This window comes from Hemiscyllium ocellatum, chromosome 25 (assembly GCF_020745735.1).
Source record: "Hemiscyllium ocellatum isolate sHemOce1 chromosome 25, sHemOce1.pat.X.cur, whole genome shotgun sequence".
NCBI lineage: Eukaryota > Metazoa > Chordata > Chondrichthyes > Orectolobiformes > Hemiscylliidae > Hemiscyllium > Hemiscyllium ocellatum.
The window spans coordinates 29,838,468-29,959,370 of record NC_083425.1 but is presented as its reverse complement, the minus strand read 5'-3'; the positions used below and the strand labels follow the sequence as shown (position 1 = coordinate 29,959,370).

General features: G+C 40.2%; 1 protein-coding gene across 3 annotated transcripts; it reads left to right on the top strand.

Annotated features, from left to right (window-relative positions):
• Positions 1–7,061: 7,061 nt before the first annotated feature.
• LOC132827802 (matrix-remodeling-associated protein 7-like) lies at positions 7,062–117,527 on the top strand. 3 transcript variants are annotated; one of them, XM_060844521.1, is made up of 5 exons: positions 7,062–7,596; positions 67,937–67,988; positions 87,185–87,275; positions 100,879–100,952; positions 114,119–114,566. In XM_060844521.1, the coding sequence occupies exons 1-4, from the start codon at positions 7,189–7,191 to the stop codon at positions 100,910–100,912; spliced, it is 585 nt and encodes a 194-aa protein (XP_060700504.1). In that variant the 5' UTR covers positions 7,062–7,188; the 3' UTR covers positions 100,913–100,952; positions 114,119–114,566. The 3 variants fall into 3 exon arrangements, with proteins under 3 accessions (XP_060700504.1, XP_060700503.1, XP_060700506.1); XM_060844520.1 differs by lacking the exons at positions 100,879–100,952; positions 114,119–114,566 and adding an exon at positions 117,398–117,527; XM_060844523.1 differs by lacking the exon at positions 100,879–100,952 and having other exon boundaries at positions 7,063–7,596; positions 114,119–114,564.
• Positions 117,528–120,903: the final 3,376 nt, after the last annotated feature.

The following is a 120,903-nucleotide window of genomic DNA, read 5'->3' as shown; positions in this document are numbered from 1 at the left end:
ACACTGGATTGTGCTTAAAAATCTACCCAGTTCATTGAAAATGCGATGGAAATGTCATCATCTAAAGTTTAATTTGTAATATTATTCACTGGGTATAGAGCACTTTTGAAAGCAAACAGCACTGGCCCAAAGCAGCTAAAATACTGTTGGTTGGGGATGCAAGCTGTTTTCTTTTTGTGCTGGAAAATACCCCAGATCTGACTGGGTGGGATGGAGGGAGTCTAAGAATGAGGGCAAGATGATATAAAGTGAGGGTTTGCAGTGTTTTGGGAGAAGGGAAAGGGAATGAGATGGGTGTTGAAGAAGGTGGGATGGTGTTGGAGTTGTATGGTAGGGAATCAAAAATTATAACACAATCAAGCCTTCTATTAAGTTTCTTAAGACAAGATGGAGGACTCCAGGTTTGGTCAGTTAGGCTATGCTCACTATTAATAAAGTTGCAGAGATGTTGACACTCTTGACACCAAAGGAGTTACCAGCCAAGAGAAGTCACATGTTCAGCTTCTGGCCATGAGAAAGATTATGCTTTTTCTTTGAACAAATAATTGGAGCAGTTGTCATAGGAGAGAAAGGGTAAAGGCTTTACAGCTTGTCTTTTAAACCTGTCTTCAAATCTGAGTTGTTTGGAATATGAAGGCCCATCACAAAACCTCATTTCTGCAACCCAAGGGTTCTTCAGGAAGAATTTTGAAGCAAAACCACAATCCGTTACATTAGGCACAACTGTGGTGACTATTCCAATGAGGAACCTCTGTACCAGCAACTACTGTGGCATGTGATTCTTTAATGTGCCAGCAGGTCTGAACAGTCTACTTCCTTTTTCTTTTCTGACTTGAAATTTGTCCAAGATTTTGGATCCAGTTGTCTACAGAATCATCTTTGTCCTTTTTTCCTTCATTTGGCGTTGTGGATAATGGAATTGGGTAGGTTTTAAACCGACATCTTTGTGTCTCAGCAATAAAACCTGCTCTTTACTTGTAAATTTCAGGAACCTGGCTAGATTGTTTCTTACAACAAGCTGGATACTGCAAAGTGTTTATTTATTAAATGGCCAATTAAACCTTTCTTCTACATTCATACACTGTTGTAACCAGCTCAGGAGTAGGATAAAGAGGGATGTAATTTCACCCCAAGTCAGTGGTGGTGGTGGTGATGAGCCACACTGAAGCAGGAGCTCTTGAGACTGAAGACTTCTATGAAAATGCATCCTCATTGGTCCCCTGAACTGCCCTCAGTGTCCAAAAGTCACAGTACCCCAAATTCCTAGTAGATACCAATCATCGATATTCAAGTGTTAACGTGGCTTCATTGGAGACATCAACCAGTTCAGATGTGTTATAACACAACTCAGGTGGAACTTGAAGCTCAAAGGTAGGGAGATTATCACCGTGCAACGAGCCCATAATTAATTTTAATCAACCTGTCATGACAACACCAGGGCAGATGGGATGCAAGCCCAGGTCTTCGCTTCAGCGATAGAGACATCACGACTGAACAAGACCATGTCATCTCACGTGTAAAGTTATTTGTTTTTAAAGAATCTGATTGTATGAGGAGATTATTTTGATTAAATTTGAGTTTGTGTTTTCCATAAATTGTGAAATATTGTATCTTTTGTGTTGAGGGAAAAGTTGAGATGCAAAGCACATGTATTGTTTATGATTGGTGTCTGAATCATCATCTAATTTGTCATCTTTCAACCTTCTGATACAAAATGAGACTGTTGGCAACCTTGATGTCATATTTGACCGTGAGATGAGCACTCTCTCATCATCACCAAGTAGACTGACCTCTAATCTTGCCGAACTGCCCATTAGTTTCAGTGATTGATAAATTGACTATCATCTGTGTTTTTCTTATTTGACTATTCTAACATACATCTGACCTCATTCCTATTTTCCCTCTGGTCCTTGCTCTCAATAAATATAATTTACTCATTATTGTGCTTGTTGAACTTGATGGCAACAGGATTGTCATTGAGATTTATTTTTTTAAATTATTAATTTATGGTTGTGTTGTTGGATAAACAAGCAGCTATTGTCCACTCCTTATCCTTGAAGGTTCAGTGAGATCACACGTGAAATGAAACTTTGCCTTTTTTTTGTATCTCAATAGTTTAGTTGTCAAAGATTAATAGAATTTTGTTGAGTTGACTTCACATCAATTGTCTCCTGTAAAAGAGATCTAAATTTCAAGCATCCTTTGTGTGTCAAACTATTTCCTAATTTCACTCCTGAATTATTACTATAGTTTTGAGGTTATATCCGTAGTCTCATTTTCCCCAAACAGCAGAAATATTTGTCTTCATCTCACTCACTCCTTCCTTTTTTAAATTTTGATCAAAATCATCCTTTAATCTTTAAACTTGAGAGGAAAAAACTATCCTATATTGTGTAATCTTCCCTCTTAATTTAACATGTGAAACGCAGATATCATCGGGTAAAGTTATGGCACACTCATGTAATGGCAAATATATACATCCTAAGATGTGTCTCGAACTGCGTGCTCGATTCTAGGCAAGAATCACTTCACAGAAATTAATAAGAGGCTTAAAATCAGATATTAGTTCTTATTAAAGTAACACCATTAATAAAGTGTATCAACAAGCAAACTTTAGGAAAACTGATGAATCAATATTATGTTCTTTGGGTAATAATCTTTTGTCTTTAAGTGTGGTTCAGGCAGGGCTTTGTATAACTGGGGTACAACATCCATGACTGATAAAATCAAACTGCTGGAAAATCTCAGCAAGTCTGGTAGTATCTGTGGATTGAAAACAGTTAAAGTTTGGAGACCAGTGATTGGATCTAAGAACAGTCAGTTCAGAGGATGATAGTTTAGATGGCTCAGGAGACAAATTAAGGTGTCAAAATGTCACATCTACAAGCTGAGTGCAGGTAAGAGGTCCAGGTGGAGGGATAATGTTGGAGTTGGTTTAAAGGGTCTATGAGATAGGCAGCGGACTCTTGTCTATAGAAATAATGTAAAGATGACAGAAGTAGTGTTCAGGGTCATAGCTGAAACTCATTGAGGTCAGGGTTGAAAGGGATAAAAAGTCCCTTATCAAGTACAGAATGTTCAGTGAAGCAGGAGTTAGTAAAACCTTGACAAGAGGCAAGGTTAGGAGAAGGGAGGGAAGAGGAGAGTTCCAGAGGCGTATGGATATCTGAGTTGTAATTTGCAATGCCTGAAAGGAAGAGAATAAGCTGTTTGTTCAAACTAATTGAAGAATGAAGTGGAACTGGGATGGGCAGGAGAGAGCTTGAGTATGTGCATATGCTGACAGAAAGCACAGAGTGTAGATGAGGCAAAAAATGCTTTCTGAAGAATTTTGTACTACATTGAAATACTGGAGATTCTGGGTAGACTCAAAATATGAAGGATGAAACTTCATTTGAAATCCATGTGGAGTGAGTGAGTTGAGGCAGTCACAGGAACAAGTAGTAGCTATGGAAGTGAGTTTTAACAAATACCTTGTCAAAGAATGAAAATAGTGCACAAAAATTAAGAATGAAACAAATCCTGTCAGAGGAGCAGAACATCTTCAAGGTGGACATGCATGGAAGAGATGTGGCAGTGAATTAAACACAAAATGATAAGCAAAGACACCATCTTCTGGACTAACTGAGTAAGTCTGGTAGTGTCTGTGGAGAGAAAACTGAGTTATTGTTCTGAAAAAAGTCAGTGGCCTCAACATTAATTCTTTCTTTCCAGACCTGCTTAGTTTCTCCAACAAGTTCTGATTTTGTTTGTTTCAATTCTCCAGTATCCACAGTTCTCTTTTAATTTGATTTCTATGCCCTTTCATTCCAAATTTCAGGTTGATTCCTGTGTTATAGTTAGCTTGGAACAGTTATAGAGCGAAGCACAAGTCTGACCAGTTGGTTCGTGAAATTGCTTAGATGTCTTTTTTTTTCCATTCCTTAACATGCATGTAGTCCTATGTTGTAGCTTCAGTACCTTGGAACCTCACTTTTAAGGAAACTTTGTGCTATTCCTGTCAATTACACTAATTATTCAACCAAATTTGGCCTCCTGGCTTGACGTAAATGATTGAGGGAAGAATATGGCAGGCCATGAGATCATTGACTGTTTTAGAATATAGTGATGCTGCCCACAGCATATCATGGATGCCCTTTGAGGTAGGCCATCTATTCTGTAATTATCCCACTTAGCTCAGTGTACTACCAGCTAGTATTACAAGTATAATGGAGACCCAATCTGAGCACAAGGATGGGTTGTCTTCACTGCAGGACTGCGTAGAGTTCATTTTCCGAACTGATCCTATCATGTATCAGTGCATCAGCACCATGTGGATTGCGAAAGCCAAGGTCAATTATATTTCCTTCGTTTTGGTGCAGCAGACTGTAGATCTGGATAAGTAGATAAGTCCTTCAGGATTCATTCTGTTTCAATGAAAAGTACAGGAGAGGATACCAGCTATGATACCACACCTACCCTAATAATGAGGTGTCAACTAAACGAAGGTATAATGCAGGACTACTTGCATGATTATAGCATAAAAACAAATGTAAATAGCAGTAGACAATTAAACAAATCATTGATATGATCCACAAATATCCTGATCCTCCGTAAAGATGGAGAGTGTAGATAACAAGACAGAAGTATTTGCAGTAATCTTGAGTTGGAAGTGCCCAGTGAATGGTCCATCTGTTCTGGAGAGGTCATACTGGACTAAACATTAACTCTGTTTCTCCCTCCACAGATGCTACCAGATCTGCTGAATTTCTGTTGCAGTGCCTGTTTGTATTTCAGATTCCTAGCATCCACATTATTTTGCTTTTATTTGGATGATCTGTCTGCACCATCTTTGGAGGTCCCTAGTACCACCCGTCAGTTTCTGGAAGTTGTCAATAAACAGCTGGAGGCATTAAATACTACAAAGTTTATGGGCTACGACAATATTCTGCCAATAATGCTGAAAGACTTGTGCTGCAGAACTTGCCACACCATTATCCAAGCTGTTGCTGTACAGTGACAACATTGGGTGTCTCATTGACAATATGGAAAATTGCCCAGGTTTGGCTTGTACAGAAATGCAGAGTAAATCCAACAAAGCCAATTACCACCCCATTGGTCTCTTTCCAGTTATCAGTAAAGTGATGGGGTTAGCGACAAGCACCACTGGTGTAACAATGACCTGTTTCTATTCCACCAGGCTACTCAGTTCCTGATGTTGCTTCATCAGTGACCTTCTTTGTATTATAAGGTCAGAAGTGAGGATGTTTGCTGATGATTATACATTATTTGGCATGTGTAATGTCACATTATGTCTGACGACTCAAATTCTGAATTATTCTGTGCCTGTCAGCCTCTACACCTCAATAATGTCTAGGTTTGGGATGATAAGTATCAAGTATTGCGCATATTATAAAAATGTCAGGCAACAGCCATCTCAAACAAAAGAGAATCTAATCAAGATAATTCATGACATTAAATCGCCCTGTATCCATTTTCTGGGGTTTCCATTCACCAGAAACTGAATTTGACTATATATAAAAACTGGGGCTGCAAAAGCTGTTTGGAGGCTTGCAATTCTGCAGCAAGTAACTCACCTATTTTTTCAATTCAGATCCACCATTTACAAGAGTTGAATCAGGGTGTGATGGACTATTATTCATGTGCATGAATGTGTGCAGTCCAACAAGCACAGCAGCATCTTGATAAAGCTTGGTTGGTACACCATCCAACATTTTTAAAATAGTCACTTCACAATCAAATCACAGTGGCAGCAGTGTGTATCATCTACAAGATGCACTGTTGCAACTCACCAACCCTCCTTTGACAGCACCTTCCAAAGTTGTGACCGCTACTTACATAATGGGACAAGAGCAACAGATACATGGGAATACCACCACCTCCAAGTGCTTCAAATTACACATTACTGTGACTCGGAATTTTATCACAAATCCTTAATTGTTGTAGGGTCAAAATCCTGGAACTCCCTTTCTACCAGTATTGTGGATGCACTTACTGGAATAGTTCAAGAAGGCTTACCACCAGCTTCTCAAAGACAATTAAGGATGAGTGATGAATGCTGTACTAACCAATGATGCCCACATCCCATGAACGAATAATAAAGATATTGTGCTGTATTGGATTAGCAATCTGGTGATGTTTACAAGCAAGTTACCATCTGACTCAGACTCAGCAGGTCATTTTCCATTGCGGAAAATATACAAAAGCCTATAACGTATGGAAAAATATAGAGAAATCTTTGAACCACTGAATTGTTGCAAGATTGTTGTGCTTGAGATTGTGGGTATGATTACTAGGCGGGGTATGGGTAGGTGCAGACATACAACTTTTGTGCCAACTGTTCTTTTTAACATTCATTCTTCAACTTCTCGGTTGTTCCATCATCACAAGGTTTAATTGAAAGCGGTGCTATAGCTTTTCGAGGATTTCATTGTTAAGAGAAATATGAAAAAAACAGCAAAAGTTGGAATCATGCAACATCTTTCGAACCAATCAATATTTTTTCAATCCTTAACAGTAATAAATTAAAGTCACCATAATTCTACTGGAGCATAGGGCTGCTCTTTCATTAGAGAGCGATGAGATGACTGCTGATGGTTTAACCTGAGGATCACCATCCCTCGGAGAAAGTTTGAAGAGACCTAACGGTCTTTGAGAAGGGAGTGGTGAACATGTATGATGCAGATGGGGCTTTACAACAATCACTTAATCAGATTGTTTCCTGTCTCTGAGACTCGCTTTTAATTCCAGTACGAGGAATTAATTGAAATTGAATTTCACCACAGTGGGATTTGAACTTGTGCCCTCAGAACATGAGTCTGGGCCTCAGGATTATTTCATATTACCATATGGCTTCAGACCAAAGAGGTCATTCTCCATAATGGAAATGGGTTTCGCAATATAAAAACATGGAAATTTAATTTAAACGAGCGCCAGTCAATTACAGACTTTAAGCGTTTGAACAATCAATTCAGTTCAATCCAATGACGATGCCTGTTTATGGCGGAGCCTTTAAATACCAGAGTGGAGGGCGGGATGAAGGAAATGACGATGTTTTAAAATCCGATTCATCTTTACATGCCATCTGTGATTTAGAACAGCAGCGTTATCCGTCGACAGAGCTACTTAAACGCAGTGACTAGACGAAATTAAGTCAGTTCAGGGCTCTGGTATTTGAAGAGAGAGAAAATGGATCTAGCGGTGGATGTTTATGTGGCTGTCCCGCTGCTCTTCACTGTGCTGGCTGTTATTATTGCTTCTTTATATCTGAGATTCAGACCTTCCGATCCTAGAGAACAGGATGCGAGTTCTAAAGTTGACGGGAGTAAAGCCGATGAGGAGCCAAAGAGGAAAGATTCCGAGGAAGTGAAGAAGCCCGAAGATGTGCAAGAAGAGCAAGCGGAGAAGAGAGATGAGGAGCCAGAGAAAGCTAAAGGCAAGCTGCCAGTGGAGGACATCGGAGCCGGAGAGGGAAATCTCCAGAATCAAGAGACAACTAAAAACTCTGAGAAGGAACCCGCAGTTGCCGAGGAGAAAACCCCCCCGACTAACGAAGCGAAGCAAGAGCCCAGTAACCCCGAGGAGAAGCTTAAAAAGGTAAAATGAAGTGGGGGGGGGGGACGGGGACGGAATCTGGCGAAGCATTGACTTTTTTTTCTTTTGTTGTTCAGTGGTCTTTTGGCTCTTTTCCCTCTCTGTTACGCACGGAATATTGACTTTCCTGATGTATGTAACTCTGCAAGGTGACGTGGACGAGACATGCAGATGTGGCCAGGCTTTGGAGCCGAGTGGGTTTTAACCTCCAGCTGTTTTAAGGGAGTCAGTATTAGTGGGGTTTTAAGGGGAGGTAGAGAAGGCGGGTCCTTCCCCGGGGTAACGCTACTGCTGCATTAGAGAAACGTCTGGTTTCAGAGCCAATACTCGATCAATAGCGCTACAGTGCCGCACTAACACATCTCCAAATCAGAACAATGAAAACTCTGAAGATGGCCAACACTCAGTCGGCGAGTACTGTGTCTCGATCATTCTCTTGGAAAAGAGTCAATCTGGACCCGAAACGTTAACTATTCCCCTTTCCACCGATGCTGCCAGATCTACTGAGTTTCTCTAGCATTTTGTTTCCGATTTCCAGCATCTGCAGTATTTTGCTTTTATTCGTCTCGATCACTGATCGATAGCGCTTTATTTCTTTATCTGTGGAATAACTGATACGGAATGGGTTTTTTTAAAACTACAACACGATTAGTTTTGTTTGCGCTGAGACGTGAATTTTAGGTGCCGGTGCCCACATTCTCCATCAGACGGAGACAATAGTGTGAGCTCGCAGTCTGCCGCTCCCTGTGCCAGTCCTGGGTATGGCAAATGGCTGGAAATGGACCAAGTGTCCATATGTGACACTAAGCATAATCTCTGGGCACTGAGCTAGTCTACTTCGTGTTCCCTTCCCTGTAGCTTTGGGCATTTGGTCCAAATCGCTTGTTTTTGTTTTCTCTCTGATCATCACACCACATAACCCGCAGAACTGCCCACTTGTTTGTATAACGGCGTTGTGTAATTGCTTTACAACTAAGTTCTATCTGATCTGACGAGCAAACTAGAACCTTCTGTCTCCTTTTTTAAAATTCTAATTGTTCAGTTAGAAAGTTAGCATTTTACCACTACGTCTGAAGCGATTGATCTTTCCTGGGCAAGAGGATTCCAGACATGGCAGCTGCTGCTCAGCTTGTGTATAGCTGCACTTCCAGTTTGGAGACCGTTTATAACAGGGTGCATCTTATCAAAGTTTTCCTTTCGTGCAGTTTAAACCGTTTTAAGCACTTTGCATCTTTTTAAAACCAGTATTGAATGAAAAAGTGGCATCCCACTTTTTGTCCTCCTGTATAGTTTTATTTTGAATTAACTGAGTTGGGAATGATTGATTGATCGGTGTGATTATGTTTGAATATGTCAGTTTTTTAAAAATTTGACCTGTATTTGAGGGGGAGGAGTGAAATTGGGATGCAGGTTCCTTTTAGAATGATAGCAAATGCAAATTACTGCAGGTTACTGTTTGGAAATTAAAATGCACTGATCTTGAAAAAAATTGCATGAATGATAAGGTTTGAGTTTGATCCTTATGTGTGATACCAAAGTTTTTGAAATGAAACTTTGCCTTGCTTTGGTGCAGAGAATCAAACATCTCCTTGATGTTCTATGGTATTACTATTGTTGAATCTGACTATCAATACAGGGAGGTAAACCATTGAACTGGACTAGCCATGTGAATACTGTGGTTATAATTGTAGGTCAGAGCTTCATGAATTCTGTGGCAAGTAACTTGCCTCTAATACAAAGCTTAAAAATCACGCAACACCAGGTTATAGTCCAACAGGTTTAATTGGAAGCACACTAGCTTTTGGAGCGATGCTCCTTCATCAGGTGATTTCAGAGCATCGCTCTGAAAGCTAGTGTGCTTCCAATTAAACCGTTGGACTATAACCTGGTGTTACGTGATTTTTAATTTTGCACACCCCAGTCCAACACCAGCATCTCCAAATCATGCCTCTAATACAGCTGTATACAAGGCACAAGTCAGTGAGAGATGTATTTATCGCTTGGCTACATGAGTGGAACTCCAAAAATGAACTTGCTAACTTCAGGATTAGCACCCCCATCTACCACCTTCAATATGCATTACTGCTGCATATCTGCAGGAAAGGATCCTGGGCAAGATGTACTGGAGATCTAAATCCTTCAACAGTATCTTCCAACACACACCTCTTCCAACTGGAAGGACAAGGGTTTTGATGCATAGTAACAATATTTGTATATTCCCCTCAATGTCTATCCCTCCTGACTTGGCGTTATATTGCTATTCCTTCTCACTGGCTTAAAATCTTAACTCCCATGGACCACTGCATGTCCCTAAACCTAGAATTGAAGATGACAGCTCCCCAACACTTTTTTTTTAGAATGATTTTTAAGGATGAGTTACAAATAGCTTAATGAGTGATTAATGATTTGTGAACATAAATAAGGGAAAGGCCAAGCATTTGGTGCCCAGGTCTATCATGAGTTATTTCACTTATAGCTATCTAATAATACACCATCAAACTTGCAGAACAAAAATGTTTGGTGTTTGCATAACTGAATCATATACATTTTTGACTATTTGCTCAGGCTTGGATGTTGAGCATATCTCTAATCTTTAGGGCAGTTGTTTCAATTGATGAAATCATGAGTAGTTTGCTGAACTGGGGTGTACTTAGCCAGCTATTTTTGAGTATGGTATTGTTGATCATTGAGTCATAATGACCGGAAATTAGAAACCAGCCCCAAAATATTCTATTCCAGACTTGAGGTATTCTCTTTTGATCTGTTACCCTTTTCTACTACTTGCGAACAAATTATACTTTTAAAAATAACTGACCTTAGCAAACTAAATTCTCTGCTTTCAAAAATTTGGACTGTTTGCCTTTGTTTACCAAGGCCTGAAATACTCCAGATTCCTCTGCATTGACGACAACCTAACTTCAATTGAACTAAAAGATCAAGCTAGCAGTGGTACCATTTTTAAAAAGTACAAATACTTGAATGTGAGATTATTGGTCAGAATCTCACACTCCACTTTTTTTTTGGGAGTGGAGGCACTGTTATGCCTGAAATATGATCAGATTGTGTAAGTAAGCTCCACATGATATTGTTAGGTTCTTTCCTGAGGTTTCACACATGAGATGCAATTCACATACCAACTTCTGCCAACAGTAAGTTTATTAAAACTTGCACACACGCTAGGTGACCCCCTTTGACCCTACTTGCAGGCATGCAAATTTGAGTCGAGATCCCAAACAAAGAAAACACATGTCTTTATACAGGTCAATTGGTGATGCGTACAGATACTCTGGCCACTCCCCACAGTGACCGCCACTGAAAACAACCCCCCAGCCACACTCAGTCACATGTTACTCCAGGTACAATGGTAGGATGAGGTCATCCCCAGATAATATAAATACTGTAATCCTGGGGAATTGTTCCAGATTTCCTGACTGTTTTGGTTGAAATCAATGTAGATATGATATCCTAGCTTTGGGGAATGATTGAAAGCTTTTCTGATAGTTTAATTTGATAGCAGGGGAGTAGTAGCAAATGACGGTCTAAATTGAGTGGGAGTCATCCACATTCCTGCATAAATTTTGTCCCCACCCACTTCCAGAATGTTCGGTCAGTACAGTTTAACCCTTCAATATTACTAATGTCCAGAGCTATTCTTTAATGAAACCAGATACTCTAATCATATTGGAGGAGAAAGTGAGGTCTGCGGATGCTGGAGATCAGAGCTGAAAATGTGTTGCTGAAAAAGCGCAGCATCCAGGGAACAGGAGATTCGATGTTTCAGGCATAAGTCCTTCTCCTGTTCCCTGGATGCTGCCTGACTTGCTGTGCTTTTCAGCAACACATTTTCAACTCTAATCATATTGTGCTGTTCAAAATTTAACTTAATCTGAACACCAGCCTAACCTCAAATTCAGAACAATCTAGTTATTTTAGATTTCATCTGCAAACAGAAGACCTCATTTAATGTGGTCTCCATCTATGTCACTCCTCCTCCTGAAATGACACTCCAGTGGAAGAGGAGCTGGAACATCTGGAAGCAAAAGAGGCTTAGCAACCACCTTAATGACCTCCAGGCAAACCCCATTCCCAATCTGAAACACCCCAAATGAACAGTTGGTCCTTCAGTATGTTTTTTTAAAAAAAAAATTAGTGGCATTCCACTGTCTCCTTTTTTTTGAAGGTGGGGGTGTTGGTGTGGGCAAGGCAGAAGATGTTGTTCTGTGCTGAAGTAAGTATCAAGATAAAATAACTAAGATTTCCCTAAACTAAACTCTTTTTCTCAAAATTAAGATGTGACCCAATCACTTTGTAGTATAAGCCAAGAATATTACATTTTTTAAAAAGTCATGTTACTTCTGTAACTACTGGGTTCTACCTCTTAAGGAAATCAGGCTGTAACTTGAAATAGCTACACTTAAAAAGGGATGCAATTTTGTGTTGAGATGGTCGGTTGGTCATACGTTGTTAAAACTTCAGGCCAAAGATGACCCAGCTGCCTCCTGCACTTCCTTCTATTGGTGATTTTAGCTATTTGGTATGTTGTGCATGAAGAAAAGCCAGTTGTTTGTCAGAATGTTGCCTATTGCTTTGTTGCAAGTTACGAGTGATTTACTTACATTCCTGGCTGTTGGACACACTCAATTACAGTCTTAACAAACTTAACAAAGCTGCCTTCAGTATTTTCTGTGGAAAGAGCTTTATGGTAGAGTCTGTGTATAGAATGAGCTGCCAGAGTAAATGGTGGAGACTGGTACAATTGCAGCATTTAAAAAGCACCTGGTTTGGTATATGAATAGAAAGGGTTTGGAAGGATATGGACCAAATGCTGGCAAATGGATCTAGATTGGGTTCAGATATCTGGTTAGCACGGAAGAGTTGGACCTAAAGGGTCCTTGCTGTACATCTGACTGTCTATTCTTGCACTGTTTTGCAAAACTAAAGTAAATTGGGCACCTGGAAGTTCAAATTATAAGTGTCTAAGCATCTAAATTGCTGGTGTTGTATAAGCATTTCTGCACTCTGGTCACTAGTATTAAAAGCTAATGTGAATGGTGGGGAGAGGGATTGTTCAATAAATCTGGCAATCTATGAAATTGCAGCTGACTTTGTATGTAATGAAGATCAAACACTTGCAAATTGACTAATCCTCAAGAAGTGAGAACCCACCTCCTGACTTCCACCTGGCATCTGCCATGCCCACACCAACCCACCCCTTATTTAAAATGGGACCAGTGGAATGCCATGCTAACTGATGTTGTCTTTATACTAAACAATCAACAGCTGATTTTGGGTGCTTAAGGTTAGGGGAGGCAGTGGGGTTGGTTCAGTGGCCACGTAAGGTGACTGCTAGCCTGTTCTGCTTCCAGATGTTCCTGCTTCAAATAGAATATGATGCCATTTGAGTTATTGGTTTGGTATTTTTCCTCCTTCATGTTGTACCTGCTGTCTTGGACATTAAAGTTTTTTGGTTCTGCCAAATGCAATAACCTTGGCAAACTTTTCCCTGGACTGAAACAACATCAAAACTAAGTGGTGCCTTCAGAATTTTTCTTATGACCTTTTTTGACTACCATTAACACAGTCAGGTTCATCAGAATTCTGGCAAAACTAGCAGTCCAGCTGTTAGAACTGTCTCTATGGTGTGGCTGTTTGCTTTGGTTGGTTCTATACCTGACATATGCTTCCTTTTTTTTTCTTAACCAAATCCTCAATTTCTTTAGCCATCCAGCATTCCCTATACCAACCAGCCTTCCCTTTCACCCTGACAGGAATATATTTTCTCAGGAAGGGTGAAAGGGAAGACTGGTAGGTAGAGGGAATGCTGGATGACCAAAGAAATTGAGGGTTTTTAAGAAAAAGGAGGAAGCATATGTTAGGTACAGACAGGATAGATTGTGAATCCTTAGAATATAAAGAAAGTAGGAGTATACTTAAGAGGGAAATCAGGAGGGCAAATGGGGACATGAGATAGCTTTGGCAAATAGAATTAAGGAGAATCCAAAGGGTTTTTACAAATATATCAAGGACTAAAGGGTAACTAGGGAGAGAATATGGCCCCTTAAAGATCAGCAAGGCGGCCTTTGTGTGGAGCCACAGAAAATGGGAGAGATACTAAATGAATATTTTGCATCAGTATTTACTGTGGAGAAGGAAATGGAAGATATAATCTGTAGGGAAATAAATGGTGACTTCTTGCAAAATCTCCAAATTAGAGGAGGAAGTGCTGGATGTCTGGAGACATGTTAAATGGATAAATCCCCAGGACCTGATCAGGTGTACCCAAGAACTCTGTGGGAAGCTAGAGAAGTGATTGCTGGGCCTCTTGCTGAGATTTTTATCTTCAATGGTCACAGGTGAGGTGCGGGAAGACTGGAGGTTAGCAAAGGTGGTGGGGCGGTAAAGACAAGCCAGGGAACTATAGACCAGTGAGCCTGACCTCAGCGGTGGGCAAGTTGTTGGAGGGAATCCTGAGGGACAGGATGTACATGTATTTGGAAAGGCAAGGACTGGTTTGGGATAGTCAAATGGCCTTGTGTGTGGGAAATCATGACTGCTTTGTTACTTCAAAAAAAACGCAGATTTAGGGCAGAGTAGTAGATGTCAGCTGAAAATGTGTTGCTGGTTAAAGCACAGCAGGTTAGGCAGCATCCAAGGAATAGGAAATTTGACGTTTCGGGCATAAGCCCTTCATCAGGAATGAGGAGAGTGTGCCAAGCAGGCTAAGATAAAAGATAGGGAGGAGGGACTTGGGGAGGGGCGATGGAGATGTGATAGGTGGAAGGAGGTCAAGGTGAGGGTGATAGGCTGGAGTGGGGTGGGGGCGGAGAGGTCAGGAAGAAGATTGCAGGTTAGGAGGGCGGTGCTGAGTTGAGGGAACCGACTGAGACAAGGTGGGGGGAGGGGAAATGAGGAAACTGGGGAAATCTGAGTTCATTCCTTGTGGCTGGAGAGTTCCCAGGCGCAAGATGAGGCGCTCGTCCTCCAGCCGTCGTGTTATGTTCTGGCGATGGAGGAGTCCAAGGACCTGCATGTCCTCAGTGTTGAGCCACGGGTTGGTTGGTCCGGGCGTCCCAGCGGTGTTCGCTGAAGCGTTCTGCAAGTAAGCGGCCCGTCTCTCCAATATAGAGGAGGCCACATCGGGTGCAGCGGATGCAATAGATGTGGTGTGTGGAGGTACAGGTGAACTTGTGGCGGATATGGAAGGATCCCTTGGGGCCTTGGAGGCAAGTGAGGAAGGAGGTGTGGGCGCAAGTTTTTCATTTCCTGCGGTTGCAGGGGAAGGTGCCGGGAGTGGAGGTTGGGTTGGTGGGGGGTGTGGACCTGACGAGGGAGTCACGAAGGGAGTGGTCTTTGCGGAACGCTGATAGGGGAGGGAAATATATCCCTGGTGGTGGGGTCCGTTTGGAGGTGGCGGAAATGTCGGCGGATGATACGTTGTATACAGAGGTTGGTGGGGTGGTAGGTGAGAACCAGTGGGGTTCTGTCTTGGTGGCGGTTGGAGGAGCGGGGCTCAAGGGCGGAGGAGCGGGAAGTGGAGGAGATGCGGTGGAGGGCATCGTCGATCACGTCTGGGGGGAATCTGCGGTCCTTGAAGGAGGCCATCTGGGCTGTGCGGTGTTGGAACTGGTCCTCCTGGGAGCAGATGCGGCAGAGACGAAGGAATTGGGAATATGGGATGGAGTTCTTACAGGGGGCAGGGTGGGAGGTGGTGTAGTCCAGGTAGCTGTTGGAGTCAGTCGGTTTATAGTAGATGTCTGTGTTGAGTCGGTCGCCCGAGATAGAAATGGAAAGGTCTAGGAAGGGGAGGGAGGAGTCTGAGACAGTCCAGGTGAATTTGAGGTCGGGATGGAAGGTGTTAGTAGAGTGGATGAACTGTTCAAGCTCCTCGTGGGAGCACGAGGCAGCGCCGATACAGTCATCGATGTAGCGGAGGAAAAGGTGGGGGGTGGTGCCAGTGTAGTTGCGGAAGATGGACTGTTCCACATATCCTACGGAGAGACAGGCATAGCTGGGGCCCATGCGGGTGCCCATGGCAGCTCCTTAGTTTGGAGGAAGTGGGAGGATTGAAAAGAGAAGTTATTCAGGGTGAGGACCAGTTCAGTCAGTTGAAGGAGGGTGTCAGTGGAAGGGTACTGAATGGTACAGTGGGAAGGGAAGAAGCGGAGGGCTTTGAGTCCTTCGTGATGGGGGATGGAGGTGTACAGGGACTGGATGTCCATCGTGAAAATAAGGTGTTGGGGACCGGGGAAGCGCAAATCCTGGAGGAGGTGGAGGGCGTCGGTGGTGTCCCGAACATAGGTGGGGAGTTCTTGGACTAAAGGGGACAGAACCATGTCGAGGTATGCGGAGATGAGTTCGGTGGGGCAGGAGCAGGCTGAGACAATGGGTCGGCCGGGGCAGTCAGGTTTGTGGATTTTGGGCAGGAGGTAGAAACGGGTGGTGTGGGGTTGTGGGACTGAGGTTGGAGGCGGTGGATGGGAGATCCCCTGAGGTGATGAGGTTATGGATGGTCTGGGAGATGATGGTTTGGTGGTGGGAGGTGGGGTCGTGGTCAAGGGGACGATAAGAGGAGGCGTCCGCGAGCTGGCGTTTGGCCTCAGCGGTATAAAGGTCGGTGCGCCAAACTACGACCGCGCCTCCCTTGTCTGCTGGTTTGATGGTGAGGTTGGGATTGGAGTGGAGGGCTGCACATTCTGAGGGTGAGAGGTTGGAGTGGGTGAGAGGGGTGGACAGGTTGAGTCGGTTAATGTGTGATCTGTATGCACTTCAGTAAGGCATTCGACAAGGTTTCCCATGGGAGACTGATTAGCAAGGTTAGATCTCATGGAATAAAGGGAGAACTAGCCATTTGGATACAGAACTGTCTCAAAGGTGGAAGGTTGTTTTTTTTAGACTGGATGCCTGTGACCAATGGAATGCCACAAGGATCAGTCCACTACTTTTTTTTTCTCATCTCCCTTTCCCTGACCTCATCTGAAGTCCAACTGTCCAACTCTGCACTGTCCTCTTGATCTGACCTCCTTGTTAGTCTTCCTTCCCACTTACCCACTCAGCCCTATCACGATCACCCCCCCCCCCCCCCCCCCCCAACCTTCATCTACCTATTGCATTCCCAGCCAACTTCACCAACCCCATTCCCCTAACTTACCTCAGCCCCTTGAGCACCACTGCATCTCCCCCCCTCACCTCTTAAACATTCCTGGGGAAGAGCTTATGCTGGAAGTGTGGATTCTCTTGCTCCTCGTATGCTGCCTGACCGGCTGTGATTTTCTAGCACCACACATTTTTACCCTTCAGGGCCCAGTCTACATAGTACTGATCACAGCATGGAAAAAAAATAGAAAACTCAAAGGTAAGAAAAATAGATGGAACCACAAGACCTTCATAAGCAAAATGTTTACTTTTTCAAAAAGTTAGAAATAACAAGTACAATCAAACTCTTGTCTAATGCCTGCAGTAGAAACCTGCAACTTGAACCAGGATTTGCAGTCAGTCAATCTCTGGAGGTTTTAGAAGTGAGCCAAAATGATAGATTATCAGGAATTTTGTTGACCAAGCTTATCTGACAGACTGATGGGGCAAAGATAGCAGCTGTTGAAAATTTAAGAAATGCAGCTGCCTTTAAATCCACCAGAAAGGTTCGACAGTTGCATAAAAGAATGTTCACATGTCCAAAAAGAATCTGGCTTAGTCAGGAAAGAGAACCTGCATACTGACAACACTGTTTATTCATCACCATGCTCTGAAGCATCAAGAATAAGTGACATTGTATGAACAGGAAACCCCTCAAATCAGAGGCAACTGCTAAGATTAAAGTCTTCAAGAAGATGCCATATGATTTCCTGTTAGTGGATTATTGCCAGGTCTGAACTGTTTGAATCCAGAACCAGTCATCATGTTGTATTGTACTAAAAAACCCACCAAGTTTAAGTGAAGCACCAGCTTTTGAGGTGTGGCCTCTTCATCAGGTGGTTGCAGAATTTGTAGCGAAGGTGTTAGTGTCATGGCATTGTAGCTATATGTTCAACAACTAAAACTAAAGTTTAATATCTTATTACAACTCCATGGAGTGGAAAAGGACATATGGAAGATGTAGACTGTAGGGAAATAGATGGTGACATCTTGCAAAATCTCCAGATGAGAGGAGGAAGTGCTGGATGTCTTGAAATGGTAAAAGGTGGATAAATCCCCAGGATCTGATCAGGTGTACCTGAGAATGCTGCTGTGGGAAGCTAGAGAAGTGATTGCTGGGCCTCTTGATAATACAAATATCTCTGCGATAGTCATAAGTGATGTACCAGCAGACTGGAGGTTGGGAAATGTGCCACTGTTTAAGAAAGGTGGTAAAGACAAGCCAGGGAACTATAAACCAGTGACCCTGACCCCAGTGGTGGGCAAGTTGTTGGAGGGAATCCTGAGGGATAGGATTTGCATGTATTGGGAAAGGCAAGGACTGATTTGGGATAGTCAACATGGATTTGTGCGTGGGGAAATCCTGTCTCTCAACTTGATTGAGTTTTTTTTTGAAGTAACAGAGGATTGAGAGCAGAGCAGTAGATGTGATCTATGTGGACTTCAATAAGGCATTTGACAAGGTTCCCCATGGGAGACTGATTAACAAGGTTAGATCTCATGGAATACAGGGAGAACTAGCTGTTTGGATACAGAACTAGCTCAAAAGTAGAAGACAGGGTGGTGGTGAAGGTTTTTTTTTTCCAGTCTGGAGGCCTGTGACCAGTGGAGTGCCACAAGGATCGGTGCTGGGCCCTCTACTTTTTGTCATTTACGTAAATGATTTGGATGCGAGCATAAGAGGTACAGTTAGTAAGTTTGCAGATGACACAAATTGGAGGTGGAGTGGACAGCAAAGAAGTTTACCTCAGATTACAACAGGATCTTGATCAGATGGGGCCAATGGGCTGGGAAGTGGCAGATGGAGTTTAAATCGGGGAAATGTGAGGTGCTGCATTTTGGGAAAGCAAATCTTAGCAGGATTTATACACTTAATGGGAAGGTCCTAGGAAGTGTTTCTGAACAAAGAGACCTTGGAGTGCAGGTTCATAGCTCCTTGAAAGTGGCGTTCGAGATAGATAGGATAGTGAAGAAGGCATCTGGTATGCTTTCCTTCATTGATCAGAGTATTGAGTACAGGAGTTGGGAGGTCCTGTTGCGGCTGTACAGGACATTGGTTAGGCCACTGTTGGAATATTGTGTGCAATTCTGGTCTCCTCCCTATCGGGAAGATGTTGTGAAACTTGAAAGGGTTAAGAAAAGATTTACAAGGATGTTGCCAGGGTTGGAGAATTTGAGCTATAGGGAGAGGCTGAACAGGCTGGGGCTGTTTTCCCTGGAGCGTCGGAGACTGAGGGGTGACCTTATAGAGGTGTACAAAATTGAAGGGCATGGATAGGGTAAATAGACAAAGTCTTTTCTCTGGGGTGGGGGAGTCCAGAACTTTAGGGTGAGAGGGGAAAGATACAAAAGAGACCTAAGGAGCAACTTTTTCATGCAGAGGATGATAGGTGTATGGAATGAGCTGCCAGAGGAAATGGTGGAGGCTGGTACAATTGCAACATTTAAAAGGCATCTGGATGGGTATATGAATAGGAAGGGTTTGGAGGGATATGGGCTGGGTGCTGGCAGGTGGGACTAGATTGGGTTGGAATATCTAGACGCGTTGGACCAAAGAGTCTGTTTCCGTGCTGTACATCTGACTGTGACTGAGTGCCTGTCTGTTGTACTGTCCTATTACTTGATGTTCAGCAGCTGCCAAAGGCAATGGAAGTAGTTGTCCAAACACTTGGATTGTGTTTAGATCTTGCAAGTCTTTAATGCATAGAAATGTGTAGGTCATTTGGTATGCCGATGTTTATTATGTAGACTTGCTGGTGTTCATTCCAGACAGCTGTCAATCTGTTGAAGGTTGTATTTGGCAAGACTTGCATATTTGATCAATAAACCAGTGTCCTGCAGAAATATTTTTCTGCAATGCTGTGAGGGTCTTTTAATTGAAATAGAGTTCAAAATGGAGCTTCCTCTGAAGCAGGCTAGCTCTTTACTTCAGTGTCGATCCAAAACCATGATTTGGAGGTGCTGGTGTTGGGCTGGACAACATTTTAAAATAACACAACACCACCAGGTTATAGTCCAACAGGTTTATTTGGAAGCATGAGCTTTTGAGGTGTGGCGACCATACGATGCAGAATTTATAGCAAAAGGGTTCGTGTCAACTGGGACAGTCAGGCTTTTTTTGTGAATTTTGGGTAAGAGGTGAACTGGGAGCTATTGAACTGAGGTTGGAGGCTCTGGATTGGGTCTCCCCTGAGGTGGTTGTGGATGGTCTGGGAGATGTTTTGTTTGCTGATGGGAGGGGAGGTTGTAATTGAGGGTCAAGTAGGAGGAGATGTCCATGAGTTGGCCACGCCTACCATGCTTTTCCTATCTTCTCCACCCAGCCCTGTGAGGATGAGCAACCAGTCATCAGCAAAGGCCTCCCCTTCATCCCACTAGGCTCCCAGATCAACAAATGCAGTGTTGTGACATCAAATTTTTTTGCTTCTGTCACCTCTGCCTCCATGCTTGCTTTTTTCTAACAGGGCTCCCACCCATCCTCTGAGGACCCCTTTGTATCCCTTCAACACACTCCATCCGCTTGGACATGCCGGTCTGTTAGCTGCCCTTTATCTCCATCTCCAATTGCTGCTGTGACATTAACTGCCTCAACTTGTCCACCCCTCTCTCCCACTCCAACCTCTCACCCTTGCAATGTGCAGCCCTCCATTCCATGTTCCAACCCCAACCTCTCCATCAAACCAGCAGATAAGGAGGGGTGGTGCTTTGGGGCACCAGCCAGATGCCAACTCAGAATCACCACCTATGCCCCCTCGACCACCAAGTCCCCTCTCATCACCAAACTATCATCTCCCAGATTACCCGCAATCTCATGAGCTCAGGGAATCTCCTAGTCGATGATCAATCAAACATAATTGGGGATGGTAAGGAGGACAAGACAAATTGATTCATGATAGCTGTCCTAGCTTCACCCTATCTATCACAACTACTGGTATTTGGTGTAACTGGCATCAGTTCTTGAGCTGACCGCCTTATTAAGGGCTGAGGATGTTAAGACTAGAGAACTGGCTTGTACTCGCACCCTTGTGAGCAGTGCTGAATCTGGCAGACCACTGATATATGGGTCTCCCTTTAGACGACTGGAATTTATCAGCTGCCTCTTGTTGGCAAGGCAAATGAAGCAGATTTCCATATCATTCCTAGTGCCTGCATGAGAGAAATTTGACTAACCTTTATCAGGGCCAATGGTTTATAGAGCCATTAAGAGATTGTTCTGGGACCTGTTGAATTGCATCTTTGCTTCCTGCCAGTGGAAGCAAATAATCAATGTTTGAGTGGCCTGCATGCTTCTCCATCGCTGGCATCCCAGTGAAACCATGTGAGCCTTTGACCAATTGCCATAGGATTTGATTGACAGCTCTCCATAAAATGAAGGTCCCTTCCACTGGAAATGGATTTGTAGCCTCAAAAATGTCATCAACTTTAGACTCTTTGATCTTTACAATAATGATACTCTGGCCTGCTTTCAAATCAGTTGGACCACTTTTTTCTTAGGATCAGTTTGATCTGCTGGATTCGGCCTTTATTTCCTCAAGGTGGATAAGATGCCTTTTTTAGTGGTCCTACTATTGTCCACCAGTTCTATTCCTTCCAGTTTTACACTAACATGGATCAAGATGCCTTTTTAAAAGTGAAACTATAGCTTCATATCCAAAACTAATAAGGTAACACATTTATTTCCTGAAATGTACTGTTGGCTACTTTTGTAAGATGGTGAAAGCATTCTGAATGGGAGCTAGTTTTGGTTAACAAAACTAATCATTTAAAACAATTTTTTTTAAAGTGGGGAAATACTTGTAAATCACTTCTACCACAACTTCTAATTGTTTTGAGCTTGATCCGGCATGAGAATTGGTGGCTACTGGATAGCTAAGTTTGTTCAGCCACCTGGAGTTTGAAGAAGAAAACAGCTAGTCTCCCGAAAATGCTTTACAATCTAATCTTTGTTTAGAGATGACGTGTACAGAACTAACTGATTAAAAATGACTCTGACTCTGGCCCTGCTGCCTGACGCAGAAGGCTGAGTCACATGCTAATGATTTCAGTGCTTTTAAATATTACTGGTTGTGACTGATCCAAAGTATGAGACATTTATTTCTAGCTCTCGACACTTCCCCTTTTGGAGATTTTCAATAATCTTGTGTTATTTTGGAATGTATTCTGAAAGAGGTTCATGTTTCATTACATTGTAATTCTTTTTACCTTTGGGCTGTTGAATTGCTTCTAGAAAGTTGGTTTAGCTGATTCTAAACACTTCAAAATTTGAACCAATTTGTGTCAAGCTTGGTTTTTGTGAGAAATTGAAGTCTTGACAATAGATTTCAAGTTTTAATAAAGCAACCCTTTTTTTTTCTTTGCCAACTTAAGATTCCAGATGCTGAATTCTGGATCAGTTGAAACTGGTGATCATGACTAATGGGTTAAGTATAAGCTAACTTCTTTTTAGTTAGCTGCTGAAAATAAGGCTACTGGCTGTCTCAAATGGAAATGTCATCCTTGTGATCGCCCACTATCAACATGCAGCCTCCAGTATCTGGTTAGCTACTCTACTGAATCTAGGTACTGTTAAATTCTGTGGTTTTGAAGGGGTGTTGGGAAGAGGGCATGTCTTAGTCTACAGTCATGAATTTGAGTTAACCAAGAGCTTTTTATTTTAATAAAAAAACTAGCTCTGAAGATTATAGGTGTGGAATTGGTTTCTTGTTCAAGTTTAACTTGGTTTTGAATGAAATAGTATTTGACTAACTTTTTGGAAGTGACAAACATGATGCTCCTTTCGAGCAGAGGGAAATGGAAAAGCTCGGAATGATGTAGGCCAGCTAACTTAGCATTGCATTGGGGCAAAATGTTGGTCTCAGGAAGAAATAGCAGGTCATTCACAAATGCCTTCATATAAAATGGTTTTAACAACACCTTTTTTGTGAAAGGGAAATAATGGTTGACTTTTTTTTACAATTCAATGTATTGAGCAAAATTGTAAATGAAAACCAGTAGATGTTGCATGCTCTCTGAAAATTCTAGTAAAAGCTGTCACAATCTTGAATGCACAGAATGAAAGTACTGTATTGAGGTAATGTATTAACATCAAGGACTAGATAAATCAGTCATTTTAATCTTCCAAGTTGGAAAGACAAGATACAGGTTGTGGACTAAATTGCTAAAAGGAAAGGTCATGCAGTTGAGTAGGGAGAGTGAAAAAGGCAGATGAAGTGAAACACTCCTGCAATGGGGACAAGTCTGGGTGTACATGAAGAACAAGGCAGGAGCAGCAAGTAATTGAGGAAAACATAATGTTGGCCATCATTGTTATGGGGTCAGTTTAGAAAAACTGACACTTCGTTACAACAATGTAGGTGTTGATGGCTACACTCGGAGGTAGTGTGTACAGTTTTAGTACCCTTGGTAGAAAACAAATGTACCTGCATTGGAGGCTGAATCCTGGAATGGAAGGGGATGACTATTCAAGAACCACGAATCCAGTTACGCCTTTTAAAACGTGAGATTTTATTGAAACAGGAGTTTGAGTGCTTGAGAGGAGAGAGAAACTACTTTCACTAGTGGGAGAGTCTTGAATTGGAGATGTCCTTGTGGAATAAGAGAACTCCTTTTAAGAGATGTGAAGGAATTTATTTTCCCAGAAGTGTGAATGTGCTGAATTCTGTTGTGGAGGCTGTATCATTGGAAGTATTAGTAACAGTATATTTTAAAGTTGAGGGATGTGCTGAGCTGTATCAGGGGAGTTGAAACCTGGGATAGAGCAGCATATTTGGCTAAATGATACGGCAGCCTTGAGGGACCAAATGTTGCTCCCTGGGTCTAGTGTCTACGCTTTTGCTATAGTAACCAAACAACACAGTATAAGGCTAAATAATTGCATAACATTTTTGTTCTAACCAGTAACTGTCACAGGCAGAACATTTATGTCTGAACAAAATATAAATCCCAACCAAGTTGTCCCATCTTGTGAGATGATCTAGTGCATTTCCTGAACAATCTCTGGCTAATGCAAGGCAGATTGTGATGCAACTAATTTGGCAAAGCTCCTGACTTTTTTTTTTATTTTTAACAAACCATGTGCTCTGGAAGAATAAAAGGTGCTTGAATTGGTCATGTTCCAGGCAGAGCCTGATTCTGTCTGAAAACTTTATTTTGTAGCATGTTTTGTCACTTAGGAATTTTACTTGCACAGTCACACGCCTTTTTAGCACCTTTTTTTTGAGGGAGAGAATGTCAATGTGACTGTCCTTTGATCTTAAGAACTACGCCTGTTGGAGTGGGAGTAAAGCTATGACAGCTACATTGATCACTGTTCTATTCCCCTCAATGCTGCCTTGTTCAAAATATTCAGCTCCTTGAACCCACTTTGGATCCTTACCCCCAACTTTGGGAAGGTGTGCCCCAAAGAAAAATGTTGTCCCTCAAACATTAGAGAAGCACACAATGCAAATTTGCAACATTTCAAGGAAATTCAGTCTCTCCCCAAACTTAGTTTGGGAGGTGATTTCTTAGTTGGAATTGCAAAAACCATGTTCTATTGGTTTACCTGTTTAACTCAGCATTTTTTACAATTGAAAATAGAATTTCTCTGGCAGTTATTATCTGACTTCTCTACTGAACCCAACCTACCCACCAGTCTAATGTTAAAATGTCTGATTTAATTAGGATAATGCGTTTACCACAGGCTGCATTCTGAACTCCTGTAAAAGAACTTATTTCTGACCTTCAGCTGTGAATCAACATTCCAATTAGATGAGGCAGAGCATTTTTTTCACTGACAAACTAAAAATTCTTGAAGTTGGTGGACTGCAATATAAATCTATTCTTTCACAGGCCTAAAAGGTAAATTGTTGCATTGCAACAGGGTGAAACTTTTCCCACTTAGAGCCAGCCTGTCTCCTGGCCACCTATTGATTAGTGCATTTTTAAAGAAAATATAACTTAGACCACAAAATTTCTTACCTGCACTTGCAAGGGCATTTTTAATGTCTTCCACAGCTTGTTGAATGTCTATTGTAAACAAAACCATGAAGACTCCATTTGTTTAGCTATCGAATGGAAAAATGGAGACTGTGCTCTGTTTGATAAACTAAGTCTGAAGAACAAAATGTCTATGAAAGGGAATGGAGCCTTTTTTTTCAAGTTTGCTTTTGAGCTTTGCTTTCAAAGATCATTACTTGGGCAGTGTATGTTCAAAGGAGGATGGAATGTGCAAACGATTGGCTTTTGGCACAAGCAGTGATTTTTATCTTCATTCACATCTGGGATGTGGATGTCACTGGTCAGTATCTATTGCCTGTCCCTTGTTGCCCTTGAGGGTAGTGAATTGCCAGCTTGAACTTCCTGAAGGTGATTGTTTCTACATGATCACTGGGGCACAATGATATTTTCAAGACAGTGGTGAGTGGCTTCAAGGGGATCTTGCAGGAGGTGTTATTCCCATGTCTGCTGCTCTCTTCCTTCTAGATGGAAGTGGAAGGTGCTATTGAGGATCTTTTTGAATTTTGTGCAATGCATCTCTTTTGTAGGTAGTATACACTGCTACTGAATGGTGGTGGAGGGAGTGGACAGTTGTGGATCTAGTGTCAATCAAGCAGGCTGCTTTGTCCTAGATGATGTCAAGCTAGTGTTTTTTTTTGGAGCTGCTAATATCCAGGCATGTGTGGATGTTCACTATTGTCTCCCCTTTTTTTTGTTTTGGTTTAAAAAAAATGCTTTATTGACCAAATAAGATGGGCTATGCACTAAGTTTAAGCTGTAGCTTTAATTTTGAGCAAAAGTTTGAGTTGCCTTTCTCAGGCCCATCAGTATCCTGATACTCTACAGTGACCAAATATTGGTAAGCATTCCTCTGGCTTTACAACTTACTGTTGGACGATGCAGGGATTTACTTTGCTTGATGAAGTAGAAATAAGAATAAGTTCCAAATCTTGTTGCTATTCACTTGTTTTGTCTAGTGATAGCATATATCACTAACCTGTGAAGGAAGGTTCACTTTTCTAAGGTTACTTATTCAATGCTGTAAAGGGGAGTGAAGAAACTAAGGTTTTCAATCACCTACCATGTCATGCTGCTCACCATGCATTCTGAGTAAAATGACATCTGACTTTGAATCCTTCATCAAAATGATTTTGGTTTCATTTGTTAACTGGGTACAGTTTAATCTAAGTTATCAAGCAAAGGCTTCTTAAAGCCAACTTAAGTATCCAGTATGCCAGTACACCAGTTCAGCTTTAATATTATTTTTAACTAGATCTTGGTACACCACACCACACGTAGAATTTTTTAAGTTGGTAACTGCAATGATGCATTGAAGCCTGCATGCAAATTGAGATTTTGAGCCGCAAATAAGTTGGACAAAAAACTGAATATTTGTGTAGCCTGGCGAGTACAATAGGTTAAAGTCCTGAGTTGCAATCAGAACTACTTGTCTTGATGAGCCAGTCAGTGTGATTGTTAAATAACAGAACTGCAATGCTAGAAATCTCCAAGAATTGCTGGAGCAAGTCAGCAGGCCTGACTGTATCTGGAGAAAGGGTCACCAAACTCCAGATGTTGGTTCTGTTTCTCTGCACAGATGCTGCCAGTCCTGCTGACTTTGTCCAGCAATTCTTTATAGTTGCATAGTTCTCTTTGCATTTGTGGCATGACTAGGACCCCAGACCAGTCCTGCGTTCCAGGGAAACCACAATGACACACTTGAAAGTTACATGATCATTACCAAAGAAAGCATTAAAACAAAAACTAATCTTGGTTGTGAAATCAAATTCACAACATCACTTGTTTTAAACTTGCTCTCCCTGACGAATCTATTTTGGGTTATGTTTCTTGCTCTTTTTCTCTAACCTGCCATCATGTGTAACCCTCAAGACCAGCTTGGGCTGAATTAGGTTTGTGCTTGAACTTCACATAACATCTATTAAGGAATGTTAGTTAAGTGATGACTCTAGTTTTTTTTCTCTTACTGACTTCAGTAAAACTTAAATAGACACTGGTCTGTTTGACAATTATTTCTGCCTTTAGGAGAAACTTTAAGAATAGTACATGATCTGCTTACCAATGAAGTGTTAATTGTCAGGCTTCATGGTAATACATGAGGCATCTATGTAAGGCTCACTTAACATATGGAAATCACACTTTGTTTTGGCTTGAACCTGAGATTATTCCAAGGGAACTTTTTCAAAGATTTGGTTGTAAATTTCTTGAAGTTGTTGTATTCATTTAACAAGCTGAATAGTACACGTGAAAACATGAATTAGCTTGTTGGCAACCTGAATCAAATGTGCCTGAAATGTTGTGCGTAATGTCCCAAGTCAATTCCGAAATATTACCCAAAACAATTAGTCATACAATATGGGAATAGACCCCTTGGTCCAACTCTTCTGTGCAGACCTAGTCCCATTTAGCCCCATTAGTTTCTATTTGGGTACCCATCCAGATGCCCTTATTTAAAAAATATTGTAATTGTACCCGCCTATGGCAGCTTGTTTCGTACACACGCACACTATCCTTTGCCTGGAACAAGTTACTTTTTTTTTCCTCCCCTTAAACCTAGGCCTACTAGTTTTGGACTCGCCTATCCTAGGGAAAAGACCTTGGCTATTTACCCGATCAATGCCCTTTGATGTTCTTTGCCTCTAAGGTGATTCGGCCCCTGATGCTCCAGAAGGGGGGAAAGCCTCTGAATATTCAGCTCTTTGATAGCTGATGCCCTCCAATCCCAGTCCTGCCAACATCCTTGTAAATATTTTCTGTATTCTCCAGTGTAAGAACTTTCTTTGCTTTGAAACCCGTTGAGTGTACTTCAGTTAGGAGGATGACCTGTACACTTTTCTAGTTTGGCTGAAAGCATGGCTGTCATTGGAAAAAAAACAGTGCCCAACTTCAGATGCAGTTGGCAATCTGGCTGCAATTTGTCCTGCTTTTCCAATTCAGCTGGTCACCTATTTGCATTGTACAATAAAATCTCTCCCCTGTAAGCCAATATATTTAAAACACATTTGAATGCAAATTTTCCTGTATGTTCTTTGCAACTTACTAATGCAGACACTGAATGCACTCTGGGAACCACTTCAAGCCTGTGACTTCTTAGATAACCCAGCAAACTTTTTAAATATAAAGGAGCATGAAAAAATTTAACTTGTAGTGAGTGTAGAGGGCACACTGGGATCAGGCTTCATCTGAAGGGGGCTGGTAAAGTAATTGGCTTTGAGCAACTGGTCGTGTCAGGGGGTTTAACTCGAAGCTAATTATGGTAAAGTTTGCAGGTGTGGTTCTGTTTTTGGGAAGCAGTGAGCTTAAGTTTGAAATTGAATGCAGTACATTTATTTCAGGATTAAAAGTTATCCTAATGACTTAAGGGAGTTGAACTTATCAGCCAACAGGAGATTTTTTATGCAAGTTTCCCAAGCCATAGAATAGTAGAACCTGGAAGTTCTAACCTGGGGTAGCTTTCACTAAAGATGCTAGTGATCTCCTGAAGAGAATAAATAGTTTACGACCATGGTGTTATTGGAGACTCCACGATTTTGTCTTTTGTGAAGCCCTGAAACTTTGGTCCTCCATCTTCAGACCATGTAGTTAACCTATCCATTTCCAGGAAGTATGTTTCTTGTATTCATGCCGTGTTGCATCAAGCTGATTATAGAAAAGTCTGATTTTATATTTGACTTTGTAAGTTCATGTATGGAACAAGGAGAAGGGGAGGACTGCAAATGCTGCAAATCAGCGATTCCAGAAGGGCTTATGCCTGAAACATCGATTCTCCTCCTGCTCTTTGGATGCTGCCTGACCTGTTGTGCTTTTCCAGCAACACATTTTTCAGCCATGTATGTAACAAGTTGAGTGTAGTTATTCATGTTGGCAGCTTTTGGTAACATTGTTAATTTTGGCCAGTGAACATTTTGTGAATTGTTCTTTAAACACACGGTCTCCAACAGGCAAATAAAATGCATGTTATAGGAGGGTCCACCTTCACTTTGGAGGTTGAAATAGCTTTCTCTACCAGCAAGTTCTTGAATCTGTACTGTAATTAGGCATGAGCCAACACTTGCAATTTTTATACACCTAGTTTACATTTGTGTTTCAGGCTATTGGTTGACTCTATATATTGAGGCAGCTGATAGAATTTCTTAAAGCAATGAGAAGGCCACACCTTGAGCATTTAAATTCGAGCCTCTGACTGAGTATTCAGGCCATGGAGTTGGTGTAGAGAGATCAAATCTAAATACCAGTAACAGTCTCGCTTTTGAATGAAGTGTGTGGGAGGCTAAGAGGCAATAGAACTATTTTTTTTCTTTTGGCTTAACTTTAGGAAAGAGCATGAGGAAACATTTTTGATGTGTGAGCATAACACTTAAATGGTGTCTTGAATCCTTTTAGGATTGTTTGTTTTTGGGAATGTTTCAGTAATTTCTAATACTTTGCCCTCTGTTAATCCCAGTAGTGGGCATCATTTGCAATCACTTACCCCATAGATTGCAAAAGTGAAATGAAGTAGCAAGTAGCCCTCTGATATATTTAAAGATTTGCTCAAAATCTGGAGTTATTGACGAGTTGGTAATTTCATGAGAGATTCTTAAATCAAGAACCCCACAGTTGCACCACTGGTACAAGAGATTACTTGATTATTATCTCACATTTGAAACTTTGTGGGTAGTAGGTGTTTGTTAGGTTTTCTTACCAACTGCAAAATTGAAATTAATCACAACACCAGGTTATAGTCCAATAGGTGGTAGCAGGAGCGACACTCCGAAAGCTAGTGTGCTTCCAATTAAACCTGTTGGACTATAACCTGGTGTTGTGATTTTTAACTTCAAATCGTGCAAAATTTAAATTGCATTGTCTGAGGCCATTTGAATGTGGTGGAGCTGGATGAGGTTCCTGTTCACTTCTTTTATTTTAAAAAAAAGTGAAACTACTATTTCAAGAGTAGCCTGCTGTATTTTCCAAGTGAATTTGTCATTTATATTTGTGTGTTTAGACAGACAGTCACAGATTGAACACTCAGACATTGCTGTTGAATTTTTTGCTTTGTTGATATTAATTCTGAAAGATAACAGGCCTCCAGTTGTTAACTCTGCTTGTCCCCTTAAAAGGTACTGCCTGACCCTGAGGACTTCCAGCATTTTTGGCAGTAACTTTTTTTTTTGTTTTTGCATGACTATGGATGCTATTTTATTGGTTTTGCAACTTTCAAATTTGGGCAAATTCAAATATTACACTTTGACTTCAAAAGCTTGTCCGTTTTAACTGATTTTAGTGCATGGCTTCAAATAGATTAAAATCAACGAGGTCCCCTTCCTGAACCCCTCCATCTCCATTAATGACCTTTTTCACAAACCTACCAACTCCCACAGCTACCTGGATTACAACTCTTCCCACCCTACCTCTTGCAAAAATACCATCCTGTATTCCCAATTCCTTCACCTCTGCCATATCTGCTCCCAAGAGGACCAGTTCCACCACAGAAAACACCAGATGGCCTCCTTCTTTAGAGACCACAATTTCCCTTCCCACGTGGTTAAAGATGCCCTCCAATGCATCTCGTCCACATCCCGCACCTCCGCCCTCAGACCCCACCTCTCCAACCGTAACAAGGACAGAACGCCTGGTGCTCACCTTCCACCCTACCAACCTTCACATAAGCCAAATCATCCGCCGACATTTCCGCTACCTCCAAAAAGACCCCACCACCAGGGATATATTTCCCTCCCCATCCCTTTCTGCCTTCCACCAAGACCGTTCCCTCCGTGACTACCTGGTCAGGTCCACCCCCCCCTACAACCTACCCTCCCATCCTGGCACCTTCCCCTGCCACCGCAGGAACTGTAAAACCTGCGCCCACACGTCCTCCCTCACCTGTATCCAAGGCCCTAAAGGAGCCTTCCATATCCATCAAAGCTTTTTACCTGCACATCCACTAATATCCTTTATTGTATCCGTTGCTCCGATGCAGTCTCCTCTATATTGGGAAGACTGGGCACCTCCTAGCAGAGTGCTTTAGGGAACATCTCCGGGACACCCGCACCAATCAACCACACTGCCCTGTGGCCCAACATTTCAACTCTTTTTTTTTCTTTCCCCCCACCCCCCCACCCTGCCGAGGACATGGAGGTCCTGCGCCTCCTTCACCACCGCTCCCTCACCACCAGACGTCTGGAGGAAGAACGCCTCATCTTCCACCTTGGAACACCTCAACTCCAGGTCATCAATGTGTACTTCAACAGTTTCCTTATTTTCCCCTTTTTCCCCCATCTTACTCTAGTTCCAAACTTCCAGCTCAGCACTGTTCCCATGACTTGTCCGGACTTGTCCTACCTGCCTATCTCCTTTTTCCACCTATCCACTCCACCCTCTCCTCCCTGACCTATCACGTTCATCCCCTCCCCCACTCACCCATTGTACTCAATGCTACTTTCTCCCCACCACCATCCTCGAGCTTATCTCTCCACGCTTCAGGCTCTCTGCCTTTATTCCTGATGAAGGGCTTTTGCCCGAAATGTAGATTTCACTGCTCCTTTGCTGCCTGAACTGCTGTGCTCTTCCAGCACTACTAATCTAGAATTCAAATACATTCAAGTCTGTTTCACTCTAGTGACCAAAATTGGGCAAAGGATCTAAATAATACATTTTGTATTAGCTTGAGTCTGTTTTGGGGAGGCCAGAAATAGTATTTTTGTTTGTGGTTCTATATCACTTGGTTATCCAAGTGTATTTATGACCTTACAAACTTTTTTTTATTGGTGTTTAGAAAATGGTGCCTCATCAGTGCAACGTTAATTAAACAAGATTGCAAGATATCTGTTTGAAAAAACGTGTATTCCTGTTTAAGTAAACTGGAAAAGATTATAAAGAACCTGCACTTTTAAAATTGCTGTTACCTGACTGGAATCGAGGAATGTGCACTTGAACAGTGCAGGTGTTTGTAACAGAGCTGAAAATGTGTTACTGGAAAAGCACAGCAGGTCGGGCAGCATCCAAGGAGCAGGAGAATCGATGTTTCGGGCATGAGCCCTTCAGGAATGATTGCTGAAGGGCTCATGCCCGAAACATCGATTCTCCTACTCCTTGGATGCTGCCTGACCTGCTGTGCTTTTCCAGTAACACATTTTCAGCTCTGATCTCGCGCATTTGCAGTCCTCACTTTTTCTTCTAGGTGTTTAACAGCATAGAATGCTCATACTTGCTGATTTGAGGAAAACCTGACTTTACGGAGCCTGTTTAATACCTTGAATACCAACCCATCAAATTTCAAAAATTCTCGTTGCTTAGTACTGTTCCTATTTCCACTTATTGTGGAACTAGTTACAGATAGGACTTCAAAGAAAACAAAAGGATATTGGTTTTTTTGGAACATTTGAGCCGTCCCTCCGTAAACTGTCCAGGTCTGACAGTGCAAGACTCCTTTCATGCTTCCTATGTTCCCAAGGCTGGTGTGTTTCATTGCAAAACTTCAGTTGCATGAGTTTTTTGTGTGGCTCAATATATATATCAAATCTGAAACATGGCTCAAACTACTATACTGCAATTTGAATTCTCTAGTTGAAAACGAAGTTTCAGGTAGCTATTAATAAGATTGATAATGATAGAGGTATATAGCATGGAAACAGCTTTTTGGCTCCACATGTCCATGGAATAGCCATCTCTACTATTGAACATGTAATTAAATGAGATATTGAGGGCTTTAACCAGCCAGCAATGTTTTTTGGATTAAGTGTTTTAATACCAAAACTTAGAACTAGTTTTGTGCAACTTCCAAGACCAACAGTGATTTTTAACTAATATTGGGAATTTTTGAATATAGATTGTAGTTTGTTTACCCTGCCAGAGAGCTAACTATTCCCTGGCATCTTCTTGCCACCACCTGTTTATAAATAGCTAATGCTGAGCCTCCTGGCAAATGCTGCTTTTATCCATGGTAAAATAGTCTGTTTTATAATAATCATGACTTTTTGCTTTTTTGCCATGGACTTGCAAAAGAAAATTGTGTAGTCTCCCTGTTTTGGATGTATGCAGAGCTGACTCTGCTGTTGTCAGTACGCTACGTAATGGTTTACTTTGTGCTCCAGTCACACTCAAACTACTAATCCACCACCCAATTCTTTGACCTGGCAATGATATTTGCCTTAAACAAATTTAAAATGTTTTCCAAGTGTTGAATTGAAGATCTAATTGAAACAATAAACTTATCCTACAAAATCAGATGCTTTTTTACAGAGCATGGTTTGTCATTTAAATATTTGCTTTTAAATCTTTTAATTTGGCTTTTTGGCTGCCATCAGCGAATATCAAAGTGACTGGAGTAGGATCATTACCATGGCAAGGCAACCAGAGCATTTTATGCAAATGTATGCGCTTCTGCTTTGAGTAAAAGTTCATTGACATTGCCTATGGTCAAAGGACTCCGTTCTAGTTAATCCCATTTTTTCTCCACTTGGAACATGCATTGTTGGTATTTCAAAATTGAATTTTTTCTACTGTACTTGAATCTGATTTATTCCTTTTGCTGGAGAAAGTTGCTCTTGTGGAATGTGCTGTTGAAATGGAATGTCTTTGCAATCCATTAAGTTGGGCACTTGTCATTCTATAATCTGCAGATAGTACGGTCACCTCTTGATTATCTCATTTAATTACATGTTCAATAGTAGGCATGGCTATTCCATGGACATGTGGGGCCAAAAAGCTGTTTCCATGCTATATACCTCTATCATTCTCAATCTTATTATTAATAGCTACCTGAAACTTTAGTTTTCAACTAGTTTCTTCTGAAGATTGTGTAAAATCCCAGATGACTGCTCTAAGCAGGTCCAAGTTGCCACATGGGCTGCCTTTTCTGAAATTTGAAATGTTGCACTCTGGCAATAGTCACCTCATCAGTGAAATTTGGCTTCTGGTTCTATCTTTTGATTACTTTACTTTGTTTCTGCTTTAATATTTTGGACACTAGAAAAGTAGTTTTGGTTGTAGTATGACATTAGTCATTTGGACTTGACTAATTTGCAGACCTTCAGGTGTATTTTTCCATTTTAAGGATTACTTTGCACAAGTCTACTTTTAATTTTTGATCCTTTTTGTAACTCTTGCTGCTTACAAAATCCTCAATTCCTTTGTGTATGTGTGGTGTTTGAGCTGATTCATCAATTGGGAAACTCCAATGTTGTAATGACTGAAATGTGCAATCTAGAATCTTGGATGTGGTTATTTTTACATCCAATTCTTGTCTATGACAGGCTAACCTCTGCCTGCAAGACTGAAAAATTTGATTCCAAGCTGCTTGCCTGGGGTGTCACAAATGATCTAGCTTGTTTCTACTAATCTTGTTAGAACCACACCAGTTGATTTCTTGTACTGCTTATTTGGACAGAGTACTACTTTCTCAGACTTGAACACCAATTTGTTTTAATGACATGCATGTTTGCTCTAGGCTAGTTTTAATCAGTGCTTCCTGCCACATCTGGAGTAGTTTCTTTGCATTATTGACTTGAGCAAGGTGTTTGAATGAGGTGGGGGTTTAAAAGAAAATCTCAGCTGGTTTGATAACTTCCACCACTTGCTGTCTTTGCTCACTCCTTTTGAGTCTAGGAGTTGGGATATTGTGTTGAGGTTGTAGAGGACATTGGTGAGGCCTTTGGAATACTCCAGTTTTGGTCATCCAGTTAAAGGGTTTTGTCAAGCTAAACAGGATTCAAAAGATTTATCAGGATGTTGCTGGGAATGAATACTGGGAGCTGGAGGGATAGGCCTTTCGTGTAGGAGGCTGATGGGTTGCCTTTTTTAGAGTGACCAAATCTTGAGGGATGTGGGCAAGGTATATTTCTAAGATGTGGGATTTGCAGACTGGGGCATCTTTTAAAAGAGATGTACAAAAGACTAGGCAATTTTTTTTCTTGAGCAGGTGGTTCACATGTGGAATGAACTTCCAGAGGAAGTGGTGGATATGGGTACAATTTTACAATCATCATAAGATGTGGATAGATAAGAGGTTTGGAAGGATTTGGACTGGGGCAGTCAGATGGGACTAGTCTAGTTTTGGATTGTTTGGCATGGACTAATTTTGCTGTGGCAAAAATAGAGAATCACCAGGAGATGCAGGGAGTTCAAGAAGTAGGTCTTTTATTTGCAAACAAAAAACTTACACTGAGAAAGCAGATTCTTGTATGCCCACAAACCTCCGGATATATGGATTTTTATTTTTTAATCTTGTTTCTGTTAGCTTATCAGCATGTCCACTATATTTAATCAAAGTACCTCACTCTCTAGCTACATAATGGGAACTAACATCACTGGTTTATTATCTCTCTTTAGTTGTACATTCTACTTAATGTTGTTTCAGTGTCATGGTTAAATATTTAATGTTAACTCTGCTACAGTGATCTTCTATTCCAGACTAACCTGTCATGATAGATTAGCTAAATATCTATTTCAATAGTCTCCAGTCTCTAGCTGACTCTACTTACTATTGATTTAGATGTTTTTAATGTCATGTCCCAAATATTTATGGTCCCAATCCTGTCCTAATAAGACTTAACTCAATAAAGCAAGTTTCTTTTATCTCCTCTCGTCAGTGACCTTTCAGCCTTAACCTTGCTCTGCTAATTGGTGTAAGAGCATTCCACTATTCTTATCCCATCCTGCCTTCCACAGACTGGCAGTGGTGGTCTTGCTTTAACCCCTCCCATGAATCATGTTCTTTATTTTCCATACTACGTGGTCTGAAAGATCTGTTATGTTCTTTGACCTGATAGGTAATTGTTTCCTACTTGAACCTTTGAAACCACAGTCTGTATTAGCATCCTCAACTTTTTGTTTGTGGGAATTCCTGAATTTCTGTTCTCCAAAAGGATGCTTATAATGGACACATTCGTAGGTTAAGATCTGGGAAATTAAAAAAAAAAATTTGTTTGCAGGAGCAGACAGTGTTGGTTTCAGGAAGACATTTTTGAAGTGGTTTGCGGCCAGATTGGGGTATTGACACTAGCCCCTCTTTTTTTCAAAAGAAGGGAGAGTGAGCAAAGGCTAAATACTGTCTTTCTCTCTGCACTCTTTCCTCCACTAACCCCCCCCCCCCCACTGCTGAACATGCTTCAGCAATGAATTTGGTACATGGTCTCTGCTTGACTTGTCAAGGCAAAAATTGATTTGCATTACTTATCTGCAAGAGCATTCACCTTGTCAAGATCCCAGCAAACTCCTTTTTGTATACCAATGCATAAGTCACTGTATTTAAGTTACATCTTTTGTATGAGCTTTGTTCTATCTAGTGTGCTTTTTAACACCATCCAGATTCTGTGATTTGAGCTTTCGTCCCCTTTTGTCTCCTCCACACATGTAAAGAAGCAGAAATTAGAATAGCTTCCATTTAAGGAAGATTACTGACTATCTTGTGCTATCTGTGTTTGAGATTCCTTTTTGTGTTGGAAATGCCATGTAACATTTGGATCCACTTCTGATTTGTAGCCTGAATGTTAATGCTTTATCTAGCTTCATCTATGCAGCAAGGTTGTAAAGAGCTTTACCTTGGCAAGCTTCTGGCAGAATTTCAATGGTTGGTATTGGTAGTGAAGTCTCCTGTAAAGCTGGACCCTTTTTTTGTTTCATCTCTATGTAGTGAGGAAATAGATGGAAAACCTGAGGCTGTTTTTGTCCTTTCTGTAATTGCTGTCATTTGGATCCTTCCTTCTCCTTTCAACTTTTGAGTGATCAACTCTAGCCACACCCTTTACTTTTTACCACCAGGCAGACCAATCTATTAAAACATAATGGATCTCCAGGATTAATCAATCAATTGCTTTGTGACCTATAAAACATTGTAGATCTCTTGTACATGGAGGGTTACCTGTCCAAGGATTAGATTTGACATTAGTTGATAAGTGCAATTTTGCTCCGCTCTAATTCCAGATCTTGTTTTCCCTGTCAAATTAAGTTCAAGTTAATTCAGTGGGGCAAGTGCCATTCCATTGTGTAATTTGAGGACTAGCACACGTCATGTGTCTTGCAGATCTGTTGGACACCAATGCTTTTTACTTATTGTCTGAAGCCTCCGGCATTCACCACCAACCAGCCCCAAGCCTGTTACCTCGAGACCTGGCAATGTTAACCTGCTATGTGATGTGAAGTGATTTTAATCCAAACGTGTCTGACATCTCTCTCGAAGCTGGTTATATTACTTTCCTGCAGTTAGAATGCTGCTTTCTCCTTGAACATGCTTTTGGGTGGTGTTCTAAATAAATATTTGCATCCTGTTCTTTTTCAGGTGTCGTGTCATGTCATGCCTTGTTCAGTTTTTTGTTTTTTTTTCTGCAACTATTTATTGGCATGAATGTCTACACCTCAAGCTGAGACTTTTCTCCTCTCTCCTCCTTCCCCTTCCCCACTGCTTCTCCCCAGTCATCTTCGTCATGCATTAGCCTCCAGATGTAGGGTGCAATATAGTTTGTGGAGAAAGTGAGGTCTGCAGATGCTGGAGATCAGAGTTGAAAATGTGTTGCTGGAAAAGCACAGCAGGTCAGGCAGCATCTAAAGAATAGGAAACTCGATGTTTCGGGCATAAGCCCTTCATCAGGAATGCAATATAGTTTGTGGTGCTCTGTTTCTCGCACTATGGATGCACCTTAGTTCTTTTATTAAATTACTTTCCTATTTTTCATTTAACTAGCAGATTTGGATTTTTTTTTTAACTTGCGATTTGCACAGCAGCAGGATATGAACAGATCAGCCACTTAGTTTCTGAGCTTGCAGACTGCAGTTTCACTTCACTTTTGCTTGTCTGAGGGCAATTGGCCATCTAACAGATGGAAATAAAGAACACCCCCCCCCCCCCCCCCCCCCCCCCCCCCCCTCTCCAAAGTAGCTTTGCACTCCAATCATCACTGTTTAATAGCATCCAGAGACAAGTGGAAACATGGAGTGCAGGCAGACAATCCATGACTACAGGAAGTCAGTCAGTAAACTTTGTACACCCCAGTCCAACACAGCATCTGTAAACCATGAAAAAAGCAGCTTAAAAATCACAACATCAGGTTATAGTCTAACAGGTTTAATTGAAGGACTAGCTTTTTGAGTGCCGCTCCTTCAGGTCGTTATGCCTGATGAAGGAGCAGCGTTCCGAAAGCTAGTGCTTCAATTAAACCTGTAGGACTAAACCTGATGTGATTTTTAAGCTGCTTTTTCATTGTCAAGGAGAATTTGTTTATACTCAAATGGTGAGTTAGAGGTGATTGAAAAGGGGTATTATGAAAGAATTTAACTCTAAAGTCCCATGAAATAAATGAGCCTAACTCTGCCTTCAAGCTGATTGCAGCTTCTCCCCATAGTGTTTTTCTATGAATTGACTGTTTAAAGCCACTCCTTTATCCATGCAACGCCTCTGGTACATATTGCATAATTTGGTGAAAACTATTTTCTTTTGGCAATGGGGAAAGTTAAGTTTGGAATATTATACTGTCGATGTTACAACAAATTTAGTTGGTCCAACTATATCTGAAAGTTGTTGCTGAAGGTCTGTTTGGAAAAAGATTTGGATATTAAGAATCCTCCATCTTCACACTGCAGGCAAAATGGGTGTTGCAGAATCTTTTTATGTTCTGGACATTTTTCCAAAAATAGCTTTTTTTTAAAAAAAAAAGTTTGAATCCCTTTTGAACTTTTGAAATTCTGATGAGTTAATAATATATTCCCAGCTGTCTGACTCAGTTGACTGGTCAGTATCTATTGTGTGTGCAAGAAACAACTAAAATCCATGAAAAGTTTTTTAACTTGTTTTAGTTGCTTAATTCTGAGAGTTCCAACTAATGGAAGTGTTCTTCAGCATGGCAAGAAGGCAGCTACTTGTGACTTAATGCATTAGTGTCACAGACAGAAGTTTTTGGTGCAGGAGTGTTTTCTTACCTACAGAGGTTACCTCCATTTTAAAGCTGTAACTTTAAGGGTCATAATCCTGAGTATTTCTCATTCTAGACTCTGAACATGACCACCTCCTTCAAGCATCTTGAGGGCTAGATATCATGGATATTATTCGCAGACCTGTAGTTCCTTTTAATTTCAATGGTCGAGCAGGAGATTGGACCAAAATAGCTTGGCAGTTTTCCAATTTCTGGAAGGTTCTCAAGTGAACCTTAAGTTTTGCAAAGGTTGGGGAGTATTACTCTTGTTGGATATTTCTGTAATCCTATCTAGACTTGAAACTGGTTTCCTCCAGTGAGGAAGCTTTTTTTGTTTGGTACAGGTTCAAAACCCTTTCTTGCCAAAAGGGATGGTGGATGTTATCCTCTTGGGTTTGATAATTTGAATTGGCTTTAATGAGATTTACAAGCATTGCTTTCCCTGGCCCTATGTAGTTGAGTGGGCAACAGATTGCCCAATTAATAGCAAGCTTTTTTTCAGTTGCAGTCCAGTTTAGATGACTGGATTCTCCTTAAGTGTACTTCAAGCCTTTGGCTAATGTGACCTAGTATCCATTCAGCTGCATCTCTGGCAAGGTGTGTGTCCTGGTTATTTATTTTTTTAAAAAACTAATCTCCTCTGAAGTCAGTTTTTTTTTAGACTTGAAGGGACCATCATGCAATGGAAGGTCTTTGCAATACAGTTTCTATTACATGTTTAGTGGGTTTTTTTTCTCTGCAAACCAAAAGTAAAGCTGGTTGAAATATGACTGCATTTATGACCCATTATTCATATTCATCATTAATGTTTTCCAAAACTAATCAAAGTTTTTAAAATATGCTGGAAGTGTAACAGTGGTTAAGTTAAATGTGACTGAGCATTTTGTGACTTATTACAGGAAAACAATGGTTGCATTTTTGGTTCCCATGAATTTGTGCCATTCCTGTAAATCCATGCAGCTTGCTTTTTTTTTTGTGGCTGTTTCTTAAGAAAAGGGCAATTTGAGTTCTCCAGGTCACTCCCTAAATCCCCATGGTGTGGGCACAGTGTAGAGCAGTAAGGTTGCTGTCCTAATCCTCCCTGGAGGGATTGCCCTGCTCTAGTGTCATTGAGGTAGAACAACGCCAGCAAGATCCAGTTCTCTGTCAGAGTAATGGCTTCTGGTTGCCTGGAGCTGTGGTGCAGTGGATACCTCCTGGCTGCTTGGAGGACTTGAAGATGTTGGACTTTACTAGGCCCCTTGAAGTCTGGCATTTGGTGGAATTCCTGTATCCTTCTCTGCCACTTAGCTGGTTGTTAGCCATCCTTCTGCATTTCTTTGTCAGAAAAGCCGCTGGTGTAGCCATTATGCAGCTACCTCTTTCCATTTTTACTTTGGTTTGCAGTTGTTTCTCATCCAGCATCCTGCTTCCTTTGCTTTATCTTTTTTTTTCCTCTGGTAAAGGTTGGATCAGTTGTTCTGCCTCCACACTAGCTATCTTTCCTCCTCTCCTGGGTCCCCCTGCACACCATATCAGTTTGCTAGCTGGTGAGGATGGTACACTTTTTTTATGGGGCCACTGGCTTACACTCGGGATGGCTGGAAGGGGCAATGTATGTGGCAGGGGGTCCCATCTTGTGGGTGGCACGGTGGCGTAGTGGTTAGCACTGCTGCCTCACAGCGCCAGAGATCCGGGTTCAATTCCCAACTCCGGCGACTATGGAGTTTGCACATTCTCCCCTTGTCTGTGTGGGTTTCCTCCAGGTGCTCCGGTTTCCTCCCGCAGGTTAGATGAATTGGCCATGCTAAATTGCCCGTAGTGTTAGGTAAAGGGGTAAATGTAGGAGAATGGGTGGGCTGTGCTTCGGCGGGTGGTGTGGACTTGTTGGGCCAAAGGGCCTGTTTCCACACTGTAAATGTTAATCTAATCTAATCTTGGACAGGCTTTGTATTGGCAGCCTGCTTCTCAACACAGGTTGCAGTGTTTTGAATCCTTGCGGTCCTTAGGTGACTCTCCTGTTTGTAGTTCCTGCAGAGTCACTTCGCAGTATGCAATGTGTCCTACCCCCTCCAGTTCAGTGCACACTTGGCTGCCCTGTATAGATCAGGTAGGCCCTGCTCCCTCTGATCTACCTAGGGGGGGGCTGGGTGGAGGATGTTCTCACTGGTCACCCTTGTTTTGACTTTGTCCAAATTCCAAAGGGGTCCACCACATCGATGCTGCCTCCTTCCAGCTGTATGCACCTTCCTGGGAAGGTATGAGACATCATCTGCTGAGACATGAGGGTTATATGAAGGGATTATAATAGTCCAGCTCCTCTGCAGGAAGAACAAACAATCTTCTTGTAGACAAGATGAAGAAGAGACCCTCTCCACTTTTTTAATCTCTGAATACCTTCAGGAACTAATCACATTGCTTCAAAGTAGCCCCAACTGGGGAAGTCCTGTAGGTAGAAAATATCTATCTGCTGCTTAGAACCCACAGCAATCTAGGCAAATTCTAGAAGGTCCTGTCAACCATTGATGCTTCCTCCCACAGTCACCCTGACAGGTGTATTTAGACTTCCTGGTCTGGGATGCAGGTGCTCGCCGAAGTAACGGCTCTGGTTGGCTGGTCAGTCACTGAATTGGTGTTGGGTCAAAGCCAGCATAAAGGTCCACCAAGCTTGCTCAGCTCAAACAATAATCCTGCTCGCAATCCAGTGACAGTCTTGATTACTCCAGTGTTAGAGATTCTCTGCTCAGGTAGTGATCAAGGTATCTCCCTTTGTAATCAAAGCTGAGGCCATCACTCCTGCCACTATCTGTCTTCCCCTCTTTCCCCCCCCCCCCCCCCCCACCCCCCCGGGAAATCCCTGGCAAAACTTCCTTTCATTCTTGAGAAAATACAAACCCAGATTTTAGCATCTGCTTTCATTCTTTGTTCATAAACCCAAACTCTTGAAGGCTTCTGGTGAGGCCCATCACTTCTTTTGGTTTGTCAAGTTTGTTCAAATGAAGTGCCAACTGAGTCTCTAATTTTCAAAATGATGCTGAATAGTGTATCCATTTATCCCACCAGACAAATATGTTCCATGGTCTTCACCTGACTGAAATCAAACTCTTAATATAGGATCAAGTCTCTGGTTTTAATGCAGGTTTAATTACCAAGATGAAGCTACCCCATGCAAACTAGATATTGTAGTTGCCAAATTCCAATTCTTGCAAGAGAAGCATTGAGATTGCTGATTTCTCTCTTCTCTCTACCTTCAGTTGGTACACTGCACCAAGGTGAAATGCAGATGATTGTCATGTGTGCAACTGAGTATTAGGGGAAAGCAGTGTCTGGTTTAGTTAGACTATGGATGTTATGAAGTTCAACTTGTACTCTTTTGCCACTGTACCCCTATCTGGTGTTCATCGTGTGTGTGTCTGTATGGATTTAACCTTGAACATCCTACTTCAGGAGTTGCTTATTTGCATTGTTTGATATGTGGCTGATGTGGAATAGTTTAAGTATCTGATGGTTCCTAGCAATTTGGCAGGAGTGATTTTTGTTCAGCAGTGACTTGCCTCTGAAACTGAAGTGAAACCATAAATGGCAATATGCTTTAAAAAGGAACAGGAGCTCTGAATCATGACTAAACCATATTCCTTTAGTGTGATTTCACTTTTCTCCTTTTGGTCAGAGGCTAGTACTTGAGCTCTCCATTTTTTTCATTCGGCAATCTGGAAGTTTTTAAAACACTTCGTTTTTTTTTTAAAGCAATGTATCGGGTACCACGAAATGTTTTTAGTTTTGTTCATCTATTGGGATTTCAAAATAGTGCTAACCTGCAGGACATAACTGAAGCAAATTTGTACATGTGTAATCTAAAGCCAAATTAGTATTGTTGGAAATTAAGCACTTTTTTTGTAAGGCTGTAGAGTCTGTCACACAGACAGTAAACTTCACCTTGAAATGGTGACAAAATCATGGAATTTCAACACCCATTCCAAATGTACGTACATGGGAAATTTTAGTCACCTTTGAAAAAGACTTTATCTACATTTCATTGAAATGAATAAAACCAGTTTGTTGAAGCAAACTTGAAAATTTCATACAAAATCTGTCATGGGGTAGTTTCTTTGTTTTGGAGATCTGCCCTTGAATGGCTTTAAAATCCTGTGGTACTCTTTGAATATTGATCAGGAAGTCATACCTGGTTTCCTAACCAATACTTGACTCTTGATCAGCATGAACACTTCATTGGTGACCATCATATTGGTACTTGTGGGATATTAGCTATACCTGAACTGCACTTCCTTCATTACTGCAGTGACTACTGAATGATTTCTGAAGCATGCCCAAGTCACCTTAAATTCATAAAAGGCATTAACTTTTTTCCATCCTTGCACTCCATGCAAGAGGCCTACCTACAGAGAGATGTTGTGCAAAAGAGACCAAAATAGCAAGAAGTGAAGTTCTCATCTAACAACAGTAAGATTAGCTTCTGATAGATCAAACATATTTTACTACAGTGTTTAGTCTTGGTGTAACAAAATTATAAGTGCAAACTCAAAGACTTCCTGGACCTTCCATTTCTGGAGGGTTTATGTTGAAACATCGACTCTCTGGTTCTTCAGATGCTGTCTGACCTGTGCTTTTTCCAGCACCACTTTTTTTTTTCAACTCTGCAACTCAGACCAATTCCTGGGATAGTGGGGTTTGGTTTGGTTGGATTTGATAAGCCTTTGTTTACTGATCATTGAAAGAATGAGGATGAAATTGAACTATTAAAATTGTGATGACACAACATCCTGAAAGTGGGTATGATGTCTGTTCCTGTCCCTATCTCCGTCTTTGACTTTGGGACAAGGTCTCTGAATATAAGTGAGCCAGTTAGTGGTAAGCTTCTAGGAATCTTCAAGACTTGAATTGAGTCACTGAATACTTTTTCGTTTAGAGGGAAAAAAAATTCTCTAGGTTAAGGTTTGGAGGAATGTTGAAATAGGCTGGTTGAATGTTTTATGTACTGATTTAGTCATGCAGACTATTTCTCAAGTTGACCAAACTCTTAGAACAGTGCAATTATTTATGGGATCAGGAAAATGAGGTGATGGAGAGATTAGCTCCTGCTTGTTTTAGGTGTCTTTAGTTGTGGGAATCCAAGACTTTTTCTCAGGTGGACTTGGTAAGCTTTCAAATGCAGTGCACTACTTAGAAAAATACTTGATACTTATTCTGACTAATGTTGCCCACATAGGTGTCAAGTGCTAAGTTGGCCACAGTCTTAATAAATTGGATGTTAGTCATAACAAGGCTGTGTAAATGGACATGATGGATATCGGTGCTGGGGAGGTACAAACATATTTACATCCTAGTAATGATTGACTGTTTAATTGTACTAATGAAACAAATGCAGACAATTTGAGTTTGGGACCACCTTAAGTGAGCCTTCATTACATCTCTATTTATAATGCCTCTCAATTCCTCAACAATGCTCATTCAGAACTAGACTGATGAAATCTTAGTATACTAAGACATCTTAATGATGGCATGGCTGTCACACTGGTCATGTCAAGACCAACCACTACTCCAACTGGGCCAGGTAAAATTTACCCTTAAACAGAATAAAACCGTGTACTGCAACAGCTTTTTTAAAAAGCTAACATTTAAAGTACAATCCCAGGTTCAAGAAAGAGTAAATATTTAAGTACAGCATCCCTTAGTGCTACATTTGACCAAGATCTACACAAACCAAGTTAAAGCGCAGAAATGTTTAAAATTTGTACTCTGAGCAGAAGTCAGGATTCTAATGTTCTTACATTGTGGGTTGTCTTTAAATCAATTGAAATTGTGTAATAGTACTTAGCCAAGCCAATTCCTAACAGAATACACCATTTGTCTCACAGCACCACAAAACAGTACTGTACTGGATTTCAAGTTGGTGTTCTCACCTGACTTTAATGCAAGGGATTAAGTCTGGCTTATAATCGAGACATTTTAGACAAAGTAATAGAATGTCATATCATCTTGCTCACTCTTGGCTTCAGCTTGCTACTTTACTTGTAAAAATGTTCTTGAGTTAATGCTTCATCCAATTTAATGCACAAAACCAAACATTACTACAATTCCGAGTACTGGGAGGTTTTTTTCAAGCAAACACTTTAGGGGTGTTGGTTATATTTCAGGGAGATCCTGAATAATAACGTTACTTGCCAGTTCAGTTTTTATCTTCCAGTTGAGTTAAGAATCAAAGCAACACATTCCTGTTCAGAGTCTAATCCAAGTTTTTGGAATTCCTGGCTGGGCAATAGCATGTATTTGAGGAGAGTTGGCAATGGAAGTTGACATTAGACTGTATCATTGCAATGGAAACCATTTCACAGCACTGAGGTGCTTTGAACAGTAACTGTGATATTCAGTTCTTTCAACCCATTAGTTTAGATCTCTGATAATGTAAAATTTTCTCAAAACTTAAAGGAATGATAGACTGCCAAAAACAAATAATCCATTGAGCTTTGTTTTGGAGATGGAGCAGTTTTAAATGTTTTAAGACTTTGCTGAGCTAATAAGTATGACACTTTAAATTGGACTCTGCCTACAGCAAAAGAATTACAAACAAGGTCGATCCAGTTTATTTCAAGAACAGCAGGAATGGATGAACCCATCAAGTGTAAACCGTACCAACAACTAACCACTTCATTTTGCAAGGCTTTTACTTCTTCAGATAACACTAACCAGGAGAGAATATCCTTTTTTTTCTTTCCCCACTCCCCATCCCTACACAACCAGCCCATTCCTTCTCTCCTCTCCCCTCTCTCTTCCCCCTTCACAAACTAGCTTGAAACTTAGACATATGAAAAGGATTGTGACTGACTGGTGTGATGCTTCGAAATCCTCTGGCACCTCTTGATCCTGCAGATATTGGCAAGTTCCCTACAAATAGTTGGTATTGTCACATTAACATGTTTTGTAGCTTTCTTTCTAATGGTTTTTCTTCAGGGTTTTAAAAATAATATTTCAAACAAGGAACTGTCATCCCTACAGTTTAAGCTTTCCTTTTAGAATGCCACAAAATCCCTCTTGGATGTGGAATATCAATGGTATCATAACAAACCAGAGTTTTTCCAAAGGTAAAACCTGATCTTGCGAGCCATCAGTCAAACTCTGGCTGTAGAATGGCATAGTTACTACTTTTTTTTTTAAAAGGCCTCTACTTGGCATAGTTTTGAGTTTCAGTTGTCTGAAAGAAAAGAAATGAACTTGTCCATCAATGTTTTGTGCTGTACCAATTCCACCAATATTTAATGATTTTGAAGACCATAGCTCAACTATTTTGAGGCCTTTGTAGATGAAGTTGGCACACTTAACAGACAAATGTGCTTTAAAGCATGGTGTATTATTATTGCTTCTATTAAATGGGAGGTGGACCATTTTTTACTAGTTGTAAATCCCAGTGAACTGTGTGGTCCCAAACACCAGGATGTCATTTTCTCATGCTTGTATCCTTGCTTTTAATATTTTGTTGTGCAATAAGTGACTTATTGGTGTAGATGTGTTATTACTTGCTATGTTTTGAACTGCTTTTGAGATGGGACTTGAGGGTCAATTTTTTTTTTAAGCTTAGTGTGGAAACAGGTCCTTTGGCCCAACAAGTTTACACTGACCCTCCGAAGAGCAACTCACCCAGACCCATTCCCCTACACTTACCCCTTCACCTAAATGCTATGGGCAATTTAGCTTGGCCAATTCCCCTAACCTGCCCACTTTTGGGCTGTGGGAGGAAACCCACACAGACACTGTGCAAACTCCCACACAGTTGCCTGAGGTGGGAATTGAACCCAGGTTTAATTTCTAATATGAGACTTGTTGCCTTGGGATGCTTAGTGCACCCCACCCAACCAACAACGAGAAAATCCTTCATGTTTGAGACTTTTATTTCTCTCCAGGTCTGTGTGCTCAAACCTTCTGAAGACAAAAAACAGGATAGTGTCTGTATGCAATATTACAGTGCATGCGTTTCAAGGTTTTAGAACCTACTCAGGCTGAAGTAACCTAGACAGTCCAAATGTATTTGGTGCCCTTATGCCTGCATTGCTGAAAGTGGGTTAGCACAGAATGACTGCCCTGGAGCAGTGAGCTTGTAAGCATCTATGCTGTTGAACTGTGTTTATCTTTTGTTGATTTTAGGATCACTTGATCATGTACCACTTTGCATCAGATTAGAGAAGTTTGCATCAAAAATAATGAGTTGGTTAATGTGGTTTCAGTGACTAATCACCACCTATTCAGAGTTTGCAGATCTTCAAGCAAATTTCAACACGTTATCTGAGGCAGTTGGATCTTAACTTCATGTTTGCACTTTGACCTGGTTTTCTCAGTGGATCTCAGGCAAATATCTTGAGCTTTTGTAAATCTTTTGAAGTGATGTTCCTTAGTAGATATTGACATCCGGGTAGAGTTTGTTGATTCACCTTCCAATCTGTGGACTTGAACCGTCTCTCTCTTATTATTAGGGGAAATGTTTTTACATTTCTAACAAAACCTGTTTTTTTTAAAAAAAAACTCCTGGCCTGATCACTCTACATGTGAAATCTTCTTCTATTCCCTTGAACTGATAAAGATAATCTAACTTGTGAATTGAATGTTCAGTTCTTTAAGATCTGAACGTAAGGTCTGTGGTTAAGCAGAGTTAAAGGCAATTAGTCTTAGGTCTGTCAGAAATTCAATCGTGCAGACGTAGTGAGGACAGGAGTTCTCGACACATTGAAATCTCATGTTTTCCTAGGTAGTGGTTTTGGTCACTGTCCAAATCACTTTCTGACCTCATGACAATAACCAAAGCTGTCAATCTCATGGATAAAATTCCAAAAGTTGTTTGTATTATTACAATGTATGCAAACAAAAGCTTTTAAGATCAAAGATTGCTGTAACTGGTTGAAATGTCAACATTTTGAAATGGTCTATTTTTTTCAAGAACTCTAGTGAGCAAGAGACTGAATTGCATATCTTCATATAATGGTACATTTTTAGCATTGTACCATTTGGCATTGAGTCCAAGTAACTCTCTTTCATTGGAGAATGAATGAGAGGCAAGGGTGTAGAAAGGAATGAATAACAAAGAAAAATATGGAATGGCAGGGACAATTGATGTCGCATTGGACCGGTCAAACACCGCTAGTAACTTGTTCTACTCAAGCATGTATTTTATAACAAGATGCTCTTGGATTAGTCCAGACCAATTCCTAAGGAGCTAAATTAATTTAAATGTTTTGCTTGATTGGTATTCTTTTAAAGAAGCATGTTGGTTTTACCTCCTTTTTGGTAAGGAGCTAGGCCAGGTTAAGAGTAATGTCATAAAACCAACACCTTTTGTAGTGCAGGAACTAAACCTGGAAAATGGAGTTGCAGATATATAGGATAGTGAAGGTGTTTGATATGGTTTCCTGTTGGTCAGACCATTGTGTGTATAGCAGTTGAGGTTATGTTGCCACTGTACAGGATGTTGGTTAGGCCACTTTTTTGGAATGTTGTGAGCAATTCTGATCTCCTTCCTATACGAAGGATGTTGTGAAGCTTGAAATGGCTGAAAAGATTAACAAGGATGTTGCCAGGATTGGAGGGTATGAGCTACAGGGAGAGCCTGAATTGGCTGGGGCTGTTTGCCTAGAGCATTGGAGACTGAGGGGTGACCTTGGAGATTTTTTATATAAATGAGTAGTATGGATAAGGTGAATAGACAAAACTTTTCCCTGGTTTGGAGTCCAGAACTAGAGGGGATAGGTTTAGGGAGGGTGGGAAAGATTTTATAAAAGGGACCAAAGGGGCAACTTTTTTCCAGAGGGTGGTGCATGTATGGAATAAGTTGGCAGAGGAAGTGGTGGAGGCTTGTACAGTGGCAATATTTAAAAGGATCTGGATATATGAATAGGAAGGTTTGAGGGATATGTACCAAGTGCTGAAAAATGGGACTAGATTAATTTAGGATATCTGGTTGGCATGGACAAATTGGACTAAGGGGTCTATTTCCATTGTGTACACTTGTGATTCTGACTAAGTGCCATTGCTGAGGATCTATTTTGGCATGATGACTATTACCATGTCAACGATATGGATTGAGGAATAGCATTACCACTTGTTAAAAGCTTGGATACACAAGGTAGGAAGTGTGGTGCTAGAAAAGCACAGATCAGGCAGCATCCAAGGAGCAGGAGCACAGAAGCATCAGGTATAAGCCTTTAATCAGGAATGAGTCTTGTGAGCCAGGGATCTGTGATCAATTGAGGGGTGTGGGTTGAGGGGCAGGGTAGCTAGGAATACAATAGGTAGATGAAGAAGATGGTGGAGAAAGTGATGGGTGGAAAAGATGGTGGGCAGAGTTGGGAGGGGAGGGGGGGGGGGGGGGGGGGAGGAGTTGGAAAAAATGAGCAACAGTGGGATCAGGGTCCCAAAGTGGATTTGACCAGTTAGCTTTTTCCTCCCTGCATCCTCCCACTCTTTTCTCTCCCACACCTTCATCTACCTATTGTATTCCCAGCTACCTTCCCCATTGCCTCCCATTTTAATCTCTCAACTGCTTTCACCCCCCACACACCCCCCTCCTGGATGCTGCTTGACCTGCTGTGCATGTTCTAGCACCACACTCTACTCTGGCATCTGCAGTCCTCAACTTCTCCTATACAATGTAGAAGCCTAGCTTGGGTAGATAGGAGCTTGAATTTACTAGAGGGACATAAATGGATGAAACTGAACACCTTCTGAAGGGAAGCAATATCTCTCCATTTGCGTTATTAGACTTTCTATTCAAACCGGAGCTGAAATGTTCGCTTTACGACATACAGAAGAGCAGAGGCCTGTAGGTTCCTGTCTTCCCAGTACACTCAAGGAGGTTATATTAATTTTGGGTGGTTCAAGGACGTTGGGCAATACTAGTTGAGTTTTCTACATATGGGACTTTTTAAGTCATCCTATAAATTTAAAAATCCAGAGAATTTCCTTTGCATTGTCAGTTTTTTACTTGTTATTGGAGTTTCCTAGTGCCAAAGGAAATTCAAAATATCGCTTGCCGAATTTAGTGACAATGAAATCACTTTGCTATTTAAAGCAGGACATTCTTTCCATCCATGCCTTTCTTATCATGCATTAGGAATCCTTCTCTGAAGGAAGTGGAAAAAGATGAATGGAAAAGCTGGTGCAGCATGCCAAATTTAGTGTGGGATAACTTGGGATAAAAGTGAAGGACAGGAAGTGAGAGCACCTCTGTCCTATTGGGCTTTTCACAAGCCATGATAGCTGTTTGCACTTTTGTTCCATCTAATTTAAACTTTGCACCTGTTGTCTCACTTCAGGCAATCTTTAATCCTTGTTTGTGTTGAGATGCCTTCTGATTTGGATCCTTGCCTGATCTGTGCTGTGGTCCCAACAAGCTGTACACAGTTCTTATTGGAATAGCTGCTTGTGACTGTTTAACTTGTATTTTGGTACTTTTTTTGGATTCAGAAATGCTGTGTAAATACCAAGTGTTATTTATGGGGGTGAAACAACTGGATTTGTGTAGTAGTGTTTTTTTTGCGACATCTTTAATCTTTAAAATAACCTCCCCTGATTTGGAAAGGCAGCTTTTGAGCTATGGTTCATTAAGAGTTGTCCAAGTTTAAACTGCTATACCAGTTGAATCCTCTTAGGAACAGAAAACCCCAATGCTTTAATTGAAGTTCACTTAATTAATTTTCCAGTTGTCACAAAATTGTGAACTACTTTAATGTTGCAAGCTTCTGATTTAAGGAAGGTTCACAGCTAACAATGTGCCGCAAGCTTAATATATAATATTTAGCTGGCTGATTTGAGGTCTCCTGGTCAGAGACTTGGTTATGCTTACTGTGTAAAGTTGGAGCATTACAAACAAAAATGCTGGAAAAGCTCAGCACATATGGCAGCATCTGAGATTTGCTAGACCTGAGCTTTTTCTAGCAATTTTGTTTTTGGCTTGATTTACAGCATCTGCAGTTGTTCAGTTTTTCGAACTTGGTGTAGCATTAAATTTAATGTGAAAAACACTTTGTTTTGGTTTTTAAATTGTTGAACCTGTGGCTGTTAAGATTAATCAAGAAGCCCAGGTAATGTGTTGACTCTGTCTGGGTTCAAATCTCTCCTTTGGCTTATGATGGACTTTAATTTCAGGTTTATTATTGAATTCAAAGTCTAATGCTCATAACTATCAAACTCCAATTTACTAATTGTTTTAGGACAGGAAATTACTGTGCTGCTTTAGTCTGGCCTGTGATCCCAGACGCACAGTGATTTAGTTGACTCTTGAGCAACATCCGATTTTAGGGATGGACAATAAATGTTGACCTCATTAGCACCACCCACGTCTCCTTGTTTCATTTTTAGATTGTACAAACCAGTCCTGATCTACACTGTCAAATCTACCAAAAATGGTGCTGAATTACCATGGCATTGATTTTAAACAATGGTAGCTTCTAAGCTAGTAACTTTGTTTTTGCTTGCCATGTTTTGACCTGTCTGCTAGATTTGGCAAGAGGGATAGCCTTTATAGACCCTTATGAAGGAGCGAAAATTAATTTACCAGTGCAATTTCTTTTGAGCACTGCAAACTGTTAGAATAGATCAGTCATTTTGAAGCTACTTTCTTTAAAATGTTGAGGTTTTTTGTTTTTTTTTTTTGTCACCTGTGGTCTGCTATTGAAATCTTCCAAGAATTGCTATTCAATCTATGTATAGCACCTGTGATATGGATTGACATTGATATTGACTTCTGCAGGTCTTGGCATCCTGATGGTCAATGGAAACCCTGGTAGGTTTGATTTTATTTTAGTTTTCTGTTTTTATTCTAACTGGCATCTGAGGCTGAAGTCGTCTTTTGTTTCACAGACCTGTTGAGTTAATGAACACTTTTTCAGTAACTACCAATTTCTGGAATTCCTGAGTCTTCGTCTGTGAATATGCTAACTGTGTACTTAAAGCCAACCTGTACTCAGCATTGGTGGATGATTTTTGATTCAGGGCCTGGATCTGCTGATCCTGGCTCTTATGCACCATTTAATTGTTAGATGGTGCACATGGCATCTTAAGTTGTAAACTCATTCTTCTCCCCACTCCCCCCTTCTGAGAGAGAAGTGGTTAGTTACATCATCGAATCACCGGTGTACAAAGTGCTTGAAATGCAGTTTGGGTGCTCCAGGACTTCAACTCTGGTGATGGAAGGGACACTGTGCGCAAATTGACGTAAGAGATTAATTTGGATGTAGATGTTCTGATGACTGTTATCTCCAAATGCATACTAACTGTACAGACGTTTATTACAGCATAATGTCTGTTTGCTATGCTCCATCAGAGCTGCTCAAGATGAGAATAAATAAAATGTTAACATTTGGACCTGGATCCTCCATTTGAGTTGCAATGCTGACAGATTTCTAGAGTATCTCTCTTTGAATTGGAGCAGTTTGCTGTCACTATGCAGTATAAATTATACCACTGACTTCTGTTAATCTGAGGAAGAACTTATGTAGAAACATAAAGCTGCCTCCTCTCATTATACATAATTAGACCTGCTGTATATTAGGCTTTACTGTTTATTTATAATGTTTCTTTTACTGCAAATGTCAAAATGGCCAAGTAATACTTGGTTCTAACACTAGCAAAGCTTTCCTCTAGAGCCTTTGCCTACCTGTGCAAATGCCCATCCTTATAGCCAATGAAATATTGCTGATTTGAAGTTTAAATCAACCTTCATTTCAATCCTTGAAAAATGAGTCAACTTGTATACTGAGCCTGATTTTTATTTTGCATGCAGTCTTGGTTTTTGACACAGACTGAGTTATCAAATTGAGGGTTTGAAGCCCAAAGAGACCATGTTGTTAATGAGACACATTAATCACCTGTCCTACCCAATGATGTATTTCTTGTTGATCTTGCCTCCACTTACTTCCCCTTCCCACACCCCTCCACACACCCTCTGGCATCTACCCAAAGACAAGCATCCCTTGCACCCACTATCTTTGAAAGATAACTGTGTGTATACCTGGATAAGCGCTGGTGATCCTGCATCTTCAGTGGGCCAATATCATGGCAAAGCCACATTGCCTATGGCACATAGTTGACAGTCCCTTTTCAAATACCATATCTTGCCTGAGCCACTAACCAATCCCTAGTAACATTGACTTAGAGGATATTCAAATTCATGGCTAACTTGTCTCCAAGGCTCAATGTAGGCTTGCATCTTATCGTTGTTCAACTCCTAGTTTGTTTGGAAGTTTCCTTTACAGGAACGAAACAGAAATGGACATTTTAAAACAAAACGGGCTGAACTATGTAATGGTGTCAACTGAAGTTCTTTTATTACAATAGTTAGTCAACAAATTAGATTCCTTACAATGTGGAAACAGGCCCTTCTGTCCATCAAGTCGATATTGACCATGCTAAATTGCCCAGATCAGCACATCTTTGGGTTATGGGAGGAAACTGGAGCACCTGGAGGAAACCCATGTAGACACGGAGAATGTCTGTGTGGAGTTTGCACAGTCGCCCAAAGTGGAAATTGAACTCTGGTCCCTGGTGCTAAGGCAGCAGTGCTAACCACTGAGCCACCGTGCTGCCCTCTAATTGTCTGCTGCACTTAGCTGTCATGTATTGGAAGCAGGTGTCAATGAGTCTTTTGTTTTGTCTAGTTAATTGTGCCGATTGCAGCTGAACTCTGATCTGGACATGTCAGCTTCTTCCATCCCCATGTTTTTCATCCCTGCTATTGGAAGATTTCTGAACTGGAATCTCACCCATGTTTATGAAAAGTGTAAATAGTGAGATCTGAATTATTACCCAATTCTGCATACATCTTGCCACAGCCCACATAACTCAAATTCAAGATTCAGCCCATGGTTTTTGCTGAAAAATCACTTCCCAATAAAGAGAGCATGACATCTGAAATTTAAAACCAAGTGCAGGAAATCTTGACAGCTTTCACCCCATCTGTGGAGTGATTGGACTCCAATTTAACTCTTTGGGTAACCATGTCGACAGTCTCCCTCTGGTTAAACTGCTATGCAGTCGCTCATGCCAGAAGTTTGACAGCAAGTTCTTGGACAGTGATTATTATGTAAATAATTCTAATTTTTGGTGTGGAGTGCTAACTACACAACACCTCCCAGGAGAAATTCCCTGCTCTAATTCCAGAGCATATTTAATCTCCTTCAACTTGAGAAACTGTATCTGACTAGTCACATTGGCATACCTGACAGTGCTGCACTTGTGCACAACCACTTGGGGCAGCACTGCTGCCTTACAGCACCAGGGTCCCAGTTTGGATTCCAGCCTCTGGTGACTGCGTGCAAATGGCGCACAGACGGACATTCTCCCCGTGTCTGCGTGGGTTTCCTCCACGTGCTCCAGTTTCAGTCCAAAGATAAGCAGGTAAGTTGAATTGGTCATGTTAACTTGCCCATAGTGTTAGGTGCATTAGTCAGAGGGAAATGGGTCTAGGTGGGTTGTTCTTTAGAGGGTCGGTGTGGACTGATTGGGCCAAAGGGCCTGTTTCCACACTAGGGAAACTAAATGAAACACAGGAGTATCAGCCTGCATTGTTGTAATACAGGCTTTTTGAGGGCAGTGTACACAAATATTTGCTTGAATGCATATCCACTACTATATACTAAAATATGAAACAAAGCATTTTGCATGGTCCTAAAATGCATACATTAAATAATTCTCTAGTGTTTACCTGTTTTTTTTTCCAGTGGCTTCTGTTAATACCATTTATCATTGGAGCAGCAAATAACAAACCTTTTAAATCTTTTAAAGGTTCAGTTCCTTCTGTCATTTAGCTACTAGTGCTAACAGAATACATGCAACCATGCTCTTAGCATTTGGCATGCTCCTTTTTTTTTTTAGGGATTCCTGACAGTTGTTTTTAAACTTAATTCTTTTGTGAAGCTTTTTTTTAGTGCAGGTGTTACAGTCATGCCAGAATGTCTCCCTCCAACAAGCAGTTGGTCAATAGCTTTAGTTTCCTTTTGGGATTTTAAAATCACTAGGGGCAGGGTCAATTCAGACAGATCCAGGAAGTTCTGTTAGCTTTGCTTTCAGTTGGTGGTTGGGTTTTCTGCTAGCTGGCTGCTGCTAGAGTGAAGCCTTAGACAGTGAGGCTTCATCCTCGAACAGACATCTTTTTTGAATTTTGTTCTGGGCTGGAGAGTGACTGCATGTGAGAACCAGAACAGAGTTGCTGAATTGTTTTAAGGGCGTTAGTGGGATGCTGCCTAAGTTGGAACTGTTCATGCTAAGTAGTGAACTTGAAATACTGCTATGCCAATTCTGTTTTTGTATTTTAAACATCTTTTTGTTTTTGCTTCGAGTCTGGTGCTGGACCAAACAAATGACATCTGGGACACAGTATCTTACATTTGCCTCTTTAACTTGGGGTCTAACCTGTCTCAGTTTTAGGGGGTCTGTTCCATAACAATTTGGATCAAGAATATGGGTATTTGGAGCTAAATGGCTCTGACAGTTGTCAGTCAGCAATATGAAGATGGTGTGCTGCAAGCTTCACTTGCCAAATTGAGGGTTACTAATCAGGTTGCAAATAGTGCAAACTGCACTTGATCAAAGTATAAGACCTTTTTTTGAAAACAAAACTAAGTATACTTGAGACAAAGTTTCAGTAGATTTGTTCTAGTCCTATTTAATGGGAAGTCATAAGTAATCAACTTGATGTTCAAACAATAAGCTGTTTCTATATGGCTGAGAAACTGAAATGAATTTGTGAAAGTCTGAATTGAAACATAAGCTACTATATTAAACTGCTGTAACCTTGTCAAAATGAAAATATTTGTTTGCAGTAAGGAAATATTTGATTTTCTTAATTTGCATCCCCTTCCAATCTTTTTTCTTTTGACCAGTCACAGCAATTGAGTGGCTAAATCAAAGTCCATGAGGTCTGTGAAATTCCTCACTGCTCACACTATTGGTAGCTTACTTCACGCCGTCCTTGGCAATCAGCTGTGATGCCAAAAGTATAATGTGGGAGGTAACTACTAAGTCTTGGTCTAGTGCAGTTATTTTAATTTGAACATTTCAGGTATGGCATCAGACCTACAAAACATGTGACGTTGCAATTGGCCTGCATACTATTTGATAAATGTTTCATATTTGATTTATCATGACAGCTGTTCCTCACTTGTCTCAGTGGTTGGCTGATCTCACTTCTTGGATTTGTACTCAAATACTTTGATTTGAATCTTTCCTGGCACCTGAACTGGAAACTCTGTCAATGGTTCCTTTCTCCACAAATGCAAGCTGGAGTCTGTGACCCCAGAACTTGCGTCTATTAAAAAATTGGAATTGTTTTCTTGCATGCAGGAGTCTATCCTTGCTGGTATAATTTTGTGCACAGCCATCACCTGGAAGGTGGTTATTCAACAGTAGTTTGCTTTATTTTGCTATTCCAACATGACATTTGCTTTTTTGACTAATTTCATGTAGCAGGTTGGTACTGGCTGTGTGAAATAATGGGACACTTGAGGAGCAGCTGTCAAACTGATTTGACACAGCAGGATGAATAGTTCCCTCCACTGAGAACTAAATGGTGTACAAGAGTAGTCTGTTTTTTTAATTGTGGCTTTGACTGCGGTAACCATTCATACTGACCCAGGAGGTGGTCGCATTTACAGCTTGGGAAAGACCCATACTCCCTGTTAATAGGGTTAAGAGCAAGGAGATATGTTGATCTAAAGTTCACTCAAGCTGGCTATGAAACAAAACCATAAATGTGTGCTCTCCATTCATTTCTTGACTATGCCCTAAAGCCATCTAAACAAAATTCTCTGGTTGGTAAAGAAAACCTCTATCAGCTTCAAATGATGCAGTATTTCATTCAGGACAGAATTATTTTTGCCGTCATAGTACTATCAGCTGTAGGTTGGAAGTTATTGCACGTATTAACTTTTTTTTGTTTTAAGGCCATGGATCTAAATTTTTAACCTGGATGGTAGGATTCTGTGTACTAGGGGCCTATAAACCCTTAACTTTTTAATGTTTTAAGGAAATAACTTTTAACTACAGATAATACAGCTAACTGAGCTGGTGAAGAAATGGTTCTATTGTCCAGGATTATTTTCTTCCCTCAAAATATGGCTTAATAGCCAGTATTATTTCGGCAGATTTGTTTCAATTTCATTCATTCTCAAGTGGATGGACTGTCAGTGTATTGACCTTTCCTTGAAAGACTTTTTGATACACCATGTAATGTGCAAGATTCTGTGCAATTAGAAACTGGTGACTGTGTGCACATGAAATGAAAGAATAGTGAGTTTTGAGAAGATTAGTAGCTCAGGTTGAGGTTCTGGATGTAGATTTGCTTGCTGAGCTAGAAGGTTTGTTTCTCAGACTTTGCGTCACAATCCTCAGTAACATGAGCCTCTGGCTGAAGCACTGGTGGTATGGCCCACTTGCTGTTTAAGTTTCCTTGGGTTGGTGATGTTTCCTGGGACACCTAAATAGTATCCAATTAAAATCTTGAAATTTAAAGGAAGCAATATCCTCCAGTCATCAATATTGTAGCCACTGCTCACTAATGATGTAGAATAAAGTCTATAGAGTGTGATTTCAAATTGGTAACTTCCATGTGATGTGGACAGTAAGCAAATATTATTTGAAGTTCATAACATTTGAACCTGGGCTCAAAATGGAGGAAAAGTGCTTTGTTTCTGTGTTGTGCTATGAAAACCTGACCATTCCAAGTCAGTCACTTCTGAACCTGTTTTTTTAAATGTTTTTGAGCTATTTCAGGAGAGTAACAAAAGTGCTTGACAGACTTTGCTCTAGTGTTATGAACCAGACCAGAACAAAACCAGCCCCCCCACCTCTCAATATAGTCTAGTCTAGGCTGACAACCTTTTTTTTTAAAGGCAAGTGTAAGATGCTTTCTTGAAGATGTGGTGGATTAATCAAATAACTAGACTTGAAGCAAAATGTTTTTTTAAAAAAAAAACTAAAAATACTACAAAAACTTGGCATTAACTCTCTTGAAATACTACTTTTTGAACTCCAGTGTTACAATATAGCAACATCTCATAGATACCCATGGCAAAGGCAAATTCAGCAAAATGATGCTCCTTACGTGGTAGCTCCTTTCCAGTCCAGGAGAAAGAAACAAAGCTGTTTACCCACTGCTTCTGAAGCAGACAGTCTGGCAGTATGTGGCAAAACCTTAAACTGTATGCAATAATCTGCTTACAAGTCCAGTAACATCACAAGGGAATGGGGGCAAGGGTCCAAACAAACACTACTTCCATGGGAAAAACACAAGGAAATGATAGTTGAACACAGTTAAAAATCACACAACACCAGGTTATAGTCCATAGGTTGGACTAAACCTGGTGTTGTGATTTTTAACTTTGTACACCCCACTCCAATACTGGCATCTCCAAATCATGACTGAGGTTTTATTTCTGGAAGGTTATTACAATGCTGTTTTTGTAATTCTCCCTGAAGTGATTTTGGTGTAGTGTTTCTTTTTATTATTGAAATTCCAGAAACCTGTGGAAGCTGGATTAGCAGTTTGTCTTTTGGTTCAAGAACTGACCTCCATAGGAAACACACATTTCTGGTCTATCAAGACACTTTGTTTTTACTGCAGTCAGACTTGTCTGATATCATCAGTGAGGATGGTAGTGATGTGATATGGTAGACATAGAGCAAATGAAATTTAATTATGGCTTTTTGTTTTTTTTTCTCCCATACTCTCCCTCACTGTTTAGGTTGGCAGCTGCTTCCTCCACTTTGTCTTTTTTTTTGTGTTGTACTGACTTGCAGGCTGCCAGTGTCTTGGTTCCATTGTTCCAACGTGCAAAGTCTTTATGCTTAATTACAGGCTGCTAAACTCTGATTTCATTGAGTATAGATGAGGAGGCATGCAGCTTCTCATAGTGGTGAGAACTGCATGGTCAGTTACTTTACAGCATGATGCCATGTCAATGTTATAGTACAATGAGTCAGCAGTTTACATTGTCAACACTGCTTCATGCACATGTGAAAGCCAAAAGGCAACTTCTTGGGATGCTGCCACAGTAGAATGATCTGTCAAACCAGACGCAATCTGACCAAAGTTGGTCGAGTGCTTGGTTCTACAAAAGTCTGGGAACTTGGCCTTCAAGGATTAGGTGAAGTCTGACCATGCTGGGTTTTGTAGCTAGGCCTGTCATGAGTTGGGAAGATAGAGAAAAGTGAGACTGTTTTACCTCAAATATTTCTTAGAAGGTTTGAGTATGGTGGTAGGATAGCTGGTTGTCTTGCAGAAGCAAGTGAGATGAGGTTTCCCTTATGATATTTGAGGTTGGAAGTATAGAAGAATGTTTTTTTTTGTTTGTTTGGGAGGATGAGTGTGAGCGGTGGAGGGGATTTGATGCATGCACTAGTTGTAGTTTCCACCTCCAGTGGCAGTTGGTGCTGCCACGCACAACAGAATTGGATCATTCTGTACAGCTAATGTTTCACCACTTGGGATACAGCATTGTTTTTTGACTCAGTGTGGTCTGGTATAGTCTATTATGGCAGTCAGCTGGAGAAAGGACTACCATGTCCTGTATTGCTCCAACCCTTTTTTTTTTGACCAGGTTCCTGCTTGCAATGTGGGGACCAAACTTTTGTTTCCTTGAGGCCATTCAGTTGAAAGTAGAGATTTTAAGAGCATAGTGTGAAGTGCAGTTCCTGGCTTATAACATCTGAAGTGGCATGTAGGTCGGGCTTCATGTATGGATAGGGCTGGCAGTGGTGAGCAGTTGCACCTTTTTTTATTTCCCTCTAGCTGTGCTTCAGAAATGTGACCATTTACACAATTTTAGGGGTGTTGATTCCCACAACTAAGTTTTCAATCTTCCAGAGTGGGCACTATCTCTCTCAAAACACAATATAGAATTTTCCCTGGTGTCTAGGCATTCAAATAGTTTCCAACCTTAAATACCTTTTTTCAGTGCACAAATAAATGTTAAAAGCACTAGTTTATTTGCATTTCTTTTTGGATACAACTTGAATGGGAGATGCTGCCTTGAACTAAGGAACCTGTGCAAATATATGGCAGCCCTAAAAAGGTTTGATTTCCTGTGACAGGCTGCAAGAAGCAGACACCACACTAATGGGCTTGGAACATCCAGTACTAACTGCCTTTGATTTTTTTTTAATAGTGAATTTTCAGTGAAATATCCTTTTAAAGACCGTGAAAGGATAAATGACAGTTCAGCAAATGAAAGCACATTGATACAATCCAGTTTGCACACCAAAGCATTGAGAAAGGAAGCTCATCAAATCGCGTTGTCCAAATTGCTATTATAGACCTATTTCTGATCACGCTTTCTTTTTACCTCCACCCTTCACAGCATGTCTTCTACTGTTCTGTTTTGCAAAGGGGGTATTTAAGCAGATTAAGTTGGCAATTTGTAATCCTTTCTCCATTTTAGGAGAATTATATGCAAAATAAATACTTAAGTAACTTGGGTAAATTAGGACTTCTGATTTCAGAATGGTCAAAAAAGTCTGACATTTTTCAGAATTGTTGTTAATTTCCACTGCACATACTCCTGAGTGACAATATTGAAACTGTAATGAAGGAATTGTGCACAGTGAACGAAGTCATTTGAGTGCCATGACTGGCAGGTGGCGGAATGGCATGGTGTGAAATACCCATTCAGAGCTGGTGCAGAAATGGGCTGAACAGCTTCCTATTCTACAACTAACTATATTTGTACTCATTTTTGCTTTAATTCCAGGGGTAGCAGGTATAAAGTAGTGATGTCATTGATTAGTATCTCAACCTGTGCCAAATCCTGGTTCAAATTTCAACACTGCATTTCAATACCACCTATGGCAATAAACAATACAGAAATTAAGCTAAATAAAAATGATTTTTAAGCACAACTGTCTTAGTCCTTATTTCACAGGAAAAGCTGCCATCTTGGTCTGATCTGGCCTACATGAGATTCCAGACCCACAGCAATGTGCTTTATTCTTTACTACCCTCTGAAATAATCCTAGCAAGCCATTTGATTTGAGGGCAGTTGATATGGGCATTTGTTACCCATTTTCTGTGGAAGATTTAAGGAACCACTTTCAATGATGTGTTTTTTTGGCTGGCATCTTAGTAAGAGCACAGTAAAGTAGGAAGATGGCTGGAAACAACAAGTGGTTTTGGAATAGAACATCCCAATTCAAAACAGCAGGAAGGACAATAACTGGAAAAGATTTCAGGACACATCATAAGTGGAGCTACAATTTTTTTAAGTAGCATATTTATAATGTGGAATATGTTGCTTGAAATGTTTTGATAATTATGATACTCCAGGCCATCAGCTTTAGAAAGAGCTAGAACCAATGACTGTCATTCTCCTAATTGAAATATCATTTAAATCTGAATTTGATTGTTTAACATACAGGAAAATTTTTTTTTAAAGGCCCCTAACCAGAAGCCCTTGCACAAACTAAGTTTGGAACATTTGTTGCACCTGTAGCAATGACAAGTGGGGTGGACCAAATGCCTGTCGAGATGTCTATTGAATTGAGTAGCAGTTTTGATACCAGGATTTATTCCATTTCCTCCTTTTTCCCTCAAAAACTTCTGAAATGTCTGAGGCTTGGTTTCTGCTTGTTTGTGCTGAGGTGGCTCTCTAGTGTCATTTGCAAGGCAATGAATGATATTCTTGCACTGAGTTCATACCTGAATATCCTCTTGCAAGGCCATTGCAGTTTGATAAAATACCACATGTTCCAAAGTGTGAGAGAAGTGTCAGTTGACTTTGTTTTACACCTAAAATTCTCATTGTATTCGAATACAGTCATGGGCAGGGAGGAAGATTCGGAAATGAAAATGTGACGGACCTTGCCATAACATTTTGAAGTATTTAGGCTAATGGCTCATTGCCTTTCTCAAACTAATTCATGTGGAAATGTTTTGCCATCCCTCCCCTTATCAAGGCACACTATGCAAGGATTTGTGTGTATGAACCTGCATCCTGTAACCATGGGCAACTGTGGATATTCATTAACAATGGAAATGACCTTCTTTCAAAAAGATCAAAACACCATCGAAATAGTTGAGCAGATCTTGTACTGTGACAACTATATTTAACTGGAGTTAGTTCTTCTACAGATCAACTTGCTATGCAGCCCTTTGAAACTGGGCTTTGGGAATCATCATTGTAGCATAGTTATCAAACCTCTCATTTCTTTTCCTTTGTCATTTTTATAAGCCACATCAAATGAGTAAGGCTAATCCACTTGGACAGTAGGCTTGTCCAGTGAAGTATGCAAACTTAAGAGAAATTTAGCTGATCAGTCTGCAAAGGATAATGTAGATAGTGTTTCTTGCATCTATTCCTTGATCCAATGAATAATGAGGCTGCATCTAAGTTTGATACATACATAGTATGTTAAAAGATGCATTCTGTTTTTCCAGTTTTCAGTGCTATGCATCTATGTCCTACATATCTGCTTAGTAGAGCCATTCCTTAATCTTGAAACCTAGAGACTGCAGTTTTTTTAAACCTTTGACGTTTCGAGCATAGTCTTCATCAGGAATGTAGCCTAGATCTAACAATTAAATGGGTGATCAGAGAGTCTGGTTAATGTTAACACTATTACATTTTCATAACGCTGCTTATCTGTCTTTTAACAGTATGGTGCAGTCATCAAAGATTTAATCTTGGTCTTTTGGTTTCCTTGAGAATGTGGTCATTTTAAGTTTGGTTGGCTTCACAATGCAGCAGCTTTTCCTGAAGACGCTATGCATACAAGACATCCCAGTGGATCAGTTTAACTGCTGCAGATGTTGGCAGTACAAATGCTGTGAAAAATCTGCAGAGCTGGCAGCGCCTGTAGAGGGAACAGTTGACATTTTCAGTTTTCTGAATTCTTCAGAACAAAAGATCATAGGACTTCATGTTGGCTGTTCCTCCTTAAGAGATTCAGACCTTTTTCTTGCAGCCCTTCATTATTTTGGCTAGCTTTCCACAAACTCAATCTGATTTTGTCTGTGTCAATTTGTGGGGTTTCTGAGGAGTTAGGTCATGAAAGAATATTCAACGTAAAATGAACAGTGAAATTTTGCTGTTTGAGGGGTCACACATACACATTTTAAGTGTGGTGTGCTATATAGTTGGTGCTTAAGGACTTTGCCCAAGTTGAGCTCAGTGCATAGGGAGTGAAAATGCCAATCAATCCTCTACAATGTGTAAGTCCATGCCCTTCCACTTGGTTTATCTAGCCAACATAAGATTGGCATATGCATGCCAATCTTGCTGGATAAAGTTCCTTAAGTTTTCCTTGACAGAGGACGTGAAGAAATTTTCACCTGCTAAACATAACTAAAATTATAATTAGTAACAATATTTTGTACTTTTTAAAAAAAAATCAGGTGCTACTTTAAGGTTGAAAGATCTTGAATAATCTGATTTGAAATAAATTTGGTTGACCTTTTTTATGTATAGCTGCAGTTCATATTTTAAGGTTCTCTCTTCTGGACACTAGCAGGGAGTCAGCAGTTTGAGCTGTTCAACTGAGATTTACCTTGAATGCTAATATTTATTTGACATTTCAAACCCTTAAACCTGTTTAAGGTTTTTCATATTGGAATAAACAATTTTTCACGGCTTTCTGATTTAAATTGTAGATTTAACAAATGACTGTCCTTCTCAGAGTTAAACTCTTGCAAAATGTCAGAACCCAAGGGGAGAATGTAATTCCAAACATTCTGAAAACATAATCAGTACTTATTCATGGGCTGTGGGTGCTGCTGACAGGGTCAACATTCTATTGGCTGTCTCCAGTATTCTGAATTTAAATTTGCTAATGGCTTGGACTACTGTGTGGTGAAGCAATCATTACTGTTGTAAGGGAGTTTCAAAATAAACCAGTAACAAAGAATAGCAGTTTACATGTAAAGTTAGGGTGGTAAGTTCTTCAGGAACTTTGGCCCAATATGCTATCTGCCCTTAATCCTCTAAATGATTAGTATTTGGGAGATTTGTACTTTTTTTTAAATGTTGTTTAACTTCATTAGGATGTTTTAGTCTTTTGAATTAGAAGTAATAATTCAAACACTTAGTTTGGCTTGCACTAGAAAGATTTGAGGGAGTGGATGGCAAATTTAGAAATATTCTTAACTATATAGTTATTTGTGGATGGATCAATTCCTGTGTGAAAATGTGTTGCTGGTTAAAGCACAGCAGGTCAGGCAGCATCCAAGGAATAGGAAATTCGACGTTTCGGGCATAAGCCCTCTCTCAATTCACGTGTGGACAAAACTCCAGGATGCATGAATTCAGTGGGAATCTGTTGAGTGCAAGTTGGGAGGGTATGGGTGTTTTGAAATAAGCAGAAGAGTTTTTTTTTTAAAAGTTTCTATGGAGTTAGTTTGCTTTTTCTTTATTCCTTTTCTCCTTTCCTCTTCTACTAATTCCAATGTTTGGTTTCTGGGATAATGTGGTCCTAGTGTCTCAGCATGGGGTTTCAGGTTGGTTAGGGAGCATGTTTTTCTTTAGCATTGTTCCTGAATATGCAAGAATGGGAAGGTATGGTAATTGATTTAAGTTCATTTGGTGTATATTGTTTTAAGGCTGTTGGCTTGAGGCTGGACCATCCTCTTGGATTTGGTATGAGTGCAGGGAAGAAGGTTGCAAACTGCTCAATTTTAAGTTATCAACTGCAAGTGAAAAAGGAGCAGTGAAATTGATAGCTTTATTATTAACATAAACAACAAATTGTCAAGAGTTGCATGCTCTAAAGTTGGTCTAGCCAAGACGCAGCAGAACTGCACTGCAGCCAACCAGGGTGAACTGAGCTTTTGAGTTAAGTGGTATGAGCACGTATGTTCAGGATGTGGCTGAGCAGGCTTTTTGCTGCTTTTTATCAAGTCTCTGAAAAAATATTAACCAGGATTTTTTTTCCCCCAAAAAATGAAGTTTTGGAGGAATGTGAAGCTTTGTGGAGCACTTAACCATCCATTACAACAGTTCTATTGACTATCAACTTTCAGGTCAAATGTGGTATGGGTAGAACTGTTTTGTCTGGCTATTTGTGTTGAATCTTTTTGAAGTATGGCAGGAACTTGGGGGGGGGGGGGGGGGGGGCGCAGGCGGTAAGGACCATCTCCCTGTACCCCTCTCTGGGGAGGAGTGTCCAGTTTGTTACTGGAGCAGATGTGGAGATGTTTGCACCAGTAGGAGACACTGCCTCAAATGCACAATCTCTGAAGGGCTGATCCATTAGCACTGATGTTGTTTTCAGTCAGAGGGTGATGAGGGTGAAACCTTTGGCTTCTGCAGCTTTCTATGGCTAAATCATGGACTGTATTTGAAACAACCAGTTCTTTGACAGGATGGAGAATGGGATTGAGAAACAAGCCATGAGCAAATGGTAGAGCAGATTTGATGGGCTGAAAAGAATAGAATTAGGCCAGTGTCCCAAAGTCATGAATGGCCTGCTTTGGCAGGCCCAAGAGCAGAATTGAGGGGGGCCTCTGAGCTGCCTTAACTTCTGTATTTGAATCTCGGGCAGAAGGTTTTTCACCCATATTTAAATATAATGGGACAACTGACTGCACGATCACTTTTTTAAAAAAAAATAATCCATGCTTCTGTGGAGCAGTGTGATTTTGTAATTCAACCTTTTGTTTCAATGTAGTGAAACATGCAAGGAAAATGGACACTCTGCCACATGGGAAGAGTCAATTGAGTATTTTTTTGGTAAAGTTCATTTTCAAGAGTAGGAAAAAGTCTCGGAAGGAATTTTTGGAATTTGGAACCTTTTAGTACCTGGAATTTGGAACCTGGCTACCCACGGATTAGAGTGTAGAGATTGAGACTGAAATAGTTGAGATGTTCTCAATGGAGTGTTAGGACTAATTTATATAGCCAGATGAAAACAAAACACAATGTTGACCTAAATCAGCTGTTGGTCTAAGAATATGCTCAGCTACAGGGTGAGCCGAACTTGTTTGGGGTACGAGAGACTGTTTTGAATGAGCTCAGGCTTGTGAAAGATGCAGGTTATGTTGGGTAATTCACTAGGGGTGGGGAGGAGAAACTAATTTTTTTTGGTGCTGGATGTTCTTGCAGAACCTCGTTTGAATGTTAGAATATTTAACTTTATAAACCAGCTGAGTTGTGTGCAGCTTCCTTCAGGCTAAGGTCGTTTGTTGGCAGCTGGCTTTTTGAGCTGACTCTTGTTTGCTGTATGTGCCCTGTTGCTGCTATGTCCCTTTTTTGTGTGTAAGTCTGGTTCAAACTACAGGTTCTTGCATTTTCTAATGTTAATTTCAATGGTGCACATTCCTTTGTAACTGACCAAATATTTTATGACTTGGTTTTTCATATTGGAAAGTGACACCCCCAGATTTAAGCACAAATTTTGGTTACTAATGTGTGGGTTTTTTCAAGCCGCTGTGGCATGTGAAGAATGTGGAGTCTCTCCAAAGTCTGCAGGAATAGAATACCAGGGTGAAAGCTTGTTTAGAAACATTTTAACTTTAAAGGTAGTATTTGGAAAGTGCTTGCAGTGGGTTTGCAACACTGGGCAGGTTGATAGACTCCTTGAACTGGGTCTTGCTGGCCAGATGTGACAAGGGGTGCAGCAACATTTTAAGACCAACAGTGGTCTGCTTGCTAAATTCCTGCCCCCAGCCTGCATTTGTTCTTAACTTCCAACATAACTCTAGCTACCTGGAAGCCTCTCTCCTAGGTTGTACCAGACTGAAGCTATTCTGGGCTCAGAACTAAACGAGCCTCTGTCAACCAGGACCCTTATCCTCACAGACAACTTGAACGTGCCCTGGACAATCAGTCCACAAGGAATCTCTACCCAGTTCCAAACATGGTAGTGGTTGTGCCCATCTCGGCTGCATCAAAGTTGCACTGTGCGCTCAGGAGCACCAACCTCTATTTGAGATGGAGTAACTGAAAGAACTGGAGGGTAGAAGAGAATTTCCAGGTCTTTGGAAAAATAAAAGAGCATTGGTCACTCTTACTGATTGAAAAAACTTCTCTTTTTTTTCCCCAAGAGTCTAAAGCAGCTAGAAATGAACCTGTGCTTTAACTGTCATGTTTTTCAAGCTTCATAATCTGAACCAAAAGCTTGAATTTGTGCAATAGCTGATTCAAAGTGAATTGTCAACATGATTAAATAAAGCTGGAATAAGTAGTCTGGCTACCATGTTATAGGGTCATGGTGCAGCATCACCTCCATGTCTGGGCTACAGTATGGAATCATCTTTCAAGAAGTTTGTTTTTTTAATACAGCAAGTGATGACAGACCAGTCTGAGCCTCTCAAAAGTAGCATATTTGGAGTATACATTTTAAGTAGATTAGGATTACATTGCTTTTTCAAAAGCAAGGTTGTCTGATTAAACATTAGTTTCTTGCGGACATAGACTAGATGCTGGGCTGATGCTCTCCTTGGCTGCAGAGTTGGAATTACCACTGTTCTGGAGTAATGAGTGCCGATTTAAAATTTGCTGTATGGAATTTTTAGGATTCCTTTTTGGCTTTATGTATATTTGAATATCAGGGGAGGTGGTGGGTAGTAGGAATTGTGAAAAATGTGGCATTGAATATTTTAACAGTCTCATTTTCAGGGTCTGAACTTGGCTTGAAGTTTGTTCCTGAAATGTTACCAAAGCTCCCTTTTGTAGTATAATGGTAGTCCAATAATGGAAATGTACTTTTTTGTACTCAGTTTTGAATTGTTTTTCTATACATGTATTTTAATTGACTGACTTTATCTACATTTGTGTAACTCTTGAACCAAATTTCTAGCACCTGGTGTGCCCTCAGGATGAGAACATTTGAAACTTTGGCAACCATAAGTAAACCAGAGCAGTTGAATGGAATCATTGTAAGACTTGGCCTAAACTTGAGGCTGGATTCCCAAACGTTGTTTGGGATAACCTATATCTAAAATCTGTTGAGACTTGGAGGTATGCAGTAAATGAAATCTCCAATCCAAAATATTACACAGGTCCTTTTTTTTTGTCCTTCAGGCAACATTTTAGTTTGAATCGTTTTTCACTAAACTTGAACCACGCTGCTGAACAGGAATTCGTTTACGTTTTTGAGCTTAAATGGCTGTCTGCTCTCTGATCTTCTAAAAATCATTTTAGATGGTTTTATTCTATTCTGTTGGAGTAGATGTTCATTTTGTGTTCTGATTAGTGCCTGCTGCTACTTGTCAGCTCAATTTTGACCAAATAGCAAGTAGTTTTCAATACTACATTGTTCCTATTTTGGCATAAGTTAACAATGGCATTTTCTTGACCATTGCATTAATGAAATCATTGAGTTTGTTTAGTAGCTGATGTTTTAACTTTTTAAAATATTTCTCTTCCCTTCAGGAAGAAGATGTAGACGTTGACAGTACTAAAAAATCCCCTTCTGAAAGTGCTGGTAAGTTATCACAGTAACTTTTCTTTGTTGTAGTCATAGTACTTTAGTGAGTAAAGGAACAATCTAGGCTTGTAATGGTAGTGCAGAGTTTAGGACTGTATTCTTCTGGTTTTTTTTTGAGCACATTGTCAGTAAAGAGTTGAGCTGGAAAAAGCATAACCGATCAGGCAGCATCAGAGGAAGGCAGTTGACATTTCCATTCAATGCTTTGATCAATCCTGATTTGAAAGGTTCTGACCTCCCACCCTCTTTCATCCCCGGGTCTGACATGCTGTGCTTTTTCCAGTTCAACGCTTAAACCACACTAACCCTCCGGCATCTGCAGTTCTCACTATCTCTCTTTTTTTAATTATACAAATTCGGGTAGATGGAACCACGAAAGTTAATGTTTTTAAAAGGGGTCCTATCTGAATACACACATTGCAAATTGGCATTGCTAACAACACCAGTAGTTGTAAGTGGTTACAAGTATATTTGCAGTTATGGAGTGGCCAAGGTTGGAAACGGAGCATCAAAGGATATTGAGTCTTTGGGAAAGACAGGCAAAATTGAAAAGGAAGTAGGGCAGCTGCCTTAGTGAAAAGATGTGATTATTGATGTAGGAAATCTGGATAAGGAATCAATCTGGCCATAAGACCATAGAGAAGAGTGAAATGATTTGACCCTTCAAGTCTGCTCTGCTCTGCCATTTGATCATGGCTAATACATTGGGTTTGAGCTATAGGAAAGGCTGAATAACTGGGTCTTTCCCCTGGAGTAAAAGCATCCAGAACTTTAGGGCATTGGTTTAGGGTCAGAAGGGTAGATTTTTAAAAGGGAGCTTAGTGGCAACTTTTTGACAGAAGATGGTGTGTTTATGGAATGAGCTGGATGAAGTGGTGGAGGCTGGTACAATTGCAACATTTTTAAAAGGCATCTGGATGGGTGTATCCTTAGGAAGGGTTGAGGAGGATATGGGCCAAGTGCTGGCAAATGGGGCTAGATTAGTTAGGATATCTGGTCAGCATGGACGAGTTGGACTGAAGGCTCTGATTACATACTAGACAGCTGACTGTCAACCACTGTCTGTTTGTTTGAAGAAATTCCTCCTAATCTGTTCTAGGTACCAAAGCAGTTTCAGGCTCAGATGAGGGGGAATTCCTGACTTGGTGAGCTTTTTTTAAGAAAATAATAATGCTGTGGAGGTCATTCAGTGTATATATTTGAAGAAATAAGTGTCAGTATATGGAGTAGGACAATGGTCTTGTGGATTAGCCATGATTGATTTTTGAGTTGAATGGTGGAAGGCTTGATTGGCCACATGGCTTTGTCCTACTGTTTTAATTTCCGTTCCTATAAACATGCCAGCACGGAAATTGTATCACCCTTCAGATACACCAATTTTGATTTGCATAATAGTCCTGTTCAAATTATGTAAAGGATAAATGTTTGATTACTTCACTGGATCGAGATCTTTAACTAAAACGCAAGTGAAGTGGGCTGTTTTTGGTCCAGTATCAATTGTGCAGTCTACCACTTTGTCTCCCACTGCTTCACTACTGTCATTGTCTAAGGTGCTTGCTTTGATTGAAGAGGATGGCCAAAGTTGTCATAATATGTGCACATACTAAGAACCCTTTGCTTTTCATATTGATTTATTACCTGCTAGTTTACTTCCAAAGCTATTGTCTCTTGGATTTTCTTTTTCAAATAAAAAAAATTCCCAATCCTCTGACTTGTCTACAAATCATCATTTGCATTCATTTGTTTTTTCCACTTGGTAACCTTAAATTACCCTGGTTAATGGCTGGTTTGTTCCCTTAGAAATTTTTATTCCTCACTGGGATATATCTAGTTTGTGGTTTAACAAAAGAAAAATGCTTCAACTGTATTCATTTTTAATTCTATTTGCAGCTACACTGGCATGAAGTCAGGGCATAGCAGCAACTTCTGGAACTGGAAGTCAATACTACAATTTGTGCTGATGCTGATTTTGCTGTGTGCAACTTTGGAACTTCAAGGGAACATTGTTTGCAAACATTTCTTCCTTGAATGTCTTTTTTTTTCTTAAGTCCTTTCAGTCCATTCCAAATACTTGGTGTAGTACTGAAAGACCTGACTTGTGTATAATTTCCTGCAAGTACAGATGACACATTCTGTACTTAAGATTTTGAGTTGGTTTTACTTCAGCCTGCCCCTGGAGTCGTGCAGCCATAAATTATTGCTCATTAAACTTACCCACAGTTTTTTCACTTCAATTGCTTTGCTGACCATTGAAACATTTTAATTGAAACCAGATACATGATGTTGAGGTATAACTTGGTTTATGGCATCTTTTTTTAAGACAAAGTTTCTTCAATTATTGTATGTATTGTCATCCATCATGTATTTGCATTGCTGTTCATCATATGAAAAGTCCACCCTAGGCTAGTAAATTAACATGCTTCTTTCTACCCCTATTTGGTGAAATCTAACTTGTTTCCTTAGTGCAAACCACCATTTGAGTGGCAGTTCCACTCATGATTTCTCTGGTTCATGGTTGCTCCTTTTGCATTGGCTTTTGGGGTACATTTGGCAAATCATTTGATGTGAACTGAAAAAATGTGTTGCTGGAAAAGCGCAGCAGGTCAGGCAGCATCCAAAGAGCAGGAGAATCGACGTTTCGGGCATGAGCCCATCAGGATGTGCCAACTGAAGCAAGATGAAGAAAAATGAAGGTTGATTTCAACCCCTCACTACTTGTATAAAAGTCAATATCCCTCAGGCTCAAATTAATCTTCTAAACTAATTTTTTTATACCTGTGGTACACTTAAATTAAATTAATTTCTTTCTTGTTGAAGCCTTGAATTTTATAGTTCCTTCTTTATAACATACTGGTGAGGTGGTTCTCTTGGGAGCTAGCCCTGCAGTATAATGTTGGTATCCATTGGCAGGTCAGAGATGGTACAGCAGGGAAACAGACCCTCGGGTTCAACTCATCCATGCTGACCAGATATCCCAACCCCAATCTAGTCCCATCTGACAGCACTCATCCCATATCTGTCCAAACCCTTCCTATTCATGTACCCATCCAAATGCCTCTTAAATGTTGCAATTGTACTAGCCTCCACCACTTCCTCTGGCAGCTCATTCCATACACATACCACCCTCTGTGAAAAAGTTGCCCCTTGGGTCTCTTTTATATCTTTTCCCCTCATCCTAAGCCTATGCACTCTGGTTTGGGGAAATCCAGAACTAGGGAAGAAACTCTTTTTTTTTTTGTCTATTTATCCTCTCAATGCCCATCATTTTATAAACTAAGGACACCCCTCCGCCTCCGCTCCATGGAAAACAACTCCAACCTATTCAACCCCTCCCTATAGGTCAAATCCTTCATTCCTGGCTATATCCTTGTAAATCTTTTCTGAGCCCTTTTTTAAGTTTCATAACATCTTTCTGATAGGAGCGTCTGACTCCTTTCAATCCTGTCTTTCAAAATGTCTGTTCATTGAACTGCTCCCCTTTGTTTCTGATGCAAGCTTATTTGAGTCTTGCTCAGCCCTTTTACCACTAAAAAGCAGCTAACTAGCTCGAAATGGCTAAAAGACCCTTGATTCACTTCAAGGTGCTTTCTAAATATTAGTATTTGCTTCTGCATTCAACATGCTCTTTAGAGCAATTGAATCATCTCAAGTGTATGGTTTTTCTCCTCCAGAAAAATGAGTGAATCCCAGAACTGATCAGGCAGTTTTGGAAAGTGGAAGTGCTAGTTAAGAAACTGTTTATGCGGCAAGATGTTACAAGGAGTTTTGCATGGCTAGTCAAAATTTTGGAGATGATCACCTAATAATAACATCAAGATCGGTAACCTGGCATGGTGAAAGAGGGTTGAAGGTGTAGTCCAGATGTTGACTTAACAACAGTTAAAGATGAGGCCCCAAATACCTGTTCAAGGGCATGGCTGACAGGAAACAAGAGTTATGGACCTTAGCATATTGCACAAGTCGTGCTTTAACTTGCATTTTTGTTCATGGGAATTTGCTAATTTGTTTTACAAATTGGGGACATTTTCTCTATAGTTTTCAAGTTTTAAAGTTTGTTGTGATTCTGGCTGCATTAGTTTAAATGGTGCTGTTATGTGATTTTTTTCTTTACACAGGATTGCATGGGAATGGAACAACTGTTACAGCAGAACTAACTGTTTAGGCAGAATTCACTTGGCTTCCGTCTAAACTAATGTTTCAGTGCATGGGTGATGGTTTCAGTTACAATTGAAACTGGATTTGTCAAATGAGACATCTTGACTGTATGGGGTCTGAAACTGGGCTGGGGCAGACTATATGGTTTTCTGACCCAGAAGTTGGAAATGTGCTTGGTGGGTAACAGCTACAGACTATGCCAGCTTCAGTCACTCAACGAGAGCACAATTGTCTACTTTTCAGCACTATATCTGACATGTTGCATGATGACCTTCAATGAAGGGCTAATGAGAGCACTTCAGATTATGTATATGTGTATACACTACTGACCCCTTTTCAAGCAAGGGGCAGCATGTGGAGAGTATGGGGTCCTTTGGATACTCCAGAAGTCATTGGGTAACTGAAATGCTGTTAGAATGGATGGGTCAGAATGGTCCAGGGTGAACCAAAGGAGGTCAGTGATGGGTAATGGCATAGTCAGGAGATAGATGTGATTCATTTGTGGTTGTGCAATTGAAGGCTTTTCTAGAGATGGTGTATATTTGTCACTGTATCTCGTTTAATGGCAAGGAGTCACTTTTTTTTTATTTTGAAGGTCTGTCAACTGCTCCAATGATACCATGTTTGCCCTCCAGATTAGTTGCATTGGATGTTGTCTAAACCAATCCTTAAACTGTTCCTTGCAAAATTTGGTGTTTAGCTTGAAAACCACCTTTTATTTTGGAGAGTAGCTGAACAGGTTTTTTTCTTATGAAAGAAACAATGTTGATCTACTACTTTTTGCTTTCTCATCCCTCATCTGCTCTTAAACCTATCACGGAATATTGATGTGAATTTATACTGATAATCGGGAGGTCAGTTAGAATTTGAAGTTGCACATTGATTTCAGTAATTTATCCTTTTTCTCATTAAATCTTATTTCTAATCTCAACTCTTGACAGTCTCCAGTCTTCAACATTAAGTAACTGGATTGATGTCCTGGGTGGCTGGCTGAAAAATTGCTTTGTCTGCAATGTCTCTTTCATTATCTCCTAACAGATGATTAAGTAACGATGCCTGTACAATTAAAATTAGTCATGTCCAGTACTTTGTAATGATTATATTACTGCCCTCTTGATGTTTGAACTTGTTTTGATTGGAAATGCAAAGCAAGTTTCAAAATTTGAGAACACATTACCCTGTTTGAAATCTGTCAATAGAATTGTACCCAATGCAAAATTACTCTTCTGATTTGAAGAGGAGTCTTCTGCCTCAAGAGAACTTCATTTTTGCAATGCTCTACTGCAAATTTATTTTGCACCTCCATCCCGACCAGGGCAATATTCAACCAGTGGCAAGTTGTTGGCTTTATCTGGTTATTTTCACTTTCTATCATGTTTTGTTTTTCAATAGATCGTGAAAAACCTGTTAGGCTTAAAGCAACAATAGGGATGTGAATTTATGCCCAATTTTGTCTAAAATGAGTTACCAGATGCCCATTTTAACTGTCTGACTGGTTGCATTCATAACGCTCCCAGAATAGATACCTTTTTTTAAAACCTGTATCCCCATACCAATTTTCTGCAACTAGATTTCAGTATGCTATATTAACTAGTTGGTGTATTCAAGTCTTCCAGTAAATTATACATGAAAACTATATACACTTGAACATATGATGATAAATACTTTTTTATAGTTAAATGAAATTTTGGAATTTCAGTCAGGATCTTTACAAATCAGAATGTATGAAACTGAGAATCTTTTATGTAGAACACAATGCTTGGCTCAAGACTGTTCAAGACCACTTGTTCAGTTTCTGTTGTGTAGACTTGCAAGTCTACACAGATGCATTGGTATACTGTTACCTTTTAATGTCCTGACTCTTGAAATTTTGTGCTTATCAAATTGATACTATTGCCTCTTCACCTATGCTCTGCAAAATAATTCTAATCCTTGTTCCCTCCCGTCTGTCATTGATTAGCTTGTAATTGCTTAGCTTTTTCAGATAGGGATGCAGAATTTGCCATCTTCCAGGCCTCTGACATAACTCTGTATCCAAGGAAGATTACGAAATTGTTATCGGAGGTTTTGTCTCCACTTGATTTCCCTTTGATCTGGGATGCATCCCATCAGGATTGTCATCTTCTTAAGATGGTGCTTATGCATTTAAAACAACCTTCCCAATTTTTCTTCTTGGCTCCATTGTTCACTCTCCTCCACTCCACTGTTGTCATTCTCTATTGTTTGGATGAATACCAAGTAACCTTCTTAGTTTTAACTTTTTTATGGCCCTCCATGGATTCAAAGTTCCTTTTTTTTAAAAAAACTATATCATTTGTTTTAATGTTGAACACTTTTTTTTTCTTTTGACCTATTGTCCTCCAGTCTTACTGCCTTTGCCCTAATATTCTCTGATCCCCAGTGCACCGTCAAATGAGAGCTGCACAGAATAAAGTAAACTTGTTTTAATGGCACTGGGTACTTTTTGTCTTTTGTCCATGTTTTGTGCTTTCCTTGTACCTGAAATATCTGCGCCTTGAAGCCCATTTTCTTGGCCAGACATTGTTTCCTGCTTGTTAGCTTCCTTCTATAATGACTAAATTTGACTCTCTCGGGCAATTGTGACTTTGCCGTTTATGTTTTAACTTGTGTTTCCACTGAAAACCGGCTTGCTTGACCCACTGAACAATCAGTTTCCCAGTCTATATCAACTTAATTAGTTCTGCACTCATTGACCATACTCCTGTTTGTTCAATTTTTCTACTGGTCCACTTTTTTGTGTAGCTATTGGAAAAGCAAGCATGATTGTGAGTAATCATCTATTTTACAGAGTAAAACATTTGCTTTCCCTGTAGTTTCTGAATTTCAATGTACTATTGAAGCTATATTTTTGGCATGAATTCTTGCAAATGCCTATTTGGGGGAGGGGAAAGCTGGATAAAATCTGTGGTCGTAAAAAAAAATGTACAATTAGTTGTATCACCAGATTTGAAATTCAAGTTGGAATTTGAGCAGTGTGTATTGCTTATAATAGTACACTGTCAGTCATGGAGATGTACAGCATTGGGGCTGTTCCTGATTTTGTGATTGTGATGTGAGAAGGTATCCTTGCATTGAGTCAAATACATATGTGACAGAAACCATTGGGTATTTTGGCTCCTGTTTGTTCTGAGAGATTGTCCAATGAGTTTCAACAGGCTATGCTGGTTATCATTTTAAATAGAGAAATGATCCATTTGCTGTTTTTGAACAAGCATTTGTGTGCACTTGTCAGTAAAAGCAGCTGGGGCATGGGATTCTTGTCTTCCATGTTCACTTGATGTTTTGGGCAGAGATGAATTGCAGCATCCTTTACTTTTCAAAAGGTGTTTCGCATACTTGGTGTTGGGAAGTCATGTTGAGGATCTATAGGATATTGGTGAGGCCTTTTCTGGATGCTGTGTCCAGTCCTGGTTGCCCTGTTGTAGGAAGGATACTATTAAACTAGAGAGGGTTCAAAAGTTTTCAGATGTTGGGAATGGCCAGTTAGAGGGATGGATGTTTTAAGTGTTGGAGCTCATGGGGCTACAATTGGAGGTTCAGAAAGTCATGACTGACATGGATAAAGTGTGATTCTGTAGGGTGTAGGATTTGCAGATGTGAGAGATTTTTAAAAAGCTAATTTTTTAGTAGTTGGTTCACACGTGGAATCCACTTCCTGAGGAAGTGGTGGATGTGAGTACAAATACAATCTTTAAAAGACATTTGGATAGATAAATAAATGAGACTTTTGGGGGGAGGGAGAAAGCAAACAGATATGGGCCATGAATAGACAAGTGGGACAGGTTTAGTTGGGGATTATGTTCAGTGTGGAATGGTTGGACTGAAGGGTCTGTTACATGCTGGATCGCTCTGACTGACTGAAAGTCAAAATTGCCATTTGTTTTTGTTCAAAGTGTCTTGCCCTTTTTGAATCCAGCTTATGTATCTGAGACATTAGGAATCCTCCTTTCCTGGCATCATTCTGTCACATAACAGATGCCAGCTAAGAGAAACGTCCATTTAACTGACCACTTCAGAAGGTGCATCTGAGTTAGCAATTGTCTGCTGTCAGCTACTGACTCCCGGTTGCATGCTTGTCGCAGTCCAAGCATCAGGTGAGGCAGTTTTTACTATTTTCCTGGTCATCTGGCTCTGGCTACTTCACCAGAAAAGTCTTGGTCTTACATTCTGCAGGCAGGCTGAGGCCGATTGAAGCTAGTTCATTGAATGTTAACCACTTGAGTTACCTTGGCTTTCTGAGAACTCTGCCATTTTTTTAATGTAGCTGCATAGATGTTTAAAATCCTGTAGGTTACCATCTTCATGTTTTTCATATACTTTGGACCAACTCAAGGGAGTATTAGTTTGTGTGCCTACAATGGTAGACCTGGACCAGAGGTAACAATTTATTACCTACTTTGCTCTTGGTCTTTTATTTTCCAATCAAGATGGAGATAAATCACTCAAGCGTTCTATTTTAAATTTAGTTTTAACAGAATGGACTGCCTAACCTGTAACATGTCTCTTTGTGACTAAATTTGTGGGCAACAGCCAGCATCCATGTACAGGAATTTTGTGATCAAGATATTGTTGGCTTGTCTTTCACTTATTGATTGTACTATGTGAGTAACTGGTTTCCATTTGCAGGAAAAGTAACTTTGTTGTGTTGAAGATCCTTAAACCTGGGGAGTGAGCAAAATTTTAAAAAACAGTATTGTTCATTCTAAAACTGTCTGTCTTTAGTGAAGTTGTTGATTTTAATATACTGCGCAATATGTGGTGTAGTGGCAGAATTGAGCTCAAAAAGCTTTGGCAGAGATTCTCCAGAATCCTCGAACATCCTGTTCTTTGGAAGCCTTATTGAACTGTGACAACAGACTTGATTCCCTACAGTATGGAAACAGCCCTTCGGCCCAACAAGTCCACATTGACCCTCTGAAAAGTGACCCACCCCACATTCACCCCTGACTAATGCACCAAACGCTAGGCAATTTAGCATGGCCAGTTCACCTAACCTGCATATTTTGGGATTATGGGAGAAAACCAGAGCATCTGGAGAAAACCCACACAGATACTGGGAGAACAGGCAACTCTGTGTGTGGAGTTTGCACACGACGGGAATCTAACTTGGGTCCCTGGTGCTGAGGCAGTAGTGCTAACCCCTGAGCCACCATGCTGTCCAGCTAAAGGGATATATCTAAAAGTGTGTTTTCCACATTGGCACATCTACTGTGGGTGCAGTCTTGCATGCCAGCCATAGGTGATATAGGGGGAATCTTGATCCATGATTTTTAAATTGAATGTCCTAAATGATATCTTTGAAAAAGCAGCAAGTTGAGCAAGTGATTTTGCTCTCCAGTACACCAGAACTGTTAACTGAATCAAAAGACATTTGCATCTACCATTTTAATTTGACCAAGCAGATGATAATGAATAACATGAAAATAATTTGAGGATTGTAAATTTGTTCAAAATGCTTGATTAAAAGTTCTAATTTGCTTAAAGTCAATTCACTGCTAATGATGAAGCAGTAACTTGAGTTAAAATTATCTCTCCATGACTTTTTTTTCTCTTCCCCGCCCCCCCCCCCCCCCCCCCCCCCCCCCCACCCCTATTGTTTCATTTCCGCTTTCTATACTGGCTATCTTGTGTACTTGCTATTTCCCTTTTTAAGATGCTAATAAAAATGCAATGCAAAATGAAATTGGCAAAATGTATTTTGTCTTTTGGTCTGCATTCTTACTTTGAAGGCAAAATCTCAGTCCAGCAGCTCTAAAAATATTTTTTGAAATTTGCACCGTCACTTAACAGTTTATGGTGAGTATGTGTTCTGCAAAGTCTAATTGTGTATGACAGATTATTTTGCGTTCTCTGCCCTAGACAACAAAAATTAGCTAGGAGTGAATGAGACAGAGTTTGAATAAAGTAATGAAGAAATTCCTCCTCCAGATAACATTTGTCATATTTTTTGACTATCTGTATATGTGACCACAGCTCTTAAAAGAATAGGCGGTGAAAGCTTTTTGCAACAGGGATCACTTGCTCCTCAAATCACGTGTCCCAATACCATTTCTATTTTGGAGTCCCATGCATAATATCACCATCTGTCCCTTGGAATCTTTTGCTCATTCTTAAGGTATGCATGCCACCTTTCTGTCTGTAGTGTGATTGAAAGGCCATTATCAGCCTCTTGGCTTTCAAGGGAAACAAAGGAGCATTGCAGGCAGTGGGGTGAAATTGGTCAGATTTACAGAAGGATTAACCTTGGTACAAATGAACTTCAAATCTTAGGGGTGTCATAACGTGCAGGTAGAGATGATGCTTTCAAGTGTCTAACCACACCTGTTGTTATAGGGACAAAACTTACAGAAGTATATGATGTAGCCCCTTGTTTTTCCATTCACTTGAGATTATAGCTGATCTATGACCTAATTCAGCTTTGTCCCCATGCCCTTCTTTCCACTAAAGTCTGTCAGCCACTTTTTTTAAAAATGTTTTTCAACTGCAGTTTGGAATTTTCACCTCCTTGTGAAGGAAGTTAGGAAACACTTCTTCTTTTTCTATGAATCATTCTCAAGATTGTCTTCCGAGATGCCCAACCAGTCAAATTAAGTAGACAACAAAAATCCGCTGCCCTCAAATCTCCAAAGGCCAAGGAATGCACCCATAAGATGTGGAAGCAAGTCATTTGGCCCATCAAGTCTGCTCCAACCCTCCCTTCCTGTTCAACCCAATCCCTACTCTATTCCTGTAACCCTACACCTACCATGGTGAATCCATCTAGTTTGGACATTTTAGTATGACCAGTGCACCTAACCTGCACATTTTTTGGACATGAGGAAACAAGAGCACCTGGTAGAAACCTGTGCAGACATGCAAACTCCACACGTTGCCTAAGGCTAGAATTGAGTCTAGCTCTCTGGTGCTGAGGTAGCAGTGCTAAGCATTGAACCATGCCTCTTCTTGGTAAGCTTCCATAAAGCTTATATGTGGGTTTCTTTTGATTTTTTTTTTGTGTAGCATACGAAGGCCAACCAACACTAACATGGAGCCCTGAGCTCCATGTTGCAATGTTTGACGCACTCTCGGCACAATTTTTCTTTTTAAGCTTAGAAATACAACGAAGTATTTAACATGTTGTAATTAGTACTCTAAAAGACTAAGCACCCTGTAGAATTTGAAACTCTTTTGGCTATAATGTTACTGCAATTGAGTTATTTCATGTTTGAAACCAAGCATCAAACAAAATGCAGTGAACAGCATTATGGAACTATGAAAAATGTGTGCTAAATTGAGAATTCTGTGGCCATGAGCCACACGTTTCTGTTCATACTATGATTGATAGTGAATAGCTTGGGCTAAGCACAAGACAATTGGGTTACTGCTCCAGATGGGTTTTGCCTTGCATCATCTAATCATAGTGAAGTCCATCATCTATTGGAAGTTTTCCAGATCATGACACAAGCTTTCTAGTTGTGAGCAGTCAGCGATTCCTGCTCCCTTTTTATAAATTAAGGCCCATGTCACTGCTGATCTCTTCGTGATTTGGCTTCAGTTCAACAGGAAATGCAATTTGATTGTTAATTGCTTTTGTTTGGTTTTCTAATTAAGTTGGACTGTTTGATGTAACTTGTACAGAGAAATCAGTACTGCAGAGCCTTCAAAATAAAACTCGCATGTGCATTGTAGACCACTTCAGTTCACCCCCCACCACCACCACCATTCAGGAAGATCAGCTTTGCTCTCTGCTTCTGTTCTTGCCAACATTGGCAGGTTTACCTTGCCATGTGCTACCTTGTTTCAGTTGTTGAGGATACCTTCCAAAATGCATCTTTATTTTAAAATGTCCAGTTTATTGCATAACTCAAAATATAATGCAGGATATTATCTTGCTTGTCCCTTCTCCAATTGTAACATGGAATATCTTTGTCACAGTGGAACATTTTTGGCCCTTGTTGCATGTGCACATGGAGTTGGCCAGTCAGCCACTTGAGATTGCCCTGACGTTTTGGGATCATTTTTAGATGAGGTTTCAAATTAACATGTTCCCACCTACCTTGAAACCTTCAACTTTAGCTTAACAAAAGTATATTCATCTTGGCCTTCAAATTTTCAGTCACTTGTTTTGAAGTGAATTTCACTTGTTCTAACTGGGTGACATTTTTTTCAAAATGTAGCTCTAGATTTGCTCACTTAATGGTGTCCACATCTATCCTGTCAAGACCCACTTGTGATCTTTAAATGTAGTAAGTCCCAGTTGCTTTAACTTGGAGAATTTTTCTTTGCCTTGATCTGGATGGGTGTTAGAAACTGCTGGTTGTAGGTGACAACCAGCATTTTAATTTTTTTCCATAAAGCTATTACACCTGACCAGTTCAAAGTAGTGAAGCACTAACTTTTTTACATGCATATGCTCCAACTTCTCCTGCTTTACAGTGGAGAGACTCTACCAAATGGTACATCAAGTATTAATTGATAATGGTGTGGTTCTGCTGGATAGGTTGACTTGAGTGGATCTAGGTTTAGCTTTCTGGCTCTCCTGCCTTCAGCATTGAGGTGGCTTAAAATGTAGACTTCATTTTTCTGTCCTATTGGTGTTGCCTGGAACTCTTAATCTCTGCAATCCACAGACCAACACTTAAATTTGCAGGATGGATGAGGGGATGGAAGCCTCTAGAGTTTGCCATTTAATGCTGTTTTGTACTCTGGTCTGGAAAGAATGTTTGACTTGTCATGTGATTTTGTAACCAACAATTCAAACATGGTCGTGCTAGTTTACAGGCAGCTGCCATCTTGATTAAAGATGTGTATTAAACAGCTAACTGGCAAAGATTAACTTTGGTGTTAATGTGGGGGAGAAGAGCAAGTAGCTAATTTCACTATTGTTTTAATAATTTACTGCAAGAATCCTAAACCAGATTTGGGGAAGGAGGGAGAAATAGAGTGGAGCAAAGTTCCTGAGAGCACTAGTATATGATGCTTCAGAGTAAAGGTAACTACCTCCCCTTTTAAGTGTTTGCAGTTCATGACTTGGTCTTTGGTTCTGTGGTTTACTGACTACATAAAACCATTATCAAGTGAGATTGTAATTAATTATGTAAACTGTGCTGGTAAACTTCAAGATGTCTACTGCAAAGTCTAACATAAGACACCATCAGGCCAAATACTGATGGTGTTTCATGTAGAAACCACAGCTGTTTTTTTTTTACACAAAGCATTTGTGATGTTATGATCCCAGCTGATGGTACTAGACAGACCCCAGATTGAAACCTGATTGAGTAGACAACAAATGTGTTTAATGTTGTGGTCAAACACAAAAGGCATTCACATGAGGCTGCAGATTTTCCTTAAACAAGTTTACACCAGAAATAAAAACAAACAAGCCATAAATATAGTTAGTGATCCTGAAATGCAGCAAAATGTTTCACCCCTCATTCCAACACTTAGGCCCTGAAATTCAAAAACTTTCTTTCTTTCCTGAGTTTCTATTTGACTGACTCAGTTTCTTTGCCGTGGACAATGGAGATGATGGAATTGAAGTTTGTGAATTTGGTGTAATAATGGAGCTGAAAATTTGTGCTGTAATAACTTTGATTTCTATTCCACTCCTGGTTTTGGAAGCTTTATAAGAACTAAATGCTTCTGCAGTAATTTTTCCTTGGAAGACTGAAGACAGAAAATAAATTTGCATTCTGGATTGTACTGTGGTTTATTTTGAACTGAATTAAAATTGTGATTGTTAACTTTTTTCTTAAAAAGCTAAACCTTGTTAACCCTGCCTGTTATAAACCTGCCATTAAAATCTTTGTAGATCCTCTGACCTCAAACAGCATTTATCAAAGAGCAATCGGGTCCCGGACCTTCCCGTGACTTGTCACTTCAACACAATCCTGCTCCCATGCCCACATGTCTGTCCTTGGTCTGCTGCAATGTGCCAGTGAAGCTCAATGCAAACTGGAGGAACAGCGTCTCATTTTCCAGTTAGGCACATTGCAGCCTGCCAGTCTCAACATTTAAATTCAACAACTTCAGATGATTATCCCATCTCGACCCCTCTGTTTCATTCTGCTCCGTAATTTTATTTCACTTACCTTTTTTATATATTTGTGTTTGTTTCGCTCCCTACTCCCTACCTTTTCTCTCCTCTTCCCCCTTTTGCGACCCTTCTCTCCTGTTTTTCCATTTTGCCTCCGCTTCACCCATCTCTTTCCCTCTTTCTTTCCTTCTCTCTTTCTTCCCCTCTCAGCCACAGTCATTCACCGTTCCTAATCTCTTTTTATGCACTCATCACCACCTCTTTATTGCTACCTTTGCTTCTGGAGCCATGGCATTCCCTCTCTCAGCTGAGTGTAAATATCTCCCCTATTTCTCCCATTTTTTTTTAAAAGCTTTGACAAAGGGTCAGTTAGACTCCCAACATCAGCAGCTCTTTTCTCTACTTACAGATGCTGCCAGACCTGCTGAGATTTTCCAGTGTTTTCTCTTTTGGTTTTATCAAAGAGCAGGTGACTCCACCCACCCTAGAAAGACTGCATGTTGTCTGTGTACATAATTGTTTAAATCTTCTTTTCCAAAAAAACTTCAAACTATTGTTGAAGGTTTCATGTTGAAAGTCCGGAAATTGCACGAACATGTTGCAAGTAAAATTTCACCACCGATTCTTTTCTTTTGCTGAACTGAATAAAATAGGGAGGTGGGTCAATTTCCCAACTTGAGATTCATTAGTCTTTAATCAAGGAAATGCAATATTTTTGTCTGCATTTTCCCAAACTTGTAACATGACCTCATTTAACATGTGAAAATGACATCATACTCCGAACTACATTAAACTGATGAACTCCACATGAAGTTCATGATTTGTGCGTCAAATCTAAAAATCTTGTGATTTTTCAGTCTTTGGTTACTGGCCTGTTGCCACTTGTTGCTCAGAAGTCTCATTACGTAAAAATGCAATGTAGTCAGCTGATGTGGATTGGAGGCTCTGCAGCCCCAGAATTTGTCAATTATTAGTGTAGAAGGCAGCCTTTTGGCCTGTCATGTCTGTATTGGCTCTTGTGTGACACCTAGACAAGAGACAAATCTCCTGCCTTTTTTGCTCATAGTTCTGCATACCATTTTCTACAAAACAAAATGCAATGTCCCGTTGTACTTGAACCTGTTGCCATTACGTGACCAGGTAGTTCATTTGTGATTGGCTACTTACTGCCTAGGCAATGCAAGATAGTGGGTTTAAAATAGTTTACTTTGCCCTTGTTTGTGGCCTTAGTTAGAATCATTGGGTTTAGTATGAGAATCACCTGGCTTAAGTGGAAGTGCATTAGATTGTATTGTGACAACTGTAACATTTATACCCATTGTCCTTTTTCAGTTACTAAATGCTTGTATGCTTCCTATACAGAAGTCATGACTATTTGGCTGATCCAGAGGCTTAGCTTAACACCTGGAAAGAGTTCAAATCCCATGCTAATTGGTGAACTTGAATTTCTCTTTAAATATAGCTTTTCAAAGAATCATGAAAGTGCTCTTTCCAAAGAAACCCACTTTTATTCCTTGCCTAAAATGTCAACAATCCTATCCAACACCAGAAGGATGGCATAAGATGCCAGATGTGCAGAATAGGCTAATAGTCATTAAGATTAAGTAGGGCAATGCAAGCTTAGATTGGAGTGGAAAAAATGGGTTTGAATTCAAGGCACATTACCAGTAGTGGCGAAAGGACCTACTCGGATGGTATGGTCATCTTCTGAATCGTGCTAATATCGGAACCTTTGAATTGCATAACAAGAGCTGTAGACAGACCTTTAAACTAAAGATGGGGGGGGGAGGGAGAGGTTCTGTTATAAGGGAAATTAAAAAGGTGGTTAGAGTGCAATGTGGCACTTGGTTGCCAAATATTAAGTGAGGGACAGAACCAGTGAATATCTTCTTGCACCAAGGAATTTTAAGTAGGAATTTACTAGTGCAACAAATTGAAAAGCTTAGCATCTAAATACATGAAGCATTCAAAACAAAATTAATGGGTTAATGGTGCAAATAGAAACAAAAGGGTATGATTTGGCAGTAATAACGGAGATCTGCTTACATAAAGACCAGATGTGGGAATTGAATATCAAAGGTTACTCTGATGTTTGAAAGATCAGCTGAAAGGAAAAAGTGGTATACCCTTGCTGGTGAAATAAGGGATCAGTGCTGTAATGAGGAATGACATAAACACAGGTCAAATTGTGGAACCAGTCTGGATAGAAACTAGCAATAGTAAAGGAAGTACTTATGTAATCTATAAGTTACTAAACAATAGTTCTGCAGAGGAGCACAATATAAACCAGGAAATATTAGAGGCTTGCAAGAAAAGTCTGGTAATAATCAAACATAACTTTCAACATGCCTGCAGAATGGAAGGATCCAGGGTAGCCTGGAGGCAGAATTCCTTGAATATATTAGAATTTTTGTTTATTGAATCGGTACATTGTAGAACAGAGGAAGCTACTCTGGATTTGGTATTGTGTAATGAGATTAATTGACATAGTTAAGGATACTGAAGGGAATAGTGACCAAAGTATGTTAGACCCAGAAATCAGCTTGGGTTAGAAAGTGGAGTCCACTGTGTTCTGGAATTGAATAAAAGAAATTATAGGTATGTGGACAGATTTTGGTCTGAATAGATTGGGTGGGAAGGTGAAATGGTAAGACAATGGGTGAGCAGTGACAGACGTTAAAAGACTACTCAATTCCTCAACTAAAATGCATCCCAATGAGCCAGAAAGATTGGGGGTGGAGTGGGAATGGATTTTTTTTTTAAGAAAAATCCATGGCTAAATAAGGTCTACGACAACAAAGTCAAACACTAAAGTATACCATGCTGCAAAGGCGAGTGGCAGGCTGCAAGATTGGGAAATTTTCAAACTTAAAAGGATACTTTAAAAACAAAATCAGAGTTAAGGTAAATTACACAAGAAAACTAGCACAAAATATCAAAGATAGCAAAGCTTCTACAGCTATAAAAGGGAAGAGTCACGAAGGTGAATGTTGGTCCCTTAGATGTAAATAGACTTAACACTGAAATTGCATATACTAAATCAATACTTTGCCTCAGTTTTCAGAGGGCAATAGTACCATTTCTGTTTGGAATGGTTCAAGTCAGGCAATAAAGGTAGAAATTGGAACAATAAACATAAGGAAAAGGTACTAAGCAAACTATTCGGATTGAGGACCAGCAAGACCCCTAGGCCTGATGGCCTGTATCCTAGAGTAGTAAAAGAAGTGGCAGTGGAAATGGTAGATTCTTTGAATATTCCCAAATTCCCTGGCCATAGGAAAAGTTCCAGTGGATTGGAAAATGGCTGGCTAATGCAATGTCCTTTTTGAAAAAGGGAGGGAGGCAAAATGTGGAAATTTACAGACCAGTTAGTTTAACCTGATTGGCAAAGTGTTAGAATCAATTATCAAGAAAGCAGTCTTGGGGCACTGGGAAAGTAAAAAAAAAATGTTGTCCATTCGTCAGCATGGTTTTTGAAGGGCAAACAGTGTTTGACTAACTTGCTAGAGGTTCTTTGAAGATGTAACAAGCAAAGTAGATAATGGAATCCTGTAGATGTGATATATCTGCAGTTCCACAAGGCCTTTAGGTACTGTACAAAGTTTGAGTCACAAGGTTGGATCATATGTGATTAGGGGTAATTATTAGCTTGGACTGGTGACTGGCTGGCTGACTCACAGTTGAGATATATGGTTCTTGTTCTGGATGGTAAGACGTAACTAGTGGTGTGCCATAGGGTTCAGTCCTTGGACCCCAGCTATTTACAGCTTAATTACTGACTTTGATACAGGGATGAAAATGCTCTATCACAAAATTTTGCCGGTCCCACAAAAATAAGTGGGATGGTGAACTGCAATGAGAAAATAAACTTTACAAATGGATGTAGGTTAGGGTAGCTGGCCAAAATTTGGCTGAGTTTAACGTGGATAAATGGGAGGTCAAGCATTGGGGCCAAAAGTTGGAAGGTGACTTAGGGGTGCTATAGTAAAGAGATCCAGCTTTACGCGTTCATGAGTTGAAACTCACTTGTAGGTGCAGCAGACAAAGCTAATGCTCACCTTTTCAGCTAAAAGAAAATATCAAGGTAACCCTACTTTTACAACTATACAAGGTAATGCTGAAACTGCACCTGGAGTAATATGCATAAGTTTGGTACCCTTATTTATGGCATTGGAGGTAGTTCAGGGGTGGTTCACGAGGTTTGATCCCAGAGATGAGGGGTTTCGAGAGAGATGGACGGTTTAGGCTGACACTCTGTGGAATTTAGAATGAGGGGAGATGAAAGGTGTGGATAAAACAGCTGTGGAGCAGATGCTTCCTCTTGTGGGGCATTCTTGGACAAGAGGTCATAGTCTGAGGATAAGGGGTAGCAAAGTTAAATAGTTAAGTGCTACTTTTGAAGGGTTATGAAGCTGGCATTCACTACCCAAAATGTGGTGGATGCTGGAACAGTGAGTAAATTTGAGTTAGATTTTTAATTGGTAATGGGTTTAAAGGATTATGGGGAGAAAGCAGGAAAATGGGATTGAGGAGCATATCAACCATGATCAAATGGCAGCACAGACTCAATGGCCTAATTTTGCTCTTAGAACTAACTTTTCTGAAGTGATATAGCTACTACAGTTTCATTATGATGGCCAATCATGTCTTGGTGAAATTAATGCTGGCACAACTGTGTTCTGAATGCTTTGAACAAATGTGATTAAAGTCACAACTAGATGCTTTAAATGTTCAGTACTCACAGGACAAGATTTATTTTGTCTTTGCACTTAATGGCAGATGCTCTAGTATGTGGTTGACTTGGTCAAGCAGTCCCAATTTTTCCTTTTGTCAGAGGAATCTGAATTTACATTTATCAATTCTCCCTTTGTTTTATTTCCTTCCAGTTTTCAGTGGTGTTTGTAATCCTATGCTCCATCTTGATGAGCCGCAAAACAAATATCTAGCCAAGTTTACTTTGTATGTGACTGATTATAGTTTGTATTATTGGTCTTTTATTTAGATGATCTAGTTGATGAGTACCGTCCAGGCAAGATTCGAGGCAGTAGCTATGGAAAAACACTGACAAGAGAAGAGTTGGAGGAAGAACAACGGTATGTTCACCAAATCTCAAATTTTGAACTCCACTTGGATTTTTAAGTTGCATTTGGTTTTTTGATCTGTCCAACTCCTCCCCAACCACTTTTATTTTTGATGATCCTCCTAAATACTGTTATCAGCCTTTCTCCCTTTTTTTGTTGTTTGGTCAGGAAATCGCTTTCAATACACTAAGTACTTTTGTGAAACTAATGTTTAAGTTTGCTCATAATAGGCTGGTTTTGCACACCTTGGTAACATCTAAAAATTGTCAATTTATGGTAAGGGCTTTTCTGGGACACTTTTGTCTGGCCTTAATAGATTGTGAATATAATGTAACCTCCGCTTGAGTTTTACATGTGGAGTCTCCAAGTTGAATATTTAAGGCCTTCTGAAAATCCAAACTGATCACATCCACCGGCTCTCCTTAGTCTAACTTGTTACTGCCTCAAAACATTCTCTGATTTGCCAGGCATGACTTGACGCTGTACTGATGCAGTCCTGTTTTAACATGCACTTCAAGTCCTGTCATCCCTTAAGGGACTCTCTCTAATTTAACCAACAAGTCTGGCAAATCCCTTTAAGGGATGACAGGACTTGAAGTGCATGTTAAAACAGGACTGCATCAGTACAGCGTCAAGTCATGCCTGGCAAATCAGCTATAATTGCCTTCTGCCTCCCTCCACTTTTAAACAAGGCTGTTACATGTACTACTTCTCTTGGACCATTCCTGATTCCAGTGATTTCTGATACATTGCTACTATCAAAGCCTTAAGAATCTCCTCTGCCATCTCCTTCAGAACCCTAGGGTGTCGCCTTTCTGGTCAGGGTGATTTACCTGTCTTCCAACTTTATTTTTTCAGCTGTGCTAGCACTTCTCCTTAGTAATGACCACTGTACTTAACTCTGTCCCCTGACCTTTTCTTTTGAAGTATTGGTATGCTGCTGGTGCCTTCAGCTGTGAAAAGTAGTGTAAAGTACCTAGTCATTCCTCCACCAATTATTATATTTTTGTTCCTCAGGACTACTCCAGTCTCTTTCCAGCAGTCTAATTTCCACTTACTGCCCCTTAACTTACTGCTTTACAAAAAAAATCTCTTGCAATCGTTTATATTGTTAATTCTCAAATTTCACCTTCCTCCACATGCCAGATTTTTTTGCTCTTCAGTTATCCCCTAGTGTTTAAAAGCTCCCCAGTCCTCTACCTTCACGTGGTATGCTTTTGTGTTGTCTCTGACCTTTCTCTTGTCAGCTATGATTTGTCTCATTTGCCTTTTCAAAAAAAAAAATTCACCCCAAAGAAAAACACATACTGGTGCCTCCTGAATTACCCCAGAAACTCTTACTGCTCCACCATCTTCCCTACTAGACCTCAATCAACTTTAGGTCCTATCTCCTGTTTCTGCAGTATTACAATTGCGTTAAAAAGTTAACTATAAAAATTGTTCTGAAAGTTGATTTTATTAGAAATCTTCAGTTTCATACTGGGGAATCAGATGTGAAACATTTTGTTTTAATCATCTGCATGCTGAATTAATTGTCCCAAGCTGCTTTTTTAGTAGTTTCTTCGATGGAGAAGAGTTTAACAAGAACTGAATGCAGCAGGGAGTAGCTTTTTCTATAATTGATCAGGATTTTTAGTAGTAAAAACACTAGAGCTTCCTCAAGTGCAAAGCTGAAGGAAACCCATATCTCTGAAGGCTAATACATATTGCCAATTACTTCCCACATTTATCAGAGTTGTTTTAGGTTGTGGTTAATGCAACTGCAGATTTTATTTTACAAGAGGAAAGGGAAAAGTATAAAGAAACAGGTCACAAATTAATGAAGTCAGAAGAGCACTTGTTTTCTTAGTCTGTACTTTTCCAATTCTGCTTTGCAAATAATCTCTTGTTCTTCAACTTTTTGTTTTACATTATCTTTCTCAATTTTCAGTTTATTATTGCTAATCCATCAGTGTTTTCATAACCAACCCGGAATGTACCAAATTTGTGCAAATAGATTTGGGAATTTTTGTACTTCCATAAGTTTATGCAGACTGCGTTAGAATAAAGCATGTTCTGATGTCAGGTTTTGGAAGCCCAAGCTCTACTTCTGTTTCTTATCTGTGAATCATACAAGAAGCAATACTTCTGTGAGCATGTTGAACTGTGGTAAGCAAGCACAAGGACCTTTAGTAGTTATGCAGAGCCTTGGGTGACAGTGATTTTTAAAAAATTTTTTTTTGCACTTTTTGCTATTTATTGTAAGAGACAAATATTCAGGTGCTAGAAAGAACCTAAATTTGTTGGTTAACATGAATCTGATCCTTAAGTCAACCAAGGATGTGCACTTGCTTATTTGTAAGACTGTCTTGGTGACCAGGACCAAGCACTGCTTAATGCTTTTATTTGACTTGGTGTACACTCATTCTAACTACATTACTCAATTTTAGGTGCTTTGTTGATTTCGTTCCACAATAGTTGCATTCAAAGCTTTGTGCAGGTCGTAGTGGTTCTGTTCGCCGAGCTGGAAGTTTTAGTTGCAAACGCTTCGTCCCCTGGCTAGGAGACGACATCAGTGCTGTGGAGCCTCCTGCGAAGCGCTTCTTTGATGCTGCTTCCGGTATTTATACTGGTCTGTCCTTGCCGCTTCCAGGTGTCAGTTTCAGCTGTCCGCTGTAGTGGTTGGTATATTGGGTCCAGGTCGATGTGTTTGTTGATGGAGTTTGTGGATGAATGCCATGCCTCTAGGAATTCCCTGGCTGTTCTCTGTCTGGCTTGCCCTATGATAGTAGTGTTGTCCCAGTCGAATTCATGTTGCTTGTTGTCTGTGTGTGGCTACTATGGATAGCTGATCGTGTCGTTTCGTGGCTAGTTGGTGTTCATGTATGTGGATTGTTAGCTGTCTTCCTGTTTGTCCTATATAGTGTTTTGTGCAGTCCTTGCATGGTATTTTGTAAACTACGTTAGTTTTGCTCATGTTGGGTATTGGCTCCTTTGTTCTAGTAAGTTGTCTGAGCGTGGCTGTTGGTTTGTGTGCCGTTATGAGTCCTAAGGGTCGCAGTAGTCTAGCTGTCAGTTCTGAAACGCTCCTGATGTATGGTAGTGAGGCTAGTCCTTTTGGTTGTGGCATGTCCTCGTTCCGTGGTCTATCTCTTAGGCATCCTGTTGATAAAGTTGCGCGGGTATCCGTTTTTGGCGAATACCTTGTATGGGTGTTCCTCTTTTCGCAGTTCTGGTGTACTGCAGTGTGTTGTAGCTCTTTTGAATAGGGTCCTGATGCAGCTTCGTTTGAAAACAACACACACAGACCAAGTCCTAAACTATGCAAGTAACCACCCCAACACACACAAACGAAGTTGCATCAGGACACTATTCAAAAGAGCTACAACACACTGCAGTACACCAGAACTGCGAAAAGAGGAAGAGGAACACCTATACAGGGTATCCGTTTTTGGCGAATACCTTGTATAGGTGTTCCTCTTCCTCTTTTCGCAGTTCTGGTGTACTGCAGTGTGTTGTAGCTCTTTTTGAATAGTGTCCTGATGCAGCTTCGTTTGTGTGTTGGGGTGGTTACTTACATAGTTTAGGACTTGGTCTGTGTGTGTTGTTTTCAAACGAAGCTGCATCAGGACCCTATTCAAAAGAGCTACAACACACTGCAGTACACCAGAACTGTGAAAAGAGGAACACCCATACAAGGTATTCGCCAAAAACGGATACCCGCGCAACTTTATCACCAGATGCCTGAGAGAGAGACCACGGAACGAGGACATGCCACAACCAAAAGGACTAGCCACACTACTGTACATCAGGAGCGTTTCAGAACTGACAGCTAGACTACTGCGACCCTTAGGACTCATAACGGCACACAAACCAACAGCCACGCTCAGACAACAACCTACTAGAACAAAGGACCCAATACCCAACATGAGCAAAACTAATGTAGTTTATAAAATACCATGCAAGGACTGCACAAAACACTAACAATCCGCATACATGAACATCAACTAGCCACGAAACGACACGACCACCTATCCCTAGTAGCCCCACACTCGGACAACAAGCAACATGAATTCGACTGGGAAAACACTACTATCATAGGGCAAGCCAGACAGAACAGCCAGGGAATTCCTAGAGGCATGGCATTCATCCACAAACTCCATCAACAAACACATCGACCTGGACCCAATATACCAACCACTACAGCGGACAGCTGAAACTGACACCCGGAAGCGGCAAGGACAGACCACTATAAATACCGGAAGAAGCATCAAAGAAGCGCTTCACAGGAGGCTCCACAGCACTGATGTCTCCCAGCTAGGGGACGGAACGTTTGCAACTAAAACTTCCAGCTCGGCAAACAGAACCACTACAACAAGCACCCGAGCTACAAATCTTCGCACAAACTTTGTGCAGGTCTTTATACCTCTCGGGGTTTTATGTGAGAACCTAATAATAAATTTTCTGTCTATGGATTTTGTAGATGGAAACAAATTTAGATGAGTTTAATCTGCTATTGTGCTGATTTTTCTTAAAATTTGCAAGGTATTTCAGAGCTAGCTACTCCTAAATTCAATGCGCTGTATGAATTGAACAGCGTTTTAAATATCTGACTTTTTTGAGGCTCTCTCAACTTGCCTCACTCCATGACCACCTGTTTTAAATGACATTCTCTTCCAACCCTTCCTGATGCTTTCCATCTTGACCCAACTCCCAATCATTGTTATCTTTGATCCCTACCACTAAAGTAGCAACAGTACCTCGAGCGGTCTTTTTGAACATCTGGACATAAGCTTTAAATATTTCTGCAGGTTTTTTTTAGGAAAGATCTTTTTCAATTCTTGTTTAACACACTCAACATGGAAACTGAGCCTTTCGTCTAACCAGTCCATGCCAAACATAATCCCAAACTAAATTAGTGCTACTTGCCTGCTACTTCCTTCCATACCTTTTCCTATTCACATGTATATCTAAATGTATTTTAAACGCTGTGTACTTGAATCCGCATCCACCACTTCCTCAGGAAGTTCATACCACAGCCAAACCACCTTTTTTTGTTTTGTTTTTTTAGAAACAAATTGCTTTTATGCCTTTTAAAACCTTCCCCCTCCCCTTGCCCTGCCCCCCCCATCCTAAATATTCCCCCATCATATGGAAAAGATGCCTGCCATTAACCCAATCAATACCCCTCCTGATTTTTGTAAACTTCTAAAACGTCACCAGTCAACCCCTTGCAAGTAAAGAGGTCTGTCATTGTTTTGCTTGAATGTCCCTTTTGGAAAATTTGTATCCGTGATCTGGCAATTATACCTTTTCCACAAACTAATTTGTTATCCACTTCGATGAGCCTCTCCTCTCCTTAATCTATGATTTTGACTTGCTGTTTGATTTAAATTTAATTACAAATTTGTACTTGATTTTCATTCTGTATCTAATAGCATGACCTCTTCCTTTTTAACAGATCCAATTGCTTTCATGAACGAGTGAGCTACCTACTTAGGTTATTGGCTTAATGTATTGACTAACGCAAGCTAATTTTAAGTGATAAATACTTGGTTCTTATGTCAAATTCTAGTAATAAAATAATCTAAAACTCTCTCGTGATATAGAAAATATAGAACTTAAGTAATGCCTTCCATTTCTCTGCTCCGGCTGCATTTCTTAAGTGCCCAGCCCTCGTTAGTTTTACTGACACTGGATTGTGGACCAACCTGGTGTTAAATATGTCCATTTCAGATTCTGCCATGTTATGAGTTTTATTTTCATTTTGGGAGTGTGAAAAGTGCTGGCAGTACAACCTTTTGAGTCCACAGAAATGTCAATGCAACTTGCAGTTGTGCCTCCACAGCCCACAAGATCTGCGTAACTTGAAGGTTATTCTGATATAAACCTTTTGGTGTGGAGCATAGATTGAGGTTCTGCAATAAGCTTGCCCCCTTCATGTGTATTTTTGACTTTGCTTCTATAACCTCACCTCCACTTTAGTGATGTTGACAGTCAAGCTAAATGGCAAGTAATTCAGATTGTTCAGAGAATAGTTGGGCAGATTAATAACCAGAAACTACAATTAGTATTCAGGAATTTGTAAAATTCTTATGTAAATAGCTTTAAATGTATTATTCTGATATTTTCAATGCACACTATTTTGGCAGGTAACACAATGTTATTGTTTAATAACGGCAGGTGTAAAGTGAGATGTTAAGCAACACTTAGAATTTTCCAAATAGTATGGAGAAAACATGACATGATGTAGTTTATTTGACCAAGTGAAGTGAGCTACCATTTGAAAGAACATTTTTCTTTCTCTTGCACAGATGTAGTGGCAGAAAAATACACTCCAAGTTTGCTTGTTCATATCTCTGAAAAAGCCTCCATTGTTTATTAAGTTGGTGAATAGATTAGTTGTTCATAGGCTATGTGACATTGATTTTTCTACCACTGTCCTGACACTGACAGTACAGCAGTCGTGTGATTTTAGAAAGATGACTTAAGAGCTTCAAGTCCAAATTCATGGCATTCACCTTCATTTGTAAATCGTTTTTTTAACAGTCTTTTGACTAAAACTCAGCACAGTAGCCATTTTTGCAGAATCTAGTAATCCATATATTGCTAGTGTAATGTAATGTCAGTGCTCCCAAAATTGCAGCACAATTCATTGAACCATATGGCGTTGAAATAAAGTCATGTCATGTGGTCAAATATCCAGCTTTAGAACTTGACCACTTAGGAAATCATGAAGTAATGGGTGTCAAAGGATGAGCAATGGCTTAAAGTTTCACTGCTGGAAATTGCAAGCAATCTGAAATTGTCCCAGTTTTTCACCTTGAAAGGTGACGTTTTTAGTGTGCTGACTTGACCCTACGTTTAAGATCTTCAGATTGTTTCTGTATGTTAATCTTAGTTCCATGTTAGAATTTGTGGCATGACTACTCCATTCAGAAGGAGTAATGTCGAGGCGCACCAGGATACCTGCATCCACAGCTGACGTCAGAATGGAGATGTGGAATGTTTTGAAGGATTAAACCTCATCCAGTTCTATAATCATTAATAGTTTGAATCTTGTAGGAAGTTAGGGGAGAGATTGCAGGGTCCCTTGCTAAGATATTTGTATCATTGTCAGCCATAGGTAAGGTCCCAGAACACTGGGACATGTTGCCAGTATTTAAAGGCTAAGGAAAATCTGGGGAGCTAAAGACCAGTGAGACTTGCGTCAGTGGGTAAGTTGTTGGAAGGGATTTTGAGGGACAATTTGCATGTCAACATGGCTTTGTGTGAGGAAAGTGTTTCACTAACTTAGATTCTTTTTTGAATAGATGTCAAAGGAAATTGAAGGCCAAGTAGAGGACATTATCTATTTGGATTTCAAAGTAAAGGTTCTGCACAGACCAGTTAAGGTTAGGCGCAGGATCTGGGGGGCTGGCTGACTTTTGGATAGAAAATTGACTTGTAGGAGGGAGGTGCAATAGTGGTGGAGGGTTGCTTTTCAGACTGGAGGTCTGTGATCAGTGTGCTGCGAGGATCAGTGTTGGGTCCACTGCTTTTCATTTTTGTGTAAACTTGGATGTGAATACAGGAGGTTAGTTAGTTAGTTAGTTGACAAAGCCCCCAAAATAGGTGAGATGCTGGACCATCAAGATTAGCTCTGTAAAAAGGACCTTGATCAGATGGGTTGAAGAGTGGCAGGTGGATTTTAATTTAGTGTTGTATCAAGTGTCTCCTGGGAGTCCAAAAATGGAAGGCATAAGTTTTTAAAAGTGAGAGGAGAGACTTTTAAACGGGACCAGAGGAGTAACTTTTTCACACAGGGTAGTGTTTGAATGGAACAAGTCTTCAGGAAGAAGTGGAGGTGGGCACAAGAACATGTCTTTTCATATACCCATCTAGATTTTTTTTAAGAGGAAAGGTTTAGAGTGGTATGGACCAAATGGTGGCATGCAACTAGGTCAAATTGGGATGTCTGGTTAGTATGGATGAGTTGACCAAAGGGTCTGTTTCGGTCCCATAATTCTCTAAATGCAATCTTGAAATCTTTCCCAGATTTCTGCAAATTCTCAACCTGTTGAATCCTTTAGAAGCTGCATCCATCAAATTTTGATATTCACAGCCTTGTTTGTTATCTGAAAATGTCAACTTTGCCAGATTATTCCCTAACGTTAAGTGAATGGATAAGCCAGTCCTAATCGGAAATAACTTAATTGTCTAAACATTTACTTTAAATGCTGTTAAGTCATGTCTGCTAACTAATTGTGCTTTGCATACGTGTATTTGCATTGGCTCTGTGTTCAGTTTGTTGGGTCCACTGCTTTACTGATAAATTTTTTTGAGAGAAAGTTTGGTCTAGTGGGCTTGCATGTTACTTAAAGGTACTTCTGTTGAAAGACCAAAGGTTTTTTACAGTTTGGCAGCATTTGGAACAACCTAATATTAAATTATTTTAAACACTGAAGAGCAGTACTTAAAAATATTCCAGATTAATGAACTTCAAATATGAAAACTTAGCTTGGAATAAACAAATCTGTTTTGGGAACGTGCTGTTTGATCCTTCAGAAGATCTGAAGGAAGTCTCTGTATAACATGCTTATTATTTTGGGTGGTTCAAGTTTCTAATTACTTTACAGAAAAGATCATTTTATTCTAATGTGCTGGCTGTTTAATCTGATCGTTGCTGTATACCAAAACAGGGTTACTTTTTTTTAAAAAAAAGTCCAATTGATATCTTTATTTAAGCATTAGTGTACTTAAAGCAAATTTGATACCTCAATTGAAGTTTGAGTCTTGAATTTTAAAATGGCTTGCTCTTGCCATAAGAATTTTTCATTTTTAAATTTACATGAGCAATTCTACACTTCAGCCATTCTATTTTGCCTTAGCTTGGACTTGCAAAACTGTTGCATCTAGAGTCATAGTCATAGAGATGTACAGCAGGGGAACAGACCCTTCAGTCCAACTCGTCCATGCCGACCAGATATCCCAACCCAATCTAGTCCCACCTGCCTCATATCTCTCCAAACTCTTCCTATTCATATACCTGTCCAAATGCCTCTTAAATGTTGCAATTGTACCAGCCTCCACTTCCTCTGGTGACTCATTCCATACATGTACCACCCTCTGGTCTTTTTTTATATATTTCCCCTCTCACCCTAAACCTATGCCCTCTAGTTCTGGATTTCCCCCATCCCAGGGAAGTGTCTGTCTGTCTATTTATCCTATCCATGCCCCTCATAATTTTATAAACCTCCATAAGGTCATCCCTCAGTCTCCAACACTCTAGGGAAACAGCCCTAGCCTATTCAACTTCTCCTTTTGCTCAAAACGCCAACCCTGGCAACATCCTTGAAAAGGTTCACAAACTATTTACAAGTTACACAACATCCTTCCAGTAGGAAGGAGACCAGAATTGCATGCAACATTCCAAAAGTGGCCTAACCAATGTCCTGTACAGCTGCAACATGACTTTTAAACTCCGCACTGTTTTCCTCTATTGGTCAGTATACCAAACACTGCCTTCGCTATTCTATTTACCTGTGACTCCACTTTCAAGGAGCTAGAACCTGCACTCCAAGGTCTTTGTTCAGCAACGCTCACTGGGACCTCACCATTAAGTGTATATGTCCTGCTAAGATTTGCTTTTCTAAAATGCAGCATCTTGCATTTATCTGAATTAAACTCCATATGCCACATCCTGTTATAATCTGAGGTAACCTTCTTAGCTATCCATTACACCTCCAATTTTGGTGTCCTCTGCCAACTTAATTACTATAACTCCTCTATAAATGGCTTGCATATGAGCATAATTGTTGAAAAGTAGTGGACCCAAAACTGATCCTTGTGGCTTGATTCCAAAAAAATGAAATTGTTTGCTCACTTGTAATGCAAGGAAGTGTTATTTTTAAAAAGTTTGTATTAACAAGCTAAGAGCAGGGTGTTCACCTTGTAGCCCCTGGCCTGTTCTGTTATTCAATAAGATGATCTGATTATTGTCTTACTCTGTATTTCCTGCCTTATTCAACTATAGCAAAGCACATTTTGTTGCAAAGTAATTTCAATATAAACTATTCTATTTCTTTTGCTAATCACTTGCCACTCTATTACTGATGCCCCAGATGCATCAGTTCTGTCATTGTTCTATCCATTTGAGTAATATACTGCTTTTGTTCCTTTTTTTTTAAAATAGGGCATCTGAACAGTTTTTAAATGGCATGTTGCTCAAATGAACAAGTTACTCCTTCCTTAGTAAGATTGTTTACTATTTCAATGATTTGTTTTCCAATCTGTCTTGGTCGTCATTTGAATATTTCTGCAGCATGAGGCTTTTGCTCCGTAGTTTAACTTGTTGCCCTCCATGGAAATTGTGCTTTGTTCCTTAATTATTCTCCTGTTCTACCTTTTTTATGCTGTTGCTGAGGCAGCTGTGAACACTCATGGTCACACATCTGTTTTCTCTCACTGTACATAGTTGCTGTCTTAACCAAGCTGCTTTGCCATTGAGACATTTAACTGGTAGTTTGGGACTTGCTTGAGAGGGTCAAGGCTCAATTCCAAGGTTGGGGAGATCATGTTTTTTTTCCCTAGCATATGCATTTCCCTCAGGCCTTGTGTACTGAAAGGAGGCTATTTGTTTCAATTTGGAAAGTCCCCAGCAACCCACCTCCCCTACCCCATAGGACTCCACTGGATTTTCACAGCAGCCGATTGACCCAACTGCGACTTGGTTGGGAGCCAGTGCCCACATTAGTGGGGCTGCATATCACTTGTGTGGGTCCAATGTTTCTCCAACATTTTGTCCTGGTTGGCATTTGTTGCCATGAAGCAGTGGATTTGCATCATCTAGAGGCTGTGCACTGGCAAGCAGTGATTTCAGCTCCCACTTTGCCACCTCCTTGCATCTGCAATATTGTCTATTCCAGCTGTCTGCTGTAAACTTAATACTAGGCTTGAGGCAAATACATCAATTCAATCCTTTTTTTAATATATTGGGTCTCTGGCTCCATTGATCTGCTTTGCTGAAATGTTGAGGTTAGCTACCTGTTCTGTGATGATCAGTCAGTCCTGCGTTACCTCTGTGCAGTCTTGTTTTCAAATGGACTGGTAGGATCACTGACCTTAACCAGGTTAAGGATTTGAATGTGGAATTTGACTGAGTTCAGATCTTGACTCAAACAATAGTTCATAACCTGTCAGACCACACCCCTCCCCTCCATCATGCCCCAAACAGTCCTTCCAGGTGAGAGGGTCACCTGCCTTTCCTCCAACCTAGTTTACTGTATCCGGTGTACTTGGTTGTGGTCATCTTTTACATCGGTGAGACCAAACATAAGCAAGGACGTGCATTGCTGAGCATCTCGGCTGGGTCCACAGGGGCTGACCTGACCTCATTTCCTAGTCACCACCCATTTTAATTCCCCTTCCCATTCCCTTTCTGATATGACTATCTTTGGCTGCCTGTCTTGCCACAGTGAATCAGACTGCAAATTGGCAGAACAATGTCTTCCTGGGTAGCCTCCAGCATGGAGAACTCAATGTTTGCATTCTCCTGATTTTCAAATGTCCCTTCCCATCCTCTGACTCTTAGCAACCTCTCCCCCCACCCCTTCCATTCCACTTACTGACCTTTTTTCCTTCCAGCCACTAACTGGATTCATTCCTCCCATTGACCAACCAGGCTGTACTGTCTACCTGTGTTCACATATCACTACCTCAATTTTCCACCCCTCTCCCCACCTCCTTCTCTGCAGCTGCCCTCACCCCTACACCCAGTCCTGAAGGATTATACCTGAAATATTGACTTCTCTACCTTCCTGATGCTACCTGGCTTGCTGTGAATCCTCCACCTGCTTGCTTGTCTACTTTGGTTTTCAGCATCTTCAGTTTTTGTCTCCAACTCACGTTGGGTTGGCTGAGTTTGAAACTTTCAATACCCTAAATGTCTGACAAGTGCAGATGTCTGGTAATAGTTAGGTACAACTAACCTACTGTAGTTCTAAAGCTGTACTTCGTGTGAAATGCCAGAGTCTAATGTCTGATCTTCTTTCCTGTTGCCACTTTGTAGTTCTACGATTCATGTCTCCTTGGGTTGTAATTTGGATACCATAGAGATTCCCATGTATATCCTGAGAGCCAGGGTTACATTGAAAGCTAATCAATGTTTGGGTGATCTTCTGAAAAGTTTAATATCCAGTGCTGTGTATTGACTTGAATCCAGGTTTTCTCAAGCACTGCATGCTGGGAGCTCAAGGTGGGAAGTGAGTTTTAGATAATATCTTTTTTATGGCTAATGGGGGTGCAACTTTCAAGTTGAGGATGGTAGACTTCCACGTCCAAGCGAGTACTCTTGCAAGGCCAGGAACATCCTGGGCCATGGCATCTTCCTAGAAGACTTTCACTCCTCTCTGCTTGTCTGTGCAGCAACCCTGCTCAAATGTGAATTCCAAGTGGCTGACTTAACTGGGCTTGTAAGGATATTTGGCCTATTTGAATGAATGCTTTGTCCACCTGACAGATCATTAAGTTGCATTTTACTCAACACATACAACTTGGCCAATGGTGGCTGCAGCCATAGGGAGTGAATCCTGACTGAGATTGGAATAGCTGGACTAGGTGACATTCCAGGTAATATTAAAGGAATGAACCTTTAAAGTACTGACTACTAAGGTAAAGTTGCAACACATCAAAATTGTAGGGAACCTCTGTGCTGTGGCTGATAAGTATCCCTTAACTTGCATCAACAACTAGGTTAGCTGACAATGAATCTTGTGATTTGTAGTAAATTGCTGTAGAGCAAACCACCACTTTATGTTGGTTACAGAAGATTGCTTACTCTAACTTAAGTGGCCATGAAGCACCTTGAAACATCCTATTGTGGTGTGTTGCATTACATCTAGCGGCATTCCTTCATTCTTTCAAAGCTTTTGTTTCTTGTGTGGAGAGCTTGACTGGAGTTCCAGTCAAGTCAGTTGTCCTGATCTATTTATTGGATTCTGGTGTTTGTTACTTTGAGCAGTTTCACCTATATGAACATGTACTTATCATCTTGTCAACTTGTCATTGTTCCAGAAATGTTTCATCCTGGCTGTTCTAACCAATGGTCTGTTACCCTGTCCTATCCTGTTGTTGACTGGATGATGCTCCAAGCTGGCTTGAATTTTTTCCATGAGTACTTGTAATGAATTTTCTCCTTTTTTTAATGAAGTTCCGTATATTGCAAAATAAATGATATCAGCAGACAGCAAATGCCTTTTCAAGATTTTGAGAAGGTCAACACCAAGTAAACTTAGCTGAAAATTGGGAAATGAAATGCTGTACAAACAGGCAGCATCTCTCCTGATATCTCTGCAAACGTTTTGGCTGTGCGTTTTTAAATAGAGATTGACTGACTGCAATGGGAATGGTGTTGCAGTATTGTGCGCGGAGCATAAACCGGTCCCGTGTTGCTGTGCAAACATCTAGCCTTTGATTCACCAAGATCATTTTTGTGTACTCTTTTTTTAAACTTATTCTTTGATTTTTTAAAAAAATGTATTACATGGTTTATTTTGAACATCAAAATGCTTAGATCAGCTTCAGTTACAATGTAGTATTGCTGTGCATGTTTGGATTGAGCTTTGCAAACCTTTCTCCTGACCTTTTTTTATTGCAGGGTTGAGTTAACCCCTGACTTCACCTCGGTGTAGGTTCTAAGCCTGATGACACTATTTCTGTAACAATATATTGGTAAGGTTCTTTTTCAGTATGCCCCATGCATGTCACCTGTCACAACTTAACACTTTTCTTTCCTGTCTGTCATTTACAAAGTATTATCTGCTGAATCTATTAACCATTTTTACCTGGAACCTGTATTAACTGGCCACTTCAATTTTAATCTAGACAATCTGGAGAGATTCTTCCAATTTGAAAGAAATGCAAGAGTAATTGAACCCTATTAATGCACTTGACCATTCAATACAGGCTTCACAAGGTTACACTCCATGAGAAGGTATGGGCACTTCAAGTAAATTCCACTTATCTATATGGTTTTAGCTAACTGAAGTAAAGTGAGAATAAGGAATGCATTATTGGCAAAGATGCAGTTCTTTATCCTGTGCCCCACTCCCAACTATAGCTATGTCATCTCCCTATTGACACATCTCCTTTTTCTCCCTCCTCTTTTGGCTTCATTCTCTCATTTGCATTATCAGCATGATATAGTGCAGTAGAGATTTTTGTAGTAGACCGATTTTTATAATTTTGACCTTTTGTTTCCTTAATTTCTTTTTGTTCAGTCAACTCCAACCACTTGCCTGCCCCCAAAAAGTTTCTGCCCAACCATTTATTCATAACTTGAAAGTGACTTGTTTTACTATTTCACCAATCTCCAATTTTGACTAAAACTGTATGTTGTGTTACTGGTATTCAATACTTTGTTGGCTGCTGAGCTGGTTTAAAGGTAAGGATGTTCTTGGGGTTGCAAGGAAACTTACTGCAGTAACTTCAACTTTTTGTCCTTTGCTCCTTGTGAAGCCATTAATGAAGGAATGTAATTCTGAATGGGAGTCTGTCAACAATGTAACCAAGTTTATTTCCAGCTCTAAAGCAAGTGTTTTGTTGACATTTTTTTATAATGTGGACCCTTTGATTGACTGAGGGTACATTGGTTTGCTGTGTGCAATCTGCACCCCCTCATTGCTGTCTGAATGGTTGAATGTCTGCACTGGGAGGAAGGTTGGTTGAAATGAACTTGTTCGACTTCCTTTCAGTAACCTAGGGAGTAAGATATACTTTGTGTGTCCTAATGTACTGTGTAGGTGCACATTCAAAAAAAAAATCAGCCACTTATAGAACAATTGGAGAAAATACCAAAACTTTAGTCACGTTTCAAGATGTCCTTGAAGAAGAAAGATCTACCAAACTAGTGAAATGTCAAGATGCTAATTTGAGTGAGGAACTTTGATTTACTGTGGACTCTGCTAGTGGCCAGATTAGAGTGCAGGTCAAATGCATAGTAAAAAGTGAGAATTTTAACATGGAAGTGAGAATTTATTGCAGTGTTTGAGTTTAACATAACCAATATGTGCAAGAAACATTTCCTAATGTATCTGGTGGTTGATGCCATGGGTGAAGTCAATCTGTGCAAGTACAAACTTAATTGGTGTATGGAATTGCCTTTCAATGAACAATCAGTTTTAAATATTGCAATTATAGTGTTGGATCTCTCTGCACTTAAGAGCATATGAGCACAAGTGGTTTTGCTTTATGAGCATTGTATTTACTGAAGCACAATTTAATCTTGCACATTATGAAATGTTTTGTAAAACGTAACTGGATCCCAGCTGGTTAGGACCTTTTATTTTGTGGACAGTCATTTTGGAACCTTCTACAAGGATCTTTGACTTTAATTTCCAAGCTCATTTAACTTTTGAGTGTTTTAAATTGATTTTAAACATGCTTCACTGACAGATGTGCTTTTATGATGCCTAATAAGATTTTTCTGGGTCTTGTCAGATTTTTGGATTTGAATGGGGATTAACCATTCCTACATAGGTTCCTCCTAGTGGGGAAAAAAGCCTAAATAGTGTTAATTTGAAAAATTTGTTTTGTGTTGGCTAGAGGGTTAAACGAACTAAATTACATTAATCTCCTCGTCAATGACAGCTTGTTCTCTTTTCCGTTTTGATGCAGAAATGAAATTGTAGCCTCAGTAAGTTAAATGTTTATAGTGAACCTCTGTAACATCTGTGGATGGTGTTCAGAATATTCCTGGTACATGTGTTGCATGAATCAGCCTCCACGAGATTAGCTGTAAATATTGTGACCAGAGGTTCCATATTCTGTCTGACTTGAGACTATACAAGAAAGCCTTGGGCAATTTGCAGTCAAATGATGTGCTTCTGAGTGTATTTATGGATCGTGCAAGTGGAAGATGAGACTTTTAAAGAATATAATGTTAAGTGTCATTTTTTTTTGGTTTTCATAACTGCTGATAAAAACTAGAAACTTCAATTAAATGGAATGCTACCTGGATTGTGATCCAAGCTTTCTATCTTCTGGCTTTCATTCTGAGAAATTGCAGTGGGGTTTCAAGATCTTTTTTGGGTAACTGAGCAATGATGGAAGAACTTGGAATTTATACTCTTCACAACTAGTTTGAGTACAAATATCTAATCCAAATCAACTGCCACATCCCTCTGATAATCTTTTCACCGTCTCTTGGCCAGTAGCAGGAATAACTAGAGATTTAAGACCGCTAGATCTCATTCAGCTACAGCACTGAATCCATTTGGGCAGTTGCCCAGAGGTTACTGTGCATATTGATAACTCCTTTATCCCTGCAGGATCAACCTGTAGTCACTGCCTATTACCTGACTTCTCCACAAGACAAAAGCTTGACTTAAGTGGGTGGACTATTTCATCACAGGAATATATATGCATGAAACATCTAAAGGAGATGGTGAGGACTAGATGCTGGCGATCAGTCGAGTGTGTGTTGCTGGAAAAGCACACCAGGTCAAGCAGGAGAATCGACGTTTTGGGCAAAAGCCCTTCATCAGGAATGAGACTTGTGGGCTAGGGACTGACAAATGGGAGAGGTGGTGTTGAGGGGGAAGGTTGCTGAGAAAAGGGATAGGTGGATGAAGAGGGGGGTGGTGGGAAAGAGTGATGGACCGGTCAGGAAGGTGGTGCCAAGTTGGAGGCTTGGGACTGGGATAATATGGGGGAGGGGAAATGAGGAAGCTGTTGAAATACGCACTTATCATGTGGTTGTGTGCTCCCACTAGTAGGCTGAACAGTTCATCATCAATTTTACCAACCCCTTCCACCCTGACCTCAAATTCTCACGGACTCTTTCAGACACCTTCCTCCCCTTCCTGTATAACTCTCTCTAACTGTCTCCGGTTACCTGATTAACCACCGACATCTACCGTAAGCCCACAGCTACCTAGACTGTACATCCTCCCACCTTACCTCCTGTAAAAATGCCATTCCTTATTCCCAATTTCTCCATGTTCCCAGGATGATCAATTCTGCCTCCGTCCCAGATGGCCTCCTTCCGGATCATCTCAGGACACCTCTGGGGCACCTACCAATCTTTCCCCTCTTTCTCCCCCTCTCCCAACTGGACACTTCAATTCCCCCTCCCATTCTGTCAAGGGCATGCAGGTCGTGGGCTGCCTCTACCATTAAACTAGGAGAAAGTGACGACTGCAGATGCTGGAGATTGGAGCTGAAAATGTGTTGCTGGAAAAGTGCAGCAGGTCAGGCAGCATCAAAGCAGCAGGAGAATCGATGTTTCGGGCATGAGCCCTTCAGGAATGAGGAGAATGTGCCAAGCAGGCTAAGATAAAAGGTAGGGAGGAGGGACTTGGGGGAGGGGCGTACTAAATGCCTTCAATTGACTGAACTGGTCCTCACCCTGAACAACAACTCTTTTTCCAATCCTCCCACTTCCTCCAGACCAAAGGAGTTGCCATGGGCCCCAGCTATGCCTGCCTCTTTGTAGGATATGTGGAACAGTCCATCTTCTGCAGCTATACTGGCACCACTCTTCCCCCTGCTACATGGATGACTGACTGTATCAGCGCTGCCTTGTGCTTCCATGAGGAGGTTGAACAGTTCATCCACTCTACTAACACCCTCCACCCCAACCTAAAATTTACCTGGACCTTCTCAGACTCCTCCCTCCTTCCTAGACCTTTCCATTTCTATCTCGGGCGACCGAATCAGCACGGGCATTTGCTATTAATCAACCGACTCCCACAGCTACCAATACTACACCTCCTCCCACCCTGCCCCCTGTAAAAACACCATCCCATACTCCCAATTCCTTCATCTCTGCCGCATCCACTCCCAGGAGGACCAGTTCCAATACCGTACAACCCAGATGGTCTCCTCCTTCAAAGACCGCAATCTCTCTCTTCCCCCCCCCCCCCCCCGACGTGATTGATCGATGCCCTCCATCGCATCTACTCCACTTCCCGCTCCTCCACCCTTGAGCCCCGTCCCTCCAATCGCCACCAGGACAGAACCTCATTGGTCCTCACCTACACCCCACCAACCTGCATATACATCGTCATTTCCGCCACCTCCAAATGGACCCCACCACCAGGGATATATTTCCCTCCCCTCCCCTATCAGCGTTCTGAAAAGACCACGCCCTCTGACTCTCTCCGTTGGGTCCGCATCCCCCACCAACCCAATCTCTACTCCCCGCACCTTCCCCTGCAACCGCAAGAAATGCAAAACTTGGGCCCACTCCTCCTCCTACCCCCACTCTCTTCCCTCCAAGTCCCCAAGGGATCCTTCCATATCTGCCACAAATTCACCTGCACCTCCACACACACATCATTTACTGTATCCGCTGCACCGGATGTGGCCTCCTCTATATTGGGGAGACAGGTCGCCTACTTGCGGAATGTTTCAGAATATCTCTGGGACACCCGGACCAACCAACCCAACCACCCTTTGGCTCAACACTTTAACTCCCCCTCCCACTCCACCAAGGACATGCAGGTCCTTGGACTCCTCCATTGGCAGACCATAGCAACATGACGGCTGGAGGAAGAGTGCCTCATCTTTTGCCTAGGAACCCTCCAGCCACGCAGGATGAACTCAGATTTCTCTAGTTTCCTCATTTCCCCTCTTCTCCTCCCCACCCCACCTTGTCTCAGTCAAGTCCCTTGAACTCAGCACCACCTTCCTAACCTGCAATCTTCTTTCTGACCTCTCCGCCCCCACTCCAGCCTATCACCCTCACCCTCACCTTGACCACCTCCTTCCTATCGTATTTCCAACACCCCTCCCCCAAGTCCTCCCCTCCCTACCTTTTATCTTAGCCTGCTTGGCGCGCACTCCTCCCTTCTGAAGAAGGGCTCATGCCTGAAACGTCGATTCTCCTGCTCTTTGGATGCTGCCTGACCTGCGTTTTTCCAGCAACACATTTTCAGCTCTACCATCAAACTAACCTGATGCCTGGAATGAAGAACACCTTATGTTCTGCCTTGGGACTCTGCAACCACATGGGATAAATGTGGATTTCAACATCTTCCTCATTTCCCAGCTCCCCTACATTCTCCCAGTTCCAAAGCTGCCAACTTGGCACTGCCCTTCTGACCTGTCCATCACTCACCCCAACCTATCACCTTCTCCCTCTTCTACCTATTGTTTTCTCAACTACCTCCTATTTATCTCTCAGCCCCGGCCCACCAGCCTCATTCCTGATGAAGGACTTATGCCCAAAATGTTAATTCTTCTGTTGCTTGGAATCTGCCTGACCTGTGTTTTCCCCGCAACAGCAACTCTAAAACATCATCCAAATGGTAAACGTTGCTCTCAATCGGAGTCATTGAAGCCCGTTTCAGGCACCCCTCAAGATGCAAATACAAAATAGGAGTTTTTTGCTGCCACTATTTAAGATATTCAATGAAAACAAATTTCACAGGGTTGTAATCTGAAAGGGATATAGAGTGGTGACCAAATACCTATTCACCTAAAGGCCTTAAAGCAGATGGAAAGGATATGATCAAATGAAGTCTGTAAGTGAGATTATAGGGTCAGTATAGATAAAACTTGCCTGCGAATGTTGATCTGGTTATGGAATATGGTTGTATGGGGAGACCAGAAAAGTTTGGAGGAGCATTTTAGTCCGAGCTACTTCACATGGCAGTCTGTAATCTGTACATTTGTCTTCCTCTTCCTGCTTTTCTCTTCCATCGTTTAGGACAGTGGCTGATCTCCCTTCATTGTTACATGAATTAAACAGTCCTTCCTAAGGTTTGCTGAGTTGGTAAACTAGTTACTTTGAAACCGATTGCTAAATTGATAGTTTTCTTTTGTCTGAGTTCAAATTTGGAACACTTGCGCATTTTTTAAAAAAAAACAATTTGGTTTGTGCATGTAGCCATTCTTGGGTATTTTTGCTCTTTCCACTTGAGGGCACTAGTTGTATATCCATTTCAAAGCCATAGAGATCAGTAGCACCTTAGCAAAGCAGTAGAGGGCACCCAGCACCTGTGTACTGCAAGTTAATATATATGCAAAAAGCATTCTCAAGTTTAAACCAATTAATCTTCCTGTTTTTTAAATTGTCTCATTCAGGGAAAACTTGGCTTTCTTTCAAATCTGTAATCGGTTACTTTCCTGTAACAGTGTCTCAGTTGAATTCTGGAGCCAAGTTTTAAAACATTTGTTATTGGAATGCCCTTGAATGTAGTGGTGAATGTGTGTTGGAATCTACTTAACTACAAACTGATTATTGCCTACTTATGTTCAATGTTTGTTTTTTTTCTGTTTTCCTTAAGGATTGGTATGGTTCTTTATCCTGTCAAATGTTTGATCATGTTTTTTTTATTGCTTGCTTGCATGCACTTTTTTGTACACACGTGCTTTGATCTTGATGTCAAAAGATGACTTGAAACTTAGTTGTCAGTGTTTCTAAATAGTAAGTACAGATTAAGGCTTTTTCTCAATGTTGGGTTAATAGGAAGGAATAACTTGCCAAATAATTCAAACTATCAGGTCCACTTGGTTTCAATGTCCTTGCTTATATTCAATTTGCAGGTCTGCATGGAATTCTGAAACTATATAATAAACTCTCTTTTTTTTTATGGAATTCTCCACTCTGGAAATATTAATACTGTATTCTAACGTTTGCTGTATAGTAAAGTCAAATACATCTCACTGCAGTTTTGATATGTTAACATGGTTAGATCCTCATGTCTGCAATAAAGTGAATGACCTAATACCATCTTCCTGTCACTACCACCCTGTTTTGTGCTGAGCAATAAGTTGTTGTAATTAGAAGTTTGGTGAAGTTGGGAATGTTCATCGTGGACATTCTTTTAGGGCAAAGTATAGTCAGTTTTGCCTGCAGTTATGTCAACTTAGTTTTAAAAAATTTGAAAAGATGGTGCTAAGGAAGTTTCAAGTGCACTTTGCATGCTTTCAGGAGTTAACTGTTCTAATGTAGACAACATTTGGAATAACAACAATCTGCTACATTTGAATGTTACTTATCTAAGGGAAGATATCTTAAGATATGGAAGTGAAGGTTTCTGCATGTGTGACTGTCAAAAGTAACTGTTGGCTCTTCAGGCTAATTTTGGTTTTGACTGGTGGCAATTGCTGTAGTTTACTGTTAGAACCAAGTAGTGAATAATACCTTTTACTCCACACCTGAGGTTTAAGTGCTTAATTCTCTTGAATATTTGTGTAATGCTGAAGAAATGAGATCTCGCGTTAACAAGTCACAAGTTCATTATCAAATATAAAATTAACTATAAACATGATTTTAGTCTTCTGTTGTCTCACTGCACAATCCTTGCATATCCCCCACCATGACCAAGTAGCCAGGAGGTATAATTGAAAAGATAAAGTTCACAAGTGTAAGAATTATCTTGTTCTTAATTGTCTGAAAGTAGTGCATTGCCTTTGCAAGTTGGTTGATCTTCTGGAGATGGTCTCCTCTTAACTGCTAACTGTCCTTTTGTCGGAATGGGTACTGTGGTACTGAAAGTTCCTTTTTCTGTTTTTATATTGTATGTTTCAACTTCCATCAGCTGCGTCTGAGCTTGGTGAATTTTGAACTGCTTTGTTCCAAGTGGCAGACATTGATGTTACAGGAGTAACAGACAAATGCAAGTTCTTATGTTGGGTTTAGATCCAATGATAACATCTTTTTCACTGGAAGATATGACCAGTAGACGAAGCACTTGTATTGCACTTGTGTGGTGGGTTAGTTTGAAAGAATGGATTGAGAGCAAAGGAGGAGAAAGCAAATTTCATCAATTCAGTTAGTTTTTTTTTAGCTGTCCTTCAGGGGAGGTTGTATGGCATGGCAAAGGCTGTTCGATATTCTATATATGTAAGAATATCCTTTTCATTGCATGTTTGTGTTGGCTAAAATAAGTCAGGTGGGTGAGTTTTTTTAATAGATTCTGCTGACATGCTAAATGAATTGCATGTTCATATGCAGTGGTCCAGCCAATGTAGTGATATCATCAAACTCTTGATCAGTATTGTTGAAAATAAATTAACTTTAACTTTTTATTGCAGGGTTGGTTACTAAGAAGGCTAGGTTCTCTCCAAATTGGTCCAAAGTGCTGTAAGAGATTGAATATTTGAAGGCCACTGTTTAATTCCTGCAATTAAATTGCTCAACCTTACTTGACCCATTTCCTTTTAAAACTTAGACTCTGATTTTGTAAAAACATTTCCACTAATTGTGTGCAAACTGTTTTCTTTCACCCTCAGTAAATGATAGCATAGATTGCATGTGCCCAATAAAGGTAGCTTGGTTGCAGTCATTAGATTAGATTAAGATAACTTTCAAGTGCTGCTACATTTTTACGCAGTGTTGAGCATGTTTCTACTAAAAGCTGCCTCAGGAGCTCACTAAATGTTTGGATGTTAGAAAGCCCTTAACTCAGTAATTAGACATCCAATTTCTTCCGAAGCAGCATGTTACGGTGTGAGATGTTTACCGACAGTGTTTTGAGCTTGCCTGTCACAATATTGGGAGCTTCAGGACACCAAGTAGTCAAAATGTGAAGGGCAGTCTACATTCCATGTGATGCTTTTGTGTACCGAGGTTGAAGGAATTGCTGGTGTCACTGCAAAATTAAAAGCTTATAGTGCAGGAATAAAAAGTTCTCAGGCTTGTCAGAAATCCTGGACTTGAACATGTCCACACATATTCACATTACAATGAGCCTAGGAGAGCGCTTAAAGCTTTGGACACATGGAATTTGACAAGTGTTCATTGTTGAAATATTTTTGCAGTTACTTACCATCTTATCTAATTAAGTATGGGGCATGTTGAAACTGTGTCTCTCCTTGGTGAGCTGAGCATCTATTTGGTGTTTACATGAGGTTTTGTATCAAACCTTTTGATATTTTGATTACAGGTCATTCCATAACATGGTTGCATTCTTGTGCAACCCTGTTATAAAATCCTGCTTTAGAAGCAATATTTAATGTTGGTGATTTAAAATGTGCGTTGGCTGTGATGTGATTAAAAGTTAGCACTTTAGAAAGTATTCCCATTCTGTTAATTGCGTTACAGTAAAGTGACCTGTACTCATTAGATGGCAAAAGGCATGGACGTAATTTGATTTTAACTTTTTCACTCTAGGCTTATGATACTTAGTCATTCAACCCTTGAGTTGGTCATATCTAAAGCTATGTTTTCAAAATGAGCGCACAGGCAATTTGTTCCGGAATTAGGTGAAGGTGAGTGCATTCTTGACCACCTCAACCCATTTGTTAGGTTAGTAGGCATGTGACCAACTGAAATCAGTTTGATCCATTCAATGGTGAAGCAGGCTTGAGGGATTGAAGACAGAGGAGGAGGCCCTAACATTCCTTTATTCTAGGCCTGCAGCAAATACTGATGCTGTAGGTATCCTGAACACAATCAATCAGGATTGGGTATGACTGAATACAAAATGACCAGTGGAGAGTGTACCTTCCTTCTGAGTATAGGCTGTTGGGCACATTTTTAAAGCAAATTGTTCTTCAGATGCCAATTTTAAATTTGGCCATAGGGCTGTATTCATTAGGGATAGTTGGGTCTCTGCCTCAGGTGAGGAGAAGTTAAGGAGAGCCCTTCATTGTAACTTCAGCTGATGCTGTTTTGTGGGGTTATGTTCTGCAAACCAGTCATCCAACCATCTGAGCTATTTGACCCTTCCTTTTGAAACTGAACTAGTCATATTACTAATAGGAACAAAAGGTTCAAACCTGCAATAGGTGAATTGCTGGCTGACTTCCCAAAGCCTGGCCACCTTTTCAGAAGGCACTAGTCAGGAGTGTAATAAATCTTCCTGGCTTGTCTGGATGACTGCAGCTACTACAGTACTTGGAGCTTGAAAAAGCAACCACTTTCTTCACTGGTATCGTAGCCATTATCTCACTGAAGCAGGTTCAAGGGACTGGTCAGTTCCTATTCTTGTGTTCCTGTGTTAATAGTTCCAATGCTGTGTATTTAAGCTTTTAATGGAATGATGCTGACTCTTGCATGTATTGATTAATTTTAATGTTGCTTGAGACTCCACACTCGCTCAATTGAGACAAGTATTGAAGGTATTGACAGTGATGGCATCACCTATTGAAGTTGGTGAGATTGGTTTGCAGGGGCTCCTTTAACAAGAACTGCCCCCCTGCCCCCAAAATAAATTTTCTTCTGGGGCAGCTCAAAGGGGCAATACCATCACACCATGAGCCCTAACCTTTGATTCTACTAATTAATATACAAATGACCTCTGTTAGTGGATGAACCATTGCTCAAAAGTGAGAGAAAATATTTTGTAAAGCATTACCAATGACCTCTGGACATGCCAAAGCACTTTGTGGTTAATCGAGTACTTTGAGCAATACAACTTTTAGGAGCTGAATGTGTATAAGTGGCTTCACAATTCTTGTTTAAAGCTTTACTAACTGGACTTAACAATTGGGACACAGTTCACTTGATTTTCCTCAGCTGGCTTTTCCTTCTGTCTCTACTGCACTATACCAGTATCTTCCATGTTTGACTGCATTATTTTGCTGCTCTCATCTTTCCTTGGCTTGATACATACTTTCCAGGATGCAAAGAATCTCCTGGTAAGTTCTAGGTTTTAATTTTGATATATTTTATTCTGCATTTGCTGTTTTTCCTTAACATCAGGATTATGGTCATTTTATGTAAATTCTTAGCCTAACCCCCAACAAAGGGAAAGCATAAAGCAATTCTCTCAATGAAGAATTAATGTAATCTTGATAATTGTACATTGAGAGAATCCTCTGGAAAGATACATTCATTGCTCAGGCTTTGTGGAAGCATTCCACAAATGTTGGTTCTCTCGGGAGGTCAACGTTAACAAGTTGGGAATTGCTCATGGATATGTAACTTCAAATATAATGATTTGTGTTTTGTGGGAAAGTTGTCCTTTTCTGAACGTTGATTTTATAAATGAAGTTGCTTTTGGATTACTGAGAAATAGTGGACAATGTTTTTGGAGGCTAGTATATGCTAGTTTGGCTGATCTCTTAATAAATCTGTTCTGATATCGACCACTTTGAGGCCATTGTTAACAAAGGTACAAAATTCCAGTTTCCAGTCAGATCATTCCTTTTATCCATATCAGATTGATAGAGGTATTCCAAAACAATGAAGTATTTTAATGGCCAAATGCATTGCTTCAAATGCTTTTGAAGTCAAAACTAGATGGGGATATCTTACATTCAAAAATTTTCTTAAGTGTGATGCCCTTTTTGATTTAACTTGTTCCACCTTCCTATGTTGAGTTCCTAGCATAGTAACTTTGGGGAGTCTGTTTTGGAGCAGTTCCAGTCATTTGTGGTTGGTACTTCTACCACAGGGTTTCAATATTTCCAAAAATCTCATTTGACTTTAACTTGGTATTGTTAATGATATGTTGATCAGTATAATTGTACTGTGGATTACCCTGTGGTAACGATGTATAAATAAACTTCAGGAATGTTTTGTAAGTGTATCACTTTTTATATTGCCTTTCAAATCTTATTGCTTAGGAAGCCAGTTATATGCAAGTTGTTCCCCTATTTGCATTCGTTTTTAAAAAAAACCACTATCAACCCAAAATACATTCTGATCTTCACCAGAATGTAATTCTGTAGAGCACCTTTTCAAATAACAGATTATATATCCAGTTTATTGGTTTCAAAACCTTACTTTGAAGGGGAAGGTGGAAACCCTTTTTTTCATTTTAGGCTAAGCGAAGGTGTAAACACTCACTATTGAACTAATCCACTTTTAATTGACCATTTTCAAATTGGTTTGCAAGAATAAAGGCAAAATCAATACTTTAATTCCAATTTGTGTAGTAATCACAAGTCCTTAACCTGTTATAAAACCCATGACCACTTCCATTTTGAAGAAAAAGGGCAGCAGATACATGGGAACACCTGCAAGTTCTCCTCCAAGCCACTCCCCATCTGATTTGGAAATATCACTTAGTCAAATCCTGGCATTCCTTCCCAAATGGCCTTGCAGGTCTAACTACAACATGTGGATTGCAGTGGTTCAAGAAAGCAGCTTAACTCTGCCTTCTCAAGTGTAGCTGGGGAGGAGCAAAACATTCTGTCCAGCCAGTAACATGCATCCCACAAATGAATAAGTGGATGAAAGTTGAAAGCGCTTTGACAGGATATGGCATCACTGGCTAGGTCAGCATTCATTTGCTGTCCCTAATTGCTGGTGTGGAGGAAGTGAATTTTCTTCAAATCAGTTAGAGCATTTAGTCTGCTTTTAAAAAGTGAAATTGCCTTAGCAAAACTCTGGTGGGAATCCTATCCATGCATGAGTGAGAACCTAGTTCCTGTAAAAAGTATTTAATGACTGGTTTAGTTATGGCATTTACAAGTTTGGTTAGAAAATAATGCCCTTATGCAGGTCTTCATAGGATAAGTTCACATGGTGGTCTAACCATGCAGCAAAATTTAATTTAAACTGGATCACCTGGTAATTGAGTAGCGGTTAAAGGCTGAGTATTTTGCTGAGTAAAGCAAAGCATAGAGGGAGGTTATAGTTCAAGTCAAATACTGGACAAAACAAACTTATCCAGGATACATTTCTGGGTATGGGTACTACCCAAAGACTAGTAGGTTTTGTACTTCCATTTGAATAGGTTGGCCATGTTTACCCTCTAGTTATTTAGTGAGGCTAGGAGATTGCTAATTCTCTGCAACCACATGTCTAATGAATTATCTACCCTACAGTATCTTGCCTAGAAGCAATGTTTTTAAGGTTATTTGAAATATATGATCCTTTTTTAATGCATTGATTCTTTACTTTTGGATTTCACGTGTATTAAAATTGACGAATTTCTTCAAAATTGTACAGCTTGCTGTTCTGTTAATTTTTAATATAGGCACTTTTCTCTTCACAGAGCGGATGAGTAGAACCGGCGAGCCTTTCATGCACGTGAAGGAATTGAGTGGCTGGGGGCTTGAATTTTGTCAGATGTCAAGCCAAAAAACCCAAGTTTATCCTCATAGGGAGGTGCTGTTGAAGATTCTGTAATAGATGTTGCAGTAGAATCTCATACAATAGTATACATTTATTTTAGTCACTTAATTCACTGTACTTTTCAGTTAAGAGCTACATTGTAGAGCATCAAACACCATGTTAAAGTTAGTGCACAGCAAACTGTATATCTTTGTGTAACTAATGCAAGACCACCATTTTGTTTCTTTGAACAATGCAAATTGTTTGGTTTGTTTAAGCCTTAAAGCAGAATGTGTTAACAGGATTGTAGTGTATTAACTATTTCTGGGGATGTTTTAGTTAAAGATGGATTTGTAATTTTGAAATGGCAACATTTGCTTTATCTATTACATGTCTCTACCTTTTGACAATGTTCAATAAAGTCTCAGTTACCAGAATCATGTGGTGGTTCACTTTTTTAAAAGCAACACCAGGTTCTTTTCCTTCCTAATAATACACACTTCACCCGGTAATAGATTTCTTTTCAGTTCAGATAATCCTTTATTCAAGTTAGAGTAGGTAGCTTAAAAATCACTTTTTTTGAGGTGATTGTTATTCCCATGCCTACTTGTCATGGTTGGTAGATAAGTGCTTTTGAAATAATAAAGGTGACTTGAAGTGTATCCTAAACATCCATAAAGCAGCTACAGTTTGTGTAGGGAGTCAACTAGTCTAATCTTTGTCAAGCATAACTCGAGATGGAGGGAATTGAACAGGCTCTTCTAATCAACCTAGTGTTGCTGGAGGGTGGTCTAGGTGTGGACAGAATTAAGTGCAGATGGCTGCTACCTGATGCTTCATGTGGAGAATGACTAGTTGAGCACCTGTGGAATCGATTCCAGCATGCAGTTAGTACCTATAAACGTAGTATTAATACGACAGGGTACAAAAGGATTGGCATCTGGAAAACTTTAATAAACTTTAGAAAAACACAAAAAGCAAAATTGCTAAAAACATGCTCAGTGCTAGTGTTCTGAGGGAAAACCCAATTGTTTTTTTGAGCTGCAATGCAATTGACCTGGAATTAATAAAAGTTGTGCTAGGTGTTTACAAGAGCAAATAAAAAAATTTAAATTTGACTTGTATTCTCAAATTAAATTGTTACTATATTGGGAATTGTCACAATTCCCTTCCTCCTCATGTAGGGAGAGGGCCATTATATTTAAAGGAACCATCTGACATCAGTCCCAAGGAGAGAACCTTCTGTATGACCTTTAATGTTTGAAAAATTATAACATCACAATATGGGGGTTAAATAGCTTCTGGCACTGCAGATGTCTGCAACTCCTGCAGAAGTTATCCAGTTGTTAGCGAGCTTCCCCTTTTAGGAAAGTGCAGTCTCATTCAGAACATGCCTGAACAACTTCAATAGTTTGTGAATTACCTCTACATTCTAACCACTATGTTCACGACATAATTAATTTCATATTATTTTTGCATCTTCTAGATGGAAAAGGAAGAAATCAAGGGAGGAGTAATTTGGATAAGCTACAAATGAGGTGGGATGTAAATTGGGGAATAGCTTGCATTGAGTGACATTTTAGATATTCTGTCCTCTTCCATTAATATGTAGCTACAATAAGTAGTCTAAGCTGAACTCTCCCTAAATTTAGTTGTGAAATGAAAATTAATCCTTGCCAAAAGAAGGGATTTCAAATTTTGGATGTTAAATCTGTCCCAAGCAGTTATCAAACAGGGCTTGAATTGCAGTAAGCTAATGGTAATTCCTATCAATGCCAAATTCCATCTGATAGCTGCTATTGTTGAAGATCTCGTGTACCTTAAGTAGGTCATTCAAACCACAAATGTCTATCATTTCAATGAGAATATCTGATCTGAGCCTCCTCCATTTTTCCTGCCTTCCCCACCCCCACCACAAACCTTGAATTCTATATCTTTTTCAAAAAAAATCCCCCTCCATCTAACAATCTTCAGTACAGAGGGTGATTTGTTAGTAACTCCAGATTTGCAACCTCTAGGAAGAAATTCCTCATTGGGAAATCCTTTATCTGGGATCCTGCCCTCTGGCCCTCTACACTTTCTTGAAGTTGCTTCTGTTATAATTGTTTTAATTTTTTAAATAGTTAAATACATGATCAAACAAAGCCAAATCTGAACTTTTGCCATTTTCATATCATTGAATGTTATAAAGGAGAGCCATTTGAAATTTGGTGGTTATCATTACATTAGGTTGGATGAGAAGGTGCTGAGAGTGTTTAGTTGAAAATTTCAATTAACAATGTAAATAGAGTATAAACTGTATTCTGCACTTCCATTCCACTTGGATAAAAGCAGAATGCAATTTACCCATGGGATGTGTTGAGGATATAAGTCCCACTACGGGTTTGTGTACAATCTCAGCTGACACTTCAGGACAGCACCCAAGAGTTTGTGGGACCATGCTTTGTTCAAATTGGCTATTGTATTTCCTTCACTGCAGCAGTCAATACACTTTACAAGTACTTAGTTGGCTATAAAGTGCTTTGGTAAGTCTTGAAAGATTACCTCAAAATGGAGGTTCTTGGTGAAACCATTGCTGAAAGTAACTCTAATCTGTTGATATTCTGCCAATGCTTCATTCTAATCCTGAAGGTTAGAGAACCAGTTAATTATGTATTTGCCTTTTCCTCCATGTAGAAACCATCATGAATGGTTACTCTTCACTGCATTTTTTTTTAAAAAATAAAGCAAAACTTTGGAATGGCACAAACTGGTTCAACTTCTGCATACCTGAAAACTGAGCTCTTCTCCAAACAGGATATCCAAGTTTTACCTGTTGGTTTGTGATGCACAAACCAAATGTTGGTGTACAACTATAATCAACACTTTTTGCAATGAATTGATTTGGATATGCCTGTTTTGAGAGAGTGCATTACAGCCAGAAATAATTAGCGTTTTAAAAGGGTGAACAGAGTTGCAAATATCCTCAAACTTCAGTTTCCCATGCTGCTTTTTACTACAGGCCTGTTTTATGGTACTAAGCTGACATGCAATGAAATAAGGTGGAAATGGTTTTTAAAAACCATACAGAGCATGTGGAGATGATATTTCATTGTGGTTGTTATCTGAGCATCAAAGACTTCATTAGTGAAGTGAGTGGAACATTCATGCAGGTTTGTTAAGCAGCATTCCTCAAGCACTAGTATCTCACTGAATTGTACATTTTTGCTTTCCATTGTAGGATCCAACAAGAGCAACTGGCTGCCATCTTCAAGTTAATGAAAGAAAAAAAGGAGACTTTTGGTGACATGTCAGAAAAAGACATGGAAGAACAACTCCAGCTTTATTCTCTTTAGATTGCAGCTGTTTGTTCTGGTAGTTGCTTAATATTAAGGCTTTCATTGTGAAGAGAAGGTTTTTTGTTTATTAATGTTTAGAGATAGTAACTATTCAACTTGTTAAAGTAACACCACTATTAACAATTTTTCACTTGAAGCAATGGAAGGCATTCTTGAAACACCACCAAAGACTTTTGTAAAGCTGAATGTTCAAATTTTAGTCAATTTAATTATTCCCTAGTCCGATGTCTCCAAATCTTGAGCTGAAATCGTCTTCTGTTCTTCCAGTCATTTTGTGTAGGTGTTTAACAATTTAGCTTTGACTGAGGTATCTTTTGAGTGCAAGTAGAATCTAAATTTCAAATGTTTGGAAGCAGGTCATTCAGCCCATCTAGTCCACACTAACCCTCTAAGAGCATCCCACCCAGGCCTGTAACCCTGCACTTCCCATGGCCAATCCACCTAATCTGCACATGAGACAATGGGAGGGAATCAGAGCAGCTGGAGGAAGCCCAAACAGACATTGGCAAAATGTATCAACTGCACACCCTCACCTGAGGGTGGAATTGAACCTGGGTTTCTAACCTTGGGGTAGCAGTGCTAGCCACTGAAGCATCCATGCAGTCCTGCTTGAGTACTTGTTACCATTTTCAAAGGTTTAGTGTCTTGGGATAGGTCATAATGTTGAGTTATAAATAAGTTCTGGGTCAGTCTACATCAGACAAACATAATTCTATTGTTCCTCATTCATGGGGAAAGTTTACATTTCACTTTATTGCAACTCCTTTTGGGATGGAAGTGTCTGAGCTGTACGTCATTCCCAGTGCATCAGTACCAAAATAATAATAAATGACAGGAGGTTGTATTTTATGGGACTGCTAATTTTGAAATATTCAGGCCTCGTTATTGCACTATTTCCTCTCTCTTCACACAATTTGCAATGACCATTTGTCTGTCCTCCCCGAACTGTCTTCCTTGCATTATTGAGGCTTGGATTTCTTTTTAGTTAAGATCTATTGCAAGACCGCACACTTAAATATCAAATTGTGATGTGTTTACCTCATTGCCTCTTGTGTTCTTTTGCAAACTGCCTGTAAATCTGTTCTGATCTTTCCTCCAATTGCAATAATTTCCTTTCTTCTCTGGACCCTATAACTTTTAAAACTTGCTAATTTCCCTCCAGTTTCTCTTGGGCTATAAGCTCTAGCTGCTTCAATCTATCCATGTAACTGATGTCCATCACAAGACTGGAAAACTTTGTATTCGAGAGTGCTATGATTTGAGGTTTTTTTTAACAAGACCCTACAGAGAAATACAAGAATTGTTTAACCATTAAAACGAGTGCTGTTATTGTGGATGTAGAAGTTTCACAATATTGTTCAGTTGTAAATTTCCAATGAAATCTTGTTTCTTTTCAGTTCTCTTTTGAAGATAAGACAACTTTGCAGCAATCAGAAAATGAAGTGTTGCCTAATTTGGTTACCTTTGTCCTGGTTCTAAAGTTGAGACTAGTCTGAGCTTTTGAAACTCATCTGTTGTGCTTCCCTTGTAAATTTCATTTTAAGATGGTACACAGATAAAGGCTACTTACCTGAAAACAGAAACCTTTATTTACATGAAAATTCTGCAAACCATGACTTGTGTATGAGATCCATTTCATTTCAATCTTTTAAAAGGAAAGACAGAAGACCAGAACTTTGCAAACTTGACAGCATCTGTGGAAAGTTTAGTTTTTGGGTCAATACCTTTTCATTCAATCTGGGTTGGGGGAATTAAAATGCAATTTCTAAAATGGAGATGAAAAGGAAAATTTGGGGTGGTAGGTGGAAGGTCTGGCAGAGAAGATTAACTGATTAAAAAGGCTAACTGCGGGGGAAAAAAAACTCTGGACTGATGAGAAGGTCAGAGTAAATTTTGATACCAATATTGATCAGAGGCTCTGAAATGGGGTGGAAGTTTGACTCGAAACTGTTCAGGCCAGATGGCTTTAAAATACCAAATTTAATGCTGGTTTTTCAAGCTTGTTTGAGATTACTTGGAACAGTTTTAGGAGGCAGAGAATGCATGTGACAGAATTCAAAAGATATGACCAGAAAGTTGAAATTAGACTTGCCAACTGAATGGATCAGCCTATCTGTTTGCAATAAAATATAACAGTGGCTACTGAAAATGAGAAATGAAAACCATTGTTGGAAAAATTCAAGTCTGGCAGTATCTGTGGACTGAAAGTTAATGTTTCAGGGCCAGTGTGCTTTTAGAACTGATTTGTTCTGCCCATTTGTCATAAAATTTGCAGCATAAGTAACAAATAGTGTGCTAAATTGAAATAAATGCATGTAAATGGCTGTAGCACAAGGTTGAGAAGGTAAAAATAGAGGTTTTGCCTCTATTTGTGGGATGGGCCGGGAGGTGATGTGATCGTGGACCAAGATGTCACTGGGATTCCTGAAAGCTGGAAGTGGAGATGATATTGGCTGGGAGGGGAAGGAGAGGAGGAGATTTAGTTGGAAATCATTCATTGAACATTCAAACATATGAATTAGGAACTGGAGTAGGCGATGTTCTCCACAATCTTTTGTGAACATGGCTGAATTAACACTCCACATTCTCACTTCCCCTGGGCCTTTTGCCCTCCGTCAAGAATCTATCCATTTGTCTTTTAAGATATTTGATGACTTTAACTCTACACCATTCTTAAGACAGTTCTGGAGACGTAAAAACTGTCTGGGAGGTGGCAGGATGAATTCTCATCAAATGGATGGCCCCTTATTTTAAACAATGAACACTACAAATGAAAAGCAAATTATTTGAGGATGTTAAATTTGTAAGTTGATCTAACTATCGGGGTGATGGCAATGCTATTACTGAGGTTTTTGAGTTGCTTGTAACATGCAAGTGCAGTACAATAAAATTCCACAAGACTAAGAAAATTGGTGTTTGTATAAAAATGAACTGTAATGTAAGCTCTAGGGTGGAGGGGGAGAGCTGTGTTCGATTTTTCTTCAACTTGTTTCATTTGTAGATTTTTTAAATATAAAGTTGGCTATCAGATTGACATTCTGAAACTATCTTTCTGCTAATATGAAAGATGAGATGTTTACCTGAACTTTGTTACCCTTGTGAAGTTTAATTCTGGTGTGATGATTTTCTGTGGACAAGTGAATAACTCGTGTTTATTGACAATGGGGTTAGAAGTACAATTGAGCTGTTAAATAAACATGCTTCGGTACAACTTGTGTAATGTGCATTTTAACAAATACTCCATTGAAGCAGAGAAATGATGTAACTAGTCTGGAATTATTTTTGGCTGATTTTCTCCCCTTCTCATCAACCAGACTCTGGGCAGATGAATGAACCAAGCAATGTACCCATCCTTCAGCTAAGTAGCTTCAGCCCTGCCACTTTGTGG

Coding starts and splice junctions, on each gene's coding strand:
- LOC132827802 (XM_060844520.1), top strand. CDS start 7,189: ATGGATCTAGCGGTGGATGTTTATGTGGCTGTCCCGCTGCTCTTCACT. Junction 7,597..67,936: donor CCGAGGAGAAGCTTAAAAAG/GTAAAATGAAGT, acceptor TCTTCCCTTCAG/GAAGAAGATGTAGACGTTGA. Junction 87,276..117,397: donor GAGTTGGAGGAAGAACAACG/GTATGTTCACCA, acceptor TTTCCATTGTAG/GATCCAACAAGAGCAACTGG.